The sequence below is a fragment of the Peromyscus californicus genome, unplaced genomic scaffold, assembly GCF_007827085.1.
Source record: "Peromyscus californicus insignis strain IS unplaced genomic scaffold, ASM782708v3 Scaffold_21__1_contigs__length_65335640, whole genome shotgun sequence".
NCBI classification, from domain to species: Eukaryota; Metazoa; Chordata; class Mammalia; order Rodentia; family Cricetidae; genus Peromyscus; species Peromyscus californicus.
This window is the reverse complement of record NW_026294514.1, coordinates 63,635,445-63,779,623: the sequence shown is the minus strand read 5'-3', so window position 1 is coordinate 63,779,623 and position 144,179 is coordinate 63,635,445. Positions and strand designations below refer to the sequence as shown.

Sequence of the window (144,179 nt, the reverse complement as noted above, 5' to 3'; positions counted from 1 at the left end):
ACAGAGCCATTCCTGAAAAGTAGGTACTACACCAACTTGAAGAGGGTTGCAAAATGTGAAAAGGCTTAGCTGGCATGTTACTGTTAACAAATAGAGGTCAGTGACCTTCAGAGTTATCCTTAATCTCCAAGGTGTGACACATTCTCAACATTTTTGGAAAAAGTTACCATACATTACCTTCTGAAGAATCCAACCACATGGCTACAGTTCCTAGGCTTACGTGAATGCTTGCCAAGGCTGGCCGTATAGGACTCTCAATCCCCATTGGCATCAGAAGGGGAGAGTTTTTTATGAAGGCCCAATAGGTCTCTGCCATGTCGGGATTCAGCAGCAGCCACAGGGCGCATGCAACGCTCAGGAACCCAAAGTGGAACTTCATTGTCCTGTGGAAAGACACAAACAGATCCCCGGGCCCACACCAACACCGGATCGGGTCCCCTCCAAGTGCCAATAGAAAGATCCTTCCATCACACCAGAGGATGATTTGTAACAGGAGCCCTCCAGTGCTTATCTGCAGCAGATACTCCAGTAGAGTCCACTGATAAAAAATTTACAGTATATAAAACAAGGGAAAGAATAGAATATGGAGAGGAGAGATGAGCCCCTAGCTCCCCCCTTTTTACTTTAGAAATATATGTTTTTAAGGTACGATGGCAGCATTCTACTATAGCCTGTCCTTGAGGGTTATAAGGAATACCAGTCTTATTAACAATAGAAAAGTCTTGGCAGAATTTTGAAAATCCCGTACTGCTGTAGGCGGGACCATTATCAGTCTTTATGCATTTTGGCACTCCCATGTAAGCAAAAGCATGAAGGCAATGATTCTTTACATCCTTAACCTTTTCCTCTGAATGGGCAGAAGCAAAAGTTAAAGAATATGTATCAATAGACACATGGACATATTGTAATTTTCCAAAGGAAGGCACGTGTGTGTGTGTGTGTGTGTGTGTGTGTGTGTGTGTGTGTGTGTGTATGTGTGTGTGTGTGTGACATCCATCTGCCACACATGATTAGGTAAAAGTCCTCGGGGATTAACTCCCAAATGAGGAACAGGTAAAAATTCAACACAAATCGGACATGATTTAACTCTCTGGATGGCTTGTTCCCGGGTTATGCCTGTATGATGACGAAGAGATCCAGCATTATGATAACATTGATGCAACTGAGTAGCCTTATCAAAGCAGAACAAACTAATGTAACAACCATACGAGTAATGGCGTCAGCCCTCTGATTACCTTCACTTAGAGGTCCAGGCAATTGAGTGTGAGCTCTAATATGGCCCACATAAAAGTTATGTGAGCGGGACCATATAAGTCCTTGCACTTGCAATAAATATTCATGAATGGGAGAAATGGATGGTATGTAGGCTGTTGTCTCTAAAGGCATAATGGCATGTGCCACATATTGACTATCAGTATAAATATTTACACTCTCATCAGAAAACATCTGTAAAGCAAGCAACAGCGCCTGTACCTCTGCCATCTGGGCAGAAGTGCCCTGGACTTTCATTCTCTTTACTATGTTACCAGAAACCACCACAGCAAAACCACGTGAAGTGCCATCAGTAAATACTACATGGGCCTGAGGAATAGGAGTCATCTGTACTATCTTGGGAAATATAACAGGATGCAATTAAAAAAATGACACACATCATTGGAGGGGTAGTGAGTATCAAACCGACCCTGCATGGAGCATGTCAATATGGTCCAATCATTATCATTAGCTTGCAACCATGCTATTTGAGACTGGGTGTATGGGGTCACCACAATATCTGGCTCCTTACCAAAAGTTTGAACACTGATCTTGATTCCCTTAAATATAACCTGTGGATAAGGAGTGATGGTTTTCGCTGGAGAAGCTGGGGAATGTACCCATAGAATAGGACCTGTTTGCCAAAACACTCCAGTAGGTGAATGAGAAAAACTAAAATATTCATGACCTAAATAATGATAGGGAAAAGATACCTGTACCTTTTCTGGGGCAATCTGTAAATTAGCCAGGCTAAGAACCTCTTGTAAATTAGAAAAGACATCAAAAACAAGTTTTTTATCTTTAGCAGCCATTAATATATCATCCATGTAGTGAATTATATAAACATCTGGAAAAGCTTTTCGAACTGGAGCTAGGGCCAAAGACACATAAATTTGACATATAGTAGTAGGGCTATTGGCCATTCCTTGAGGCAATACCACCCACTGATATCTCTGATAAGGTTCTCTAAGATTTTCTGAAGGAACACTAAAAGAAAAGCGAGGACTGTCCTCGAATGCAAAGGAATGGTGAAGAAACAATCCCTCAAGTCAACCACAATTAAATGCTAATGTTTAGGAATTGTCACAGGGGCAAGCAAGCCAGGCTGTGTTGCTCCCATGAGAAGCATGGTTTTATTTACAGCTCTAAGATCCTGTAATAGCCTCCATTTTCCTGCCTTCTTTTTAATAACAAATATAGGTGAGTTCCAAGGCGAAGTGGAAGGAATGATATGTCCAGCATCTAACTGTTCCTTAACTAATGTGTTTGCAGCCTCCAATTTTTCTTTAGTAAGGCCACTGTTCCACCCATACAGGGCCATCACTTTTCCAAGTGATTTTTATTGGTTGTATAATCGAAGGCTGCTGCGCAGTGACCCCTGTGGAAAAGACCCTAATCCTCTTGTATCCCCAGGACCTCTAGTGACACAGTTTTTGTCTGCCACAGGGAGTGGGTCTCCTTGTAACATTTTTCCTACATACAAACTACATACAAACACATACAAACTCACGTTTAAACTTCCTACTCCCATGAAGGGACTACCTAATGAGTTATTCCCTCCATAAGGGAAAAACAGAAAAACATTTCCCATGAAGGGATCCTAAATATTGAATTATTCCCGTTCTGAGGGAAAATTAAAAAACATTTGAACCAAAATAAGCAAACAGACAGCCAAACTTCTAACCTCTGGGCTCGCTTGCTGTTCAGCCAGCAGCAATGAGGCCTACCTGTCGATTCTTTGTAATTCAGATGCTGCACTGCAGAAAGAGCTCAGAGTTTCAGCTATCCTGAAAATTCTACAATTGGAAAAAGTCTTTTCTTTCTCCATTACCACTGGGAAGAGGCTTTTCTCTTTCCTCCATCCTTCCTCTACAGGGCCCTAATCTTTAGGCCTAGTTCCAAAAATTTTTCCCCTTTTTACCAGGAAAATCCTTTTTTCTTGATTAAAATTTTTTTCTCCCTTTTCTAACGGGAAATTTCCTTTCCTTCCCTCTTCTCTTTTGGGAAGATTTCCTTTTTTATTTAAAATCTTTAGCTGTCTTGCCCTATCTTAACTTCGGTGCCTTCCTGCTTCAGCAGTCCAATCAACTGACTGTGAGCTAGCTGCACCCATTTCAATTCACCCTCATCTTTTCTTTTTTTTTTTTAAATTGCTGGCCAGCCTTACCTTTCGGGTGTCCATCAGCTTGTCCCTTCTTTCTCGGATCTCGGTAGGAACCTCCATTTGTAGGGATAACGCCCGCGCTACCACCACCCGTTCACCATGTCCGAGCAAGGGGCTGTGGATTAAAAACTAAGGGACAAGAGACAGCGAGTCATTCGCCACGGCTGAATGCCGAGTGCCAGCCGAATTGAAAGAGGGAGGAAACCTTAAATACAGGCTTACAGCACAATGGCGGATCCCTGGAGGGAAGAGTTTGCTACATTTTTGCATCTAAGCTGTTTACACCAAATGCAGGATACAGGAACAAAGAACCTCCGATTGATCAGTTAGGTGAGAAGGAAACCAGCAGGGAATCTGAATAGGGAGGACATCTGGTCAAGGTCCGCAAGCAGGGCGGCAGCCACTCACAGTGGGGGGCCACGGCCCACAGTGGCGCACACCTTTAATACCAGCACTCGGGAGGCAGAGCCAGGCGGATCTCTGTGAGTTTGAGGCCAGCCTGGGCTACCAAGTGAGTTCCAGGAAAAGGCGCAAAGCTACACAGAGAAACCCTGTCTCGAAAAACCAAAAAAAAAAGAAGAAAAGTTGGAGACGTGGCTAACATGGGAGACAATGGAAGGAGCCCTGAAATCTACCCCAGGCCTGGCCTCAGGCTGACGCTGTCAGTCACACCCACTCCAGCCCCACACCAGCCTGTCCCTGTGCATTTGAGCTAAGGGATGAGAGCAGAGCCATGGTCTGTGCAGAGAAGAAGACTGTGAGAGACCTGACAGGGTGCAGGCTCACCCCAGTCCACCTAGTTCCTCAGAGAAAGTCTTTCCAGAACGAGGAACAGAGAGGAACCTGAAGTATCCTGATGATCACTGAGGGGCTTCCTAGGACTCACCGGAGATGTCTGTCTGTCCATCTCTGTCCAGGTCCACATCTCAGAAGGGTGGACAAGTTCTTTGTCCTTATGCCCTGGTGGCCACTGTGGCAGCTTCCTCTCACCCTTGACTTTTCGGCTGGGATGACAAGTCCTCAGACTTAATGCTCTGACCAAAGCGTCTATCAAGTTGGGGGATCTCCCCCTCCATCCCCACTTCTCTCGGGGTCTGAGGGAAATCTCTTGGTCAGGACCCAGCTCTGGCTTCTCCTGCTAGTCGGAGAGATAACTGGGAAGTGTTTGGCCCTCCTTCCCCATCTCTCTCTCCCCCAAGCCACTTCAGCCAAGGACCAGACAAAGAATGGGATCACAGTCAACCCCGGGGAAACTCTACTACCCTGGACACAGGGTAACTGAGGACAGTTTGGGTTTGCGTGGAGGGTGTTGTTGTTGTTGTTGTTGTTTTTCATCTTTGCATAAAGAAGGTCACTCCTAGGAACTGGCCCTGCTTGTCACTGGTGGGCCCCTTGGTAATCCACTAGGTCCCCCCTGCCTTTCTCCTCCTCCCTGCCACCACATTTCAGGAAAGAAGGAAGGGACAGTATCTAACAGCACCACATTTGAGATTAGAGAAATACTTTCGTTTCTCTTTCCCCATCAGGGCGGAGTCCTCCATAGCGAGTCACCACTCAGGCTGACTTCCTGCTCTCAGCTGTGGGCCCCAACAGACAGCCTGGAAGCCTGTGAGGAAACCGAGGGACCAGAGCTCATCCTCACAGGCCCCTGGCAGGAGTTGGGAGATGGAAGACGGCAGCCTCGGGTCATCACCAGGTGTGTCTTTCTCCCTCTCTACCTTTTCCCTCTGACAACATGGGTGATTTCATGTTGATTAAGTGGCCGCAGCTTCAGTCAGTCCCAACCCTAGGACCTGAAGAAGCTGTGCACTGTAGTAGGAGAGGAGAGACAAGGGGTGTGGGGTGGGGAAGGACAGAGAGGAAGCGACAGAGACGGGCAGACAGAGAACACCTGGAGATTTCAACCCTGGGTGAGATATAAGGCTAGCTTGCCATGATGCACACAGTCACAACTTTCTTTGTGACCACTGCTCAGCTGTCAGAAGGAGACTCTGGTCACAGCCGTCAGGGACTCCTGGGGACCTCTGTGGCATGCTTCTGAGTTACCTCATGAACTCGGAGTGTTCTCAGGCCCTCTGCCTCTCTCTGTTTTCCTAAGTCACCTCAGGAAGAAGGTCAGATAGCAGAGGCTCAGTGTAAACAGCTGCCCCGCCCCCATCCTGGTCTCCTACCTGTCTGGAAGGACTTGTCACCTAGGAAGCTGTCCCAGGGGCCATTCCTGGTCTGAGCTCTCACTGTCAGGTTTTGATCCAAGGAAGACATAAAAGGCCCTTGATAGCAAAGGCCAGGGCAAGCTGTGGGTTTATTTTCCCTACAGTGTCTGTCCTGGGCCAATGATACCTCTAACAGGGAAATGGTAGAGCTCTGTGCTCCAGCAGTGGTAGCTCAGATGTGCTGCTCAGAAATAATGTTAGTCAGTGTGCCTGCCACTGCCAAGGAAGCAGTGCAGTTGTCCCAGTACTGCAGTGGAAACTAGGGCCTTCGATATGCTTGACTTTATATCTCTAGTTTAAAGATTTTAGAACCAAGGTTTTGCTAAGTTACTCAGGCTGGCCTTGAACCTGTACAGGATCCTGTTGTCTGGGTCTTTTGAGAGACTGGGGTTTCAGGCCTGCACCGTCAGGCCCATTTCTTAATAGAATGTGGTTTATAAGCTTTTAAACCTTGTGGAAATACAGAATGAGTAAAACCACTTTAACTGTTCCCCACACACATTCCCATAGCTCCTCGTCTTGGGTTCAGCCTTGACATATTTTAGACAGGGTCTCTTGACTTTTTTATCCTGTAAACTCGCTCTGTAGACCAGGCTGGCCGGGACTCACAACAGAGATCCACCTGCCTCTGCCTCCCAAATAGTGGGATTAAAGGTGTAAACCACTATACCTGGATCTTCCTTTTCTTCTACAAAATATTTTTTTAGTATGTGTGCATGTGTGTGCTCGAGTGTGTGTGTGTGAAGGAGAGAGAGTAGGAGAGAGAGAGAACCATCAGAGCAAGTGCCTTCTGAGGCCAGAAGAGGGTGTCAGAGCCCCTGCAGGTAGTTGGAATTACAGGTAGTCCTGAGCTGCCAGACATGGGTGCTGGGAACTGAACTCCAGTCCCTGGGATGAACAGCCAGTGCTCTAAACCACTGACCTATCTCTCCAGCCTCTTTAGCTTTTCCTATGCTTTTCTGTGCAAAGCTTGTTTTCTTTTTTTTTTTTTTTTTTTTTTTTGGTTTTTCGAGACAGGGTTTCTCTGTGTAGCTTTGCACCTCTCCTGGAACTCACTTGGTAGCCCAGGCTGGCCTCGAACTCACAGAGATCCGCCTGGCTCTGCCTCCCGAGTGCTGGGATTAAAGGCGTGTGCCACCACCGCCCGGCTGCAAAGCTTGTTTTCATAATGTGTATTTTCACTTTATAATAGTGTTCTGTGTTTTGAGACTTAGAGTATTTAAAAAGTAGGAACCTTTGTGAAGTCCTCACCATAAAGCATGTACATTTGCTTTGTTCTTTTTACTGGCTACCTGGTACTACTAAGATGACTGGTATATGAACTGAGAGGTTCATAATTTTTATTATGTTTACTTATGTGTGTATGTGTGTGCAGCCATGAATGTGTCATGGAGTCAGGGGACAACGTAGAGGAGTTGGTTCTTTCCTTCTACCTTGTGGTTTCTGGGGATCCAACCGGAGTCATCTACCTTGGTTGCTGGCTCCTTCATTAACTGAGCCATCTTGCCAGTCCTTACCCTGAGTTTAAACCAGTCTTCTTTTGATGGACATTTAGGTCACTACCACAGTTCACTGTCACCAGCAAGCTGTGAGAACAGTGGCCATATAGTGCATGTTACTTACTTTCACTTGTCTTGGGTCTAAACCAAACAAGAGTGGAGTTCCTGAGTCAAAGGGCAGCAGTGACCACTTGTCTACAGATGCTGCTAATGGCCTGTGTGGAGGAGGCAGGGTCAGTGCGCTTCCCTGTCAATAGCAAAGGAGATGAGGAGTCCTCCCTCCCTCAGCCAGAGTGCAGGGCAGCAGAAATGTGTGTTTGCATTCTCCCTAATAAGTGGGAATGGGCTGCTCTTCCTGTGCACCCTGGTAAATTCCCTCTCCTTCCACGGCTGTATTTTTCACCACCCTTATTCAGATGTTAGTCCTTCTTCCACACGTTTGCTAAATATCCTGGGAGACTGTGGAGATGATCCACCTGGTGTTGATATTTTGTGTTTGCTGAGTTCTCTCTTCTACAAAGTTAAAATTTAAATGTTTGTATTGATCTCATAAAGAAAGAAGCATCCACAAATAACCGGTATTGGAAGCCACTGCCTGACGGAAGCCACGGCCTATCTGCATGGCGCTTTGGGGTTCGTGTTTCTGTTCTCAGTACCTCTTGTGAGGGACAGATGGAGCAGAGCAGACAAAAAGAGGAAGTAGAGATGATCGCACCCCACTCTGTTAGGTTGTCCATCATCTCCTCTCTCTGCTCATCCAGTCGGTGCTCAAATGGGGAATTAGGAGGAGCATCTCTGGCTACCATCTTTAGTAAAACAGCACAGCTAGACATCTCCTGTTTGATGGTCATGTAGCAATCAGTGGTGGTCACTAGAGTGAGAATCAGGACAGTTTAATCAAAGCCAAATTTCTCTACTAAGCTTTCTGTTTTTATAAATTAGCAATAAAATATGTGTCATTATGTATCCAATATGCCACTTGTAAGAAAGACTTAAAAGCTAGAGATCTGAGGAGCAAAATGTCCCGAGTGTTAAAAAAATGACCCCAAGAGAGAGGAGGAGGCACGTGCACCTGCAAAGTGAGACAGAAGAGGACATCTTCTTTTTCAGTTCCAAGAAAGCGCAGATATGAGAATGCAGATTTCAGCACTGAGCTGCTTCCTGTGACATGTGGTGACGTGAAGGGAGTGTTAAGCAAGGATAAATTCAAGCAAGGTGAGTTTCACGGTTTTAATTTACAAGTGCTAAATAAAAAACCACAAGCAATAGCAGGATTACTTAAGGAATTGGGGGTTAGCATGGCTTGAAAACAGGAAAGGATCCTAACATGTTATTTTCACACTTGAAGAAACCATACCTAACAGATGGTCACAACAACATAGATGTAGCCATGAGATGCCCAGAGAACAAGCGAGAAGCCCATGAGCTTCCATCCATAGATGGAAACTAATGTATATTTTCCTTCCAGTCAGACATAAATGGAAAGAGACCTTCAGCCTCTGCCTCAACATCCCTGGATGTCAGCACCAGGGCAGGCACTTGCCATGGTGAGACCATCACAGGATTGAGAATCAGAGAACCCCAGTTCCAGACTCAGCTTTGCTGAGTGTGATGGTCTCATTCTGTAGAGGGGAGGGGCTTTCTGAGCATGAAATTTCTCATTTTTAAAGTAGAGGACCATAATATAAAGCCAGCCCCATAATATATCCATGAGGACTAATTTATATTGTTGGTAGAACATATTCTGCAATCATACACCATAAAGGTTTGCAAAACAAAAGTACTATGATGGACTTCATCTCAGATCTCTCTTACTATGAGCTTGTGGATGACAGTTTACATATTTTGTCAACTATTTTTATATACCTTGTCACTATTTTTAACAGCTTTACTGAGTTATAGTTCATTTATCATGCAATTCAGCACTTAGAGTCTACAGATCCGTCTGGTTTTCTTTTATGGTACATCAGAAAAAATTACCATGGGAACATATTTGTCCCTCTGTCTGTTAGTTTCCCACTTTGCCCTACTGAGCATCATCCACCTAATTCCTGCTCTATAAATCTACTGTACACATTTCATACAAATGGCATATTATAACGTGTGCCACTTATGACTGCTTCTGTCACTCAGCATGATGATTTCAAACCAATTCTGTCTAGTTTATGCGATATATATTTTTAATTGCCAAATAATACAATATTCCATTTTATGGCCATATAACATTTTCTGTATTAGTTCACCAATTTGTATTATTTCTATGTTAGGATATAATGATTAATACTGTTTTGAGAATTCAAGTACAACATGTGTAGGATACACACACTCAGTCTGAGTCACAAAAACAGAAGTGGAATTGCTGGGCCATGGTGTTTATATGTTGAATTCAGTAAGAAATGGTCCAACTGTGTTTGGTGGTGGCTCCATTGTTTTATATTCCCACCAGCAATGCAGGAGGTCTCCAACTTCCCTGTATCAATGGCTGTTATTTCTTGTAGTTGTTTATTATTATTATTATTATTATTATTAATATTATTACTGTCATCCTGATGGGATGTGAAATGGTTTGGTTGTGATTTTGTTTGCATTTTCATAACAATGAAGATGCCAAACATATGACTAGCTTTTTAAAACATAATCTCTATTTCCACAGGATACTATTTCATTTGTGTTTAAATGGTACTCACCTCTGACTGCAGGGATGGGCAACTTCTGTTCAATAGTCTCATTAAATTGGGTAGACAATGATGTCACAGAACTCTCAAGTTTGCAGAAACCACCTGCAGCTTCAGCTCTAAACTGAGGACTCCACCTCCACCTTGCCTGGGACCTCCTGAGACTCTGGTTGTTCTCCAGCCCGAGAGCTCGACATCAGGTTGAAATCCACTCACCCTGTGGAGTCAGTCACTAGCTTGTCCTTGTCTAATGACCCTGAAGTGGTTTTAAAAGGTGTCTGTTGGTGGTGATTGTCATTTTCTTCAGGCATGAAAATCAAAGAAATATGCATAGCTTCAGAAAACCCTTTAGGGGACTCCAGGGCTGAGCTGGCACTCCTGAAGCCAGAGAGGAGACCAGACTCTTCTGCTATTGACTTTGAGTACGGTTTGGGTGGATCCAGCTCAGTGTGGTGGGAGGCCATGAATCTGAGCTCTAGGGACAAAGCAGGCTCACGGTCAGCCTACTGTGGTCTTACAGGGGTCTCCGTGAAGTCCATACAGAGTGAGGATGGGAACTGGTACACACCCCCTGAGTTTGAAATCCTGGGAGGTCATGGACGATCAAAGAACTGGAAATTGAGTCTGCGCTGCTACAATCGACCCCTGAAATTGCTGATCGAGGTATTGCAGTGCGGGCGGAGAAGGGTGTCAATGCTTCTTCTGGCACTGTTTACATATCCGATAGGTATGAGGTACAGGGAAGCCCTGATGCCAGTGAGGTTTTCCTGTCACTCAGGAGAGAGGCATTGCTGGGAGGTACACCCTGCTGGTGTTGACAAATGATAGATACAGAACCTCTGAGGAGGGAATGGCCATTCAGGACTGGGGTTCTTGCAGAGACATTTCTGCACTGAAGCCAAAGGAAGAGTTGACAGTCAAATGAGTGAAAGGGAATCTAGAGGAAGGACATGCAAGCAGCTGCACCCAAGACTGTTGTGTGGACAGAGGGGGGTGAGCTGGTGTATGGCACAAGCCATCAATTCAGGTTGTTTGTGCATGATCTTAACGCCATCCTAATTACCTCAGTTCAAAATGTGGGCAAGGAATCAGTGATGTCCTTGAGGTAAAAATGGCAGTTGAAATATATGCTCATCATCATTGTCACCATTATTTGGTGAGCAGGGATTGAACCCAGGGCTTCAAGTACACTAAAGAAGACATCAGCTCTATTCTAATCCCAACCTCTGGTTCTACCTTGCTTGCTGTGTTACTATGATAAACACTATGATCAAAAGCAAAAAGGAAAAGGTTTATTTGGCTCACAGGCTACAGTCCATCATGGAGGGAACCAAGGCAGGGACTCAGGGCAGAAATATGGAGGCAGGAACTGAAACAGAAACCACAGAACAACAGAGCTTACTGGCTTGCTTCTTGGCTCATGTTAAACTGCCTTTCTTATTCAGCCTAGGCCCACCTTAATAGGGATGGCACCACCCACAGTGGACTTTGACTTTCTATATCCATTCACAATCAATAAAATACCCCCACAAATATGCCTATAGGCTATCTGAAAAAGAAAATTCTTCAAATGACTTTTGCTCTTCTTAGTTATATCAAGTTGACAACTAAACTAACCAGGAAACATCTACCATGTTATTGGAAATAGACTACTCTAGACATGATTTCCTCATCTCCATATGCAGCTAGCCAGTGTTTATCCCATAATTCTTAGCTCAGATATATCACCCCTTCATGACTGTCCTGGCCCCTCAGCTCCCAGAGACCCCTCTTAGACTGTTTGAGATTGGTTCCCTGTGCTGGTGGTTGTGGCACATGCCTTTAATCCAAGTAGTCCTGATGCCGAGGTGGGTGGATCTCTGAGTTCGAGGCCAGCCTGGTCTACAGTGCAAATAGGATGGCCAGGGTTACACACACACACACATACATACATACATACACACACACACACGCACGCACGCACACACGCACGCCCATGCCCACACACACACACACACACACACACACACACACACACACACACACACACACAGACAGATAGAATATGTTCCTCACATGAGTTTTCTCCTCTATCCCACCAAACCAGGGTTTCTGTCTTTGTGTGCTTCACATTCATCAGAGTATGTGACACCCTAGATGCATGCAGCAAGTGTGTGCTGACTGGCTAGTCCTGATATGGAATTCAAGCTGAATGTGTCAGGTGGGAGCAGAGAACATGTAATGGTTGAGTCAGTGGTAATGAGGGAAAATTCTCAGGAAAAGGGATGTCAGGAGGTATTTCCAGCTGCCACAGGCCAGAGTCTCTAAGTTGTAAGTGATGAGAGGGAAATGGGGTCAGACAACTTGGATCTGAATAGTCCATAGAAGATCCAAGCAGAACTTCTGCAAGGAGGTTGGAAACCCCAGACTCACACCACTGAAATACAGACAACTACATACTGGTGTTCTTCTCTCTTGCAGGGAAACTTTCTACCCAATCCTCCACGAATATATGGCAGGAAAAAAAAGGTAAGTTCTCATGTGATTTTACACACAAAGCTTCTTATATTATGATGTCTCAGTTGGGTTGTCATACTTAAAGTACCTCTCACTCCTTCCTCTACTTTTTTCTTTTCTTGTTTTCAGCCTGTGTCTTTACTCATGCTACTGTACTGTGTGTAAGGCTGGTCTTCCTTCAGTGTTGACCCCTTTGAGCTGGAGATGATAAAGAGCCACCAACATAGACTTCAATGGTCACATATCACTGGACACTGAGCTTCACGGCTCACTGAGGTTTTGAACTTCAGACCTGTGTATTATTTGTCATTTGCATTATTGCCTGGCTGGTTTGAACTCTGAACCACTGGGATGTTTCATCCACTCAGTTTCCTAGAAGGAAGCTACCATGTAACCTGGTCAATGGATACTTTAAAGCCCATTGCCTCTACCTTCCCCCAAATGCTAAGAGTACCTCTTCCTGGATCACTCAAATGAGCTAGAAATGTCCAGTCCAGGCAACCATCCTTCTTCCTGGGTGCAATGCTCCATAGCAACAAGGGGCACTTCTCTCTCTCTTATTTTGAGTCTCTATTTGCAAGAACAGAGTTCCCAGAGAAAGAGAAGCCAAGATCCATTTCCACTTTCCTAAATCTCTCAGGGCCTCTTCATCTGTTCAGAGCCATGGATTCTGGGAGCTTCTGTGTCACTTCACATGACAGCTTCCCAGCCCATGCAGGACCATTTAAGCTTTCTGGTGATAACTGGTGTGTGTCAGATCCTCTGGTATGGTCACCAGAACCATTAGTTCTGTATTCTGACATCTGCCTTGAGATACCTGGATTCTCTTTTCCCAAGCAAAGCCATATTTACTCATCTGTATATTGCACCTTTACCAAGTATCCTCAGAACATCCAAGGACTGTAGAGATGAATGAATCAATAGCCCTGAGGGACCTCAAGGATTGTGTCAAAGTCACTGTTTACATTAAAGAATAACAAATAGTGTGTAGTGGGAGATTCTAAAACAGTGGACAGTGACACCCCCCTCGGGTGATTGTGTACCAGATCATGCTTCTCTCCAGCTCTCGGCCCTGGACTGGGGTTAAGAGCTGAGAATGCCTGGGTCACAGAAGGAAGAGTGACAAATCATTCCAATGGCTTTGCAAAAGCAATGTGAAGTCCAGTGTTGCCTCTTAACATTGCACCCTGCATGGCAACCTTTTGAGTTTTGAGTAGAGAGGAGGGAGGCCACCAGGAGGAAGAGCTGCATCCCTAGGTTCCTTGAGTTCATTTATTTTCCGGGAGAGCTACAGAAGGGGATGGATTTCCTCTCTAGGAAATCACTTAGACTCCAGGACTCTGAGCCTTATGGGTTCTCAAATGTGATTGGTCCACCTGAAGCCTTGGTCTCACTTCAGCTACTCTGCAGTGGGGTATTCATGGTCACAGTTGATATATCCTGGGTGGCCAAATTTAAAGAAAATGACTGAGAGCCTTAAATGTTCTAGGACTGGTAGAATTGTTCAAGCTAGTCTTTAGAAAACTCGGCCTGCCTCCCTGTATAAGTTCACCAAGACTCCTTGGAAACTAAAGCCAGTGAGAGAAACTTGTTATGGCACAAATAATAGTTTGATGACACCTCTGTTTCTCCTAGTGAATGCATAGGTCCGTAAAAGTCGGTATGGGGAAAAGGGTATTCTAGGAGAGACACTTTAGCAATCAAAGAATTCAAGAGGGAGTGTCCTCTGTCAGTGGATTTTGGGAACCCCCGTAGGTGTACAAGGCTGTGGTTCGACACACTGAGGTGAAAGTGAGACTGAGAAAAGCATTTGATTGATCAGGATAGAAAGTCCTTAGTGAGAGATTAGGAGGTGGCCTTTATATGCCTAAAATGTCTCCTTTGATTTTGCCTTTGCATTAGCCTCTAATTTGTGTGGGTGTGAACGCCAAGCACTTGAGATGTTCCTACCCACAAGCCTCACAATAATTAAATTTTATCTAGGCAAGATGGCACACGGCTGGAATCCCAGCACACGGAATGTAGAAAGCACAAGGCTCAGGAGTTCAAGTCCAACCTTGGCTATATAGTGATTCCTAGGCCAGCCTGGCCTAAAGTAAGACATATCTCAAAAATAAGATAAATGCTGGTGATGAAAAAACAAATTTAAACAACTATCATTTGACTCCTTAAATAAATACCAAATCAAGTTTTATATTTAATACTGTCACTCAAATTTCCTGTTTCAACAGAGAACACAAAATATGTGCAGTTCCCTAGCTGACCTTTGTATAAGTAGCAACTCCTACATCTAACCCCAGAAAAGCCCGTTCTTCCCCTGGGTGCACTGTCTGTGCCATGGTTGCCTCCGCCCTGAAGGGGCTCACTGCCACCTTGGGTGATGAGCCACCATTACCAGATCTGTCACCAACCCTGGAGGAGGGGCCAGTCTGGGTGTCTGGGCCAGAAGCACCTACCATGTGTGTCCCCGTGTGTTCTCATGTCCTCATTCTCCCTGAAGGTGAGGGTGAGACAGAGCTCTAGATGTCCGGGGTCCCTGGGACAGAGCCTGGTGTGGCAGTGGACATGGCTGGCTGTGGATGAAGGGTGAGGAGCAAATATGAGAGGAGACAACATCTGTAAAAAGCAGTGTGTGGAAAAATAACAACACCCCAGCATGCATCCCAGGTGCAAGCTGAACTCAGGAGGAGCAGGCCAGGCTTCATGCGTAAATCTAGGTCTGGACCTCTCCTCGTCCTACAGAAAGTTGCCTGCAGAGTAAGCAGGTCCTCATGAACTCACTGGGCCCAGTCTGAAGGGAGCCATCAGGGGTCCATCTGGTTAGGACCCAAGCTATCACCACTGAGCAAATCACAGGGTGTATGCCCTGGGTCTGCTTGGCTGATGTGCAGGCATAAGCAAACCATCCTAATACTTAAGGCCCTGTCCATCCTCTGCACCCTGTATCCCTGTATTTGGTAGATCTTGTTAGAACAAAGAAAAATTTTAAATAAGCTTAATAATTAGTGTTCAGAGGACAAAGAGTTAGATGGATTTGGGAAATGAAAGAGAGCATAGAAGCAAGATGGACTCCTGGGTTTGTGGTGCATGGAGCACGTTATATAAAATGGAAGCTACAACGAAAGAGCACGGTGCAGGAGGAAGATGCACTGTAGTTTAACAGGATGAGTGTGAGGGGCACCTAGGGAGCCCTAGAGGAGACATCGCTGAGCATTAGGACATGTAGGGCTGCAGAGGAGAGATGAGACGCCCTGAAGCTGAGGACACAAGGGGAAACCTGCAGCTGGGGAATGACTCTGATCATATGGGCAGACTGTGGCCAAGGATGGAAACCTGAGGAATTCCATCCTTTGTGAGGCTGAGGAGAAGGATTCAGGAAGGAAAGTGGTCCAGCAGTTGAGGTGATAGAGCAAAACCACCAAGAATGATGCCACAGGCCAGGCTTCTCCTGAAGGCAGAGATGGCACAGGGCACAGAGTGATTGACCCTGTCACCTTGCCTACTTCCCTTCTTCCCACCACTCACTCAGTGGTGGACCAGTCCTCAGGCCTGTGCCATGTTTGGCCCTCAGATGGTCACAAGAAAGAATTTTCCCAAAAGCCCAAGGACTACATAGGAGTTTTCCTTTCACACCATCCCTTCCACTTTCCCTCCCTCTCTTCCTTCCATGATGTTTTTGAGACAGGGTCTCATGTAGATCAAATTGACCTCAAAGTCACTATGTAGCCAAGGATGGCCTTGAACTCCTGATCCTCCTGTCTCGACTTTCCACTGCTGAGGTTCCTGGAAATGTTCCACCACGTCTGACTTGGGAGTTTTCTATATGGGTATAGAGCCACCATCCAGTTCTCCAACTGTCACTGTTCTTTCTGAAAGTGACACCAGGAATGCATGTGTTCCTGTCCACATGTCACTCAGATACTTTCTGGTTCCTGTATTAACACTAATCATAGGAACCTCCACAACATCCCGAGGGAGGTTGTGAGGTACCAGTTAGAATAGTTCTCTGGTGGGGTACAGAAACTGAAACATGCCAGTCAAGGATGATAGAGGTTGTTAGCCAGGGGGCTTCACTTGCAGGAGTAGAGTGGTACAGAGAACTCAGAGACCATTTTAGGCCTCAGTTGTTTGTTTTTGTACAGAGGTTTCAAACTGTCTTCAAACTCATAGTTTTTCTGCCTTAATCTCCTAAGTGGGGTGCCTTAATCTGAGCACCCCACTTAAGCCTTCCAACTTTTCTAGATATCCGGGCAGGATATAACAATGAGCCTTAATTTTGGTGTTATGCCACTCTTCCCACAGAGCAGCGGTCAGTCATAGGCCACTTCTGCACCTTGAGCACACATGGATTTGAGTACCATACAGCGGGTATCTACTGGTCTCTTCTTCATTGCTCTGTACAGCCTATAGATTTGAATAAACAGACCTTCCTCTATAGCAACAAGGCACACACACTGTCAATTGACCTTCTCTAGATGAAAACTGAATCTGACTGACTACAGTCACTCCGTGTTAGGCCTGGCAAGAAGTCCAATCTCTGTTGACTTGCGGGGATTTTTCTCTTTCATACAACATAGTTCTCTTTTCTGCTCCCAGAAAATGATGGCAGAGCTTTGGTCTCTGTCTCAATTCCCTTTCCTGTGACTGTGATAAAATACCCTGGCAAAGGCAGCTTAAGAGAGGATGGGCTTAACTGACTCATAGATCTAGGTTCCAGTCCATCCTTGCAGGGGAGTCGAGGTGGTAGGAACATGGAACATGGGTCACATCACATCCACCATCAAGAGCATAGAGCAATGAGCTAACCTGTGTGTGTTCATGATCACTGCACTTTCTCCGCTCACACACTCCAGGAACCCACTGTGGGCGGGTCTAACTGAAATTAACGTGATCTCTAATAGACATTCTCAGAAGTTCTTTTCTCAGGTGATTCTAGATTATATCAAGTTTACAATTAAAACCATCCCAGTCTCCATCCCTGAATGGTTGTCATGACTACAGTCCTCATCTTTAAGTGGTGGTGACTCCATACCTCACATGCCCATTTTCTTTGGTCATGTGGAATCTTCTACAAGATTCCAAAAGCCACAGAGTCCTTTCCTTCTTTGTACCCACTTGGCTGGTCATCTGTACTCATACCCTGTCTTCTCAGAGGCCCCACCACAGGGTCTTTAGGTACAGAACTCACTGTCTAAAATCTCTCTGCAGACTCTTTCTTCAAAGGCTTGTTCATAGCTCCATTACAGAATATGGTATTCTCTTAGTTTATCCCATCAAATTAAATTCCTAGTATTATCATCTCTTGATGAGTCAATATCATCATTGCTACGTAGGCAAATGGACTTAATATTTACTTCAGAAATTAATTTTTTTTTTTTTTTGGTTTTTCGAGACAGGGTTTCTCTGTGTAGCTTTGCGCCTTTCCTGGATCTCGCGCCGTAGACCAGACTGGCCTCGAACTCACAGAGATCCGCCTGCCTCTGCCTCCAGAGTGCTGGGATTAAAGGCGTGTGCCACCAACCCCGGCCAGAAATTCATTTTATCTACATCATAGGAAAAGTAGTCAGATTGTGTAAAATAGTGTTTTCTTGCTAGTCTTTCTGTCAGGATCTTTTGTTGACAAGGAAGATTGTTTTGGGACTGGTTCATGGCCCCCTTCTCTCAAACTTCACTGAAGAGCAGAAAGTCTTGTTACACATTTTACATTCCATGACGTTCCTTATTGTCCCAGGAAGATGCATCCATGTCCTTGCAGATTCATACAAGATCCCAGGTTGAGGATTGCCACAGTGGTGGCTCTGTGGGTCTCAATCCCAGTGATACAGATGTTCTTCTCCCTAAATGCAGAACTCAGATGAGTGTGAGGTGTGCCGGGATGGAGGGATGCTCTTCTGCTGTGATACTTGCTCCAGAGCCTTCCATGAGGAGTGTCACATCCCAACGGTGGAGGCTGAGATGTGAGTGAGATGTGGTCCCTTCTCTGTCTCCTCTTAGACACCTTTTCCTTGTCGTAGACATAACTCTTGTAGATTGTGAGTTTGTGTCTTGATGGGGGAAGAGCAAGAGCTCTTCATAATAGACACCAAACAGGAAGATGCTGTCAGCAAGGGCTTAATGATCTCTGGGTTAGGGGAGGCTTCTCTCTTGATACAAACAAAGCCTGGGCCATTTGCCTATGCATTGCTACTGACTTTTCTTCAAAGTTGTTTACCAGAACTTCTTGTCAAAAAGATTAAGAGTGGAATATGCCAAGTTTTTCTCTTTTGTACTTATTCATGAAAGAAGGAAACATGACTCTTTCCTACATTTCACCAGGTTGTCGTGGACCAATTGAGGTCCAAGGTTTCCAGATTTTGTGGAATCCATTTTACTGTGTACAGACCTGATAGCCTGGCCTCTCTGTGCTCCCAGAAACCTCTGTTAGAAAATGTAGATCCCTGCACACCATAAGTCCCAAATTTCCCAAGGTCTGGCTCCTGCCACAGCCCTGATGGGAGCACTGGCAGCTTAAGATCCCACAAGGGGTTCCTCAAAGCCTGGGAACCTCTCCCCCAGATATGACTGTCAGCCATTTCTGAAAGCACAGTGGCAGGCATAGAACTGTGGCTGCTTTCAAGGCTTGTCTGCTGCTCACTTCGCATTCAACCTTTCAGAACACCATGGAGCTGCATCTTCTGTAGGATGCAGTCCTTAGGAAGCCAACAGAGTCATCCAGAATCTGAGGTACTGCAGAGACGCATGGTGCCCCAGGAACAGTTGGTGAGTCCCTGTGAACCCCACACTTTCTCCTTTCTCCTGGAAGAGCACAAACAGGTTTGTAGTCAGAAGAATAGCACCAAAGGGAGCCTGCTCCTCCAAGACACACTCCATCATGCTGCTACCACAGCATAAACCATTGGCATAAGAACTAACTCAGTCATTCTAAGTCTGTAACCAAGATACACTAATGTTGGAGAAACTTCCAGAATGTGGATTTGAGTGATGCCTTCCTCCTAGGCATGTGTATGGACTCTGTCTTAATAAGTCACTTTGATTGAGTCTCCTTTTCTTGCAGAAGTGTGAGTTTGTCCTCTTGAAAGTCTATTGCTGTTCTGAGAGCTCCTTTTTTTCCAAGATGCCATATTATTGTTATGTAAGTATTGGTGGTTGAACCCCCCATTACTGGCTGCCATGATGTCGTGTGCCTTAGAGGGGCACATGTGAGATTGGGTTCACAATCCCCCAGGTCCACAGGCTCTGTTGTTTCTGTGGACTTTCTGTGGCCCTGTGGAAGGTAAATGCTGAGCCATACCAGTCCCTCTCCCATTGCTGTTTCTGTCTCCAGTTTAGGGAAACATCTGAGGGTGTGCAGAAAGCTATGTGGTTGGACATCATCAAGAAAAAGCTGAGAAAGAGAGGTTACTCTCACGTGGAAGAGTTTGTGCAAGACATGAGGCTCATCTTCCACAATCACAGGACCACGTTCAAGGTCAGCATTCCTCTCTGCCTGCATCTCATCTTCTTTCCACCGGGTTACTCCTCCCTCAGTTTCTAGTATGTGGAAACTCTAGTTCCCACATCTTCCTTTATTAAAGTTGCATAAGCAAGAAGTCTGAGATGCCAGACCCAGTGGTGCATGCCTGTGATCACAGCCCTCAAAAGGCTGAGGTAGGAGGACTGTTTTGTGTTCACATCCTTCCTTTTCTACAGTATTAGACCCTATCTCAAACAAACATACAAACAACCAAAAACAAAAACAAAAACAAAAACAAAAACAAAAACCAGAATCCTGGAAGAGAGGTCTTTTGTTTTGCTTTGCTTTTCAGTTTAAGATCTATCAAGTGTCTAGACATGATAAAGGTCCTCAGCATCACAGAGCTCATAGCTCATTTCATTCCCTGTCTACAGAGCATGCAGCGGAAAGTTAAGCCATCCTTTCTAAACACACATGAGAATTTATTTCTATTAATTAATTTTTATAATATGTCTATGTTTAATCTGGGCATGGTAGCACAGTATTTTAATCCTAGCACACAGAGAAAGGCAGATCTTGGAATCTGAGACCATCCTGGTCTACAGAACAAGTGTCAGGAAGTACTACATGGCAAAATCCTATCTAGAAAAAAAAAAGTGTGTGTGTGTGTGTGTGTGTGTGTGTGTGTGTGTGTGTGTGTGTGTAAAGGCACAGGGTATGTACTTGTGACTATAGGTGCCTGTAGAGGCCAAAGGCGTTAGATTCCCCCAAAGCTGATGTTACAGCTACTTGCCATGAATGCTGGGAATTGAACTTGGGTCTTCTGCAAGAACAGTACATACTCTTAACCACTGAGCCATCTCTCCAGCTCCTAGCTTAAATATTTGTGTGTATGTATGTATACTTGAATGTGTGAATGTTCATGTGTGAATTAAGAAGCATGTGTGTCATAGACAGATGAGTGTGCTTATGTTCATGTGTGAATGCAAATACCTGTATGCCATAGTATACATAAGTGTGTGCATGTTCATGTGGATGCAGAAGCATGTGTGTCATAGTACACATGAGGATCAAGTTAGAGGGCAACCATGGGTGTTCTTCACATTTCACCTTTTTTGAGACAAGGCAAACTGTTGGTCACCACCGTGGAGTGCTGGGATTACAGATGTGTGCTACCATGTGCAGCTTTGCATGGGTTTGGGGACCTGAACTCAGGTCCTCACACTTGTGTGACAAACATTGACCCACTGAGTCATCTCCCAGCTGAGAAGTTTCTGCTTCTTACCTTAAACAGGCACGATTCTCAGAAATACCAAAGTCTAAGTTTCCTTACTTGTGATTGGACCAGGGATGCACAGATTCCATCAGAGGGCAGAAGTGCTGACAAGGAGGAGATGTTTCTCTCACTGATAATGATCACCATCATTCCTGCTTTTGATATTTGTTTTCTAGGACCTTAACTTTGGCCAAATGGGACTTGGACTGGAGTCTGAGTTTGAGAAGACTTTCAAGGAAGTGTTTGCTATTCAGGACACAAATGAAAACAGTTGACTGATGTCCCGGATGCTGCTGGTGTCCTGGCACCTTGTCCTTTTCTGGCCAGGTCTTCCCACACACAGCAGTGAGTGCTCTCTACCGACTCCATCATCCACAGAGGATTCTCTGGGTCACATGCAGACAGCTGCAGCTGGGAGTCACACCTCCTGGCCTTGAGGTCCATCCCCTGCCTCCAGCTGGAACCAAGGGTGTAATAAATTGCTGTTCTCTGCTCCCCAAGTCCAACTGATTTAGCTCTCTCTCTCTCTCTCTCTCTCTCTCTCTCTCTCTCTCTCTCTCTCTCTCTCTCACACACACACACACACACACACACACACACACACACACACACACACACATTTTGTTTCCCTTGTCCCTACTCCTGAGAGCACTTTATAATAAACTACAAGCTTCTAAGACTCCAACTCACATGGTGACACACTCCTGTAATCCCAGCCCTTGGAAGGCTGAGGCAGGAGGACAGCTGCAAGTGTGATGCCAGCCTGGGCTATATAGTGAGTTTAAGCTACTCTGGGTTTTAAAGTAAGAACCTGATTCAAGAGCAAACAACTCACCAAACAAGACTCATAAAAAGGCCCCATCTCTGGATCTTTCTCTAGGAGACTCATCCTAGATGATAGTCCTAGAAGATGATGCTCCTACAAGATGAATGGTCCTACAAGATGATGGTCCTAGAAACAAGGCCTCAGGGTGGGATTCTAGAGTTGGGTCACTGTCCAACCAAAAGGTGATTGGTGGGATATCAATAGGCCCTCAGGTGCTATACCAGCACACGGACCCAATTTTAGCCTGTAGAAAGGCACTAACAACTGTGTGAGCTACAGGCAAAGTGGCATATTCGCTAGTGGATGGAAACAAGGCAACTCTAAGAATGCTGGGATTTGCTGGCTGTTGGTACTTTGTGCTAATAGGTTGACAGAAGTTGCTGGCAGGCTTAGCTGCAGAATCCCGAGTGTAAGGAAAGAGACACCCAATCCTGCAGCTGTATTTTCAGACAGCAGCAAAGGCATGTTCCAGGTCCTTACAGTCAGAAAGACAGAACTCCAGCAAAGGCTGGATTCTAAGTTCAGGAAGTCTCTTGCCAAATTCAGGGTCCTGACAGGGGCATTGAAACAGGTATGCATGGGGCCTTTGAACTTGTTTCCCCTGAACCTACTTGCCTAAGGAAGAATCCCTTTGCTGTGTCTTGGAAGGAAGAGGCACTCCTCTCCCCTGTCTTGCTTGAATGGAGACTATGTGAGGCCTTCCAGGATGGCTCAAGTGGACAAGCCCTGGGTGGGGCTGGAAGATGTGAGGGAGGGGCTACCCACCAAAGGAATGGCAAGCTCAGCAAGAAGGTTGTGTTTGGGGTGGACCAAATAAAGAAAGCTGAAATACTAAACTGTCAAACAGAGTTATTAATACTTAAATGTTCCTCTGTGCTGTACAACCTAATCAACCTGGTGATGGCCAAGGGTAGTGATTCTAGGCTGTCTCCTGGTGGCCCCTGCAGGTTCAGCATAGCTTTAGAGCATATTAATGAAGTGGAAGTAAGCGACTGGAACCATGACAGCAGACTAAGGGGTACAAACCTAATTGTAATAGTGAGATAGCTTCACTCTCTAGTACTAGAAATGACTGTGCTTCTCAGGGCCACTCAGAGGCATGAACTTCATGAGGTGACCAGAAACACAGTGCTGTGGCCCTGAGCATCATGTAGCAGCCCATCAGTGCTGCTGTCTGTAGAATGGAATAATGGTAGGGCCATGTAACAGCCCTGACTTCCACAGTAGCAAAGGAAACATTAGGTCCCAGAATAACAGACCAGGTGGAAGTGCATAGCTGTTGGAATCAGATAAAGTAATTTCCTTAGAGAGACAGCTGGAGACCCTCTCTGTAGGTGTCTGTGGAGACAGCTAATAGGATAGGATATTCCTACAGTCAGGACAGTGGGGCAGCCTGTAGGCTACTTTTCATATATATCATCAAAGAGGGGGAAACAGATGGGCACATGGTGCAAGTCCACTATCCCAATGTAAAGTCTAGATCCTTCCCACAGTTTCCAACTTCAGACAGTTCTAAATCGGTCTCAGAGCCCATCAAATGAATGAGACCTGTTTTCTCAATAGAAGGAACCTTGCACGTGTATATACAGTGGCTCACAGTTCTTCCCTCAAAGGAATCTCAGGACATCTGTTCACATTGTTTCCTGCCAGGGAAAGGAACGTATGGCTCTTTCAGAGGATGTTGGGCACAGCATCTGAGCTGATGCTGATATTTGGGAACCCAAGGCTCCCTCACTATCTCCTGAGAGAGGAGGCTATGAAGAGGTCAGGTAATGTCCCTGTCACAATGAGTCCACCAGATCTCCAGAGCCACCCAGCAACCATTTCCCTGGTTCCTAGACGTATGGTCAGGATAGATACAGCAGTTAGTTGAGATGGCTTCTTCAACTATGAAATGCCAGAGATTGTCTCCAAAAGACGAAGCAGAAGGTATGGTGGTCACTGAAGTTCATCAGGGGACAAACTGTGGAAAGCAGTATCCCAGCATAGTCCAGGGAATGTAGTGCTGCTTGCAAATACGGGAAGGAAATAGTATTTATTATCCCTGCTGCAACTCCATTCTGTTCTGCAGTCCACAGTCTGCAAAAGCTAACCAACAAGGAGAAGCCCTGATTGTAGCTGTATCAGATGTTATTGACATTTGTTTGCTTTGTATGTGTGGATGTTTTGCCTTTGTATATGCCTGTGCACCACATTTGTGCCTGGTGCCTGAGGAAGCCAAATGAGGGTGTTGGATTCTAGAACTGCATTGGAAGTAGCTATGAACTGCTATGTCGTTGTGTGGGTGCTAAGCATCAAACCTGGTCCCTTGTAGATCATTCAGTGTTCTCAACTTCTAAGCCATCTCTCCAGACATGTATCTTTATTATAGCCCCTGGTAATGGATATGCAGCTATTAATATGTAAAATCTACCAGAAAGTTTTAGGTTAAAGTGAATTGACTGCTGCATGGATTGGACAACATTGTACATGTATAGTCCTACCTTAGTGCAAAGTGAATTCTCCTGATTTCTGTTGAAATACAGCCTGTCTACAAGGCCTAAAAGTGCATGCCTTTAATTCCAACACCCTGGAGGAAGAAGCAGGTAGATCCCTGTGAGGTCAAGTCAGCCTGGTCTACATAGCAAATCCTGGCATATTCAGAGCTACATAATAGGGGGACCCTGTCTCAAACACACACATACACACACACACACACACACACACACACACACACACACACACACACACACAGAGCCTGGCTGTATTCTGCCAGATTATTACAGTCCTCTGTATGGTAGCCTTGTTTTCTTTGAATCTGATGAGCAAGAATTCTGTATATTTTGAGTACCTTGCTAAGTTACAGGTATTCCAGGTGTTAAGAGATAAACCTTGGGCTCATAGGTTGAGAGCACTGGCTGTTCTTCCGGAGGTCCTTTGTTTAATTTCCAGCACCCACATGGTGGCTCACAACCATCTATAATGAGATCTGATGTCCTCTTCTGTTCTGAAAGCACACAAGAAGGCAGAATACTGTATACATAATAAATAAATAAATAAATATTTTAAAAAGAGATAAACCTTACAAAGATTCAGATGTGTGGTATATAGGCAAGCATCCAGGGTTTCAGTGTTTGGGAGCTTCCAGGTTGCTAGGATCTCCCCCACACTGTTCCAAACCCTTGTACTGTGCATCTCCTACAACTAAGAAACACAGACTTTGAAAGACTGCTACTGCCCAGAAGAAGGTAGAGGCAGCTCCAGCCAGTCAGGTAAAGAGGCAGGAGCTCAACTATGGCTATGGTTGGCAATCTGATGAAAACCATTCAATGCTCTGTGAATCATGAGTGTTTGAGTGGGAACTGGGGTAGAAGGTATTCTATCTTGCTGTGGAATAATCCTTCTGTACACTGAATATGTATTACTCTCAAGAGTTAATAAAAAAAACTGACTGGCTGATAGCTGGGCAGAAATAAATTGGATGGGAGAGCCAGACTAGGAGGATGCTGGGAAGGAGAAGGGCAGAATGAAGACTTGCCAACCAGACTCAGAGGAAGCAGGACATGTGTGGGAGGCCTGCTTCCACCTATTAAAGGGTTCCTATGAGGAGGAGAGAGGGATAAGATAAATAGAAAGATAGCAAAGAGAAGACAGAAACACAGGATAGCTTCAGGAGGACCTGGATCAAAACCCAACACCCCCTTCTGCCTCTTCAAAAAGGCTTTTTATAATAATGCCAAGGGGTGGGACAAAACCCCTCCCCCTTGGTAGATCAAAGCACACCACTCAGCCAAGTGTATGCCCTTCCAAATACCTGATAACCATGCCTGTGGTCAAATCATCCCCTTCTGCAGCTCTGCTGGGTAAAGCAGGCTCAGATTTTCAGACCCAGAGTAAGTTCTCACTAGGAAACCTCTGTGGGTCTCTACATCTCCCACTTTTTAATATTTTAAAGGGTCCCTAAGACCCCTCAGATAGACTGTGCCTGCCTTAGGTCATCTTTCTTCACTAATCAGCCTTAGCCATCATGGAGATACACTTTCCATTAAGCATACTCTGTCTTAGGTTGGCAGCTAGCAAGAAGGACTTTACCCATCTCTGACTACCAGCCTCTGGCAGGGGAAAGTACAGAGCTTAACTTAGCTCTGACTCGGGTCCCTACTAAGAGCTCGCAAATAGCTGTAACAACCACATCCCTATGGCTGTCACATACCCCACTAAAGGAATAGAGGATGACCAAGATGGAATGTCCTTTTTAAATGGGTCTAAGATGTATAAACAGCCTTAGTTGCACCAAGCCCTTTTTAAATCAATAAACTCTTAATGCAAACACATTGAATAAATCAATAAACTCCTGATGCAACTGTATCAATCCTAAAGACTCCCTTAGCTTCACCAAAGCATGGTTCATCAATATCAACAGGTTAACATAATTCTAGCATGAATAGTACTATACATATTTACAATTCTTAGAAACTTACATTCAAAAGCAAACGCTCTATAGGACTATTTACATTTTACAAACTTTAGCAAACACTCAAAAATGATCTCTTAACAGAACTATTTACATTTTCTTCTAACAAGATAGAGGGTACATGAATCGTGAGTCATCACAGTTAAAATTATAGGTGAACTCAAAACTATTTCATTTCTGAGGTTTGCAGAAGCTCAAAAAAGTCAGTTCTAATAATAGTCGTAAAGTTCCATTGACAGCACAAGATCTGGCTTGTCAGTTGCTCTGAAGTCCCTTTTAGCAGTCCAAGTCATAATGACTTTTAGATAAACAGTTCCAAATATGAGGAGTCCCAAATTTGTTGCAGCTCCCCTGAATGCAACAACTCAACTTAGTTCAAACAAGTGTCTCTGAAGCTTCACTCTCAACCCCAGAGACACTTTCAGTTAGCTTTCCCCAGGAGAGCTGCCCTATGACAAAGGTGTAATTATCATACTGAACTGCTGTACCTCTTAGAAAAGCTTTCTGCTCAGCTATTTGGAACTGTCTTTTAAAAGAGCCACACACTAGTTTGCTGCTAGCAACCAGAAGTGGTGTGGCTCTGGGCTCTGTTTCATTCCAGTTTTTACAGATCCAGGAATCAGAACATGCACTCACACAATATAACCCTCAGTGTCTTGCTGCTCAATTACAGGGAACATTTGAAATCCTTGCACCTCCTCCCCTCTACTTTTATTTCCACAGGAGATGAGAAGCTATGGATTCATTCCAGGTTAAAGAAAATCAGGTTTGATTGGGGAAGAACTCCTGAAATCCTGGCTACAGACATTAAAAAAGCACAACAAAACCAAATGAACTACAAGACATGTGATCTGTATTTCACCTGCTCAAACATGAAACAAAAAAATCATCTTTTACTGACTTGTGCACACCATATATCCCATGTTTGCATATTACCTTTAAAGGTTTATATATTTTCAGCCATCCTGGTCTATAGAGTGAGTTTAAGGACAGGCTCCAAAAACCGTACAGAGAAACCCTGTCTCAAACAAACAAATAAACAAAAAAGGATAAAATTTTATGTATTTTCAGAACAAGGACACCAGACACCAATAAAAACAGGATGGCCCAGGTAATCCAGCATCCAGAACATCTTCATGGTTGCTGACTGAGATGATCCAGTTTTAGAGAATACTCCAGTCAAGAAGTAGTAATTATCCTGATTTTTTCAAGGTTACCACAAAGGTAACAAGAGCCATCAAATAAGAGGAAGTAGGCTAGAGAATAATAGCTACATTGCCAAAAGATGGGTTATGGATATTTATTATCATTTAAAGGGGGTTGGTTACAAGTTGTCATTGGTCATAGTCAGAAAAAAAAGCTAAACAAAAGAGTTAAATTCAAAGATCTATTTCTAAAGGAATAAGGTGGGATATGATATAGAAATGATAGGATAAAAGGGTAGATTATTGAATCTACTTTTAAACTAAAAAAGCAACCACTAGCCTTAAATATTTTACACTGGTATGGATTTTTGTATATTGATGCAAATTTCAGGTTATTTTTGTTAGAACATACTGTACATGTGTTTCTACTCTTGTTTAAGGTATTGTACCTATGCAGCTCATTTAACAATGTAATGTAAATTTCTAGTCCTTGAAAGTTATCTTTACAAAATATTTAGCATAATTAAGGACTACAGGTAAATAGTTACCCATAACTATCACACTTATAGTCATGTTAGTTATGATTTCAAGATCATACTGAGATATATTTAGATAGATAGATAGATAGTCTTCAAACACTTCAAAGACCTACAGAATATGGCATTTAATATGTTTAATAACCTAAGGCTTTTCATGACAGTCAGACATGTCTGCTTCTGGCAGCACAAATCTACTTCAGAGAAGAAGATAGGCAATGAAGAAACTGAATAGAGTTTGTTTTCTTTATGGAAAAGTCTAGCCTTTTGGGCAAAGAAACTGTTCTTGCCTCAATTGTTAACAGTGTATTGTCAAAACTGGACTAGTATGACAAAAAAGAAAGCAACTGCAAGACTTTGCCAAGACCAGGTAGGATAGTCCTTCAAAATTCCCTGCATCACAGAAAAGTCTGCCATATATTCTTGGCCTGTAGGCAAAAGATGGATGCCTCAACAATGCAAGGTAACCTAGAGTGACTGTTCAGGCAGCTAGATGGCCCTGTCTTTAGGTAACATTTCAGCCTTCTAGAGTTTTTCAGAGTTGAAGCCTAGATAGTCATAGTTAAAGTTTTCCTTAGTTATGATAAAGGGTAAATTAGTTATTAAACTTAGAGTCACAAAAATAAATACTAGAGTATTTTCTATAAATTTGCCAAATATAAATTGGACTGGATATTGTAACTGTAATTCTTACTTAATAACTATTTTGTTATATAAGGTTTTACTATGTTAAGGTTAAAACCTTCCTTTTGAGTTAGACAAAAAGGGGGAAATGCTGTGGAATAATCCTCTGTACATTGTGAATATGTATTACTCTCAGGGGTTAATAAAGAACTGACTGGCCTATAGCTGGGCAGGAAGAGATTAGGTGGGAGATCCAGACTAGGAGGATGTTGGGGAGAAGAAGGGCAGAGTGAGGAGTGGCCAGGTAGATGCAGAGGAAGCAGGATCTGTACAAAATGAGATAACAAGCCATAAGACACAAGGCAGCAAGTAAAGGAATGGGTTAATTTAAATCTAAGAGTTAGCTAGTAACAAACCTGAGCTATCAGCTGATCATTTATAATTAATATTAAGTCTCTGTGTGTCTATTTGGGAGCCACTAGCGAGACAGAAACTTCCACCAACATTATATTAATGAAATTTGCTAATCAATGATTTCTTCCTAATAATGGATACTGGATACGCTGTTTATCACCAGTAAACAGAGCAAGGTTATGCATGTCAGGGATTTTGCCTTTAATTTTCTGTTGGTAGTTGGTCCTTTTTAGTTATTTTTGGTGGTGTGAGCATGGTGGTGCTTATACTGACAGGCAGAGACAAGCAAAGATCATGAATTAAGCCCACGTGGATGGAAACCCAGGCTCTCCTGGGCTGGCTGTGAGTCCTTGGGTACGTTGCTTGTTCTTGTCCTTGTCTCATCTGTATCATGAAGATGTTAGATGTGTGTAGCTCATGGGATGGTTGGCTTCATATTAATTATGCATTTATAAAGTGCTTGGCCGTGTATATAATCCACAAAAATAATAAACACAAGCTTGCAAAATTGACACAAGGCATCCTTCAATGAGTCAAGATTCATTAGCACCCAAAGAGACTTCATTTATATAGACAGACAAAAGGGGACATCACTGATGAAATTCATAGTGGTGCAGAAAAGGGGCAGGAAGCCTGGGATGCTGAGCTGGCAAGCAGCCCAGGAACCAGGAATGTCTGGGCACTGACAGCAGAAACACCTTGGATTTCCTGTTAAAGGGCCTGGTGATCACCTACAAGCTGTTAAAAAGAAAAAAAAAAGACAACAACAACAACAACAAACCTCTTTCTAACTCTTCACTCCAGTATCCAGGAACTCTCCCCCCAATACACAAAAGACAGTAGAATTAGCTGGGACTGCTCAAGTGTGTCAGCTAATGACCCCTTACACATACACCAAAGCACAGGTTGTTCACCCAAAGGTACCACTAGGAAATCCAGACATGCAAGGCTGGATAGGATGAAACCAACCTGAGGAACATCCAGGGTAGACCACTGCTGCCCAGGGAAGTGAAGGGACAACTTCAGCCACTCTGAAGGGTGAAGAGCCTGCAGCAGCTAAGCTCTTTAAGTCTGCTGAAACAGAATCTTGTTTCCATTGCCCTGTGCTGTGGAGGCAAAGGCTGAGTTGGTCATTGTTCTAGAAGGGAAGATGGCTACTCCACCCTACTGGACGGTCAACAGCAATGAAGGAGACTAAAGCTGTCAGTCATCCTTCCCGAATTCAGGGTGCAGGCGTTTACAGCAAGGTTGCAGAACCCAGCTCTGCTCTTACTCTGCTGATTGTGAGGTCCTTGGAGCTGCAAGAGGGCCTGCCTGTCCTGAGCTGAGAGAGCAAGGACTCCCAGGTATGATTCTCAGCCTGAATTTCCCATTATCACCCCTCAGTATTCACTGCACTGGGAATAAGCACTTTACATCAGGAACAGAGGAGGTGGGACTCTGTAATTCACTGGTTCTCAACCTGTGGGTCACGTCCCCTTTCCCTGTGGTCAAGCCACCCTTTCACAGGGGGTCACATAGCAGATATCCTGCATATCAGACATTTTACATTACAATTTCATAACAGTAGTAAAATTATATCTACGAAGTAGCAACAAAATAATGTTACAGTTCATGGTCACCACAATACAAGGAACTGTATTAAAGGGTCACAGCATTAGGAAAGTTGTCAACTGCTCATCTAATTGTTCCCATGGAACACAGCTGTGGGGATGGCCCTGTGAGGCTTCCCAATACCCTGGAGTCCAAGAACTATTAGGTCAAACTCTCTAGTCTGCTTGGTAAACTGCCATCTCTTACCCAGTTATGTGCTCAGGAATATACAGCAGGAGGCAGAGGGAAGGCTCTGGCCTGAATCCCTGGGAAAGAGACCCATTAATAAGTGTCTGAAACAAGGACCAGATCTGATGCTGTCACTCCATCTCCTTCAGCAAAGAAGAGCAATTCTCAGGCTTCATGGACCATCTACATCAATTCTGTCAAGATGGTCTGCACAACTCCAACTGAAAGTCTAGAACAATCCATGACTTTTCTACAGGGATGTTATTTACTTTGCTGAAATTGGCTCATTCTTGTGACCTTGGAAACACAAAGGCCTGTGGTTCTGAGCCCTGTCTCTCCTCTTAAAGGCATGCTTCTTGTCTCCTGCTGCTGGGCAGGGGCACATCTGTCCCCTGAGTGTGGAAAGAAGCTCAGAGGGCTTCGTCTGGATCCTCTCATGCCCCCAGAACCAGGCTAGCTGTGGGAATGACCAGGAGTCCTGTGCCACTGTTCGGTGAGGAATCAGGAAGCTTGGTTTAGTGTTCCTGAAGAAGCACCTGAGGGCTAGGTTGTTACTTGGGTAGTGATTCTGGATGCTATGCAAAAACACAAATAGCCTGAACCTCTGCAGAGGGAAAAACTCAGACTGGATTTGGGAGAGAAGTCATAACTTGTGAGGCAGCTAGCCCAGAATCAATTTCCTGCTTCCTATAGCCTGACCTTGAGAGCAGCCACAGTCTTATTCAGCAGACTAAACTTTGTGGAGACTTTCTTGTGGGTAGAGTCATGGAAAAACAAAAAGCATAAAACAAACAAACAAACAAAACCCAGAACAACCAGGATTTCTTGAGAGTAAAGAGGAAATTTCAGAAAAGAGAAAGCCAAAGGTCAGGTAAACAGAACTCTGTCTGAACTAAGAACTAAGCCTTGTCCTTTGGACACAGACTGCTTGCCATCTGAGCCATTATAATCACGTGCACCCTCTGCTGTTAACAAAAGCCTTCCAGTTCTGGCTTAAGCAGAAGTTGGTAGGTAACTGCCAACCCAATCAGTCTTGACCAGAACCTGAGAACCCTTTTATCCAGTGCCTTCCAGGTCGTTCCATAGTGCTTCTGTTCAGATCTCCTGACCTACAGTCTCCCATCTGACAGGCACCTTCTTCCAGGACTGCCTTCAACTGGAGTTCCCTCTCCTGAACCGTTCATGCCAGCTTCTCTCTAAGTCCCACTGCGTGTTTGGAGAAGTATTTGCTGGTTTGGGCCAGTGTGACAGCCAAAATTATGTTTTCAGTTTTAATTACTGTGCCAAAGAGCTCCATGAAACAAAACTGCCTCTAACTTTTGGCCAAAGACAGATACTTCCCAAAATGCCAGAAGCTATTGTTTATGGGAGAAAACAAGCCACAGACTGTCAATCCCTTAAACAAGTTTGTTTGACCCAACTGTACCGGATGTGCTTGATCACATGTAGGCTGGAGGTATGGAGGCAGAAAATACTTCAGGATGTATGCTTGCCTCTGATTGGATGTGATGGGAAATTTGATGACCTTATGGGGTTGCCTTTTTAAGGCTCTGAAAAATGTGAATCATTGCCATTTTCTGGGAATTCAGGAAAGGTCCTGGCCAGAGCCCATCATCCTGGCCCTTATTAAATTAAAGCTTGCTTCAAATTTGGCTCAAAATTATGGTAATGGTCTTATTCTCACCTGGGTGGATTAACACAGGGCCAGGGTATTCTAGATTCCTCTATCAACAATCCTGCCAATATTGTAGACAGAAACTAGGATGTGATGTGATTAGGGAAGGGGGTGACCTTTTCATGGCATCCTTCCAGAGCTGCCTTGGGGTAAGTAGGTGAGGCCATATGCTGTTCCCTGTGTGCCTCACCTCCCAGGAGTTACACCTGACCGACTAGGAGCAGAGTGGGGGATACAGAAGCTCGACCTTCAGGTTCTAGGAGTACCAATCACAGCCACAGGATGGCACAGTGATAGCTTCTGGCTCTCCCTGGGGCCACTGCTCTGGGTCTCCAAGAATGGGACTGAAACAGGGACACATATGCATTGGATTCCCATGTCTTGCATTGCCTAGAGCCCTGTATGGAAGCAGGCTGATTGATTTTCCTTTGTGTTTACTGGGGAATTATAAGAATTGCCCCTAAGCTTTCACCCTACACCAATATCTGAGGGACAGACACATGGTAAATTCAAGCTGTATCTGACAAATTAACTCAATTGTAAGGACCAAACTTCCAGTACTTGATTCTTGTAGGCAAGGTTGAGAGATACCACTGGTGTCACTATAGCTTGGACTGGAAGCTACCAGGGGTACCCAATGCCCTTCATTCAGCATGGCTCCACACTTAATGGGGTGAACATCCACTAAGAGGATTTATGAATGAGAGAGCCATAGGCTATAGATAAAATGTATACGGAATCCAGGGGGTTTCCATTCCGTTTGGAGAGAGCTGTGTGGACTCAAGAGAACCCTAATGTAGAGGATGGTAAAGATCACCCCATGGGATACTGGAGTGTATGAAGTCGGGGTTCAGGGTACTTTCTGATGGTCTCACATGAAACACTTCTTCAAACCCTATTTCTTCTTTTAAATGCCATTTATCTATTTTTGAAACTGTTTAAGCCTCTGAAATGTTTTAAACCATGATCCAGTGAGAACCTATGTGCTTGGAGGAGACTCCAGTTCACCATACAAGACTTCAGGGTGAGAGACACAATGATTTGACTTCCAGTGGGATAGGATCTTCCTGGTGCTCACAAGGTGAATGTAGCTTCTGGGAAGAAAGATGGGCTTTTCCAGGAGGTGTTGATGAGCCAGCTTTACAGTGCTTCCCTGACAATTTGAACCAAGAGTCTCTGTTTAAGCCAAAACTCATTTACGCTCATGGATTGTGAAATATTAAGATTATGTCATTACTGAGAACTTTTACTGGCAGTCCCAAGTGTTTCCACAGCTCCTGAAAAGCATTTTCAGTTCCCATCAAAGGGAGTAGAATCCAGGTCTAAGGAGACTACTATTTGTAACAACCACTAGGGGGAGGTGTAGCTCTAGCTGGAGCCTAGTCTGGTCAAAAAGTGGCTAGTTACTCCTGATGGTGATGATGGCTTGGTCAGTAGTTAGGAACAGTAACTGCTCTTCCAGAGGACTGGGGTTCAACACTCAGCACTCACATGGTAGTTAACACCTGACTGTAACTCCAGGTCCAGTGGATCAGACACCCTCATACAGACATTAATACTGGAAAACACCAATGCACATAAAAGAAAAAGATTAATAAAATAATAATGATAATGATAATAATAATAATAATAATAATAATAATAATAATAATGAGAAGAAGAAGGAGGAGGAGAAGGAGAAGGAGAAGGAGAAGGAGAGGAAGAGGAAGAGGAAGAGGAAGAGGAAGAAGAAGGTCATTAACTCTTTCCTTGCTGTGTGGCATACACACGGCCAGCCTCAGGGGCAGGGGACTGTGGAAGAAAGGCATGTGTAACATCAATGGGCTGCAGAGTCTCTGGGTCTCCCGCCTGGATCCAAGACACATGGAATCTCTGTCCTTGTCTACTTGATGACACAGGGGCTAAACTGAGTTGCTATGGGTAATGATGCAGACTAGAGGTAGGGCCTCCGCAGACATGAGGCCCTGGACCAGCATCCTGCCTCCTCCTGCTGCATTATCAGGACCCTGGGCTTCTTCAAAGGTGTTTCTCATGGATAGTCCTCAGATCTTCAGAAGATGGCCAAGTGGACCTCCTGTGTGCCCCTGTCCTTGACCTCTTCCTTCTCTGCATTGGAATCTCTTCCCATTCACACCTCCCAGCAGAAATATTCATGTTTCCTCCTCTATCTCCCAGCAGCTCATAAACTTCGAAGCTGTGACATCCAAAGCTTCACATCCCTTACCTGACTCTGGGAGGTTCTAGGCAGATGTCTGGCTGTTAGTGTTTTTGTCTCAGTCTCAACCGAGTCTCTCAGAGCCCAAATGTTGCAACTCAAAGCCCACCAGGCCCTGGGGATAATTGCTTCATGATTATGGAATTGCCAGAGCTTCCAGCCTCTGTAATCACCTTGTTCCCAGGTACAAGGGAACTTGAGGGAAGAGATAGGCTTAGGCCTAAACAAGTTTAGGGCCTCGTAGCCCCAGATTTATCATTTTTCCCCAACCTTGGTCATAATCCATCTGACAGATAGGAAAAATGAAGAGACAGAATGAGGATCAAAACACTGCTTGGGGCTAGAGATGGCTCAGCGGTTGAGTGCATTCTGCTCTTACAAAGGACCTGGTTCTGGTTCCCAGCACCCACATCTGGTGACTCACAACTGCCTATAACTCCAGCTCCAGGGATCCCACACTGTCTTCTTGTATCTTCAGCCACATGAACTCATGTGTACATACCCCCATACAGAAACATACACATATCTTATGATAAAATAAAATCATTTCAAAATGTTTAGTCCTGATAGAAGTAGAGTTGGAGACGTGGCTAACATGGGAGACAATGGAAGGAGCCCTGAACTCTACCCCAGGCCTGGCCTCAGGCTGACGCTGTCAGTCACACCCACTCCAGCCCCACACCAGCCTGTCCCTGTGCATTTGAGCTAAGGGATGAGAGCAGAGCCATGGTCTGTGCAGAGAAGAAGACTGTGAGAGACCTGACAGGGTGCAGGCTCACCCCAGTCCACCTAGTTCCTCAGAGAAAGTCTTTCCAGAACGAGGAACAGAGAGGAACCTGAAGTATCCTGATGATCACTGAGGGGCTTCCTAGGACTCCCTGGAGATGTCTGTCTGTCCATCTCTGTCCAGGTCCACATCTCAGAAGGGTGGACAAGTTCTTTGTCCTTATGCCCTGGTGGCCACTGTGGCAGCTTCCTCTCACCCTTGACTTCTCGGCTGGGATGACAAGTCCTCAGACTTAATGCTCTGACCAAAGCGTCTATCAAGTTGGGGGATCTCCCCCTCCATCCCCACTTCTCTCGGGGTCTGAGGGAAATCTCTTGGTCAGGATCCAGCTCTGGCTTCTCCTGCTAGTCGGAGAGATAACTGGGAAGTGTTTGGCCCTCCTTCCCCATCTCTCTCTCCCCCAAGCCACTTCAGCCAAGGACCAGACAAAGAATGGGATCACAGTCAACCCCGGGGAAACTCTACTGCCCTGGACACAGGGTAACTGAGGACAGTTTGGGTTTGCGTGGAGGGTGTTGGTGTTGTTGTTTTTTTTTTTCATCTTTGCATAAAGGAGGTCACTCCTAGGAACTGCCCTGCTTGTCACTGGTGGGCCCCTTGGTAATCCACTAGGTCCCCCCCTTTCTCCTCCTCCCTGCCACCACATTTCAGGAAAGAAGGAAGGGACAGTATTTCACAACAGCACATTTGAGATTAGAGAAATACTTTCGTTTTCTTTTCTCCATCAGGGCGGAGTCCTCCCTGGTGAGTTAATAGTCAGGCTGACTTCCTGCTCTCAGCTGTGGGCCACAACTGACAGTCTGGAAGCCTGTGAGGAGGCCGAGGGACCAGAGCTCACCCTCCTAGGCCCCAGGAGCAGCTTCAGGAACAGGTACGTCTTTCTCCCTCTCTACCTTTTCCCTCTGACAACACGGGTGATTTCATGTCTTGATTTAGTGGCTGCAGTTTCAGTCAGTCCAAACCTGGGACATGAAGAACTTTTGCCCTGGAGAAGAGGAGAGACCAGGGGAAGTTGGGGGAAGAGACAGAGAGACACAGAGAAACAGAGGGAGAGACAGACAGAGACAGAGAGAGACAGACAGAGACAGAGACAGGTAGACAGAGAACACCTGGAGATTTCAACCCTGGGTGAGATATAAGGCTAGCTTGCCATGATGCACACAGTCACAACTTTCTTTGTGACCACTGCTCAGCTGTCAGAAGGAGACTCTGGTCACAGCCGTCAGGGACTCCTGGGGACCTCTGTGGCATGCTTCTGAGTTACCTCATGAACTCGGAGTGTTCTCAGGCCCTCTGCCTCTCTCTGTTTTCCTAAGTCACCTCAGGAAGAAGGTCAGATAGCAGAGGCTCAGTGTAAACAGCTGCCCCGCCCCCATCCTGGTCTCCTACCTGTCTGGAAGGACTTGTCACCTAGGAAGCTGTCCCAGGGGCCATTCCTGGTCTGAGCTCTCACTGTCAGGTTTTGATCCAAGGAAGACATAAAAGGCCCTTGATAGCAAAGGCCAGGGCAAGCTGTGGGTTTATTTTCCCTACAGTGTCTGTCCTGGGCCAATGATACCTCTAACAGGGAAATGGTAGAGCTCTGTGCTCCAGCAGTGGTAGCTCAGATGTGCTGCTCAGAAATAATGTTAGTCAGTGTGCCTGCCACTGCCAAGGAAGCAGTGCAATTGTCCCAGTACTGCAGTGGAAACTAGGGCCTTCGATATGCTTGACTTTATATCTCTAGTTTAAAGATTTTAGAACCAAGGTTTTGCTAAGTTACTCAGGCTGGCCTTGAACCTGTACAGGATCCTGTTGTCTGGGTCTTTTGAGAGACTGGGGTTTCAGGCCTGCACCGTCAGGCCCATTTCTTAATAGAATGTGGTTTATAAGCTTTCAAACCTTGTGGAAATACAGAATGAGTAAAACCACTTTAACTGTTCCCCACACACATTCCCATAGCTCTTCGTCTTGAGTTCAAGTTTCCTGTTTTTCTTTTCTTTTTAAATTTAAGACAGGGTCTCTTGGTCTTTTTATTATGTAGTCTAGGCTGTCCTAAAACTTGTTTATGTAGAACAGGCTGGCCTGAGACTCACAATACAGATCTGTTTCTGCCTCCCAAGTACTGGCATTAAAGGTATGAACCTTGATCTTCGATCTTCTTTATATTCTAATATATATATATTCTCTCTCTCTCTCTCTCTCTCTCTCTCTCTCTCTCTCTCTCTCTCTCTCTCACACACACACACACACACACACACACACACACACACACAGAGAGAGAGAGAGAGACAGAGAGAGAGAGAGAGAGAGAGAGAGAGAGAGAACAGAGACAGGAGACAGAGACACACACAGAGAGACAGAAAGATAGACAGAGACAGAGACACAGAAAAATACACACAGAGAGAGAACCATCAGAGCAAGTGCCTTCTGAGGCCAGAAGAGGATGTCAGAGCCCCTGCAGGTAGTTGGAATTACAGGTAGTCTTGAGCTGCCAGACATGGGTGCTGGGAACTGAACTCCAGTCCCTGGGACGAGCAGACAGTGCTCTAAACCACTGACCTATCTCTCCAGCCTCTTTAGCTTTTCCTATGCTTTTCTGTGCAAAGCTCGTTTTCATAATGTGTATTTTCACTTTATAATAGTGTTCTGTGTTTTGAGACTTAGAGTATTTAAAAAGTAGGAACCTTTGTGAAGTCCTCACCATAAAGCATGTACATTTGCTTTGTTCTTTTTACTGGCTACCTGGTACTACTAAGATGACTGGTATATGAACTGAGAGGTTCATAATTTTTATTATGTTTACTTGTGTGTGCATGTGTGCACAGCCATGAATGTGTCATGGAGTCAGGGGACAACGTAGAGGAGTTGGTTCTTTCCTTCTACCTTGTGGTTTCTGGGGATCCAACCGGAGTCATCTACCTTGGTTGCTGGCTCCTTCATTAACTGAGCCATCTTGCCAGTCCTTACCCTGAGTTTAAACCAGTCTTCTTTTGATGGACATTTAGGTCACTACCACAGTTCACTGTCACCAGCAAGCTGTGAGAACAGTGGCCATATAGTGCATGTTGCTTACTTTCACTTGTCTTGGGTCTAAAACAAACAAGAGTGGAGTTCCTGAGTCAAAGGGCAGCAGTGACCACTTGTCTACAGATGCTGCTAATGGCCTGTGTGGAGGAGGCAGGGTCAGTGCGCTTCCCTGTCAATAGCAAAGGAGATGAGGAGTCCTCCCTCCCTCAGCCAGAGTGCAGGGCAGCAGACATGTGTGTTTGCATTCTCCCTAATAAGTGGGAATGGGCTGCTCTTCCTGTGCACCCTGGTAAATTCCCTCTCCTTCCACGGCTGTATTTTTCACCACCCTTATTCAGATGTTAGTCCTTCTTCCACACGTTTGCTAAATATCCTAGGAGACTGTGGAGATGATCCACCTGGTGTTGATATTTTGTGTTTGCTGAGTTCTCTCTTCTACAAAGTTAAAATTTGAATTTCAGTCTTGACCTTGTAAGAAAAAAAGCATCCTCAAATAAAGCGATACCAGAAGCCAGTGACAAAATCAAACACCTCTTGGGTTTTACATTTCTGCTTGCAGAGCCTGGGTTTGAACCTAGAATTTTTGAACCTTTCTGCTTACCAGGCAAGCTCTCTACCACTGAGCTATACTCACAGACCTCTTTTCACTTTTTAATTTTGAGATAGCATCTCAATCAGTTGACCTTGAAGCTCCTGCTGCAGCTTTCTGAGTAGCTGAGCTTACAGGCCTGCCCCTCCAGGCCTGGCATGAGTTTTTGTTTGGTTTGTTTTGGCCACAGTTCTACAGTCTTCTAGAAACAGAGCTTCGTCTATCTTTCTTCAGAGAAGGCTTCTTTTCTTGTGTCTGTCTCCACTTTTAGGCAGAAGTATTCTCCACTGGAGGCACCTTAGCCGCCCCAGTTCTCACCACCCCATGTTTCCCTCTTTCGGATTTGTAACTTTCCATCCTTAAGGGCTGTCTCCAACTCTTCCTCCATGACATGGACTTAATTTTTAGTATGTTTGTTCCTTGTCATTTCTAAAATTAAATAATTTTGTGTTTTTTGTGTGTGTTTGTCAATGCAGTGTGCATGTGTGTGTGAATGCAGTGTGCATGTGTGTGTGAATGCAGTGTTATGTGAGTGTGAATACAGCATGTATGTGTGTGTGGATGCAGTGTGTGTGTGTGTGTGTGTGTGTGTGTGTGTGTGTGTGTGTGTGTGTCATGGCACATGTGCAGAGAGCAGAGGACAATGTTGGGTGTTGGTCCTCACCTCCCACCTCGTTTGAGGAAGGTTCTCTCATTTGCCTGTGTCCACTAGGCTGGTTGGATGGTGAATCTTACTGGATTCTCCTGTCTCCATCTCCTGTTGAGCTGCAGATGTGCTGGAATTGCAGACAGCCCTGAAATATCTGGCTTTTATGTGAGTTCTGGGGATTTGAACTCATGTCTTTACACATATGGATCAAGCCATTGAACCACCTCCCTAGTCCTGATTTCTATTTTAATTTTTAAAATTATGTTATTATTTTATGTGTATGGGCGCTTTGCCTGCATGTGTGTCCATGCAACATACCATGCCTGGTGCCCCAGAAAGCCATAAGAGGGTGTCAGATTCCCAGGAGTTCCAGACACTTATGAGTCACCATGTGGGTGCTGGAAACTGAACCTGGATCCCCTGGAAAAGCAGTCAGTGCTCTTAACCACTGAGCCATCTCTCCATCCCCTAATTTCTAATTTTTGAAGAACTAGATTGTGATGAAGGGTAAAGTGGATCTTTTATGAGGGGCTTTATGTTATCAACACGCTTTGCAAGCTCTTCTGAAGGCTCTGTGTGTTAACTTCCTGCCCATCTTCATCCCCATTTACATCAGCTCTTGATCTCCACAAAGTGCTTTGAGGACAGTTTCCTAACGTCGGTCATTCTTCCAGATGGGGTCTTCCTGAGGCTTCCAGTCTACTGTCCTTTATTTACTGTATGCTTCCTGTGGTTTGCAGTCCATCTCACTTATGGTCGGACCTGGGCAGCTCACACCACACTTAGCTTTCCACAAGATGTAATCTGGGGATGTGTTTTTGTTTTCTATCTGAGGTTTTGTTTTGATTCCTATTGGTTTCTGAGGACATCATTGATTGATCCCCAAGGGCCTCTACAGGCCTTTGTCTTTCTGGATTCTTCTCCTTTGTCATTGACTATGGTGACCTCTCTGTCATAAAGCAGAAGATGCCACCACTGTGTGTCCTAAACAGTGAATGCACTGTGTGGATGCTTGAATGAGGATGATTCCCATGGGCTCATAGATTTGAATACTTGGTCATCAGGGAGTGGCACAATTTGAAAGGATTAGGAGGTGTGGTCATGGTGGAGTTAGAGTGTCCCTGGGTGTGGGCTTTGAGGTTTCCAAAAGCCATTCCGAGCCCAAAGTCTGTCTCTTCCTGCTGCCTGCGATCCACATGTAAAGCTCTCTGCTCCTTCTCGGGCACTCTGTTACCTGATGACAATGGATTAAACCTCTGAAACTGTAAGCAAGCCACAATTAAATGCTTTCCTTTTTAAAGAGCTGCTAGGACCATGGTGTCTCTTCAGAGCAATAGAACACTGACTAAGACATCCTGTATTTGTGGGACTTCCTTTGCTGTCAAGCTTCCAAGCCACACAGCACAGAACACTTCGAAATGCATTCATGGCTGACATACCCTGGGGAAACCACAGAACTTACCAAGAAGCAGTTCCAACCTGGGCCTGCCCTTTCCTCGTGTTGACTATGAAGACGGCGTGTGGTCTCTGGCTGTGGTAGGCCTGGACTCCTGTACACTGCCACCCTGTGTGACTTCTGGTTCCTGTTTCTGTCCCAAACACCTATAAGTAGTTAGACTCAAGTTTCCAGCCTTGATAATGTAAAAATGGCTTGTCTTTTTTTCTTTTTTTTTTAAGTATAAAGTGGTTTTTCTAAAATTAGATTTTTCATTTTATTCTTTATGTGTATCAGTGTTTCGTCTCTATTTCTGTATGATACACACATATGTGCTTGTTACCCTATACCACATAGATGTCAGAAGAGGGCATCAGATCCCCTGGAACTGAAATTACAGGTGGTTATAAACCACCACATGGGTGTGAGGAATTGAACCCAGGTCCTTTGCAAGAGCAAAAAGTGACTAACCACTGAGCTTTCTCTGCAGCCCCTGGCTCAAGTCTTCTGACTTTTAAGTCTCACGATCCCCGTCTCCTCTCCCTTGTGCTTTTTGTTTTGTTTTGTTTTCTGTGATTTTTTGAAACAGGGTTTCTCTGTGTAGCCCTGGCTGTCCTGGAACTTGCTCTGTAGACCAGGTTGGCCTACGAACTCAGAGATCCGCCCTCCTCTGCTTCCCGATGCCGGGATTAAAGGCGTGTGTAGATGTAATTCAGTGGTCTTATTAAACAAGAAACACAGAGCCGATTCAGAGAAGAAACCAAGAGGTCAGAGCTAAGAGCCTCACCCTTCCTGATTCAGGGATCCTCCTCAGCCAAGAGAGCTCACCGAAAAAAAAAAACCTACTTCCTGTGTGTCTGTTTCTCAAGTCTCCTTGTTCTGGCTTCTGATTGGTTGTAAACCCAATCATGTGACTGCCTCGTCACTGCCTGTATGTACCGCCCTCCAGGTCCTTAAAGGCGTGCGCCACCGCCGCCATGCACTTGCTATGGCTCTAATAGCTCTGACCCCAGGCAACTTTATTTATACCACCACAGGCGTGTGCCACCACCACCGGCCTGGCTACGTTCCCTTCTACAATGATTTAAACACGTTCTTCTAATGCTCATGCCACCTGTGTCAGGATTTCCTCAGTAATGAGAGGAAGCAGAGGTGTCTGGATTCCGCCTTCACTACAGTCCTCATGGCCGTCAACTGACTGAAGCTGCCTTCCGTAGTTTATAGCTTGAGCTCTGGAAACAACCTGTGCGGTTCTTTTTCCTCCCTAAGATTTTTCTCCTACATCTTTATTACAATCTGTTTTTATTTTTATTGTTGTTTTACTTTTAGGAATCCCATTTAGACTTTCCTGATTTTGTAAGTTGATGTCATGTATCCATTTGGAAAATTCCCCAGTCATTATTTCTGCGTGTATTACATTCTTATATTTTTGGTTGTGAGCCTAGCCTTTAATACCTGAGCCATCTCTCCAGCCACACACACACACACACACATCTTATTCCTTCTATTTCTATATCTTCCCTCCTTTCTCCTTCCTCCCTCCTTCCTTCATTCCATTGTCTTACAGAGTATAGGTTTCTTTTCTTTTGAAAAAAGATTTATTTATATTTTATGTATGTGAATGTTTCATCTGCACGTACATAAGTACACCACATGTGTGCTTGGTGTCCATGGATGGCACAACAGGGTGTCAGATCCCTTGACAAGAGTTATAGATGGTTGTGAGCCACCGTGTGGGTACTGGGAATTGAACTCATATCCTCTGAAAGAGCAGTAAGTACTCTTAACCACTGAGCTGTCTCTCCAGCCCAGAGAGTAATGGGTTTCATTCTGACATTTCATGCAAGTGTATCAGTGTTTACCTCTCTAGGATTGAAGGTACGAGGCAGGTTCCATGTCCAGACTGTCTCGTGTTTTTTCCTGAATTATTCTCATTTAAATTGTTTATTCTTTGTTAGTTGGATGTTTTCTATTGCTCTGTCTTCTGGATTGCCCCTTCACCAGTAGTGTGTTGCTTAGTTTTCCTATTCTTCTCCTAAAACCTTCTATCAAGTTCAAGAAACCTGAGAGCTGGACAGATGGTTCAGCATTTAAGAGCACTGGCTGCTCTTCCAGAGGACCTGGGTTCAATTCTCAGCACCAATCTAGTGGTTCACAATTGTCTATAACTCCAGTTCCCGAGGATTTGACACCCTCTTCCGACCTGTTAGAGCATCAGGAAGGCATGTGATGCATAGACATACCACAGACAAAATACCTACACACATAAAATAAAATAAATATACATAAAATAAAATAAATACACAGAAAATAAAATAAATACACAGAAAATAAAATAAATACACAGAAAATAAAATAAATACACAGAAAAGAAAATAAATACACAGAAAATGAAAACAATACTTTAGAAACTTCGTGGTGCCTCTGAACTTCCTGAGATAGCTCTCTGACATGCTTTTTCCCAATGCTTGTAAAATTATGTTTATTTACTTTGGAGGTGTAAATTTTTCAGCTAAACTTATAAAAACAAAACAAAACACTTTTACCATCCTCTACAAGTCATCTGTGGTTGATATATTGTATACCCCAATATATTGTGTACCCTAATAAAACTTATCTGGGGTCAGAGAACAGAACAGCCACTAGATTAGACATAGAAGGCCCGACGGTGGTGGCACATGCCTTTAATCCTAGCATTCCGGAGGCCGAGATCCATCCCAATCTCTGTGAGTTCAAGGCCACACTAGGAACAGAGCCAGGCATGGTGGCACACACCTTTAATCCCAGCACTTGAGATCTCATGTTTTTGCTTGGGAAAGACACCCACCTTTAATTCCAGGAAGTGATGGCAAGAAGTAGAAATGTATAGGTGTGAGGATCAGGAACTAGACCTTTTAAGCAGTTCAACTAAGACCCTTTAGAGTGAGGACTCAGAGGCTCTTGGGCTGAGGATTTCCCAGAAGGCTTTTAAGCAGTTCAGTTGAGATTCATTCAGGTGCGGACTCAGAGGCATTCAGTCTGAAGAAACAGGATCAGCTGAGGAATGGCGAGGTGAGGTTGGCTGTGGCTTGTTACATTCCTCTGATCTTTCAGCGTTCACCCCAATATCTGGCTCCAGGTTTTTTTTATTAATAAGACCATTTAGCAATTCATCTTGCAGTCATCTGTAGATGTAACCAACGGTCTTATTAAATAAGAAACACAGAGCCAATTCAGAGAAGAAAGCCAAGAGGTCAGAGCTAAGAGCCTCATCCTTCCTGATTCAGCCAAGAGAGCTCTCCAAAAAAAAAAAAAAAAACCTACTTCCTGTGTGTCTGTCTTTATAGTCTTTCTGTTCTGCCTTCTCATTGGTTGTAAACCCAAACATGTGACTGCCTCGTCACTGCCTGTATGTACCACCCTCCAGGTCCTTAAAGGCGTGCGCCACCGCTGCCACGCACTTGCTATGGCTCTAATAGCTCTGACCCCCAGGCAACTTTATTTATTAACATACAATTAAAATCACATTTCAGTACAAGTAAAATACCACCACAGTCATCTGCACAAATGAAGATCTTACAACACTCTAGGAACCCAGAACATGATGTAAACTGTTTAAGTTTGAAAGTCCTGCCTACAATCCCAGCACTAGAGAGGCTGACAGGGGGGTTCCTCTCAGTCTGAGACCATCCTGGTCTACGGAGTAGGTAACAGGCTAGTGTGGGCTACATGGTGAGTCAGTCTCTCTCTGTCTCTTTTAAATTAAAAGGAACTTTCTTCATTTCTTTTCCAAATATATCGTCTTGTATGTTGATTTTTTTGTTTTGTTTTGTTTTTCGAGACAGGGTTTCTCTATGTAGCCCTGGCTGTCCTGGATCTCGTTCTGTAGATCAGGCTGGCCTCGAACTCACACAGATCCACCTGCCTCTGCCTCCTGAGTGCTGGGATTAAAAGGCGTGCGCCACCATCGCCTGGCATATGTTGATTTTTGTATCCTGTAATTTTACTGAATCTATTAGTTAGTAATAATGTGTGTATATAAAATTTAGTATTTTCTATAAATAATAATGTCATTTTCAAACAGTTTTACTTATTCTCCCTCCCTCCTTCCCTTTCTTCTTCTCTCCTTCCTTCCAGTATAGTATAAAGAGAGAACGTTGAGAGTGACACCCTTTCTTGTCCCTTTCCCTTGTCCTCAAAGGGAAAAGCTCTCAGCTTTTTGCTCCTGAGAATAGTATCATGGCTTCCTCATATACGATCTTTATTATACTGAGGTACAGTTCTTCTAGGCTGAGTTTTTGAGAGGTTTATCTTTTATCATGAAAGCATGCTGAGTTTTGCCCAATGCCTTTTCGGTATCTGTTGATGTGATACAGTTTACTTTTTGCCTTCTGTTAGTGTGATGCAGCCCATTTACCCATGTGCAAATGTTGAAGCTTTCTTGTTTTGCATCATCCAAGTGGGGTGACGTGAAATGCCTGACATTTGTGGAAGGGTTTCTGGGTTGGTTTCCTGTCCATGGATTTTATAAACTAGGCTCAGAGGACAGACAAGTTGACAGTTTACTTTCCTTCGCCACGAGTACCAAAGTCATTCTCTGCAGTTAGGAAAGTGTAGTTTGGTTACATATTGTATCTGTGACATAGGCTGGCTTCTTCTGAGCCTGGACAGAGGCACTGTTTGGGACCCTTGGTTTGTCAGGGCTGGAAGCCATGCTCTGAAGTTAGGCAGGCTGCCAGGGTGGCTGTTGGCCGAGGTGAGGCCATAGGCTAGGCTCTGAGCCAGATGTGGCGGCTTGGTATTGGGCTGCTAAGATGGGTGGAACCAAGGCTGTGCTCTGCCGTGAGGCAGAGCCAATATATTGTCCTGGGGAGTAGGCTGGCTCTGGGGCCACACTGGAATGCTGGCTAGGAAAGACTGGTCAGTGTGGTCCCTGGACAGACGGAGTCAGAAGCCTGACTTTGCAGACCAGAGCAGCTGACTAGGCTCTCCCATGGGTGCCACTGATAGTGTAGACACAGCTCCATCCCCAGCGTCTCATCCCTGCCCCACTCTTTGTTGTTCAGTGGTCCACTGCTGAGTCGTTCAGTGTTCTTCACTGAGCAAAACAGATGGAGTTCTGGGGAACTGCATGTTCTCATTTGCCTGTTTCCCTACTAGAGAGAAACCTTAGACTCAGGGTCACCATCTTGGTAAGGCCTGTTCCAGCTTGAGGAAGGGGCAATGCAGTCAAAGTGGAACTGATTCTCTTGCCCTTCTGATGTGGGTTTTGTGGCCCATGGGTAAGGTTCAGTCTCATCCTCCAGTTGTTGTGTGTGGGAGGAGAGTTGCTGGTCAGTCCTTCTGTGTGGAGATTAAAGTTATAGACATCCTGACATCAGCAAGATGTCTTTTAACCTAAGGGCTATCTGTCACCTCCTGACATTCCTGTTCAGATCGTGGAAACATCCAATCATACAGTGTCTTGTTTAGAGTTTCTATTGCAGTGATAAAACACCATGACCAAAACCAATTTGGTGTGGAAAGGGTTTTTTTGGCTTACACATACACATCACAGTCCATCATCAAAGGAAGTCAGGAACCTAAAGGGAGGAATTGAAGCAGAAACTATGGATTAGCACTGCTTCCTGGCTGGATCAGTTTGCTTTCTTATATACCCCAGGACCACCTGTCCAGGGGAGACAATCCCATGGTGAACTGGACCCTCCCACATCAATCATCAATCAAGAAAATGCCCCACAGACTTGCTTATAGGCAATACAGATGGAGGCATTCTTTTTTTCAACTAAGGTTCTTCTTTTCAAATAACTTTAGCTTGTGAAAAGTTGACAAAATAAACAAACAACTTTTAAAAACCCAAACTAACCAGGACACAATGTGTGTTTCTCATTCACAAGATCTACCTTTTCCCAGTCCAGAGGAAAAAATTCAGCCCGTCACCTTTATCAATCTGCTCATCCTTTTTGATATCCACTTTCATTTTTTGACAGTGTTTGGAGTATAATTTATTTGCAATAAAATTTACCCATTTGAATATACAATCCAATGACACTTCACAGAGCCTTACAACCAGCACCACAGTCAGGTTTGGAACTTTGGCTTACCCATCCCAGAAGAACCCTTCATGGATGTGTACAGTCCATTCTTGGTCCCCTTAGTCCACACAACCACTTACACATCTGTCTCTATAGATTCCATTTCTGGGCACTTCATAGAAATGGAACTATACATTGTGTGGCCTTCTGTGTTTGGCTTCTTTTGTTAAGAAAATATATCTTTGAGATTCATTCACGTTGCAGAATATATTAGCATTTTGTTCCTATTTATTGAGAAATAATATTTCATTGTATGGATTGTCCATTTTTATTTTTCTACCCTCCAACTAAAGGCCATTTTGACTATTCCCTATCTTTTGGCTATCAATAATGCCACCAGAAATATTTGCATATAAGTTGGTGAGAATATTCCCTTTCTCCTGTATGAGAACAGCTAATAGTGGAAATTTTGAATCATAATAACATTATGTTTAACTTACTTTTTGTATGTGTGTAGAGTGCAATATAATGCATGTATGTGCAAATGTTCACATGTGTGAGGGCTTATGTGTGCAGATGCACATGTGTGTGTGTGCACATGTGTGTGGAAGTCAGAGGTTGATGCTCAGAGTCTTCCTCCATCACTCTCTCATATATGACAAGGCAAGGTCTCTCTCACTTGAACACAGCTTGCCAATTTATTGGAGTTAACTCATTTTATATTGGGGTTAACTCAAGACCACATATCTATGTAGGTTAGTTCTTTATAGTCTTTCTTTCATATATAAAAACTATATTTTCCAGAACATGTAATCCAATAGTCCTGATGATCATTTTCCCATGGTATTTCCTCCCCCTCCAGGATGTCCACAGAACAGCAGGACCCAGGGAGTTTCTTTAAAGATATATTCCCGCACTTCAAAGCACATAGAGTGAAGATTTCATTTGCAATAAAAAAGCCATTTCCTTTTTTTGAGATCCTCCGTGACACCGAGCTCATCACCGAGAAAATGTATAATGTAAGTGAAGTTTGTTACATCCTTCCCTGGTAAACAAGTTCCCAATGAAGTTACGCTTTGATGTCTTGGAACTAAACTGGACGATTGGCAAGTTTTTGAGGTTGCCCTTAATTTTTACAGAAAGATGTCATTTCTTACATGAGTGCATGTACTCGTGTGTGTGTGTGTGTGTGTGTGTGTGTGTGTGTGTGTGTGTGTGTGTGTGTGTGTGTGTGTTCACATAGGTGCTGGTGCCCACAGTGTTCAGAAAAGAGTTCCAGATTCCTTGGAACTGGAGTTACAGGCAGTTGTGAGCCATCTGATGTGAGTGCTGAGATTCAACTTGGATCCTCTATAAGAACTACACACATTCTTACCCACTTAGGCATCTCTCTAGCCCCTGGACTTAATATTTGACAAAGAATTATTGACAAAGTTTTCATAGTAGTGGGTATAGATATAGTCACAATAATAAACACATCAATTATGAATCAGAATTCTGCACTCAGGTTTAATATCTGGATTTCCTGTGAGTGATACTTACCATGTAAATATTTCTTGAAGTGTTCTCTCTAGGTATTAAGGGAGAGGAGAAGCAGAGGCCTCAGGATATGGTCCTGCTTCTATCTGAGGGAAGGGTGTTCTATGGTCCCTTCTGGAATCAGGGTGAGTATTGTTGAAGATAAGCCAGATCAGAACAGGGGTTCGCCATAGACGTTCAATATCTTACGCATTTTACACCATGTAATTCATGCAATTAAAAAGTAAACTAAATTTAAAACAAATAAACAAACTAAAAATCAAAAGCGACTTTAATTTCCTGTTGAATTATCACTGAACTGACTTAGGGATATTTCAGTGAGCACATTTTAAGTTAATAAATGTCTATATTTTTATCCGAGCAGTGGTGGTACACTCCTTTAATCCCACCACTTGGGAAGCAGAGATAGGTGGACTTCTGTGAGTTCAAGTCCAGCCTGGTCTACAGAGTGAGTTCCAGGACAGACTCCAAAGATACAGAGAAACCCTGTCTCAAAAAAAAATGTTTAATTTAAAACCCTAGATATAGAACATTAATCCCTACAGAGTGTCTTATTAGAACAAGTCTGTAAAATGTCTTTATTTTCATTTTATGTGTATGAGTGTTTTGTGTGTGTATATATATGTGCACCACTTATGTCCCTGGTGCCTTTGGAGGTCAGAAGAGAGGTCACCAGATCCCCTGGGACTGGAGTTACAGATGGTCGTGAACCACCATGAGAATGCTGGGAATCAAACCTGGGTCCTCTGCAAGAGCTGCAAGTGCACTCAACCACTGAGCCATCTCTCCGGCCCCTCTAGTATGTTTTTGCCTTATGAATATGCTGCCCTCCAGCAGAGTTCACAGTCACAGGGAACAGACATCTGATTTCCTACAGGCCAATCAGTACTAGTGGGAAGAGAGTTGTCCGGTTAACAGAACAGCTTGACCATCTACCAAGAGATTTCACCTTTTTATTTTTATTTTTTATTTATTTTTTTTGAATGCATCTATTTGCTTTTAATCCTTTAATCCTAACACTGGGGAGGCAGAGCCAGGTGGATATCTGTGAGTTTGAGGCCAGCCTGGTCTACAGAGCGAGATCCAGGACAGGCCCCAAAACTACACAGAGAAACCCTGTCTCAAAACAAAACAAAACAAAACAAAAGAATGTGTCTATTTTTATTTCTATGTGTACAAGTATTTTGCCTGCATGTATGTGTGCAAACCACTTGTTTGCCTGGTGCCCATATTGGCCAGAAAAGAGCACCAAATCCCTTAGAAGTGATGCTACAGGTGTTTGTGAGTTGTCCTGTGGGTGTTAGGAACAGAACTAGGGTTCTCTGCAAGAGCAGCAAGTACTCTCAACCATGAACCATCTCTCCAGCCCCTCCATACTTAAAAAATATTGCATTTATTATTTATTTACTTATGAATGTTTGTGTGTGTGTGTGTGTGTGTGTGTGTGTGTGTGTGTGTGTGTGTGTGTGTGTGTGTTTCTCTTGTATGGGCATATGTGTATGAGCTGTGCATAGGTGGAAGTCAGAGCACAACTTATGGCCAGTTGGTTCCCCCCTTTCACCATCTGAACCCCAGTGACTGAACACAGACCATCAGGATTGGTGCAAGGGCCTGTAACCCACTGAGTCATCTCGCCATTGTTAACCCTTGCAAAAAGTGGTCCTTATTACATGTCATAAAAACGACGGTGGGAGCTCAAAGTCACTAGTGAGTATTTTCTAAGAGAAAATACTTACTTGTTTCATGAAGTAGCCATGCAAATATAAACCTTTTAATTAGAGACTATGTAGGTAGGGATGGAGGTACACTAACTGTAATTGTTTCCTACGGCTCTTCTGTGACTTGGAAGCCTGCACTTAAATTTTCTCTATTCAATATCTTTTAAGGATTTTAGAGATTCCTGTACAAACCTGGTCCCTGTACAAAAAGTGGTCTACAGAGCCCTGGACATACTGGAGAAGAGATTTGACCTAGAGGTTCTGAGGGTACTGTTCAATGAAGAAAACATGAAGGCATACCCTGATTTGGAATTCATTGCCAGAAGTTTTGAAAATGGTAATTGGGTTTGGCATCACCCTTTGATATCACAGTCCTTTCTTCCACTCCTCAACAACCATATATGAAGCATCTACCATGTATCATGTATTGCCCAGTGAAATCGGGGATGTACTAGTTTTAAAAACTAGCATGTTATGTATCATCACAAAACGTATGTGTAATGGCTATAGTCAACATCTGCCAGAAGTCTGCTAGGCTAGGTATTTAGACCAACAAGACCATTAGAGCCCCACCAGCATCCGGACAGGAAGAATAGGACAGGAAGCACTGAGTCCCACTAGTGCATCACTGCTGTGTCTCTAGAGTGGAGCCCTTATAATGATATACATAACGGTCCAGCGGGTGACTACCACCCATCTTGAGTGACAGCTCAGCTCTGGGTTGCCGGATCCATCTTAGTTTAGTACCACATGCTCATAGAAATCAACAATGTGTGAGCCAGTTATTCAACCCCATCTTGTCCATCTTTAAAGCCTGCTCATCATAAAGCTTCCCTCTGGTATGTGCCAGATTTCAGCCTTTCTATCCAGGAAAGTCCCCTCTTTCTTCCTATACTTGTGACAGCCTGGAAGCCATGTTTTGCTTCTGTTTTCTTCTGTTTGAACATACACCTTCCCTGCCCTCTGAACACTGGAAGAGGAACACAGTTCATAGTGTGTTTCTACGTTTTTATTCTTGAACTTGAGTGTCTCCTTTCTGTATGGAAAGCATAAAGTCTCCCTTGTGGGAGTCTTCTTTCTCCCAGAACATGATGGATGAACTTTGTCATGTGGGACCGATTGAACTTAGAGTGACTGAAGGATTGGAAATTCCTAAATGTGTAATTTGGAAACGCTGTCCCTTATCCCTGCTAGAGATCTCTAATGGCTTCCCCTCTTCTTCCCTCTCCCTCCCACTTCAGTCTCACAGAACAGATTGTGTTTCCATGGAGGTGACAGAGGGTACCCGCACTCCCAGCTGTGCCTTGAACAAGGTAATTACAACTGGAGAAAGGTTCTTCTTGCTGCAGAGAATAGGCAATGAAGGGGATCATTAGCAGAGTGTGACTCGGGGAAAGAGAATGCAGGGAGGGGAGTTGCTGTGAGCCTGGTGTTAGCTTTCCTGTACTGGGACAAATTACCCCAGAGAAGTCGGACACTCAAAACTCTGAGGCAGGAGGATTATGAGTTTGAGGCCAGCAGTTTTGCATAGTAAAAGTCTCTCAAAAACAAAAGGGACACCCGAAAAGTCAATTGATTTGGGTTCATGATTTTAGATACTTCAGCCCAGATGGTTTGACCTCACTACTGAGACCTGTGGTGGGGCATAGCATCAAAGCAGGGGATCGAGGGGAGCAAAGCTGTTTGCTTCATGGTGGCCTGGAAGCAAGGAGAGAGAGGATGTGCCTGTGGTCCTTCAAGGATACACCCCCAGTGATCTAATTCCTTCCACCAGGCTCTGCCTATTAAAGGCACCACTCACACCTATTAGTGCCATTCTGAGGGGCAGACCTCTAATGCATGAATCCTGGAAGAAGGGAGCACTTGAGATCCAAACTGAGCAGCTTCTAATGGGATGTAGGGTCCTGGCAGAGCAACTATGGCAACAGACGGTCAGCCTGATACCCATGACAAAGGAACCTGAGCCCAGTGAGCCAGACTGAAACAGACCAACTGCTCTGTAATAAAAGAAAAGCCCCTGAAGGAGATGACCAATGTGGAGCCATGAAATTTGAAGCAGTATGGGCCATGGTAGCATCAAAGAGGAAACGCTCTTTAAGAGAATGTTCCCATTTTGTGCGTGCCCTCACATGCACTGGTCAGACACAAGATATATGGTGAGTGGGTTTCCCACACCAACCAACTCTCCAGACACCAGGAGGGTGTCTTATGATGTAATTCAATTCAGACAAAGGGCTCAGTGCCACAAGACAGCCAGCCACTTCAGATGCTAGTTACAAGTTCCAGGTGTGACCCATGCTTCTCTTCAACTGGCCATAAATCAGAGGTTGCTGTGCCCTCTCAGGCTACAGAGCTTGTTAGCATAGCTCATGAAACTCAAGGAAACATTAGCTCACAATTCATTAGAAAAGTTATAGCTCAAAAATAGCCAGCTTGGGTGAAGGGAGGTGGGGAGAAGACTCAGTTGGCCAAGTGCATACAAGCACAAGGGCTTGAGTTTGATCCCCTAAGATCGAATAAAAAACAGCTCAGACACAGGGGCAGATGCTGTAATCCTCGTACCACAGAAGATCAGGAAGATCCCTTGAGATTACTGACCAGGCAAATCGATGAGGTCTAGACCAGTGAGAGACTCTATCTCTAGAAAAAGAGGTCAATGTCACCTGAGGAATGACACCCAAGGTTGTCCTCTGTTCTCCACACAAACAATAACCACATGGGAGGCAGACACCCCAAGGAATAATGGGGAGAGAACACAACACTCTCTTCCCATCCCTGGATATGCCACCCTTTCAGCACTATAGAGTTTGTCAACCCCAAATCTCTCTGATGAGAGTCACTTAGGATTTTTAATAAAAGTTCCCTCATACTGCCATGACCGATAAAATCATTAACCATGTCATCAAGTCAACTTCTATCTCTTCTCACCTTGGAGGTCAGCATTTCAATGCTGTCATCATGTTTTGTTCCCCTGGCAACCAGCCCTCCATTCCTAAGGGTTTTCCAAACCTCACCTCTTTAATACACACTGCAGTGTTACTGAAGAAGGCTGGCTATGCCCAACGATAGATTGACTCTCTTCTCCCATTTATCACTTGGGAATTCACCCAGGATTTGAGGAGCACTGCTGGGAAACAGGAGATGCAGACCAAAACTACCATTTCTTAGTATGTCACAGTGTCATACTAGATGATAGAAGAGATGGATTCAAACATGACAAATGTTGTTCAAGAGCAAAAATATTCCAGAAAAAAGATATATAGAGGAAGACGCACAACCGAAGGTGGTAGAGGTGTGGGAAGAGCACACAGATTCTTTGAGAGACAGAGAGGAAGAGGAACAGACATGAAGAAAGCAGAAAGAATCAAGGACAATGGCAAAAGGAGCCATGTTGTTAGTTTCTTGCCTTGGTTAGCATCTACTCTTGGTTACTATCTACCCCAGCTGGTATCAAGGGTTGGTATCATTTAGATGCCCAGTTTATAGGTGAGGAAGCTAAAATTGAGAGACCCTGTGTTCACGGGGTCAAATGAACAAGCAAGAATCCAGATACTCTGGGGGCAGAGTCTGTGTTCTTCACCATGTACTGATAACCTGTTGGAAAACATGAGACAAAAGTGGGGGAAATAAAGAGAGAAAATACAGGAAGGAATAGCAAGAATGGGAGGAAATGGAGGCAAGCTGTTAGTGAGTCCTCATGGGAAGGCCAGCAGGGATTAGCCACCAGATACATAAGGGGGGGGCTGTTTTGTGAAAGGAGATACAGTTCAAAGACCCCTAGAAAGTCAGGTAAGGCTGGGCAAGGAAGCTCTGGGGACACATGCAGGCATCCTTTAGGTAGGGATATGAAGATGGGTCACCACCCACTGCTAGAGTGGCCCAGGCAGGACTTTATCCAGTCAGAGCTGACCCTTACAACCTACTCTCATGACTGAGTCTGACATCAAGAATCAGGGGGAGTTTGTCATCTCCAGATGGGCTCTGGATTGATGCCTCAAGGTGCCCTTCATCTTTTGCATCATAGAGACAGAACAGAACATCCTGCTTCAACTCCTGAAATAAACATCTAATTTTTGCTCCTTAGGACCTGGTGACAGCTGTTCTGAGGAAAGCCTGACCTTGTCACCCTCCGCTCCCTCCTCATCTGATGGTCTGTTCTTTTTGACTCTATAAACGTTGCTGTCTCATCCTATGTGACTTGGTTTATTTTCTGTTGATGTGATGAAACACCATGACCAAAGACAATTTGGGGAGGAAAAAGTTTAGTTTAGCTTACAGCTTATAGTCCACCATGAAGGGACATCATGATAAGAACTAGAAACAGGAACAGAAGCAGGGGCCATGAAGGAACACTGCTTACTGGCTTGCTCCTTGTGGCTTGCTCAGCCTGCTTTCTTATATATCCGAGGATCACCTATACAGGGGTCACACCACCCACAGTGGGCTGGGCCTTCCCATGTCAATCATTAATCAAGAAAATGCCCCCACAGACTTGCCTACAAGCCAATCAGAGGGAGGAATTTTTCTCAATTGAAAGTCCCTCTTCTTAGATGATCTTATCTTGTTTTGTTGACAAAAAAAAAAGAAAGAAAAAAAAGCTAACCCGCACACCACACATGTGGGGTTCTCTTTCCTTGTGTTTCTGATGCCCACAACATTATATGCATCTGTAGTTTCTCCAAGTTCAGGGTTTAAATATTAGGGTCTTGGTCCTCTGGGTTGTCTAGAAAGATTTCATCCTCTAGATGTCTTGCCCATATACCTGAATTCACAGTTGTCTGTCTGTCTGTGCCTTGCTTGACTGACTAGATATAACCTACATGCTCTGATCTTATGTCCAGTGGGTCGTTAGAGAGGTGTGATGAGCACATTCCTTCTGCAAGGCAGTGAATTTTCCCTTCATGGTTTAGCTCATAAGATCATGACATAACTGAACTTTCCAATGATACCTCCACTTGCCATCACCACGGTACCAGGTTGAGAGTCCCTCTCTAGATAAGATAGATCACTGAAAAAAACCCTTTGATTATTTATTTATTGTTTATCTATCTATCTATCTATCTATCTATCTATCTATCTATCTATTTAATTATTTATTTGATTTTTTTGAGACAGGGTTTCTCTGTGTAGCCCTAGCTGTCCTGGAATTTGCTCTGTAGACCATGCTGGGCTAAAACTCAGAGATCCACCTGCCTCTACCTCCTGAGTGTTGGAATTAAAAAGGCGTGTACTACAATGGCCTGGCTCCCTTTGATGTTTGAATTAAACCCTGACGTTCCTTAATTTAATAAATGTTTAAACTATTACTTATTTAGAATATTCTAAATTTCAGGCATTGATTATAATAATTTTCTTTTCTGATAAATTGATACAGGTATTCTTGCATTTTTCTTCTCAATAACTTTAAAATAATGATGTATCATCCCATTTTTCTGAAGACACAGTTCGTTTCAAGGGATCCAATCTTTCACCTAACTAAGTATTTGGATTCAATTGTGCTTTAAGATCCTGGCAGATTAGGAATGTCTGGGTTGAAATTCTGCCTCTATGACCCCAGACGGGTTATCTAGCCTCTCTGGGCCCTGGTGTCATCTCCTATATGGTGGGATGTGACAGCAGTACATGCTCCAGATGGATGTCAAGTGACGTCATGAAAAGCATTCACACTGGTGTTTGGTACTCCATCTCTGTTGTGTGCGTTTCTTTTTGTTACTGATTCACTGACCAGTGTCATTTGTACCTGCTTCCAGAATCTAAGCTTCTCACATTGCATTAAATGGGCATTTTCTTCTCTCTGGATATCTAACATGGATATTCACTATGAAATCAATTATTCCTCAGGCTGTAGAAATAATGATAGAAGAAATACCACACTCATCCAGGAAAATCAAACTGAGAATCATCAATCCTCTGGCCTCCAGACTGACAATGGTATATACGCAATAATGTTTATTTCTTTATTCCATGACTCATCTTTGGAAACACATCTCTGGCACTTTGGGAGTGTTACTATGTGGCTTTCAGAGGGGATATGTCATTTAAGAAGAGATTTCTTAATATTAACACGATATTTTTAAATGCTTCCAAAGGTTTATTTTTGTTTTATGTGTGTACATGTTGTCTGCATTTATGTGTGTGTACCCTGTGTGTCCTTTGTGCCCTCAGAGGCCAGAAGAGGTGTCAGATCCCCTGAAACTGGAATTATAAAGAGTTGTACGCCTCCATATGGATTCTAGAAACCATACCCAGGTCCTCTATATGAGCAGTAAGTGCTCTTAACCACTGTGACAGCTCTCCAGACACCAACTGCCCACCACACACACACAAACTCAGGAAAAAAAATCTTTCCAGACTTTTGAAATAATTGTTATACATCTTAAAATCTTTCATTCAAAAATGTTAACATTTGAAAACATAGCAATATACAAGAGTCTGTATTCTTAATTGTTCCTCTGCAGGTGCAGAGTGTAAAGATAAGAAGCAGTGAATGGGTGGGACTGTTAGTGATGAACAGTGGAAAGGGACCCAGTGGGGAAGAGGGATGCAGGAGAAATAGGTGAATTCTTTGTGAGTCTGTGGTCTGGAGAAACCCTATCTGGAAATGGCACCCTAATGATGCCAGTGACAGGGATGGATGAATATACGGAACTATGAACCAGCACCCAGATGGGCCACAGGTAAACACTTAGACATCAATGTACATATCTAATAGTGTGACCCAGCAGAGACACTGACTGTGATGCACACAAACGAGGCTAGAGCTGTAATCATGCCCAGGACCCCAAAAGGCCTGGGATCTAACTACTATGGATTGTGACAAAGTGTGCACCCAGGTCCACATCCCTTGTTAAGGCTTCTGTAATTAATTTTTCAACTATTTTTTCTCTGCAACTTAACTTTCTGTAGAAAATATTAAATGAAAAACATAAAGCTGTACTGCAAATTATATTATTTGTTCACATACCGTTGAGGTTAGTGGAGTAGAGTGGGCTGGGCAGACAGATTCCACCATGGGCCAAGAAGGTTCCCTGCAGGGGAAGAGAAGACATCAATCCTGAATTTGTTTTCCCTGAGACTCATTCTTTCCCCAGCCCATGCTTGCCTCTGACCATGTCCTCTGGCCTCAGGACCCTGCTTTCTTCCTTGACAAGTTCCTCTCTAGCCAGCTTCCTACAGTATTCCTGACAAGAGAGGCATTTGCAATAGCTTATGGAGAACGGCAAAGCCCAGGATTCCTCCATCCCTATTTTGGGGCCCAGTTTGGCAGTAGATGTACCACCACCACCCTCCGTGGCTCCACGTCCCTCCTGCAGGCCAACCCTGCTCCAGATTTTGAGTACCTAATCACCCTGTCATTACCTGCTCCTTCAGTCCCTCCCCCAGTTCTCAATCCTCTCTGTCTGTCTGTCTTCAGAGCCTTAGAGGGATTTCTCCTTTCCTATTGGATCCTGATGCAATGGGCAAATAAAATGGTTATGAAACAAAATCTGTTTCAGTTTTCAGTTTAGTTAAAGACCTCGATGAAACAGTACAGATTAACGGAGTGAGAGGAGACACCACTGGTGACAATACTGATGGGCCAGAAAGGCACCAAGCAGCCACAGCACGAGGCTCGGGTTCTGAGCCGGAGGGTAAGATGGACTAAATATGAGCATGAAGGGGAGCAGAGGAATGGGTTGGTGTCTGATACAAGAAGAAAACTACTTAGCCAGCAAAAGGCAAAGATGAAACTTGATGCACTGTTGAGACCTGGAGGGGGAAGTTGGAAAAGCCTTACTGGGAAAAAGAGGAGCTAAAAAGGAAGAGTCAGAGTGGTTGGCTAGGGAGTCACAAAGCACAAATGCCTTCCAGGATGGGGGGGCCATATGTGCAGATGGGGCTAGAAGTAGGAACAAGAGATGAGAAGCAGGATGAGATGGAAACTGGGAAAGAGCAAGGCTCTGTGGGATCTCACCTGTGGCCTTTCTACCTTCAGAGTCCTGTGAACTAGAACTGAACGACAGACACCCACACCTGGAGCCTCACAACCCGTTGCCCTGGAAAGAAGAAAGTAATTATAGCTTACCTTCCTGGCTTTGCTTTTCAGATGATCTGTATGTGTTTGGTAGAATTTTCTTTTGATAATTTAAAAAGATCTGCGGTGGTGGCGCACGCCTTTAATCCCAACACTCGGGAGGCAGAGCCAGGCGGATCTCTGTGAGTTCGAGGCCAGCCTGGTCTACAGAGCAAGATCCAGGAAAAGGCGCAAAGCTACACAGAGAAACCCTGTCTCAAAAAAACAAAACAAAAAAAAAAAAAAAAAAAAAAAAGATCTTAAAGGCGTGCGCTGGGTGGTGGTGGTGCACGCCTTTAATCCCAGCACTCAGGAGGCAGAGCCAGGTGGATCTTTGTGAGTTCGAGGCCAGCCTGGGCTACCGAGTGAGTTCCAGGAAAGGCGCAAAGCTACATAGAGAGACCCTGTCTTGGAAAAAAAAAAAAAGATCTTAACCATTTTCAAAATTGACTATTGAAAAAAGTATTATGTATGTTTGGGGCTGGGAGTACAGCTCAGTGGTGGAATACTTGTCTAGCATGAGTGAGGTCTTTAGTTCAATCCCAGCAACACACACACACACACACACACACACACACACACACACACACACACACACAAAATTTCAGAGGCAGCATGCTGTTTTAAATATTCACTGTGGGCCGGGCGGTGGTGGCGCACGCCTTTAATCCCAGCACTCGGGAGGCAGAGCCAGGCGGATCTCTGTGAGTTCGAGGCCAGCCTGGGCTACCAAGCAAGTCCCAGGAAAGGCGCAAAGCTACACAGAGAAACCCTGTCTCGAAAAACCAAAAAAATAAAAAAATAAATAAAAAAATAAAAAAAAATAAATATTCACTGTGAAATGGCTACATCAAGGTATGTGTATTACCTCACATACACTTTTTTGGTAAGAATACTTTAAATGTATGACCTCAGCGTTTCCTTAAGAACTCACGATGTTGTATAATGGACATCTTGAACTTCCTCTTCCTGGCTGAAGTTTTATGTCCACTGTGGCGTCAGCCCCTCCTCATGCCCACTTTACCCCCCCGAATCGGACTCTTTCCATGCCACCTACAGTGAAATCGTATAGCTTTTGCTTTTCTATGCCTGGCTTACCTCGTGTGATGCTCATGTTCATCCATATTGTCTCCGCTGATGCGGTCTCCTTCATTTTAAGGCCGACTGGGTATCTATCCTGTGTGGACACCACATTCTCTCCAGCTGCTGGTAGTTGTTTAGGCTGACTGCATATGTCCACATGTCCACAGCTATGTCAAGCTGTGACAAGTGAAGACGCCTCTTTAACAGACCGATTTTAATTCTCCAAGTTATGTGTGCAGTAGAGAGGATTGTCTAATCACATGATGGTTCTACTTTCAGGTTCTTTTTGTTTGTTTGTTTTTTGAGGAAACTACATACTGTTTTTTTCTATGGCTGTAGGCATTTACATCCCCACTCACAGCCTACAGTGTCTCCCTTTCTCCACAGCAACACCAACACTTACTCTCGCTTGTCTTTCTGGTGGTGGCCATTCTATCCAGTGTGAGGAGGCATCTCATTGTGCTTCCCTGACCATGGTGCTGGGCACCTTTGTGTTCCTGTTGTTCCTTCACAGTCCTATAGAAGTATTGAGCTTGGGCATCCTTTTATAAAGGAAAAGCTTAGCTGGGCAGTGGTGGCGCATGCCTTTGATCCCAGCACTCGGGAGACAGAGGCAGGTGGATCTCTGTGAGTTTGAGGCCAGCCTGGTCTACATAGTGAGTTCCAGGACAGCCAAGGCTACACAGAGAAACCCTGTCTCACATAAATAAGTAAGTGGAAAGCTTTTCACCATTAAGAACCAGTGTTTGCTATGAGTTCCTGTATGTGACTTTGAGTTATAATTGCAATGTAATTTCTGACTTTCATATTAGGAAGACATCTGATCCTGGCCCTTTTTTAAAATAGGTGATTTTTAATTGTATTTCAACCTCATTTGTTGTGATATGTCTTAAGTCAGACAGGAGACCTTCTGCCTTCTACCTGGACATCTTTCCATAAATTTGGAAAGTTTTCTGTTGTCTCTTTAAGGTTTTTCTTTTCCTGTTCCTTTACAAAGGAACTAGGCCTAGATTCTGAGGTGAGCCAGTGGTCAAGAGCCTGGGACTATAGGGTGTGGCAGGCTTGGAGACTCATGTCACAGGTACTGGCCTGGACCTCATCGGGGCCTATTTAGTGCTGAATTCACTGCAGCAGCACCAGTGTTGAGGTCCAAGGAAAACCTGGTTCTTGGCTTCTCTGTTCTGCCCTCAGCCAGAAGGTGTCGCTCTCCATGCTGTACTGCTTGGGTTAGGGATTATTTAAAGTTGCTGTCTCTACCAACCCCAATATATCTTTTCTTATTTTCTTGCCTCCTCTAGGTGCTCACTCAGTTCCCTTAGCCATTAGGAAGTTATTTTCATGCATACAGATGTTCAGTCTGTTGTCGGGGAGGGCTGGGTTGGCGGGTGATTATTAGATTGCTTTCAAACCAGCTTTCTCTGTCCCTCCACATTTTTAAATTATTCTCTGCTTTTCTAGGATAGCAAACAGTTTCTTTTTTGTTTTCTTCTATGCTGTCTACACCCACGCAGACGCATGGGCTTCATACCACAGCCTCTGGGTGACTTTAGCACTTGTGAGAGGGAAAATGGATGTTGTTCTCTTTAGTAGAGGGTGCCCTGGGAAGAGAAAGCAAGGAAAGCGGAAAGGGAGGGATCAACTAGAGAAGAATAAATGGCGATGGTGGGTGGGCGGGCCATTTTAGAATAGCATGGAGCCCAAGCATTCCCATGTTGGCTGATGAAATGACTAGTCCCTTTCTTCCTAGAAGTTCACATGAAACAGAAAGCCTGTGGGACATTTCCAATCAGCATGTCAAGGAAGGAAGCCCAGGGAAAGCCCTTCAGATACAAGACTGGGCAGTGCTGATAGGAGGACATTGGTGATGCTGGGGAGCTGGAAAGAAACATAAAGGAGAAGGATGACCTGAGACATCCAGGAGGGGTGACAGGACAGACACTAGGTGTGGCGAGGAGACTCCCCAGGGCACCGAGTGTGATGAGGAGGGTCTCTCTCTCTCTCTCTCTCTCTCTCTCTCTCTCTCTCTCTCTCTCTCTCTCTCTCTCTTTCTCTCTCTCTCTCTCTCTCTCCTCTTCACCTCCTTAGTCGAATGCTCAAAGTACTACCGCTGCCTCACCTTGGTCCTGGCCCTGAAATAAAGTGACTTTTAAAATACAGAGGGGGCCAGTGAGGTAGTCCTCACCACTGAAGACCTGTGTTCGAGCTCCAGGCCCACTTGGTAAAAAGAGAGAAGCCGCCCCACAGCTGTTTTCTGACCGCCACACATGTGCTACGTGCCCACGTGCTAAATAAGTAAATGTATAATCAATCAACCAATCCATGTAAAACATACAGAGGGAGCAAAGTATGAGCAGGAAAATAGAAAGGCAAAGACGAAGGGGGAGACAGGCAAGGCACAAAGAGGCAGATCTGGGAAACTGGCAGAATGGGCCGTGAAAATGGGGGAAACTGACATGTCACTTCCGCTGATAAGGGTAGGATGTCCCTGTGGCATAATGACCCTGTAATCCCCTCAGATTGCAAGAGGCTTCTCTTTTCTTGTGCTTAATCACTGTATCAGATCTGCTGCTTCCTAAACATGCATCTCTGGCCCAGGCCTGCCCTCCTGCCTCATTTTTCCAAGTGCCTTGGAGACCTTCCAAAAACCCGAAGAATGTCTCTATGTAGAGGTTGTTTGGCACCTTCTGCTCAATGATATAACAGATGCCCCCAACTCAGTGGCTTAAAGTTTCTCTCACCTTATTTGACGCTGCTTTAATTACAACTTCCACCCATCTCCAGCCTGCCCTTGTGTGCATGCCTGCCCCTGTGTGTGCATGCCTGCCCCTGTGTGTGCATGCCTGCCCCTGTGTGTGCATGCCTGCCCCTGTGTGTGCATGCCTGCCCCTGTGTGTGCATGCCTGCCCCTGTGTGTGCATGCCTGGCCCAGTCACCCCGTGTAGGACCCTGTCACCCTCACTTACACTAGAGCAAAGGCTTTTGTTTGACTTTGCCCCTCCCTTCAAATCTCTTATCTTTTGCCAAAGAAAGATCTCCCAAAACTGAATTGGGCTGGAGAGATGGCTCGGTGATTATGAAGATTGTCTGCTCTCGCGGAGGACCCAGGTTCGGTTCCCAGCATCCACAACCATCTCTAACTCCAGTTCCAGGGAATCTGACACCCTTTTCTGACCTCCTCAGACACTGCGTGCACAAACTACCACACAGGGAAAACACTTACCTACATAAAACAAAAATAAAATAAGTGCAAACCAGTTCCCAAGGCTTTAGAGCCCAATGCCTTCTTCAGCTCTCGGCCCCTGTCTGCACTGGGGTGACAAGGAAGGCTGGCAGCCATGCTCCTGCTCCATCGCTTGCCTCTTACCCTAACACCACATCCCACCACACCTTCTCTCTTCAGGTTCTACCACACCCCACCACACCTTCTCTCTTTAGGTTCTTGCATTGACTATGCCCCAACTCTTCAGCTTCTGCTGTTTCTGGAAACCATGTGATTTTGGGAGACAGTTGGATGTAAGCTCTTAAATTTGAAAACATACATGTCCCAGAGCTTAACAATTAATTCCTCAGCAGAGAAGAGGAGAAACGTGTGTTAATCAGAAGACAGAGGAAAGGCTGGGTGTAAAACATATACCTCAGTCCTAGAATTCAGGAGGAGGAAGAGAGATAGAAGATGAGGAGTTCTAGTTCATCCTCAAGCTACATAGTTTGAGACAAGCCTGGGCTACATGCAACCCTGTCTCAAAACAAGTGACTCAAAATACAATAAGAAAGACTGCTCCTAGCAGTATTTTTCTTAAAAACTAAATAATTGAAGCAGAGTAAGTCAGCACATTTCTTTTTTGTTTGTTTGTTTGTTGTTTCTTGTCTTTTGTTTTTTGAGACAGGGTTTCTCTGTGTATCCCTGGCTGGCTGTCCTGGAACTTGCTCTGTAGACCAGGCTGACCTCAAACTCAGAGATCCACCTGCCTCTGCCTCCCAGTTGCTGGGATTAAAGGCATGTGCAAGCACTGCCTGGCTTAGTCAGCATATTTCTATAACAACAAAAATAATATAGAAGACTCTCACAAACATATTAATATATACATATTACTTATATATACACACATATGTACGTATATAAATCTGGGAGTGTTTGGCTTCTTTGAGAACAGAGAAACGATAACATGGTTATGATTTCTTTTATATTAGTTACATAAGTAGCAAAATTAATCTAGGTCTTGAAACTGGAGATGGTTGTTGACTTTGAGAACGACCATGGGGACAGTTAGAACAAGTTACCCAGAGGCCCCGGAGTGTCGGTCATATGATTTTTGTTTCCAAGTGATAGTTTCTCTTTACAATCATTTAAATCCCACTTTTATATATGAATGCTATACTGCAGTTAAAATTTTAATTTTTTCTTCAGTTGTTTCTTTGGAAACCGGGTCTTTCTATGTAGCCCAGGCTGCCCTTGAACTTAATGTTCCTCCCATCTTAGCCTTCCAAGTGCTGGGATTGCAGGTGTAGCACTGCCTTGCTGAGTTATTTTTTTATCTTTAAAATATCAAAACCAACTATCTATCCAAGGATTCTGTGGGTAGAAGGGAGGGAGAACAGAGTGGGGTGGGATTACAGGGGGAGGGTCATTCATTGCATTCAAAAAGAATTCCACGGAGTTCAATGGAAATTCTTTGTGTATCTCTATGTGTGTGTTTGTGTGTATACACATGTGTATACTGGTCTGCATGTGCATGTGTGTGCAGAGGCCAGAGGTCAACCTCTGGTTGTGTTGTGCTTTGCAGTTATCATCCACCTTTTTATTTGGGTGGGGGGGCTGGACCTTGCTGACTAACTAGGCTAGACAGGCTGTCTGGCCAGTGATGCCCTGGGATCCACCTGTCTCTATCTCCTGAGTGCTGGGATTGCAAATGGATGCCACCTTAGGTGTCTTTACATTTTACAGCCTCAACTGTCTCCTCAGTCCCTGAAAATAATTTATCCATTGTAATTTGGCCCAGGAGCAGTGCTACTCAGCCATGGAAACCAAATACAGCCCTGTTCTGTGCATCTGGTAGATATAAAAAAGGAAAATTCATCATTTTCCTTGGATGGTGAACAACAGACCCAGGCAAGGACCAACCACAACCAGGCACCTGAGATAATAGGTGAGGATGACTGAAATAATTGTTACAGGTTCCCAAGCTAGGGCCTTCGATATGTCATCAGGGTCCTTTGGGGCAGTCAGATAGCCAGGTGGAGGCAGGAAGGGAAGGAGGCCCACCAAAGCCAACCTTCAGCTTAGCAGAAGGAACTTGAAAAAATTAAAGGCAGAAATGGAGGTTAATAAATGTTGAAAGTTTTTTTCTTTCTAAAGAAAGAGAAGGTAGGTGTGTGGGGAGAGGGGGCAGTAGGAGTTAAGGAAAAAGAGAGGAAAAAAACAGGGAACCAAAATATTTATGAGAAGAGACAGAGGTATGAAGAGGTCCATCACTGAATACAGATGAAGAACAGGAGTGATGGACAGAGCCAAGAAGAAAGCTAAAGAATAAAATAGGAGTGAAGAAAAGAGGCAGGTGAAGACGTGAGGAAGTGAACCAGAATGAGGGTGGAGACAAGATACATGTCAGGGGCTGGGAGGGACCACCTGTGACAATTGGGTCAGTTATTGGTCCCACCTTGAGTTAACAGCCTTGCAAAGAATGGGATACAACCTTGAGTTAGCTGTTCAGGTCTTCCTCATGTTCACACTCAGGTGTTCCCTACCATGTGCACTGCTGTCACCCCGAAGATGTTGTAGGATATTTGATCACACTGAGTGAAGATGCCACTGTTTTACCTCACCTGCCTAAGGCACCTTCTGATTGGTTTAATAAAGAGCTGAATGGCCAATAGCTAGGCAGGAGAGGATAGGCGGGACTTCAGGCAGAGACTCTGGGAAGAATCTGAGAGGTGGGGATTTGCCAGCCAGATGCAGAAGAAGTTAGATGTGCTGACTGAGGAGAGGTAACGAGTCACGTGGCAGAATGAAGAGTAATATAAATGGGTTAATTTAAGTTTTAAGAGCTAATTGGCAGCAAGCCTAATCTAAGACCATAATTAATAAGAGGTCTCTGTGTCATTATTTGTAAGCTGGAGGTCCAAAGAAAGTCCAACTACACTAAGATGCTTAAGGGACTTTTCTTTCCTTTGTACAGTCCTCAGCAGCGAGGATTCTGATGATGGAAACAACTCAGAAGAAGAATCCACCTCAATCATCTGCCAGTCAAGTAAGGAAGCCCAGAGAGCAAGACAGGCTGTGGGCATCTTAATCTCAAGCCACTGTTTTATGATGGGTTTTGTTCCGAGTCTGTTCTATATAACAAATCCTTGGGAACTGTTCCATGCATTGAATTTTACTTGATTCTTTTTTTTTCCAGAGCTGAGGACCGAACCCAGGGCCTTGGGTTTGCTAGGCAAGTGCTCTACCACTGAGCTAAATCCCCAACCCCTACTTGATTCTTTTGAGAAATGCAGGGAAATCATTGCATATGGTTTTGGGTATTAAGCTAGTCAATCAATGGATCCTATTAGTAAATATAGTCATCCATTGTTAACATGACCAAAACAGGCGCAAGTATATGTGTGTGTGTGCGTGTGCGTGTGCATGTGTACGCACGCACGCGCATCCAGGCATGTGTTCATGTGTACAAGTACTGGTGTGCATGTTCATGGAGGTCAGAAGACAATCCCAGGTGTTCGTCCTCACCTTCCACTTTGTCTGAGTCCCAGCATCTTGTTCATTGATGTGTTTGCCAGACTAGTTGGACCACAGGCTTCCAGGGATGCTCTCTCTGCCTCCTGTCCTGCTGTATGAACCCTAGGATTATAGACCCATTTACCGTGTCTGACTTCATATCATGGGTGCTGGGGATCTGAAGTCAGGTCCTCATGCTTGTGCAACAAGCACTTTAACTATTGAGCCATCCCTCTGGCCTCAAGGAGTTTGTTTTCTAAACTAATTATTGTGTTTATTAAGAGTTAGACTCATTCAATGGTTTCTAGAGAGAGCAGAAAGCTTTTCACTCTTTTATTGTAAGATCATCATGTCATCTGAGCAGAAATTTAGACTAGAGTCCCAGGACAACTCATCCAGCTAAATCTTATGTAGGCAGAAATAGAGGTTTGAGGTAAAACATTCTGAAACCTAAACTACTGTTTCTAACAAATTTCTTCATCAAGTCGTGGCTTATGGAGCGAGTTTTCGAAAGACTTTACAAATAATGTGCACTTCTTTCTTTAGAACATCCTTAAAGAACAAATAGAACAGACATTGACATCCTTTTTTTCCTAGTTGAAAAAACCCAATCATAGACAACATGTGTCTATATCGTCTCCAAAGTCTAACAGAGCATTAGACCGGCAGGATATCCTGGGTTCTGAGTTGTTCCTTTCATAAACTGTAGGAAGGTTTTTGGGTGTGATGTCATGAGTGTAATCCCAGCGCTCAGGGGGTAGAGCCTGGAGGATCAGGCGCTCAAGGTCATTCCTGGCTGCACACGACTCTCTCAAAACAAACAGAAACACAGGAAGGCGAGGATGAGAGAGAGTGTGGCTGAAGTTTTCCTGGTCCTGCCTGGCCCACAGTCAGGACAAATCTCTCTCTCACCCGCCAGTCCCGCATCCAAGTAAACACACAGAGACTTATATTACTTATAAACTATATGGCCTAATGGCTCAGGGTTCTTGCTAGCTGTTCTTATATCTTAAATTAACCTATTTTTATTAATCTACAAGTAGCCACATGGCTTGTGGCTTACCAGTATCTTTACATGTTGCTTCTCATCATGGCGGCTGGCAGCGTCTCCCTGCCTCAGTCTTCCACTCCCCAGAATTCTTCTCTCTCTTATACTTCCTGCCTGGCTACTGGCCAATCAGCATTTTATTTATCAGTCGATCAGAGCAGCACATTCATAACATAGAGAACATCCCACAGCAAGAGAGAGAATCAAAATGTTGGATTACCTCAGCCCTATCTGGGTTGTTGGAAGATTTAAGATTCTATAGTGTGCCCCTTAGTCATTCCTTTCCTAGATGCAGAAGATTTTTGGAATGTGCTTCCTCAGAGAAAATACACTAGGGCAAGATCTGAGATCAAATGGAAATGCTTCTTGGTCTTAAGGTCACGAAAAGGCAGACTTTGAAACAGTGGCTTCGGTCTAGTCACTTGTGTGTCTTTGAAGGGAAGTAGAAATGTGTTTCAGGTTTTAGACTGTGAACACACTCTGTAAGTGTGAACAAACAGCCCCATCCCCTGAGTTCTCAAATGTGTCTATGGTTCAAAAGCAAAATATTATTTTTCATAGAAATGTAGGAGGTACCAGATTGATGGAGAATGTTCAACATAAGATTTTCAACGGGTGTGTGTGTGTGTGTGTGTGTGTGTGTGTGTGTGTGTGTGTGTGTGTACATTCATGTGCGTATGTACTTGTGGAGGCCGGTGGTCAGTATCAGATGTTGCTCTTAAAGAGACATTCACCTTGTTTTTTTTTTGAGAGTCTCTCATGGGGGGCTAGAATTCACTGATTAGGCTACACTGTCTGGCCAGTGAGCCTCAGAGACCCTCACCCCCTCTCTCTAGCTCTGGGGTTACAGGTGTGAGTCACCATGCTCAGCTCCTTACATGGGTTGTGGATATTCAACCCAGGTACTCATGCTCATGTGCCTCAGGCTTTTCAACATAAGACTTTCAAGGTTTTCCTACAAGGAACACAAAAGCAGAGATGATGGGAATTCAGAAAGATGAGTAGGAGGGGTAAGAAGTGAAAGTATTAGGAAAGGAAGGGCCAAGTGATGTCAGACAATGCCTTGCTGGTAAATTGCATCTGCCTTGGGGATCAAAATGGAGTTTCACTATCCTACTGTTTTGGTAATTTAGAAAGGCAGACCCATGTGGTCTGGATGGAGGCCAGGCTTTTTAAAGGGTTTCAGGGTATCTCTAAAATTTCTTGTTAGGGAATTTTCTGCTAAATTGGTTTCTTGCTCACAACCAGGGGATTCCAAAGAATCAGTGATCAATACCCATGACACGTTAGAGTCAAATGAAGGAAGGGGGCCTGAGAATCCACATGCTCATGGCAGTGGATTGTACCAGTTAAGATGATTAGAACTGCGACGTCTGGACTATGGGATGTCCAAATTGAATTGTAATGTCTTGAATTATAATCCAAGCATTCTCCATAAGCCTTGATTCAGCAACTCTAGGGTACCATTTTTTGCACTTTTTTCTCTGGTCTGACTGGGAAATCAAAACTCATCACAGAATGGCTTATCTGGACAAGCCCAGCTGAGAGATAAGATGAAATATAACAAGAAATATACTAGTAAAAGGACTCTCTTTACTCCATGAGATCATATCTATTAATACACTAAAGAGTTGAAATAGTACATTTAGTTTCTGCTGGAGCATAGTAAGCATAGAATTCCTCTATCTGTTGGCAATGTTGTTATTCATCATTAGCTTAGAAAGTCTACAAAGAGTAATTTGTTCTATTTACATATTAAGCAGATAAAATTGACCTAAGGGCTGGAGAGATGCTTAGCAGTTAAAAGCACTTGCTGCTTTTGCAGAGAATTCAGGTTTGGTTACCAGCACTCACATCAGGTGACTCACAAGTGTACCTCTCTTTCCAGGACTGACACCCCCTTTTGATCTCCAAGGGCACCAAGTGTGCATGTGATGCACATACATGCAAACAATCATGTATAAAATAAAAAGTTTTCAATCTTTTTTTAAAAAGCAGCTCTAGATATCCCTGTCTATGTTATGGTTAAGATGTTGGCATATGTTAAGTTTTTTTTATAGGATATTAATGAAGAAAGTAGTACCTGGTCATCACAGAACCTTAGCAGGGAAGCATGGTAACTAGGTTATTGCTCATTTATACATGAGAAAACTAGAGCTCGTAGTGCTCAAGAGCCATGTACAGATGGCCACAAAAAATTAAAGAGCAATGCAGGATAGACCCCAGTAGAGGAGGAGCATTCCTTCAGACTGTCCTAAGACCACAGAACTTGACTTTGCATACAAATAATGGTTTTTCTTCCTTTTATCTAACAGAGCCTTTGGATTCCAGAGAACCTCACACATCCAGAATAACAAACAAGAGAAAAGGTGAGAGAAAATGAGGGTTCTTCAAGGCCATTGATGAACTGTGTGTTCAACAAGAGACTCACTCTTCTAGGATCTATTCAAAGTACAATACAAATTTGCTTTTAATTTTAGGGAATTCCTGCTTTAACTTCTAAATTGATCAGGTAGACTAACTGCTATAATGAATGAATCCAAAGAAGTTAATGATTTCACATAGTAAAGGTCTTTAATGTTTCACAGAAGCTCAGTTTTTTACCTCAGCAAATATTGTACGGATTTCTAGGTGGAAGAGTTACCTGGCCCTGTTCCCAGTGGCCATCAGGAAATAGAAGTGGAAGAGCCGCCATCTTTATATCACACTCCCATAATCACCCCAAGAGGAAAGCAAAGCTGTCAAAACCTGTTGACCAGGATACAAAAGCCACAGCAGACCCCAACAGAACAAGTAAAAGAAAAGTGTGATGTGAGAGTTTCCTCAGCTTCAGGCTTAGGTGATGAGATGAAATGGTACCCAGAGGTCACATGGGTTCCAAGGGTAGGGACCTGCTTGCCCTGGCATTTCAGAACTTTGCAAATTTTTTCTAGTTTCTTCTAACTAGAATTTTCTTCTTTCTTGGTTCCCCAATTGACATTGTCCCTTAGCCACATTTCTGCAGTGAGGATCTTAGCATACCACATTCTCTCTGTCTCTGTCTCCATCTATCTCTGTCTCTCTGTCTCTCTTTGTTTCTCTGTCTCTCTCTGTATGTCTCTGTCTTTCTGTGTGTGTGTGTGTGTGTGTGTGTGTGTGCGCGTGTGTGCGCGCACTACTGTTTATTTATGAGACAGAGTCTCTCAATGGCCTAGAGCTCATCAGCAGGGTGGGCTGGCTGGTCAGTGAGCCCCAGGGAACTAGCTGTCTCCACCTCCCCAGCCCTGGGGTTACAAGTGCATGCCACCGTCACCAGCTTTTTTTTAAAAAACATGGATTCTCAATCAAAGTCACTGAGTCATCTGGGTCATCTCCTCAGCTCTGTAATCACAACTCTTCTGAATCCAGAAAGTAAACCAGGCAGTGGTGGCGCATGGTACACCTTTAATTCCAGTACTGGAGGCAGAGGCAGGAGGATCTCTGTGAGTTTGAGGACAGCCTGCTCTGCAGAGTGAGTTCCAGGACAGCCAAGGCTACACAGAGAAACTCTGTCTCAGAACAAACAAGCAAATAAAAACAAAACAAAACAACAACAGCAAAAAAGAAAGAAAGAAAATGATTCTTACAGAAGCCTGGAGCTCAGTACTGAGCAATGAGCTAGGTGAAAAACATAAGGCTGGCTTGTCTCCACTCCGGGACATCAGAGTCTGAGCTCAGAACTTCTGCTCTCTGCTGTGGTTTATTCTGACCACACAGCACAGCATACCACAGGCCACCTGGGAGACCATTCTCTCCTCTGGATTTTTTTTTTTAAAGAAATCTTTAATGTCTCAAAGAAACCTGGGACAAATCTCACTCAGTACACGTGGATCCTCCCAACACTTCTCACCTCGTCCCCTCCACTAAACCTCTCCCTCCAGGGGGCTGGGGTTCACTTCTCTTCCGCCAGCTTCTGGTCCTAAAATAAACTCAGGCATTTTGGACACATGGTCTCTTGCTCTCTTGGCCTTTTGGCCACTGGCTGTCTCCATTCCTAGCTCTTACGGCCCCATGTCATTACCTGGTTCAGTCTGGACCCTTCCAGATGCTTCTGTCTGTTCTCTTCCTGCAGGCTGAGTTTCTCTGTGTCTTGGCAGCAGCTCCCAAATAACCATTCGAAGACTTGTTATTATTTATAAGTGCTCAGTCAATAGCTCAGGCTGGTTATTACCTAATTATTACATTTTAAATTAAGCCATATTTTTAAAAAGATTTATTTATTAGATGGGCGGTGGTGGCTCACGCCTTTAATCCCAGCACTGAGAGGCAGAGGCAGGTAGATCTCTGTGAGTTCAAGGCCAGCCTGGGCTACAGAGTGAGTTCCAGGACAGGCTCCAAAGCTACACAGAGTAACCTTGTCTGGGAAGAAAAAAAAAATTTATTATGTATACAGTATTCTGCCTGCATGTGCCCTTGCAGGCCAGAAGAGGGCACCAGATCTCACAACGATGGTTGTGAGTCACTATGTGGTCACTGGGAATTGAACTCAGGACCTCCAGAAGAGCAATCAATGCTCTTAACCACTGAGCCATCTCTCCAGCCCATAAATCTTTCTGGATTTTTTGGGTTAATTTGAGACTGGGTTTCTCTGTGATGTTTTGATACCTGCCCTGGATCTCGCCCTGTAGGGCAGGCTGGCCTCAAACACACAGAGATCTGCCTGGCTCTGCCTCCCAAGTGCTGCTATTAAAGGCGTGTGCCACCTCTGCCTGGCCATATTTCTTTTTTTCTTTTTCTTTTTCTTTTTCTTTTTAAGATTTATTTACTACATGTACAGTGTTCTACCTGCATATGTCCCTGCAAGCCAGAAGAGGGCACCAGATCTCATTATAGATGGTTGTGAGCCACCATATGGTTGCTGGAAATTGAACACAGGACCTCTGGAAGAACAGCCAGTGCTCTTAATGGCTGAGCCATCTCTCCAGCTCCCCGGCCATATTTCTTATCTACCCTCTGCCACGTGGTTGTACCATCTTTCAACACAGCAAGTTCATCTCACTTCCCTCTGCGGCTCGTGTGACTCCTAAGACCCCGCCCTTCTTCCTCCCAAAGTCCTCTTGTCTAACTGTCCCACCTATACCTCCTGCCTAGCTACCAGCCAGTCAGCTCTTTTATTTTTTTTTTATTTTTTGTTTATTTTTTTATTTTTGGTTTTTTGAGACAGGGTTTCTCTGTAATTTTGGTGCCTGTCCTGGATCTCATTCTGTAGATGGAGCTGGCCTCAAATTCACAGAGATCCGCCTGGCTCTGCCTCCCGAGTGCTGGGATTAAAGGCATGCGCCACCACTGCACAGCTCCAGCTCTTTTATTAAACCAATCAGAAGGCGCCTTGGCAAAGACACATCCTCACAGTGTTCAAAAAGCTTGTTCCATAGCATCTTCCTCATATTTATAATAAACCTCCTCCTCACCCATACTCAGAGCAGCCATGTCCTCTTTTTCTTTCATTCAAAATCATTATGAATTGGGGCTTAATGAGATCATTGTAGTTGAAGCAGGGCTTTTATTATTACATACGGCCAGACCCCTCAGACCCCAAATATTGAATTCACGGGATGGTTTGCAGTGAGAACTAAATGACTATGGATCTCAATACTATTTGGAAGGAAAGAAGCAGGAAATATCATGAAAGCATCTGTGTAGTCCAATAGTCCATGATTTACGTAGTCAATTCCCATGACCATTTTAGTTCACATTGTTGGTTTTCTTTCCAGGTACTTCTGGTACTGATAGCTCGAGCACCAGCAAAAGATACAGACGGATAAGACGTAAGAACAATTTAAAATTCTAAATGTAGCAAATACTTCTCTGTGTAACTAAAGCTTAGACAGCATTAGCTGTGATTTTAGATCATTTAGATGATGCTTTTTGATTCAGGTAAGTTTGAGCTATTTGCTATGACACACAGGTCTCACAATGTTCAACAGAACGAGCTTACTTTTCACCCAAGAGGATGAAGTGGATCCCAGGTTGAGAGTTCACTTTATTTCACATGATCACCTAGGGCCCTGAGATCTTAAAGACTGGTTATGTCACCGCCATGCTCCAAACTCCATAACACTCAGAAATAAAAGCAGATGGTGCACAAATAAATCTCAGAAGGGGCATGGGGTATAAGAAATGGTCACGGGAGAGAATGGCCACCATAGCAAAGTTGGCCCCAGCCTCAGCACTGGGGACATTTTCTGGAGTAAGTTTGGCCAACAGCTCATATAAAGGCCAGGTTGGCCTGCTGACAGGATTGTCTCTGTGCCTCCCAAATAAACTGCAGGTCTGTCCATCCCTTCTCACATAGGCTACAGGATTGCCCCAACCCCTCCCCATCCTCCTCCTTCACAGGCTGGCAGGTGGGGAGGGACAGTCCTGCAGCCTGTGAGGTTGGCAGGATTGTGCCTTCCTACGCACTCATACAGATTGCTGTTTCCATGTGTGTGTTCCTGTGCATATGTGTAGAGGCCAGAAGTTGATGTTAAATATCGTCTTTGGTCTCTCTACCTCATTTATTTGAGACAAGGGCATCTCACTGAACCTGGAACTCACTGGTAAAGGGACTCCCTTGTCTGTTTCTCCTCAGCTCTGGGACCGTAGACGCTCATTGCTGCGCCCAGTTCTTTACACAAGTACTGGGGATCTGAACTTGGGTCCTCGTGCTTAGTAGCAAGCACTTTGCCGACTGAGCCATTTCCCCAGCCCTCTTTTTCGGTTTTTCTCATCCAGAGTCTTTTTCTGGATTGGCTCCTCAGACATAGACTAGAACTGTTCAGGACTTTTCCTTCTTCCTACAGGAGTATACAGTAGCTCCTCTTCTGAACTGAGTGCTGGGGAGGAATCTCAGGAATACCTAAGAAGTGGATCAGGTGCAGAAGATTAGGATGCCCAGCCTTGGTCTGCGGAATGTCAGGAATCTGATGACTGAAAAGCACTGTGACTAGATGCGTTTTATTCTAAGCACCGTGACTGCTGTATATCTGGCTATCCTGGGAGCTCCTTTTTAATTTTAGAGAGTGTAGGAGGCAGGAAATGACAATAAACTCATGTTTAACAGTTTAACTCATGTTCAACTAAAAGTACATATTTATATATTGTTAATGTAGGAGAAATACATAGCAAAATAATGATATATTTTTACATCCACTGTCATGCCTACCGGGGTGGTTTGAGTAGGAAATGGCCTCCATAGGCTCATTTATTTGAATGCTTGGTTATTGCCTGCTTGACAGAGATTAGGAGTGGGTGTGGCCTTGTTGGAGGAAATACATCACTGGGGGTGGACTTTGGCATTTCAAATGCTCAAGCCAGGCCCAGTCTCTCTCTCTTCATGCTGCCTGCTGATCCAGATGTAGAATTGTCAGCTACCTCTTCAGCACCATATCTGCCTATGTGCTGCCATGACGATAATGGACTAAACCTCTGAAACTGTAAGCCAGCCCCGGTTAAATGTTTTTCATTATAAAAGTTGCTGTGGTCATGGTGTCTCTTCACAGCAATAGAACATTGACTAAGATACCTACTAGCACAAAGACTGTATATTTGCATCATTTGTAATTGTAAAAGACTCAAATTACAACTAACCAAGCATTGGTTTCAGACTAACCATTGTCAAATTTAGCATAGTTTCTGATAGATGTCCTTGACCACCTAGTTAGATTGTATTATGTTATCTCAATGTATTTTTGGTGAGATCATGACAGCCTTGAGATTTAGGCAGGCTAATTCTTGCTATTCTCATTTTGAGTAGAGGAAAGTAGTGTACAAATGTGTAAGAGTTTCAAAAAAAAATGAAGACTGAGATCTAGCAGCCCATGTGTTTCACAATCAGTGGCTATTGTGTGTAACAGGAGGAGGAAAGCTGTGTTTGCATGGTCAGAATCCAAAGAGGTGGTCAGGAACTCAGAATATTCGGTTGAATGTATCAGAACCTTATATAACCAAGAAAGCATATTTAATAACATTAAAAACATGTAAGGAGATAGGGAGATGGCTCAGTGGATTAAAGTGCGTGCTGCCCAACTGTGAGAACTAGTGTTCAGATTATTATCACCAATATAAAAGCCAAGCAGGCGTGGCAGCCCACCTGTAACCCCACTGTATGGGAGACAGAGAGGGGATCCCTTGGACTAGATGGCTAGTTAGACTAGCCAAATCAGGCAAGCTCCTGGGTTCACTGAGACACCCTGCCTCCATAAATAATGTGGAGAATGGTGGAACACACTAATGTCAACTTCTGGCCTCCTTATACATGTGCACATACATGGACAGCACACACACACACACACACACATACACACACACACACACACACACACGGCTTGGGACAAAGTTCAGTTGATAAAATGTTTGCAAAGGACTGAATTTGATCCCCAAAACCTTATTTTTGTTTTTGTTTTTTTTTTTGTTTTTTTTTTAAAAAAGCATGCCATATGCTTGTAATCCCAGCTCAGAGGAAGTGGACACAGGAGGATCCCTGGGGCTCCTGTTCCAAAAGAGGAGTATGACTACAGAATGGCACCCAAGGTTGCCCCTGACCTCAACATACAATCGCATGCTTATTCCCCTGCACATATGCACCTGCACATAGGGGCATGCACTCACACAGATCCTAAGATGTATATTATATAAAATATTGTAACATATGCAAATACAGTATGCATGTACATGTATTTGAGATATATATAGTGAGAGAGAGAGAGAGAATGACTAACCATCACAGTGAACATACAACTGACCACCTCAATTGTCACTATGGCTGACCATCTCCATGAACACTAGAAGTGACCACCTCAATAACCACAGTGGTCACTGTGATTGTCAGTCATAGTGGTCACTTTGGTGGTCATCGATGTAGCCAGTGCAGTGGTCACTGTGACAGTCAGTTACAGTATTCACTGTGATGCTTAGTTATGCTGGTTACTGTCGTAGTCACTGATGAAGTTAGCTGTAGTTTTCACTGTAATGATCAGCCACAGTGGTTACTATGGTGATCAGCTGTTGTCATCACTGTGGTGGTCAGTTATAGTGTTTACTGTGAGGGTCAGCCATAGTGGTTACTATGGTGATCAGCCGTAGTGTTTACTGTGAGGGTCAGCCATAGTGGTTACTATGGTGGTCAGTTGCAGTCATCACTGTGGTGATCAGTTGTAGTGTTCACTGTGAGGCTCAACCATAATGGTCATTCTGTGAAGGAATGAATGAATGAATGAATGAAGACAGAAGAAAGAAAGAAGACTGTCAAAAAGAAGGAACAGAGGCAACTATTTGTATACTAAATGTCCAGGAATGATTGACGGAGAATAAAGGGGAGCAATAAATCAGAGCATCACTGACGAAAGCAACACAGGAGAGGGAGACATGAGAAAGCCGGGTTGGTACACACAGAGGCAGGACAGCAGGCAGCAAGTGCGGGAGAATGAGCTATGGCCCGGAGGAAAAGACTGACCTGGCTTGGATGGGGATATAGTCACTGAGAACCTGGTTTTTTTTCTCAGCTCATTTGAGTGCAAACACTCTGCAGGACCATGTTCAGGGCATTCCTTGGTCTCACCTCCACTCATTTTCGTCACACCTGATGAATCCAAACCTCTTAGATGAATACAGGAAGGGAGTCAGAGGGATGCAGCCTATTAGATATAATATGATGGAGAAACTAACTATAGTGCCTTGATCTTTGTTTTCCTGTGATGTAGTGGCGGGGGGCTTTTCCTTTATTTTCTTACTTCTCTCCCTAAACATGTACACACAAAAATACTCCCAAAGATACCTGCACAGACTCTGTCTTTAACAAATTGAGAGAGCCAAAAAAGACCTTGCTGGGCTCCTTGATGGAGGCAGGGTCTATTTGGTAGGTGATGTAAGGGGAAAGAACAGGAAAGATGTGCCTCTTAGTTGTACTGGAAACATGGAGATAAAGTCTGAGACTGATAGGTGTGCAGCACAGAATTAGCACAGGGAACTGGTAAAAGTGGCAGAGATGATTGTGTTTGGTGTCAAAAGAGCTGGCATTTGGTTACCATGTTAGTGATCTGTGAGGTGAAACAACATATGTGATGGAAATGGAGATAAAGACAAAGACAGATGTAAAGGCAGCCTCTAAATCAAGATGTGTGTGTGTGTGTGTGTGTGTGAGAGAGAGAGAGAGAGAGAGAGAGAGAGAGAGAGAATGAAATAGAAAACAGGAAGGGAGACTGTCCTGGATAGCCTTGTGTCAACTTGATACAAGCTAAATTCATCTGAGTGGAGGGAACCTCAATTAAGAAAGTGTCTCTTTAAGATTGGGCTGTAAGCCAGGCAGTGGTGGTGCACACCTTTAATCCCAGCACAGGCAGAGGCAGGCAGATCTCTGAGTATCTCTGTGAGTTCAAGGCCAGAGCGAGATCCAGGACAGGCTCCAAAACTACACAGAGAAACCCTGTCTCAAAAAAAAAAAGATTGGGCTGTAGCCAGGCAGTAGTGGTGCACACCTTTAATCCCAGCTCTCATGAGGCAGAAGCAGGCAGATCTCTGCGAGTTTGAGGCCAGTCTGGTCTACAGAATGAGTTCCAGAACAGCCAGGACTACACAGAGAAACCCTGTCTTGGAGAGAGAGAGAGAGAGAGAGAGAGAGAGAGAGAGAGAGAGAGAGAGAGAGAGAGAGAGAGATTGGGCTGTAGGCAAGCCTAGAGGGCATTTTCTTAGTTAATGATTGATGTGGGAGAGCCCAGACCATTGTAGGTGGTGCCATCCCTGGGCTGGTGGTCCTGGGTTCTATAGAAAACCAGGCTAAGAAGCTGAGGACAGCAAGCCAGTAAGCAGCACCCTCCATGGCCTCTGCATCAGCTCCTGTCTCCAGGTTCCTGCCCTGTTTGAGATCCTGTCCTGCCTTCCTTCCATGATGAGCAGTGATCTGGAAGGGTAAGCCAAATAAACCCTTCCTCCTCAAGCTCCTTTTGTTCATGATGTTTCATCACAGCGATAGTAACCCTAACTAAGACAAGTTGGTACCAGGAGTGGGGTATTGCTAACTGTGCTTTGGGGAAGATTGGGGAAGGACTTTGGAACTTTGGATTAGAAGATTGTTAAGAGCTCTGTGGGATGTTCTGTGGGAACTTTGAAGATAAGAATGTTGAGAGCATTGCAAAGGATGGAAGCCTGGCTTGTGAAGTTTCAGAGGGAAAGGAAAACTTTACCAGGCCATTTTGTGGTGTCTGGTTAGTTGGAGCTTAAAAATCAGCTGTGATTAGCAAGAGGTCAGAACCTCTAAAGTAAAAACTTTATTTTACTGGGACAATTGATGCTGGATCAATGGATCTGAGAAATTAGAGGTGATTAAGAAGAGACCAGCACTATTGAGGTGAAATCTGGGAAGTGTTTCCTGAGAGTCGGCATACAGAAGCTGTGTTCCAGAGGTGGCCAAGGTTGTACCTCCCACTGGAAGCTGAACTTGGTAGTGTAAGAGTCACTCAGGTGGTACTGGTTTTTAAGTGGTACTTTGATCTGATTGTGACTGTGCCCTGGTCATGGAGAGCAGCTGAGGCTTGGCACTGTGAGAGGCCAGGAGAGGCCACTGGTAAAGGCCCAGTCTCAGCAGCAGTTGAAAACCCAGAAATGAATGGGTCATGTAGAGAAGTTGAGGCTTGACACCATGAAGATACCCCAGGAGAGGCTATTTATGAAAGTGTAGCCCATTTACAGCAGAGGACCCCAGCATTTTGGAGATGCCAGTACCATGGATGACTACCAAGATCAGCAGCAGCAGTGGGGTGGAGCCAGCTGGAGCCTAGAAGACAAGCTGTGTGTGCTGCAGGGTGGAGCCAGGGAAGTGACCCAAGCCCCTTGGAGGAACCCAGAGATCAAAGTGGATCCTTGACAGTGACTATTGAGTTATTTACAGTTGGAGTTTGGTTTTTCTTTGATCTGATTGTGACTGGGCCCTGGTTCTTCCCTCTTGAAGTAAGAAAGCATTTAACTTAATTTTGACTTTTTACAGGAGCCCACAGAGGGCTTGAGAGGTTTTGGATTTTTAAAGAGACTGGGTATGATCAAGGGACTGAACATTTAATGTGTTTGAATTTGTAAAGACTATAGAACTTTAAAAGTTAATGTTTTTAATGTGATATCTTGGGGATAAATGAGAAAGGAAAGGTTGTGGCTTAGTAGTGATGTTTTTGTGTGTCAAGTTGACAAGAGGTCAATTGTACTGGGTAGTTTTATGTTAACTAGACACAAGCTAAAGTCATCTGAGAGGAGGGAACCTCAATTTAAAAAGTACCTCCTTAAGATCGGGCTGTAGGCAAGCCTATAGGGCATTTATTTTTAATTAGTGATTGATGAGAGAGAGCCCAGGCCAATGTGGGTGGTACCATCCTTGGTCTGGTGGTCCTAGGTTCTTTAGGAAAACAGACCAAGCAAGCCATGAGAAGCAAGCTAGTAAGCAGCACTCCTCCATGGCCTCTGTAATAGCTGCCTCCAGATTCCTGCCCTGTTTGAGTTCCTGTCTTGACTTCCTTCCATGATGAACAGTGATGTGGAGGTGTAAGCCAAGCAAACCCTTTGCTCCCTGAGTTCCTTTGGTCATGATGTTTTATCACAGCAATAGTAACCCTAATGAGGCAGAGATGGGAGGTCACCTCATCAGTAACAGATCCAGAGCTTTGATCAGAGAGAAGCAGGGAGGGTAAGATGCACATGGGAGAAAATAAAGGACCAGCCAGAGAAATGTGGGCCAACCAAACTAGATAACATGTTAAAAGGTGAGAAAGGGCCAGGCGGTGGTGGCGCACGCCTTTAATGCCAGCACTTGGGAGGCAGAGCCAGGCGAATCTCTGTGAGTTCCAGGCCAGCCTGGGCTACCAAGTGAGTCCCAGGAAAGGCACAAAGCTACACAGAGAAACCCTGTCTCGAAAAACAAAAAAAAAAAAAAAAAAAAAAAAAAAAAAAAAAAGGTGAGAAAGGACTGGGCAGTGGTGGCGCACACCTTTAATCCCAGCACTCAGGAGGCAGAGGCAGGCGGATGGATCTCTGTGAGTTTGAGGCCAGCCTGGTCTAAAGAGCAAGTTCCAGGAAAGGCACCAAAACTACACAGAGAAACCCTGTCCTGAAAAAAAAAGGTGAGAAAGGTGTGGCATGGGGATGGTTTAAACAGGAAAGAGGAGAAGAAATGAGGGAGACAAGATGAAGTGACACAAGGCGTCTTGGTACAAAGGTGTGGCTTGCAGTTGCCCTGGAGTTTCAGAGTAAAGTTCTGAGGCACCAGAGCAGCCCCTGTGACTCACCCAGACTACAATAAGCCTCACCTGGGCATTTCATCCACCCCTGGAGCTTCAGTCACCAGCCACAGCCTAGCTATCTTTAAATACAAGGTATGTTTTCTAAAATTAGTGTGAGGCACCTCTGTCCAAAGCACTGACATTTTTTTAGCCTTCTCTGCTCAGATGAACTTCAAACTACAAATTCAGCATTTTCAAAACCAAGTACATCATCTGGGTCAGCATTGTTTCTATATCACTATTGTTGATTTCAACTGTAAATTGGAGACTCTCACAATCATCTAGGAGTGACAGATATCCAGTGAGGAACAACAAAAGAGAAATATGACATAGACATGTAGAAAGTCACTAATGTTGGGGGTAAGGTCTTTGGAGGGGGCAAAATGAAAATCCTTCACAAATCACAGTTAGAAGCAGAACTAGAAAGGATACGTGTTTTGTGACACATGTTTCCCAAAGCGTGTGCTGAGAGGTTAGGAAGCAGGAATGGAAAGCTCCAAGCATCTAACAGGGTGGACGAGTCTGCCCCGGGGCCTTAGAATGGTGGCTTAGAAATAACAGACACTTGTGACCATAGTTCAAGGAGAACATCAGACTGACTCATGCACAGAATGTGAGATGACAGTCACCCAGCTACAGGATATTTGAATCTGGAAACCAGTTCCCACTCCCTGCTTCACTTGGCTGTGAGCAGGTCGTATTGAGGACCAGGTCCAGTGAGTTCAGATCCTGAGATCAATGTAAAAAGCTGAGGATGATGGCACACACCTGCAATCCTGGTGATGAAGAAGCAGAGACAGCAAATCCCTGGGGGCCTGCTCACCAGCTCGTCGATGCAATTGCAAGCTCAAGTTCAGATGAGAGACCTTGTCATAGAAAATAAATAATGTGAAAAGCAATGGAGGAAGACCCCAGGTCTCTACACAAACACATACATATATGAGCATGTACACACATACAGTCCATACAGTCTCTCCCCCCACCCTCTCTCATACACACACACACACACACACACACACACATACTCAGGCGTGCTCAGGCTTTCCGAGTGATGATGAAAACTGTCATAATGCTTGTGACTTTTGTTTACAGTTTACAGTTCTCTGACCACCATCTTTGCTTTGTAGATACCCAAGATGTCGAGAACAATTCTGCTTCAGGAAAGGATGGTGGAAAAATAAGTAAGGACAAATGGAATTTGCCTATCTTCATGTTACAAATGAATTCATTTTTATGTTAAATGTTATTATTATTATTTACTATACCTTTGATAAGACAAAATGAATGTCTTTTAAAATGACAATTTAATTTTTTTCAAAATATCATATTTTCATCATTTTTATTCTGCTTTTATGTTTCTTACAGACTGGTTTATATCTTTCAAGAACATACCAATGTATATATTAGCATAGCATGAAATGACATATTATTTGCATAAATTTGATAATTCTATATATGCTTTCCTTTTCTTGCTCTGTAGACTAAAATATCAATCTAGTCAGTAAACACATTTAACATTTTTACATACTATTTGTTTTAATACTAATAATGTTGATTGAATACCTTTTGCTACTGTGCACTAATTTGACGTAATAATAGGTTCCTTTAGGACCGTTTCCTGCGTGTAGGTAAAGTACGTTGATCATAGCCACCCTTAGTTGAACTGCCTTAAGAAACACTGTTTGACGACCCTATCAACAGTCATCGCCTTCGTTGGAGTGTAGCAGAAAGTTCTCACTCACTGCTGGTCACACGTTGCTCTTCTTCCTGGAACTCTTCGCTGCCGCATGGCACCTCTTTCTCACATAGCTGGACGAGGATGGAGGTCTCTCCATTGTTACCTAGTGGTAAACCTTGAGCACATGGCACCTCTTTCTCACATAGCTGAACGAGGATGGAGGTCTCTCCATTGTTACCTAGTGGTAAACCTTGAGCACATGGCACCTCTTTCTCACATAGCTGAACGAGGATGGAGGTCTCTCCATTGTTACCTAGTGGCAAACCTTGAGCACATGTATCACTAGGATTTTTGTCCCACTTCTTGGTTTTCTGGTGAGCTTATTAACAGAATCATTTGTCCAAGAGAGAATTAACAGAATAAATTTGTCCAAGAAACTTCTTATTACTTAAATCTGTTGTTATCCCCGCCCCCACATTGGCTCCTTGGTTTCATTTGGTAGTTGTAGCCATTTCCACCTGAAGATTAAAAAAAAAAAAGATTGTTCCATATTTGATTTTGGAGGGTTTGCAAGGAACCTGACCATTTTTAATGTTTATGTCTGTAGTCCCCATTGGATTTGCCTCTTTGTATAAATGTGAAACAAGAATCTGAAAATGAGCCAGGCATGGTGGCGCATGCTTTTAATCCCAGTACTGGAGTGGCAGAACCAGGCGGATCTCCGTGAGTTCGAGGCCAGCCTGGTCTACAGAGTGAGTTTCAGGACAGCCAGGGCTATACAGAGAAACGAGGCCTCAAAAAAACATAACAAAACAAAAAGAATCTGAAAACCATTCCCTATGCTATCGTGCAGTAGCTGGAGATGCCACTTGGCCCTCAGTTCTGTACTTGCTCATGTCTTAGTCCCCCACTCTGTCCGCCTTTGGCACCTGACAGAAATGCAGAAAAGAAAGGAGAGCTCAAAGCTAGATGCCTGATAACTTGTTGCTGGGGTGGATTTTAGAATAAATTCAAGAATATTCCCCTTACCACTTAGTCCATTGAAATCTCTGATTAGAGTTGCATTCTTCTTGCAGATGAATTTGAGAATAGAGACATTTACTAATGTTTTACTCAGTGTTCTTCTGTAGTGAATTTTCCTTATATAATTTCTATACATTTAAGAAGTGTATGTTGGATAACTGTGCTTCTATTAATATTTTTCTAGTAACCTGATAACTAGGATGAATTTACTTGAGAGAAGACTTTCAGAATCTTCATTTGCATAGAAAATTTGAAGCCATTTTATTACCTGCCTGCATGAGAGGGAGTCAGTCACACTGTCACCAATTCAGTATAGAATCTTACAAGTGTTTATGTAGGTTAGGGACCTGAATGTAACTTAATATATCATGGCCAAAAATTATCAAGAAAGATAATCACCAGAAATAATGAGTCTCTTTAGAAATTAGCTTCATGAGAAGTAGCATTAATTTCCAGTTGAAAGATCCTTTCAAACAACTCTTTCAATGACAAATTTGTATTGGTGGACAGAACCAATTGATATGGTTATGAGTAGGCAAGGTCCTATGTTTTACCAGAGTAAGACCTAACCCCCTCACAGAATCTGTTTTAACATTTCATCAGATCAGATCTCTACAGTAGATTTATGGTGTGGAGTGCTCTCTCCTTCAACCATCATCGGGGACTTTCTCTTCATCTCTTTCTGTTACTTTTGTTGTATGAAGACTTACATTTAAAAATCTAATCTGTGGAATTACATTATATAGCCTTACAAGAAAAGCTCAATTTTATTGACAGAAATAGCAAAAGGCCCGAAAAGGATTTCACCCAAAAACGGTGAAATAGATGACAGATGATAGATAGGTAGTAGATAGGTAGGTAGATAGATAATAGAGATGATTGATAGATAGATAGATAGATAGATAGATAGATAGATAGATAGATAGATAGATAGATAGATAGATAGATAGATGATTGATAGATATAGACAGACAGATGATAAATAGATTTATTTTTCTATGACTGCCTCTCATACATGCTGTTTAAGCCTAAGATACCTCACCCTTTTTTTTTCATATCTTAAGCTCATTACAAAACATGAAGAAGTCTCTCAGTAGTTAAGTGAGAATTTTCATGTTGTTTCTTTGCTGCCCTTCAGACAAGCCTGCCTGTGCAGCCCAGGGTGGTCTCGAACTTGTGATCCTCCATTCACTTGTATCTTCACCTGCTCAATCTCACTTCTGAAGGGTCGATCTCATCTTCCTGTGATGTGTCTGTATTGCCCTTATGGGTTTGCTTTTCAAACTTCTTTAAGAAGCCATGGCCTAATCTGAGATTGCCAGGACATTTTTACACAAAGAAAGATGATTAAGTCCATAAGGGTAAGGACTGGTTAAAAAAAAAAAAAAAAAAAAAAAAAAAAAAAGGCATAAAAGAAGGCCACCAATTCCTGCAGGGAAAAAGTATTTTAATGGTAGGATGGTAGGAATGATAATAATCCTATAAGCAGAAATAATGTTTATCAACATATGAGTTATATTTTCTAAAAACAGATGTCAAACTAGGTGTGATGGTATAGAGACACCATGACCACAGCAACTCTTATAAAAGAAAAGACATTTAATTGGGCAGCTTACAGTTCAGAGGTTCATTATTGTCTTGGTGGGACATGGTGGTGTGCAGGCAGACATGGTGCTGGAGAAGGAGCTGAGATTCCTACATTTTGGCCTATAGACAACAAGAAGTACTGAACTAGGTGTAGCTTGAGTGTAGGAAATCTCAAAGCCTGCCCCGACAGTGACACACTTCCTCCACTAAGACCACACCTACTTCAACAAGATCACACCTCCTAATAATGCCACTCCCTATGAGCTTATAGGGCCCAATTACATTCAAACTACCACACCCACTCCCTCTTGGGAGGCTGAGGCAAGAGGATATGCCTTATCAAAATCACTGAGATAAGTAAATAAGCAGAAATCACATTTGTTCCTTTCCAAACTTGGCTCTCTCAGAGCTCTGTTCTTGCACAAATGAAACCATAGGTAAGCCCTAGAACTGTGCTTGGCCCTCAGAGCAGCATTCGAATACCGTTTGATATGAAAAAGCCTGAGCTGATGAGATCTTAAAGCTGGAAACCGCATATGGAGATTGGGGTGGGGTCAGTGTCTTTTGACTCCCTTACCCAGAGACATGACTTCCTTCTACTCATCCTGCCTCTGAAAGTTTCTACCACTCTCAGCAATGCCATCAACTAGAGATCAAGCTTCCAGCACACAAGCCTTTGGGGACATTTAAAATCCAAACCGTAAGTCTCACACTGTTACCCTGCACTCAGCAAGCACTGAAGTGTTAATTCTCATTATTTTCACAGTGTCTGTTGGGATACAAACAAAACTGCCTGAAGTTATTTTCTGTACTGATGTGAGAGTAAATTAATTGAATCAATGTCAAGGCCAAGAAAATGACATCTAGGGTAAACCCAGGGATCTTAGTTTGGGTTACTATAGCTGTGATGAAATGCTATGACCAAAAGCAACTTGGGAAGGCCTAGGTTTATTAACTCGTACTTCCACATAACAGTCCATCAACAAAAGCAGTGAGGGCAGGAACCTGGAGGCAGGAGCTGATGCGGAGGCCATGGAGGGTGCTGCTTTCTGGCTTGTTCATCGTAGCTTGATTTGTCTACTTTCTTGTAGAACCCAGGACCGCCAGCCCAGGGATGGCCCCACCCATAATGGGCTGGGCCCTCCCACACTAATCACTAATTAAGAAAATGCCCGTGGGCTTGTCTACAGCCTGATCTTATGGAGGCCTTTTCTCAGTTGAGGTCCTCTCCTCTCTGATGACTCCAGCTTCCATCAGGCTGACATAATGCCAGCACAGCAGATTAAATAACAGAGTTGGCCATGACAAAGTTGTGGTCTGTATGGTTTTTACTATGAACTAGACTTTTTACAAGTTATAGTAACACAGGAAGTCTGAAAGCACTATTATGTACATTGTAACCTTTTAGAAGTATCTGGTTTTGTTTTTGTCTTCTATTTTCTCAGGGAAAAAGAGAGACAGACACGGAAATTACTCAATTCGGAATATCAAAATGCCACTGAAAACAAACTGGATAAAAGGTTAAAAACAAAACACAATACATTTTCAATACTAAGTTTTCATTCTTTTTATTACATACTTCTGATAACAAATCTATTTCTGTGACTGCTCGTTGTAGCCATGATAACTGTTGAGAAATATACCCAATTTAGTCAGTTTCCAAAGTATGTTGGGAAAAGGGATAAAAGATGGCAGCCCTACAAACAAGTGACTTGATGTGTCTGTGGTCAGGCAAGGTCGCTACAACCTCTGCTGAACTTTCAATGGCAGAAATAGCCATAAGGCAAAACGGGATGAACATGTGTGTATGACAAATGATACAGCTGCCCTACCTCTGGATCAACCCCATGAGGTCACTGTGCAGACTTGAACCTGGCACTTTTTCCCTTCTGCCTCAGTTGGACTCATCTGTAAACTTAAATGACATGCTAGATTGACTCCTGTCAAGGCCAACCCAGCTCTTTGGGTGACTTCACAGTCTATAACTGTCCCTGCAACTTGGTAAGCACCACGGATAGCCACCTCTCCAGCCTGCGGGGCCTCTGCCATGGCTCCTGGGTGTAACTGACCGGAAGGGTAAGGGGAGAGGCTAGTCCTGTTGTCGTCCACTGCAAGGCCTGCACAGCCGTCCAGGGCAGCTCCCTAGACTTCACCTCTGCCCCATTGCATGTGTCCCCTAAGCTGCACGTCACCTGCGCAAGTGATTCTACAGCTTGCCTGAGCTTCCCTTTTGGCCACAGAAACTGCTCTGAAGAAGTGAATTGAGCACAGAAGGGAGAGGAGTCTGCCTCCACTGACCACAGTCTCCCCTTAGTCAGTCTCTGGCCCAAATACGACAAATTATTGAATTGTTATTCTAGAATAAGTGTTCATTCTCTCTCCCTCCTGCCTCTCCCTCCATCTCCTTGCCCCTCTTCCTCCATGCAACCTGCTATCTCGTGTGTGTGTGTGTGTGTGTGTGTGTGTGTGTGTGTGTGTGTGTGTGTGGTGTGTGTGTGTGTGTGTATGCATGTACATGTGTGGTCATAAATTTCCTACCTAGTACAGCAGAAGCAGAGCTCAAAGTCGATAGTGACTGGCTTGCTTTGAAATTAAGACTTATCAAATGGTCCCTCTAGAAGATCAACAGCCTAGTACTGTCACCTCGGGCAGCAGATCTGCCAAACACACCCATGAAGTTCCCATCTACAGAGTTCCTTCCAAGCTACAGGAATCACATTTCTTCATAAATTCCCTTGCTGACTCAGCCTACTCAGCAGCCACCACTGACCCCCTCCAGCATAACTTTCATCTTTATATGACGCATGAGTGAGTCTGAAAGTCTCTCATTTTCTGATTTACCCAGAGACCTGTCTTCTGTGTTGATCATATCAAACCTTCGCTTTGACTTGAAGGAAATATCTGACAATTATGTTCAGGGGAAATGCACTCTCTCTCCTGGGCTACATGCTGAGCCCCAAGCCAGCAGGGCTATAAAGTGAGAGCCTATCTCAACAAATAAATAAACAGCAACAACAAAAGGGGACAGAAAAGAAATGCAGCCTCTCTCTGGAGGCCTGGAGTAGGGGAGGTTGATGCTGGCAGGACCACACCCCCTGTCCCCTCTGTGCTCTGTGCAGCATGCTTAGACAAGAGCCCTGATCCAGGATTTGGGGTCCTATTACATTGTTCATAGACATCTAGACACCTGCTGATACTCTGAGAAAGCTCAAGACTCATACCTTGACAACCTCTCTCCCTTAGAATGATTAATAGTATTTACAAATTTGTTTTAAATAGCATGTGGTAATTGTAACTGCATTATTATTTTAAATGATGGGTGTACAGTTTTAGTATTATTAAGTGGCTATTAAGACTAGATGAGCTGGGCTGGAGAGATGGCTCAGCAGTTAAGAGCACTAGCTGTTCAATTCTCAGCACCTATGTGGCAGCTTACAACTACCTGTAACTCTGCCTCCAGGAGATCCAACACCCTTACACCGACATACATGTAGACAAAATACCCATGCATATAAAATAAAAATAAATAAATCATTTTTTAAAGTGGATATTCAAAGCTTAAGGAAAAAAGAGCCAAGAGTAGTCAAGTCCTCCTTCACCCAGGCATTGCCCAAATGCAGTGTAGCAGCAGGGGGCAGGAGCCAGGCCACCAGCGCTTTAACACACGTGATCTGGGAGAGTAAAACACTGTTTTGTTTCTTTATTTGTCTTCAATTGGTTTTGATTGATAGAAGGACCAGCTAGCCCACAAGTCCAAGAATGTCTAAACAGAGAGGAGCTGAGAGCAGAACCCGCACCGCTCAGCAGTGGCTGTTGTGGAGCACACTGAGGCTGCAGCCGAGCGAGGCCAGGTCCAGTTTGGTCGCTTTGTATGAATGGAAAGAGCAGACAGGGCACAGGTGGCTCTGTGTGAGACCACGGGGCGGAGGGAAGGAAGGAGGAAGTGCTGAGTTTTCCCTGGGCTTATCTAGGACTTCAGCATCATGAATGATGGTGTCTCACACTGAGCACTCCCCCTGACCCCAGTGTGGATAACCTATCACCCCCACCCACCACGCACCTATCACCAAACTTGGTCCAATTACTGATCAGTTAAGAGCAATTTGTTCTGGGGGACAAACAAGGTGGTAAGAAAGGGTTACCTGTGTCCTTGACATGTCCATTTCCTCCTAGTTTACCTGCTTCTTGAAACCTTTAGTATGAAAAACCAAGGTGATTCTTCTTTTGTGCAAGGCTAGGAAGCTCTCATTCCTTGTATCTCCATAGTGTCTTATTTATCTTATTTATAAAGGTAACAAGTTGTGAGGCATAACACTCCAGCTCTTGAGATGTTACTCATCAAAACATGCCTGGGCGTGTGACTCACATGCAAATCTCAGGACTGAGGTGGCAGTGGAAGACGCAGGAGGATTGCAAGTTTGAGGCCAACCTGGGCTACACAGTGAAACCTTGTATCAATCAATCAATAGATGTTTCATGGGGCCATTTATATCTCAATAGGATTTTTTTTTAAAGGATGAGTAACTGTTATGATCAAGACCCAAAAAATGAAATAGCATTGATCTCAAGACTTCCTTACATCTCACTAAGGCAAGATTCTTTCCCAGTCCAATCTAGACACAACCTGCTCAGAGGAAGGGGCACTTCTGACCGAGTATACGGAGGACGTCCCCCCTTCCCAGGTTTGCACTACCTAAACTATGGCCTTGTGGTGATGCCTTGTGGACACAGACTGAGGAGGAACAAACAGTCATCTATGTTCCCCAACTTTGCCACTTAAACAGATTTGGCCATTATAGTCTTAAGAATGCTTATGAAGTGACTTTTCCTGTGTGTGTGTGTGTGTGTGTGTGTGTGTGTGTGTGTGTGATATCTAGTCAACAACCCTACTAATTATCACCTTTATAATTAAATCTAGATCAGAAGTCAGCAAACTACAGCCCAGAGGAAAAAACTTCACTTGCCAGCTATTTATAAATAAAGTTTTATTAGAACACACCCTTTTATTTACATGTAGTCTGTGGATGCTTCCTAATATGACTGAAAAACTGAGGAATCACAAAGGAAATTATGGACCACAAAACCTTGGATGTTTACTGTCTAGGCCTTTATAGGAAATGTTCCTGACTTCTGATCTGGATTCCAAAATTTTCAGAAAGTACTAAACAGACTTCAGGAAAGTTAGTTTTAAATGGTGTTTTTGTAAAATGTTGCTTGCAGTGTGATGTATAAATAAGAGACATGTATGTTGTCTTCTCAGGTGCTTTCCTAAGGAGACGTATCAACTCATCTTCACGAAGAAGCAGAAAAAGAGGTAAGGAAAAATGTGGTTTATCAACTTTTAATGAATAAGAATATTTTAAAAATGTTTTTGAGGCAAGGTCTCACTATGCAACCCTGGCTGGCCTGGAAAACCCTATATAAACCAGTCTTGAACTCATAGAGATCCACCTGACTCTACTTTCTGGGTGCTGGGATTAAAGGCATACGCCACCATGCCTGGCCCTAAATTTTTTTTCATTTTAATGTATTACACTGGGTCACACAGGCCATTTACATGCATGTAAATAAGCATTCTTTGAGCATATTCCACAGGACCCATGGCCCTCCATTCCCCATTCCTGTTGGTCCCCTTGTCTCCCGGACAGTTTTGCTCCTACATTCATGTCATCTGTACATATAACTCTGTGTCTCTGTACAAATTCTTAAGACCCACAGATAAGAGCAACACGCCTTTATCTCTCTGAGGCTCACTTAATTTGCCTAAAATGATGATCTTCGGTTGTATCCACTTTCCTGCAAGTGGCATCATTTTGATTTTCTTTTTACAGCTGAAAGAAATTCCACTGTGTACATAAATCAGTTTCTTTACCTATTCCTCTGTTGGTGGGCACCTAGGGTGGGTCCACAGCTTGTCAGAAGTGCTACAACAAAAGTTGATGAAGTAACTGAATTCTATTCTGCACTCTGTGCAGTGAGTGACAAGCTAGTTTTCTTGATTGGCTGTTGAAATCAGTACCAAATCTTAAGAGCATCATCAGCATTGGTCAGTTTCAGCAGCACGATAGATTGCTGATAACTCCCATTCCACTGGCTAGTTAGTTGATTGGGGAGGGACCCAGAGCCGCATGTGTCTCTATGTGCTGACAGTTCTTTAGGGAGGAAATAAAGTATGTGACCCACGTGATATTTAGCATACCTTTTACTTGTCCACACAGAAAGCCACAGAAACACACAACCCTTGATGGTAATACGAGACCTGTGTTCTAATTCCTAATCCTATGTGACTTTAGCCTGTCACTTGTCCTTTCTAACTCAATTTATTTATCTGTAAAGATGTGACAAAGGAGGGGCTGGAGAGATGGCTCAGTGGTTAAGAGCACTGACTGCTCTTCCAGAGGACCCAGGTTCAATTCCCAGCACCCACATGGCAGCTCATAACTGTCTATAACTCTGAGATATGACACCCTCACATAGACATACATACAGGCAAAACACCAATGCACATTTAAAAAAAAAAAAAAAGGATATGACATAGGGTTTCAGGTGAATTCAGTTGAGTGCCCTGCTGGGGCCAATATTGTTTTGATAGACTGCTCTGAAGTAATTGTGGGATGCTCTACCCCATCCCAGCTCCACAGTGTCTTTGATGGATCCCTTAACTGGCTGGAAAGGCAGAGGCACTGCTGTGGAAGTTCATCTTCAGGCCTTCAGTGTCTGATTCAATAGAACTGAATCCCACACACTCTGAGATCCGTGCTCTGATGCCAGGAAATGGGAATGATCTTGGAAGGCTGGGAGGTTGGAGAGATTTTTGACAAGCTGCAGGCAAATGAGACATACTTTATTCACCAGCACTGAGGCTGCTAGGCAGGCAGACATCAGCAGGCACCCAGGCATGTGCTGGCATCCAGGCAGGCAGGCTGAGTGGAGGTAGGCACACAGGCCTGCAGATAGACACACACAGGTAGGCAAGCTGGCAAAGGAGACCTCAAGGCCATATTTATACAGAACCATGCAAAAGTGGCACTCTGCCAGATCTGATTATCTGACAGATGGCGTCACTATTTACTTTGGGGTCTCCAGATATCTGGTGTCGGGCATTTTGTGCTAACTCATTGTTGCCCCCTGCCCCCAAGCCCTCCCCCCATGTCCAGTGTCAGCCGTGTGTGTGTGTGTGTTAGCTGACTTACATCAGATGTCCACATCCGCACCATCTTGTTTGAATATAAACGCCCTCATGGCTTTCTGTTTCTAATACACACACCACTAAAGTGTTATGCAGGGCTCCTCTAGCACCTGCAGAATCTTCTAGAGTACTGCTGAGTCTCAGGCAGGCTGAGGAAAGGAGAAAGCCAGCTAATCGGAGGAAAGGCGGGCGATAACAGCACCTCACTGGGTGCCCCCTTCCATCCCCTTCTAAAGTAGATACCTCCAACAGCAGAACAAAATTTGAGAGTTATTTTTCCCAACTACAGAATTCCAGAGCCACTGTATAATGAGAGCTATCTCTTCAAAATATTCGTAGGAAAGTCACTGTACAGTGGCCACTATGGCCAAGTTTGAGAGCTGGGATTCTGCCACACACACAGCTCCAGTCACTATGCAGGAGTTCAGAGGTTGAGAGCAGAGCGTGTTGTTATCTATAGGCATCTAATCACTCACAAAAGAAATACCTTCAAGTATAACTAATCCATGGGAAAACACAATGCATTTTTAGTTGCAGAAACAAGATACCAAAGTGGGTGGAGGAAAGGCCGTGCACAGTTCTAGAATAAAGTGAAATGTGTCCATGCAGGTCGGAGAATTCCCAGACAAAGAAATGTGGATTTTAACCGTCCTGAGCTTCCGGTGACCTGTGGTAATGTTACGGGGACTCTGTATAAGGAGAAATATCAGCAAGGTGAGTTTCCAGATCTGTGCTCTTCACCTGGACAGTGGCACTGTGTAGGGAGTGGGCACCTGTGTTGTGGGTATCTCATCCCATATCTAGTTTGCGGGATTCATGATATAGGCAATGTTACCCCGTTACTGACGTGAAAGGTTGTGAGGCCATGTAAATGATGAGAAGAGGGCATGAGAGGACAAGTCCAGAGGAGCCAGAAGCTCCTGATATTACTTTCCTAGTGGGACATGCAGAATGCAATTAATTACCCCAGCAGCAGAAATGTGAAAGGTTTTCTTCTAAGGGGCTGCCCAAGCCCAGGACCAGGGCTTCTATCAGCAATGAATTATACAGGTACCTCTCTCCATAGCACACACCAAATCCAGATACCCAGAAGGAAAAAAGGTTTTGTGTGTGAAATGAACTGCTTGTAAATAGTTTCGGCATGGAAAGTGTTTCTGGGAGTGACAGAGGCTCTCCCCAAAGCCACTTTCACAGACTGCAGCCAGAGGCCGATTGTGCTGACGGCGTTTCTCAGGAGAGTCTCAGGCCTGCTGTGTTAGTTCGTTTCTGCACCAAACCCCAGAGAGACAGCAGGAATGAGGGCGTTTTCTGTATTTTCTTTTCTTTTTCTCTTTCTTGCAGTACTGGGATTAAACCCAGAGCCTTGTGCATGTGAGGCAAACACTCGTTCACTGAGCTGTACCCCAAGCTCAGTTTTGTGTGTTTAAATATCATACATCCCTAGTCTATCATCCTCTGCACCCTGTGAAAAAAAAGCCGATATCATACTAGAAAAAGCCCTAACACACCTGGATGGGAAATGAATGTGCCTGAGAAAGTCAGCATCAACCTTTGTGGGTCCATTACCTGTAACTTCTGTCAAACTTGAAGCTAAGTAAGAAAGAACACAGAATTTTGAATTAGAATTTGAACACAGTCAAACTTCAGCTTTCTTGGTGTATTAATCAGTCCAGTGTTCTTTGCTCTGTTGAAATATTCAAGTCAGGCTACTCTATCTAACTTACAGATTTAGAGGCTAAAAGGCCAAGATCAGGCAGCCTCATATATGAGAGACTGATGGCAGGTGGCATTGCGGCAGGGGCATGACACATCCTAAGACAGGAAGCCAGACAGTGATGGGGTCCATGACAACTGTCTTAATCCCCCACAAAGGCAGCACCTTCAATCATCTGGAGCCACCTCACACACCACCATGTCAAGGACCAGGTTTTCAATAGATGAACCCTGGGCAGGGGAGGCACTCAAACCAGAGCTAAACCACAAGTCAGTTTCTCTGTCATCTGCACCAGTATCTCCAACACCGAACATCCTCTGTTAAGAAATGAGAACAGAGCCGGGCGGTGGTGGCACACGCCTTTAATCCCAGCACTCGGGAGGCAGAGCCAGGCGGATCTCTGTGAGTTCGAGGCCAGCCTGGTCTCCAAAGCGAGTTCCAGGAAAGGCGCAAAGCTACACAGAGAAACCCTGTCTCGAAAAAACAAACAAACAAACAAAAAAAAAAAAGAAATGAGAACAAAGCTTCTCTTACCATATTGCTATAAGAAAAAAGATACTAGACATAAAATATTGTAAAACTTATAATTGTTCAAGTACAGTACCACTGGTCCTCTATCATGACTGACCTTCCTTTCCACAATGCAGTTCTTTCTTTAAGATTTATTTTTATTTACTGACTGCAAGTGTTTGGCTGCATATGTATCTGTGCACTGAGTGTGCCTGGTGGCCATGGAGACCAGAAGAGGTCATCAGAACTGGAGTTACAGATGGCTGTGAGCCGCCATGGGAGTTCTAAGAACTGAACCTGGGTCTTCTGCAAAAGCACCAAGTATTTTTAACCACTGAACAATCTCCCTAGCCCCAATATAGTTCTTTTGTTATCAGTAAATAAGTGCTTTCCCTATGATTCTACTGCCTATATGTAATTTAGCTATTCCCTGTAGATAACATTTCCAAAATCACTTTTAACATCGACTAGCCATGAGTCTAAAATATGAGAAATAATAATTAGTTCTCATGACCTTGAAGAGTAATGTTGTACAAGTAGCTGTGGTGACAGCTTCCTCAAGGCTGGATTCACAAGCCCAGCAGGGAATTTTCTGCCCTCACTCACCTTTCTGAAATGCAAGTTGGTCCTACACAGGGTCACAGTATAAGGAAGAGCAAGAATCCTGGTCGTGTTTTAAGGCCATTCCGTTTTTTTTTTTTTTTTTTTTTTTTGGTTTTTCGAGACAGGGTTTCTCTGTGTAGCTTTGCGCCTTTCCTGGGACTCACTTGGTAGCCCAGGCTGGCCTCGAACTCACAGAGATCCGCCTGGCTCTGCCTCCCGAGTGCTGGGATTAAAGGCGTGCGCCACCACCGCCCGGCCCGTTTTTTTTTTTTTTAATCTTTCAATATTACAGTAGAATATTTTTAAAGATAATGTTAAAGGCTGGAGAGATGCCTCTCTGGTTAAGTGCACTGGCTGCTCTTCCAGGGGACTCAGGTTCAATTCCCAGCAACCACCTAGTGGATCACAACCATCTATAACTACAGTCTCAGGAGATCCAATGCCCTTTTCTGGCTTCTGTAGGCGGTAAGCACAGATGTTGTGCACAGACGCACATGCAGACAAAACACCAATACATATGAAAGAAATGAATTATTTTTACAGAAAGCATAAAAGGTAATGTCAGTGGTAGTCATTCTCTGTCCTTGCCTATCAGGTTGAATGTGTGGCCCCTGGTGCCTGAGAGGAAAATGCACGCCCTCCTGAGACTAAACCTGAGCCTCAGATCCAGGATGATGACGGGCTAAGAGCAGGTGTTTTCGTAGCGGGCGGCTCAGTCTGTCTTGGTCTTACAGGGATCCATGAGAAGAGTATACAGAGTGAGACTGGTCAATGGTTCACCCCCAGGCAGTTTGAAATCAAAGGAGACCGCGAAAAATCCAAGAACTGGAGGCAAAGCATACGTTGCTATGGATGGACCCTGAAAGAACTGATAAAGGTACTCTGGGGGCAGATGGCTCCCATGGTTCCTGGGAAGATGGTGGACTAAAAGCTTCCATGTGACATGTACCTTCATTATTCTGGGGTAAAACAACTGATTAGAAGCCCTCTCTCTGTAACTGGTAGCTTCAACCAAGGATTTCACTGCCATAATTCACTGGTACCAGATGTTAGCAGAATGTCTGTGTCCACAATACCACTATATTCTTCTTAGCCAGGTTCCATGGCATGGGTTATTGCCAGTATGCCACTCAGGTGTTACCTTGGCTGGCTTGTTTTACAGCTTAATCCTGTTAAATGCATTAACTTGGATCCTTTGGATGGTAGAAGAAAAGACTGTGACCTTTACCATTAACTAGTTGCATAAAATTTGGTAGCATGGATATAATTTAAATTAAATTTAAATATAATTTAAACTTGGAATGCCAGTGATGAAAATAATAGGTGATTACATATCTGAAAACACTGCACCCTGTGGATGCCTGAGTTACAGAGTGTCCAGCAGCACTTCTTCCAGTAGTCATGTCACACTTGTTCTTGAACGGCTGAGCATGGTGGGCCACACCTCTAATTCTGGCACTTGGGAGACTGAGGCAGGGAGATTGTTCAGAGCTTGATGCTGGCCTAGACTCTGTAATGAGTTCCAGGACAGGTTACAGGGTGAGACCTAACTCAACTCCATCTACCCCAAAATAAAAGTGTAGCACGAACCCTAATTGGTCTTATTAATAAAAACCCAGAGTCAGATATCAGGGTGAAAGCTGAAAGATCAGAGAAGCAGAGCAGCCAGCCATTGGTTCTTACCTCTATGAAATCCTCAGCCAAAAGGGACTGACTGTCTCCTCCTGCCTTATACTTCTCTCCCCACCCAGTCATATCACTTCCTGTCTCAACCTCCCTAGTGCTGGGATTAAAGGTGTGTGTGCCACCACTTTGTGGCCTCTTATGGCTAACTAGTAGCTGGTTCAGGCAAGCTTTATTTGTTAGAGCATACACAAAATATCATCACATAAAAGAAAAATAATTTTGAAATTGTATTTTGAAATAAGTTCTTTGCTTTTCATTTATATCAACCCCCTGAATTGGGAAAATCAGGAGGTTTCCCTGGTAGCTGAATCTATTTCTTTTGGCTTAGGGTACACTGATCTTTCTGTCATGAATCTCAGATGGCCTTTCCCTGTGTCATTCTCACAATAAAGCAAAAAGTTTGCTCATGGAGTATAGACTAAACTGCATCTAAAGTCATGGGGAGTACAGGTGTACTGGCCAGGAGAAAGCTAAACCGTCATACCCTACCTGCAGTTACTACTGTGAGGAGAGGTGTCTGCAGGAAATGATGCTGTAGCTAAGAGGTGGGATGGCTATTTCTGGGTTTCAGATTAAAACCGTGTCATGGAACAGTCTTCACTGAGCTGGGTCATAAAGGAAGAGAGTTCTGACAAAGTGTAGAATGGGGCTTTCTGCGTGGGGAACAAAGAGCATGAAAAGCCAGCCCTCAGGGTATCAGGAAGCTGTGAGCGCTCAAGTGGCATCCCTTGTCTGAGCTCACCGTGAAAACCACCAGGCCAGAAAGAGGAGGTCTCAATGTCCCCTAGACTCACTATGGGGAACAAGGGGAGTAATTTCCATGAAGACACCTTGTATTTAGCAACAGTACATCCAGAGAGAAATACCTAGAAGGCAATTAGAAATACCTTGCCACACAGTAAAAACAAAGACCCCACCGTCATTAACCTCTCTGTCTTTCAGAAAAAGCGTCTACCAGACCCACCAAGGAAAAAGAGAAAGGTATTTATCCCAAGAGTTCCTGTTGTGATGTCTGAGCCTATTGTCTGCAAATTATTTGTTTTCCATCTCCATGGCCTTATAAGTTTTAAAACTGATCAAATTTGAATTTATTCTATGGTGCTCACATAGCTGTTTTAACCAGTGTAAGAAAGAAGGCAAGGCTTCTTTGAACATCAAAGTATTTGAGATAGAGATGGGAACAAACCTTGGGAGCCATCACATGAGTGATCTTTTCTGTCTTTCAGAAAGAAAACCCACAAAATCCACAGCGAACAAAGAAAAAGGTAACTGCCTCATGACCTTCTGCTATGATGTCTGAGGTCATCAATCACAAATTGTTAGTTGTCCATCTCTGTCACGTTATAGTTGTTAAATTCACTGATGATGATAAAAATGGAATTTGGGTTGGGGATTTAGGTCAGTGGTAGAGCGCTTGATTAGCAAGCACAAGGCCCTGGGTTCAGTCCTCAGCTCCAGAAAAAAAGAAAAAAAATGGAATTTATAATATGATATTTGTGTGGTTGATATTTTAAAATATTATACAATTAAAAGGTCAGTGCTCCATTTAATGTTAAAACATTTGAGATTGAGGTGGGAACAATCTTTAAAAATAGTGAAAACGCCAGGCGGTGGTGGCTCACGCCTTTAATCCCAGCACTGGGAGGCAGAGCCAGGCGGATCTCTGTGAGTTCAAGGCCAGCCTGGGCTACCAAGTGAGTTCCAGGAAAGGCGCAAAGCTACACAGAGAAACCCTGTCTCAAAAAAAAAAAAAATAGTAAAAACAAGCCTGGCGGTGGTGTGGTGGCGCACACCTTTAATCCCAGCACTTGGGAAGCAGAGGCAGGCGGATCTCTGTGAGTTTGAGGCCAACCTGGTCTCCAAAGCGAGTTCCAGGAAAGGCGCAAAGCTACACAGAGAAACCCTGTCTCGAAAAAACAAAAAACAAAAAAATAGTAAAACAACAGACTGACAATATGGCTCAGGAGGTAAAGGTACTTGCCGCCAAACCTGATGACCTGAGTTCAATCCCCCAGGAATCATGTGCTGGAAAGAGAAAACAAGTTCCCAAAATGTGTCCTTTGCTCTCTACCTGAGTGTCACATGAGTATCTACACAAATACATAAATAAAATGTAATTTTTAAAAACCTAGGAGCTGAAAAGACGGCTCAATGATTAAGAGAACTAGCTGTTCTTTCAAAAGACGCAGGTTTATTCCCAGCATTCACATAGTAGCTCACATCCATCTGTAACTCCAGTCCCAGGACTACCAATGCCTTCTTCTGACCTCCAAAGGTACCAGATTTCGATACAACCACACTTCTTTTGTTCCTCTGCTAAGACAAGATGTTCAGCTCTCATCTCTAGAGTCTGGATAACTCATTGGATAACTGAGGCAGATGCTGAGCTTTCTGGTCCATGGACCACTGCTTAGGATGCAGAGATCTCACCTAATGACTGTGCATTAGAACCCCTCAGAATGTTTAAGCATCCAGTGCTTGGCTCCAGCCCAGACTCGGTGAATTGAAATTGATGTTGATGGGATCCTAGACACTTGCTTTGTTTTTCTTCCTCGGTGTTAAGGACAAACCTAGGGCCTTATTTGCGCTAGATTGAACACTCTACCATTAAACTACATTCTCAAGCTTGGAAAATTTTTTAATCCCATGAGTGATTTTAGTCTATAATATGTTGACAATTACTACTAAATATTGCACAAATCCTAAATCGTCTTATAATAAAAACCTGGAGCCACATATCAGGGTGAAAGCTGAAAGATCTTATCTCACCAACTCCTCAGCCTGACAGAGCCTCTGCAAGGGAGTGAATTCCTGTCTCCTCTCGCCTTATATTCCTTTCTCTGCCAGCCATATCACTTCCTGTCTCAACCTTCCTAGTACTGGGGTTAAGGTGTATGCCACCACTGCCTGACCTTTGTGGCTAATTCTGTGGCTGGCTCTGTCCTCTGATCCTCAGGCAAACTTTATTTCTTAGATTACAGATATCACCACAACTAAATAAGAGAACAAATTCCTTGTTTTAAAAAAGGGGGTTTGAGCCGGGCGGTGGTGGCGCATGCCTTTAATCCCAGCACTCGGGAGGCAGAGGCTGGCGGATCTCTGTGAGTTCGAGGCCAGCCTGGGCTACCAAGTGAGTTCCAGGAAAGGCGCAAAGCTACACAGAGAAACCCTGTCTCAAAAAACAAAACAAAACAAAACAAAACAAAACAAAAAAGGGGGGGGGTTTGGAGAAAGGCTCAGTGGTTAAGAGCACTTGCTGCCCTTCCAAGGACCTGGGTTCAAAACCCAGCATCCACATGGTGGCCTGCAAGCATCTGTAATTCTAATTCCAGGGAATCTGACTTCTTTTTCTGTCCTCTGTGGACTCCAGGCTCACAAGAGATGCATAGACATACATGCAAGCAAAACATCCATACACATAAAATTAAAAGAAAAACAAAAAACCAAAGGGGCAAGGGCATGGCTCAGTGGTAAAGTGTTTGCCTAGTGGTAGAGCGCTTGTCTATCACACTCCAGGTTCCCTGGGTTCAAACTCTAGCACCATGGAGAGAGCACCACTAAAAGGGGCGGGAGGTGTATGAAGATGTGCCTCAATGGTACAGTGATTGCCTAGGCCTGGGTTCTACACCCACATTAAAAAGATAAACCCCAGGCTTCCAGGTTTCTAGACAATGGAATACTATGTAGATTTGCCTTTGAAATGCTCTTTCTCAATATTCACTTGCAGAGGTTTTTTTTTTTTTTTTTTCCAAAGATTTATTTATTATGTATACAGTATTCTGCCTGTGTACATGCAGAACGCCAGAAGAGGGCACCAGATCTCATTACAAATGGCTGTGAGCCACCATGTGGTTGCTGGGAATTGAACTCAGGACCTCTGGAAGAGCAGCCAGTGCTTTTAACCTCTGAGCCATCTTGCCAGCCCCACTTGCAGAGTTTTTAATAAATGACTCAGAAATCTTGATCCAGCAGCCTGAAAATAGTGTTCAGCAAACATAGTCTCACCTGCTGTGGGACCCTGTTGGAGACAGATGCCTCCAAACATGTCCCTCATGGGCCATTCAGGGTTCCTATAGAAAGAGATCTCATGGACCTGCTTCATGTTTGAAGCCTAGAATTTGAACAATGTGTGTAGTTCTTGTGTCATAGTAAATGTCTGGGTGAAGAGAGAAACCACAAATTATTTTATTCACTTCAGCCGACTTGTTAGAGGTTTTCCTTTGCTGGTGATGTCATGAGTAAGGAATTCTGCATCCCAATAGCATCAGGCCCTACACAAGCACAAGCATGAGGTGAGACTTAAAACTTAGGGTGAGCATGACTGGTGTAGAGCTGGGTATCTGAGACATGGAGAGGCAGAGATGAGTCAGGGTTCACATCCCTGCTTCACTTGATGGGAGGTTAAAGGATCATTGTAAAGGAGGAACATGGGCATTATTACAGAACAATAAAGACCTCCCTAGAGAAGCAGAGCGTGAATGCTGGAGGCTCAAAACAAGGCCAGAGTGCAGACCTGAGAGACTGGAAGAGGAGCGGTCATGGGGGGAGCTGTGGATATTGAGGCAAATGCAAGGAGTGGAGGGTACAGGACAGAACCCAAGGAACCCCACATTCTAACAGTAGAACCAGCTCTTCAACCCTAGGAGGCTCCCCTGACCACATTCCTTGAATATTAGAAATGTCACCTTGGAAACTGAGTCAGGAGAATCAGAACCCAAGCTAGACCTGGCTACATGAGCCCCCCTCTCAAAAACATGATAATGATGAAATTAACTAATAATTAATTAAGCCAAATAAGACATTATATTGGAGTCAGACTTTTCTGGGTAATAAATTTGTCAGGTTATCTTTAGTTCACCTCTTTTGTTACTGTTGTTTCTACAATGGGGTTTGTATTTCCATGTCAGAATCACTGTTTTCACAATGTAAACCTTTCTAGTCTGACATCCCAGAAATTCCCTGAACTTCATTTCATACCAGAATGCCTTCTTCTAAAATATCTGTTTAATACTAGTCCTTAATATTTTGAGGAGAGGGGCTGGAGAGACACATAAATAGTTAAGAGTACTACATTGCTCTCCCAGAGGTTTGATTCCCAGCACCCACATGGCAGCTTACAACCACCTGCAAATTCAAGGCCAGGGGTATGATTCCCACTTCTGGCCTCTGTAGGCAACTGCATACATGTGGTGCATGTATATACACTCAGGAACACACACATAAAATAAATATTTGAAATATACTTTGGAGTACAAAGAGATTTCTGGGTCACCTTGGTTTACGCAAAGTCAACATGTTCTAGCATTCGGGGCTCAGACTGCTCTTGATGATGTCTGCAACATTTCTTCTTGTAGCTGAAAATTTCAAAACAGTGTACAGTGTGCTGCCGAGGATGGAGATTGTGCCACTGTGCTATTTGTGGAAAATTCTATCATAAGAAATGCCACATCCCGCCTGTGGAAGACAAGAGGTTAGTAAGACAGTCTTGCCCCCTGGCCCTTCCTCACACACACACACACACACACCCTGCTGGGTTGCTGTCTCCAGCTGGAGTATCTTGATGCAATGGGAACAAGAACGTTAGTGTCAAAACCCAAAGTATCCAGAGTTGTTTCTCAGCACTCATAACAGATTAATGGAAATAAAGACCTTGAAAGTGGTTAACTGAGAGAAGTCTCACTCCATCTCACCTATGTGCTCCACTGGGGTAATAGCACCATGTCGTGGTTGTTGGCTTTAACCATGTATTCCTCTTCCCCGCCACTGAACTGCAAAGTTGCTAAAGCTGGGCTGTGTCAAGCCGTTAGAAATCCACTTTAGCATTCTACCAAACTAGTTGATTCTGGGTTGCAGAGCCCTACATGAGAACTGTAAGTTCTGTGTGTCAGCACCCCACCCCCAACCCCACCAAAGCACTCCTTTGCTTTATCTGTGTCTCTGGACAGAGATAGTATGTATGTAGTAGTATGCAGATAGTATGCAGAGATTCCAACAGGTTGAGAAGGGATTGGATGTGTTCTGTAAATGGTGTGGATGGAACTACTGTGCCTGAAATCCTCTAAGAGAGCACTGCCCTCTGGTGACAGGAGGAGTCATAAGACCACCCAGTGCTCCCAGAACACCATCTCAGAGGATTTTCTTCTGACTAGTTAGACAAGCTACCAAGGCACAAAATGAATCAGCCCTTTCACTCTGCCCACATGCAGCTCCTAACACCCCACCAGGAGCATTTTGTAATGGGTACCTTGAAAAAAACTGAATGGACAAGGAGAGCCAGTATTGTTAAGAAGGGTCATTGAAATGAATGAAACTTAGGGTGTCTTAGTCAAGTTTTTATCGCTGTGATAAAACACCACAACCAAGAACAACTTTGGAAAGAAAGACTTTTTTATCTAGCAGTTCATAATCCACCATCTAGAGAAGTCAAGGCAGGAACCTGGAGACAGGGACAGATGCAGAGGCCATGGAGTTGTGCTACTTACTGGCTTGCTTCTCATGGCTTGTTCAGCCTGTTTTCTTATAGCACCCAGGACCACCTGCCCAGGGTGACACTCCCACATCAATCATCAACCAAGAAAGTGCAGCATAGGCTTTTCCACAAGGCCAATCTGATCGGGGCATTTTCCCCAAATGAGGTCTCCTCTTCCATGGACTCAAGTTGATATAAAATTAGCCAGCATATGGGGTAAAATGGAAAATATTGACACCATCAGTAAATTTCCTTTCCAATAAGTTTCCATAACACAGATTCTAGCTGAAGACCCAGCAATGTCAAATGAAAGGACACTTGTAGCTTTTGCTATGCTTATTCAGCAAGACTGAGAAGCAAGAGTTGCTTTTTGGTCTCCTGATTGTAACTCTCATCTAATTGGCTCATCAAGGTTCAAGACTCCTGTGCTTAAGGCACCAAATTCACTGTTATGACCAAACATGGCTTGTTGTCAATATCCCAGTACTCAGATGGAAATTTCTAGTTTTGAGATCACTAGGAATTCATCACTTCCTTGGGTACCACCTCATTCAATATACTCACTATTGACAGAAGGGGTTATCTTTGCATATCAAACCCACATGGAGCTCCAGTACAGTGTCCTCCAAGAGTGAAGTTGAACTCAAGGTGGAAACCACTTGCCATTCTTGAATAGAGGTCTTTATCAGCCACAGGAATGGAGGCTGATTCACAGACTCTGCCCTTGCTCACTTTATGCTTGACCTCTCAGTGGCCCATGGAGTTGTGTCTTCTGCAAGATAAAGGATCAGTTAAGGTGCCAAGAAAATCAAGCACGTTATAAGGAATCAGAGGTCCTGAAGAGGAAGATGTTGCCTGAGGAGCAGCTGGTGAGTCAGTGTGAAGTTGAAGGCCCCTCTTTTTGGTTGGCAGAAAGAACAGTCTCACAGATGGTGAGGAACAAAACCCTAATGTAAATTGTGATGTGCTTTTGATCATGTGATCCAATGGTAAAATTCATATTCCAGAGAGTAGCTGCATTTCATATTTGTCTCAAGGAGGTAAAGGTCTGTGAGTCATTTGTTGCACCTTGGAATTTAAGCAGGCCTTTTCTCTCTAAGTTACCTTCCGTTTAGAATTTTCTTTCATCTTTTGCAGAAATGTGAGCTGCTTCTCTTGAGTATCTATTGCCATTCAAAAAGTCGCTTTTTTATCCCCAAACCAAAGAAAGTGAGTAACAACAACAAACTGAAATCTTGTGATCTTATTCCCAGACAAGTTGTCTTTCTCTTTGCCTGTTGATGGGTATCTTTGTGCAGGTAGCCATGCACAGCAAATTACCATAGATTGAGGCAGTATATACAATATAAATTTGTTTCTTATGGCTCTGAAGACTGGCAGTCTGAGGCCAAGGTGCAGGGAAAAAAAATGGGCTGTGGTGAGGACTTTGACTTCTTTGAGACAGAGTCTCACTGTGTATCTCTGTCTGGCCTGGTACTCACTATGTAACCAGGCTGGCCTCAAACTCCCAGAGATTCACCTGCCTCTGCCTCCCAAATGCTGGGATAAAGGCGTGCACCACCACAACTGGCTGAAAGTCTTCGGGGATGCAGGCAGCTCACTTCTGACTGCTCTCTCCATATGGTGAAGAGATGGAAAGAGCTTCCCGAGTCTTGATAAGGCACTGATCCCACTCCCAGGGGCTGCACCTTCATAACCTAACGGCAAAGGCTTTCCTTCTTAGTTCCAGTGTACCGGGGTTAGGATTTCACCCTGTGAGTTAGAGGCAGTAGAGACGCACATTCAGAATCCATAACCATGGGAGTGTGTGGAAGGGAGGCCGACTCAGGACTATGCTGACAGCACTCCCTTTGGTGTTCTCCTCAACAGAGGAGAGAGAACTTTCCAGAGCTCCTCGAGCACATGTGGCTAGGCAAAGTCAAGTACAGGCTGAATAAGAAGACGTACCCTTCAGTGCAGCATTTTGTGGAGGACATGCGCCGCATCTTTCAGAACCACAGCATAATCTATAAAGTAAGAGCCTCTGCTTTCTGTTTCTCTTTTAATTGAGTCACTTTTTCTCACTTTCTCACGTCAGGTTGATGCTCTAACTGCCCTCACCATGGGGCAAGCCTCTACATGTCAAATTTGAGCAGGGATTCAGAAAGCCCCATGCTGCCGGAGGGGAAATTAACCGTGACTCACATAGGACCCCCGAAAGCTCACTGCTGAACAGTCGACTTTCACCCCGGAGGGCAACAGGCTACAGAGCTGCTCAGTGTTGCAGGGAACAGAAGTGTATTTTAAAGACAGCCAGCATTTTTCATCTATAAAGAGAGAAAATCAGACTTCTCACATTGCAAAACCTCAAATTTCTTAGTATCTAAATGTCCTAGTGCTGGGGCAAAAAATTCTTAAATTCTTGCCCCAGAGCTGGGGAGATGGCTCAGTAGTTAAGAGCACTTACTGCTTTCAGAAAGGAACAGTACCTACATCAGGGGGTTCCCAGCACCCACATCAGGGGGCTCACCAGGAAATTCATCACCCTCTTCTTAACTCCTCAGGCACCTGCACTCACATGTACACACCACAAATAAGTACACATGCTTAAAAATAATAAAAACACCAAAGGCAGAGGCAGGCAGATCTCTGTGAATTTAAGGCCAAGCCTGGTCTACAAAGCAAGTTCTAGTTTTAAAAAAAAAAAAAGAAGCAAGTTCTAAGCTAGTCAGGGCTACACAATGAGACCCCGTCTCAAACAAACAAACATTAGTAACAACAATAATAGTAAGTATATTTTAATTAATTAATTTTCTATTTTAAAATTTTGTTTTCATTCATTTTCACCATATTCTTTCCCTTCCCCCAACTCTTCCCAGATCATCCCCACCTCCCAATCCACTTGACTTCAGATTCTCTCCCTCTCAAAAAAAAAGGAAAAAGCAAAAAAAAAAAAAAAAAATCAAAACAAACTAAAAATCAGACCAAGACAAAAGATAGCAAAACAATACAAAAAGTGCATACACACACACACACACACACACACACACACACACACACACACACACAAGAACAAAAACCCACAGGGTCTGTTTTATGTTGACCAACTACCCCCAGGCATAGGGCCTGTCCTGGAAAGACTGATATACCCAGTGACACTCCATTGGAGAAAACTGATACCCACTTTCCCAGCAGGTACCAACTGCAAATAGCTTTTTGAGTAGGGGTGTGACTTTGTGTTTACTTCTTCTCTGTGCTGGGGTTTTGTCTGGTTTGAATCGTTCATTTGTGTGTGAGCTCTCTTGTGTCTGGAAGATGTTGTTTCCACCTCGGGGTCTTACAGTCTTTGTACTTCCTCTTCCACATAGACCCCTGAGCCCTGAGGGGAGGGGTTTGATAAAAATTACCCCATTTAGAGCTGAGTGCTCCAAAGTTAGTCTCTACACCTTGTCCAGTCGTGAGTCTCTGTTGAGTCCCATCTACTGCAAGAAGAAGCTTATCTGGGAAGTGCTAAGTGATGCTCTGACCTTCCATCTGATGGATAACAATATTAATAATACTTTAATAATAATAACAATAAATAACAATAAATCTTTTAAAAAGTGCCACAGAATTAGAACCCCCCCCCCAGTCATTGGATGAGGTGACCTAAGATTGGGGACATGTCTTTAAAACACTTTCCCAAAGATCTGAGGGGAGACCAGAAGAAGTCTAAGCAAGCTATAGTGAAAAGAAAGCACAGCCTGAGTCTGGAATACCCGACAGAGGTCAAGGTAGGCAACTGAGAAGTGGGGAAGGAGGTACTAATGAAATGGTCACGTTGAGTCTTTGTCCACTGAGGCATGAAGTGAGCATGAAAACTTCATTTTGTCCAGGGTGACATGAGTTTGGGGTGTAGAAACTCTACTCCATTGTCTCTGATCAACCTAGAAAGAACAATTAATGTCACTCCATTACTTTTTATTTTAGCTCTATAGTCAAGACTGTTCTTTGCACCCAAATCCAGGGTGAGTGTGTGAAATAAGATACAGCTAAGTGAATTCACTGTCGCTGAGTTTACCTCCTACTCCTTGTTAGTGTTAGGCCTAACATGAATAACCTTCTGTCAGTTTAGCTTTTGTGGCTAGTTTGAGCCCCTTTTAGTTGATTTTTAACTAGGCAGGGACAAGTGGCTTGCTGAAAGGACACATTTGGAAGGTCCTGCTATGTAGCTGCGAACAGTCTTGAACTCACAGAGATCCACCCGCCTCCACTTCCCCAGGCTGGGGACAAAAGGGTGTGCCCCACTGCCCTGCTAGCATTTCAAAGTTTTAAGTTGCTGCATTGAGCATCTGCCTCTTCTCCAAATTTCATAACTCCTTCTGCATCCTAATAAGTTTCCAAGGGCTTAAAAGTGCAGGGAGGGCTGGAGAGATGGCTCAGAGGTTAAGAGCACTGGCTGTTCTTTCAGAGGTCCTGAGTTCAATTCCCAGCAACCACATGGTGGCTCCCAACCATCTGTAATGAGATCTGGCTCCCTCTTCTGGCCTGCAGGGACACATCAAACAGAATAAATAAATAAATAATAAATAAATAAATAAATCTTAAAAAAAAAAGATATTTAAAAAAAAAAAGTGCAGGGAAAAGGATGACCCCGTTAATTTCTCTAAGCATTTGTATGCTGTCATACCTCACCTAGCACCAACACAGTAGGAGCGGGAAATCCCATACCACGAAAGCTTTGCTTCATGCAAAATATATGAGATATATTGTATAAAATTGCATTTGAGCTATCTGTGAAATATTTATGCAAACCAAATGAATTTCTGGATTTCAAATTCAGTCCCACTCCTGTGGTATCTCATTGTGTACAGGCAAATATCCTGTATCTAAAACCCAAACCACTGCTGACCTCAGGCATCTAGAGCAAGGGATATTCAGCCTGCAATACTAGTTTTATTTCTGTCTTTCCAAGAAAAAGACATAACCAAACTATCATGGACTATGACCTCTTTCTTTAAAAGAAAAATGGTTACACTTTATTGATTTACTTTGTGGATCAGTGCATGTCATGGCGCAGGTGCATGGATGGAGGTCAGGGGACCACTTGCTGGAGTCAGTTCTCCTTCCACCATGTGGGTCTCAGGGATTGAACTCAGTCTGCCTAGCAGCAGGCGCCTTTACCCACTGAGCCATCTGGAAGCCACCCACCACCACCACCTCAACCTCCTCTTAACTGGGTTAAACCTCCCCACTTGGAACAGTCTAAGCAAGGTTCTGGGTTATCCGGGGACTGGCTGGCCAAGCTTACCAAGCGATGGCTATCACTGATTTCCTAATTCTCTTTCAGAACAGCAAGTTCAACAACCTTGGAGTCACAGTAGGAAGCCTATTTGAGAAGAATTTCAAAATAATTTTTTCAATCAATGATACAAGCAAACAACCTCAGCCATGTAAGCACACTGTTTTGTTAACATAGGCCTTCCTTTCTGTTCTCTCCACTATCCATCCCTCCAGCCATCAACAGCACAATGCTCAGAGAGCCCACCGTCCACTCCACCCTTCTGTGTAAACACCCTGCCACACTTCAGCTTCTGACTTTCTATATTGCCCTTCCTGTTCAATTATCTTCCTAAATAAAACTTAACACTTGCAATGTGCACCATAATGGTGAACTGTCAGGTGCTGAGGGAGCCCACTGAGAAGATGACTCTGGAAGCAAGATTGTACCCTTTCCTCATTTTAAACCCAAGTATGTTTGTCTCCAAATGTCCTCCAGAGCATCTTTTCTAAGGATGGCCTGGCCCCTCTAACCCAGTGACTGAGCAGAGAAACTAGCAAAACAGGCCAAGAGTGAAAACACTGTGCTTGGGAACAGCTAGAAGGTGAACCATTCCAACAGATATAACAACTGTTTTTCCTGTGATATAAAACGAGAATGAGTAGCCAGAAGTTCAGCCCTGGGAGCTCAGCCATGGAGAGAAAACTCAATCAGGAACTGTGGCTGACTGCTCGGCTTCCATAGACAGTTTCCACTGGCTGTTGTGAGCATCCAATTTGATAATGTTATCTCTTTGTTGCTATTTATTCTTCAACCTGGAAGCCTCACCAAAGGCTAATTCTGCTCTGCCCTGAACTCCACTGGGAGCTCTGCCATCCCCCCTCCCTACCTGAGGACTCCCCCCAGTCAATTCCCCCTGGATATTTCAAGCACACGGTTAATGATACTCTCTTGTTTTTATATTTACTCTTGTACTTCGGCTTGTTACATACTTAATAAACTCACCCATTCAAAACTGAAAGTATGGCTGTCATTGTCGATTCTCAGGACTGTGCAGAACATAATAGGGTGGGTCAACAATCTCTACAAGGTGCTATTTCTATTTGAAAGTAGTGGCTCTTATAAAAAATGAAAGAGGAAGGAGGACCAGACAATGGGTGGAATGATGATTCACCCCACAGACACCTGGCCTCTGCTCAGACTGCTAGAGTAAAGGAACACACATCTCTGTCTGAAACTGCAGTTTACAGGGTGAGCATGTCAGGAGAGAAGCACTCCAGGGTCTTGCAGTGTTAACACTCAGGCATTTACACTGGCCTGCTCTCAGGGACCTAGCAGGACACAGCAGCAGCAGCAGCAGCCAAGATGTGACACTGTAGCTTGGTAAGTATTTTTGTATCCCTGGTAGTAGGTTTGTCTGCTGAAGCAATAAGCCAGATTAAGCGGAATTAAAAGTCCAGATTTAATGAGCAAAGCACTCTGCGGTGACTCTCAAGTCCCCCAAGAAGTAAGCGGGCTCCCGCAACCGACCCACCCACCCCACCCCGCACCCCGCACATGGCAGGTCTATGGACCAAAGCTGAAATACCCTGTAGGCTGTGGTCTTGAGCGGCTCTAGGGGAGGAGCTGTGGTCTAGCAGGCTTTATGAAGGTCAGTGTTTGGCCAGAGAGAAGGAAGGCGGAGGTGGAGCTTCCAATGGAATATCCCAACCTTCTTGAATATATGGGTGCTAGTTCAAGTCTGGCTACTTTCTGTTGGCATGGGATGCTGTGGGGAGGAGGAGCTGGGAGTCAGTGGGCTCATGCTCGGAGAGAGGTGTGGGTGAAGAAGCATTCTGTTAACTGCCATCCTGGAGGCCTCGGGGATCTGTTTCTTGAGGAAACAGAGAAGGCAAGTTGCTAGGAGAAAAAATAGGTTGTTATCACTGGCCCTATGAATGGGACTAGCCATGGGGAGAGTGGAGATTGCCAGTAAGAATGTGCCAGTAAGATTGCCAGTAAGAGATGTTCCCTGGTTGTACTGACAAAGATGAATGAGCAAGACAGAGGAGCAGCAGGCCCTTCATTGGGACAATCTGGAAAACCAGAGGGTGGAGGGTCCCAGGTGCTGGACAGTCCATCCATCCTGGAAAGGTGCCCGCTTGAGCCTGGAGAGGTGGTACCAACACTGATGTCCCAGGAGCCTGGGGGGATGGCATGTCAAATTTGGGGATGATGAGTTCCAGGAGTACCTGGGTCATCACATCTGCTGTTTCCCTGGAGATGGGGAGTGCCTCCATCCATCCTGTAAAGGTGTCAATAAGAGATAAGAGATAGCAGGGCGTTTTGTAAGTGGGCACGTGGGCGAAGTCAACCTGCTAGTACCCACCCAGTTGGTGTCCTCTGAGCTGGTGCAGGGACTGGCGCATCTGGAGGCCCCCTGCAGGTTAGCCTTGGCACACTTCTTGAAGAAAGAGTGGACCTGTAAAATACCAGCTCAGTAGCCATTAAGTCTCTGTCATTTTTAATAGATTTAGAAGCTGCTTGGTCTGCACTTCTGCTTACTCAGGGAAAATTCATCCATCTCAGAGCTCTGATGGTGTTGATGACTAGGCTAGTCAGTTTAATGGCAGCAACCAAGGCTTCAGAGGCCTTCTCAGTTCTCTTCCTGTGTAAAATTCGGGCCACAGCCTCTTTCTCTCCTAGAGCTACTACCAAGTCTAGACACAACTAACCTTGTTACCACACTCAGACAAGAGATAAACTCACAGAACAGATTTCAATGTAACTTTTTACTCTTCCTTTATTTAAAGGACCTCCCTCTACAATGACTGCCCTCAGTAATCAACCACCTGTATCTCCTGGAAAATGAGATATAAAGAAGGTGTTTTAAGGTGTAGAGTTTATGTGAAGATATGAAAGCTTGAGGATCTACGAAAACGTTTTAGGGTCTAAGAAGGTGTTTTAAGGTGTGCAAATGCACGTTATTAAGGTGTGTAAGGGCCTGGATTCTAACCTTTTTCTCCTCTGCTTTTTCTTTACAAAGAGTGTTCACTGCTCAAAGTCATTGATATGCGGACAGACTCATGGTGAATGTAAAACTTTCTGTAACTCCCAAACTGTGAGATCACAGGGAAAAGAAGATAAAAATCCAAGTGCTAAGCAGCTTTGTCTGAGATTTGCAACAACATGTACAGGCACAAAACCTCGGTTTGCTACACTGTGTCATGTATGTATTTTGGATTCAATTCTTGTTTTGAAGGTTATTAAAATTCCTGAAGATATTGATCTGCTTATAGCAACATTTGGAATAACCGGCTTAAACAACAAAAATGTGTGTCTAATCAAGACGGTTGCTTGTGTTTTTCCAACTTTGTTAGACTTTTAATCACTTCAGAAAGTGAGTCATAGCAAAATTAGGACTTAGTTAAAAACCGCTTTGTGGTGGCTAGTTTTATGTCAGCTTGACACAAGCCAGAGTTATTTGGAAAGAGAGATCATCAGCAGAGAGTGCCAGCACCAGAATGGCCTGCAGGGCCTATTTTTGATTGAGGAACAATGTGGGAGATCCTAGCTTATTACGGGCGGAGCCACCCCCAGGCCTGGTGGCCCTGGGTGCTGTAAGAAAGCAGGCTAAGCAAGTCATGGGAGCAAGCCAGTCAGAAGCACCCCTCCCTGGATCTACAACAGTTCCGGCTTCCAGGTTCCTGCCTCAGTCCCCACCCTGACTTCCTTGAATGATAGTCTCCAAGCTAAACATTGAAAGGAACCCTTTCCTCCCCAAGTCAGTTTTGCTCATGGTGTTTATCACAGCAATAGAAACCCTAACCAAGACATGTTTTGTTTTTGTGAGTGTTTGTTTGTTTATTTGTCTAAACTTTCTCGAAATGTTATACATGATTTAGAATCATGAAACGGGTAAGGTTGTCCTTCTGTGAAGATAAGGGGTTCAGAAAGAAAGCCAATTTTTAACCCTTACAGTCCAAGGCCAGCCAGTACCTCATGAACAGGGAACCCTGCTAAGTCTCCTGGCCTCTTGATCAGACAGACCATGGAGTCTCTAACAGTTAGATTCTGATCCATGTACATTCCATGGGGAGGAGAATCAATGGAGAGAGACATGTTTCTTATGCTTCCAAAGGAGGGCACATGGTCATCGGGACTCGGACCTAGCCCTGCAGGTGGCATGGCTGATAGAGGAAAGCCAAGGGTGTCAATGGGTCAATTCTAAATCCCCAAGAAGAACACATACAAGAGTCTCAACAGACTTTACAAACAAGAAGATTTATCTTTGGCTACCTACATGATCTTAAATATCCAAAAGGAAAGAATAATCAAAACAACTGCTATTCCGATAGCCAAACTTTAGCCAGTTTTAAAAGGACACTCTGGGCTGGGCGGTGTTGGTACAGGCCTTTAATCCCAGCATTCTGGAGGCAGAGGCAGGAGAATCTCTGTGAGTTTGAGGCCAGCCTGGGCTACAGAATGAGTTCCAGGAAAGGTGCCAAAGCTACCCAGAGAAACCCTGTCTTGAAACACGCCCCCCCCAAAAAAAAGGACACTCTGTTAAATTCTATAAAGTTACGGAGTTCACCTGTTCAAGATTAAACCCTATTTTCTAGGAAGCATTTAAAATAAAAATATATTTAAAAAGGGAGACTAGAACAATAAACCAACTGGGGACATATACTTTGTCTTCAAAAGGAACCCCAAAGGTTAGCCTCAGGTAAAAGCTGGATGTAGTGCACACCTTTAATTCCAGCAGTCAGGAGGCAGAGGCAGGTGGATCTCTGTGAGGCCAGCCTGGTTTACAGAGAAAGTTCCAGGATAGCCAGGGCTATTTAGAAAGACCTTGTCTCAAAACAAAACAAAACTTGGGCCCATCAGGCAAAGGTTTCCTTGAACATTCCCTGACTCTATTGATGGATAAGCAAGTTTGTTTTTTTCATAATTTATCAAATTATTCCTGAAACATTATATCCTACACTGCTGCTCTCTGTTCTTTTTCTTGGAAGCCTCAGCTGAAGAAATCCTGCTCTGCCCTGGACTGTCTATGTGGAACTCCAAATGACTGTCTCAATGGGCTTCTGCAGTCTGTCAGCTGGCTGTTTGAGCATTCAATTAGATGATGTTTTGCTATCTATCTATCTATCTATCTATCTATCTATCCAATCTGTTTGTCTGTCTATCACTTTCTATTTATTCTTTTACTTTGGCTTGCTATATAGTTAATAAACTCCCTCATTCAAAACCAGGGAAAACAAAACTATATATATATATATATATAGATATAGATATAGATATAGATATATAGATATATATAGATATATATATATATAGCTGTGGGTCTGAGGCTCTGGAACAACCCAAGCACACACAAGAGGTCACACAAAGCAAGATTTTATTACTGGGCAGCATAACAGAAGACCCATCAGGGACAGGAGTACAGACTTGGGAGCTGACTGCATGCCCAAATGTTCATGTCAGCAAATATTTAAACACAAAAACCACAAACATCTGCGCCAGGTTGCAGTTGTATTTTCCCACCAATCAGGATTCAAAGGTTAGGGACTTTCCTAGGAACACTGTCCTGTGGTCTACTTACCTTGTTCTCATTGGTTGGTTCACTCATGCGTGGCAGGGTGGCTTGCCCACCATTCATGCCTCAACTTGCCAACCAGGATGTCAGTTGCCCAGTGAGGTCTTGGGAACTTAAACTTTGTTTCTGAATAAAATCCCTTTCTACTTTACTATTTGTTTGTGCTTCTTCAATTCTTTGAACAGCATGACTGGAAAAACACCTGATCCAGACAGAGACTCCCAGCAGCATCACTTTGTAGTCCAAGCTAGCCTTCTGCCTCATCCTCTTAGATACCCACAAATATAGCCAGCTAATGAGCACCCAGGACGTTCTGAGAACTCAAAGAAATGGGGATAAAGGCCAAATATATATTTTATTATGCTTCAGATAGGCATGGTTATGTGAAAGGAAAAATCAAAATAAAACTTGTAAGTCCATAATTTTCTTTTGACTGTACCATCAATACATCAACAAAGTCAGAGAATATTGCCTGTTGTGGGGCATCCACCAGACAAGACTGCTTGGACATGTATTTAAGCCAATGAAAATCTTCATTAGCCAACCAATGATTACACCAGGTGTTCCAGATTCCAGCGTAGCCCCAAAGTGAGCTTTTAAGCACAAGAAACCATGTCCTAGGTGACATACTTCAGTTAACAAGAACAGTTGGCCAGAAGCAGAACTACAGAAGCCAAAAAGTGAGGTTAGTACATTTAGAGACTTTTCCAGAACTGTGGACTTTGATGAAGTAGTTCTTTGTTTTCATTTTGGCAGGTGGTACTGTCCACATGCTGAGTTTTACAGTTTGAATGGTACTTCCATCATGGAGTCAGTTGTGCTAAGGACTTGAGGCTTACTAAAGTCTGGAATCCTGTTAAACTCTCCACATCCTCACAGCATCAGAAAAAGTAAGGTGCAGAGAATGGCCGGCTGGGCTCTTCGATGTCCCCCAAGGGTGGTGAGTCAGGAAACAGGAGGCGTGAGTTCCTGAGGGAAGTTCTGAGTTCTGGAGCCTGGGGTACATGATCCTCACCCTCCTCTTCTATCTGCCTCCTGACTCCTGGTGTCAAGTGGAAGACTTCCAGGAGTTCCTTCTCATCATCCTCATCGCTGCATTCTGAGCCCTCACTGCTGATCACTGCACAGCAATACAAAACCCCGTGGGGCTCTCAGAGAACGGCCTCAAAGCTGACTCAACTGGAACCCCAGAATGCAGACAGCAGGAAGATCCAGAAGCTTGGGTAATGCTTAGGTAGCAATGCCCCTGCCGTAGCTGGTCCCTCCAGAGGGTTTTACTCGATGCTGACTTTGAGGGACAGCCCCCTGGCTGTGGCTGTCTCAAAGCCTTGCCTGTCATCTCCATCTTCGTACTCTCCTGTCCCGCTTCCTGCTGTCTCTACCCATTTCTCTGCCCCCGCTGGCTCCTCCCTCTGCCTTCTCTCACTCTGTGATCTACAGCTTCCTGCTGTCTCTACCCATTTCTCTGCCCCTGCTGGCTCCACCCTCTGCCTTCTCTCACTCTGTGGATCTACAGCGCTTTCTGCTTCTGCCTGTTTTGTCTCCTCCCCGACCCTTACTACCCAAACACTCCTGGCTTCCTTGTCGAACATATTCCTTGTGACTATTCCCTCCCAGATCTCTTAAAAATTCCCCATTTCCTGCCTAATTTCCTAGTTAAAGGAGTGTCAGAGCCCATGGCTCCCTGCATCTATCTGGGGCTCCTAGAGCTACCGAGCTGGACTCTGATCACACGCTCAGCCAGTCACCTCCACTGTGGCTTAGAAGGGTCACCCATCACCACAGGCATCTTAAGTTATCCTTACCAATGATTTCATCTTGGTTCTGCACTGTCCCAGGTTTCTGTAGGTTTTCTTGTTTCACAAAACAAGGTCCTGTCCAGTTTTCATGTGTGTGTAGGTTTGTCCCTGAAAAAGAAGAGAATATTACTTGAAGAATTCTCATCCACTCCCTTGAAAAAGCTTCATGGAATCCTGTTCTCTCTCCCGACACTTGACTACTGAGCACAAGCATAGTGCTGAACTTTTACCACCTTAGCCAAGGGTGGTGACTCACACCTGTCATCACAGCACTTGGGAGGTTGAGACAGGAGGGTCAATCATGAGCTCAAGGTCAACATGGCTACACAGAAGACCTGGTGGGGGCGGGGGGGGGGGGGGAGGGAGGGAAGGAGGGACCTTCACACTTAGTTCTCAACCTGACCCTACAGTACACCTTTCTTTGGTCCTCAGGTTCTTGCTGGTGCCATCTTTTTCTGTTTTCTCTTTTCCCTATTACTATCATTTACCAACCGATAACTATCTCAGCTAAAGTTTATATTCCTAACATAATTAACTTAATTTTTAACTCTATTAAGACCTGAAGTTCTCCTGCCTGGTGTGGTGGTGCACGCCTTTAATCCCAGCACTCAGGGGGGCAGAAGCAGGCAGATCTCTGAGTTCGAGGCCAGCCTGGTCTACAGAGTGAGTTCCAGGACAGCCAGGACTACACAGAGAAACCCTGTCTTGAAAACAAACAAACAAGACCTGAAGCTCTCAACTTAATTCTTAGGACTATCCCAACCTCAGGTTCTGTATCCAAAGACTCAACTAACCACAATCAGAAACACTTGGAAAAATGTTTTACATCTGTACTGAGCATGAACACATTTACTTCTTGTCACTGTCCCCTAAACAATGGAACAAGGCAGCTATTCATATTACATTTGTATTATATAGTGTCAGCAATCTAGAAATGATGAAAGTAAACAAGAGAATTGTGTAGGTTACATTAAAGATTTGAACATCTGTGGGTTTGGGTACCTATCTGCATAAATGTAGTTCTGTTTTTGTTATTTTCAACTTTTGTTAATTTTGTATTATGTGCATGCTTGCATGCGTGTGCGGGTGCATGCTTGTGTGTTTGCATGCATGCTTACTTGCTTGTGTGCTTGAGTGTGTGAGTGTGTGCTTGAGTACTTGTGTGAACGCATGTGGAGGTCAGAGGACAACCCTCAGGAACCAGTCCTCAATTTTCACCATGTGGGTTTCAGGGATTGAACCCAGGTCACCAGCATGATGGCAGGTGCCTTTTCCTGGTATGCCATCTTGCTGGCCCTGAAGTTTTCCACATAAACACCAGGATTATCACAGCACCAAAATGCATGTCCACTGTTCCAGGTACAGAAATAGTGCTGTTATGTGACAGACCTTATGTTACACTCAGGTCAGGTCATGTTCACAGAGCAGGGTAACTGATGGGTCCTGGATGCTGAAGGGAAAGAAGGACTCAAAAGGACTCCTGGGCCTCCTGCTCGAAGCCCTGGGCATGTGTCCACCTTAGCAAAGAGGATCTTCGGCAAAGAAGGAAGAGAAGTTGAAGGGAGGGAGGTTTGTGAAGAAGAGGCTGTGCTCAGTTTGATGCACTACACTTGAGATTCCTGAGCTGAGAAGGCAGGTCTGTGCTCCCCGAAAGAGGCTATAGGAAAATCCACCTCAAGTCAGAAAGGAGGCTGGCCCCCGTCCTCACGCCACAGGGCCATGCCAGCAGCTGGTTGCAGGGGTTGCCTTGGCAACTGAATAAGTTGTCTAAGCTGAGAGGTTGTGAAGGCAGCTGTTCAAGTGGCTGCAGCAGCTGGCCACTCAATCTGGGCTGAAGCGGGGCATCCAGAGTGGCAGCTGGAGTGGCAGAATCCGAGGATGGAAGTTAATGGTTGTTATGGCAACAGGGTTGCCCCAGCAGCCACAGAGAGGCTGGAGCAGATGCAGCTGCCAGGATGACGGCCCTGCCAGGTACAGGGTCGGCAGTGATGATGCCTGGCCCTGAATCCTGCTCATAGGCTGGGCTATCATGGCTGTTTAGGCTCCCTGCAGGGTGGTGCTGGTTGCTGTCGGTCAAAGTTATGGCTCCAGCTTCCCCACCCCAAGTAGTTTCAGCACCACACATAAAAACATCCTGTATTCGAGAAACAGAGGTAATCAGGAACCACACACACACACACACACACACACACACACACACATACACACACACACACACATACACACACACACACACATATACACACACACACATACACACATACACACACACACCACACACACACACACACATACACACACACACACATACACACATACACACACACACACCACACACACACACACACACACACACACACATACACACACACACACATACACACACACACACATACACACACACATACACACACACACACATATACACACACACACATACACACACACACACACATACACACACACATACACACACACACACACACACACATACACACACACACACACACACACACACACACACACACACACACACACTGGGGAAAGGCTGGGCTTCTCCTGTTCTGTCACACCCACAGAGCCCCTCCCCTCTTCTACTGTGATCTTTCTTACTTGTGAGTCTGAGGATCATCCACACTTTCATGCTTCAGTGGTGACTTCAATCACCCAGGATAAAGAGAACCTCCATACCAATGCCTGCCAAGCTGGAAAAGCAAGGCCGGACTCCCCTCTGTAACTCCCTACTTGATGGTTCATCTATGTTTTCTATCCTCATCCTCTACGTGGGTCCCTTCCCTTCCCTCCAGGCAGGATGAGAGTGGCAAGCAGACAACAGCAAGCAAGGCCTACAAGGGACCAGATTTAAGGGCTTCTAGCCAGATACTGGGCTTCTAGCATCTCCCAGGCCTCAACTAACTTGCCTCCCTCATATCTTAGGATGCGGCTAGAAGCTCAGGTGTGTGAAACAGGCAAGGGGTGAGTGAGGGGAAAACAAGTATCTCCTCCCTCCACATAATGGTCTAATACACAAGCCGTCTAGAATGTGAGATCTGGGCTTGTGTGATTGCCCAGGGAGTAACTCACTTGCTGCACAAGCCTGCTTGTGAGTTGAGTCAAATCCCTGGAACCCACTGGAAAAGAGAACGGCGCTCTGCAAGCTGTCATCTGACCTCCACACACACGCGCTATACTAACATGTACCCCCCCACACACATCGTCCACACAGACAATAATAAAAATAACGAAGTAATTTGTAAAAGTGAAAATCATCCCAACCCAAGCCGTGTCCCTCATGTGGATGTAGGGAGGGGGTCTGTCTAACTTGCCCTCCTTTTAGAGTTGGGGAGCATTAGGTTTACTGGGAACTGAAGAGGCAGAAAAGGGTCCCAGGAGCCATGGCTGGGAAAATGTGACCATCCTGAGCTCGGGTGTTTGAAGATACAGTGAGCTGCAGCTCAGGAGAAAATTCTGCCCTCCAAGGACCCTCACTCTCCTCCAGTAAGCCCTGCTCACCTCCCTGTCTTGGTACTCTTCCTGTCTCCCCAGCTTCCTCTGGGGTTCCATCTACAGGCACTGTGGCTTCTCCCACAAGGAGGTGGTGGTGCACTTTGGCTTCATCAGCTTCTAGAGTCATCCCCATTCCTGTCTCTCCTTCCCCTCCAGTGGGACTTTCCAGGTTATTCATCACTGTCTGTTTCTCCTTCACTGCTGTATCCCAGCCTCTGTTTCTATGATTGTCCTCGCCAGAGAAACTATCAGATACGACATTTCCTTATGTCATTGTCCCCTTGCTGCAGACATTGGTCCATTCTGCTGTGATTGGAGCTTTGTCTTTAAACACTGAGCATATGGAACAGCAAAGACACCTCCACTGCTCTTGGATATGTGGCAGATACCTGCCACCCGTCACCCATGCACATACCAGACTGTCCCAGCCTCACCTGCTTGGGCGCGTTCACAGTTGGTTAGATGAGACTCACGCGGATGGAAAACCGAATGGTCTTTATTCGTGTGCTTTGACCTCGCGTCCCATGCAGACTCTGACAATCTTTTTCTACTTCCAGATTGGATGGCCCCTAGACAACAATGTACTTTTATTAACATGACACTGTGACATTATGAATAAGAACCTGAAATGTGGTGGTAGAGAGATGCCCCAGGAGTTAAGAGCATTGACTGCTCTTCCAGAAGACCTGGGTGTAGCTAGAGTTTTCCCGCCTGGCCCACAGTCAGGACAAATCTCTCTCACCTGCCAGTCCCACAACTGCTCAGACCCAACCAAGTAAACACAGAGACTTATATTGGTTACAAACTGTATGGCTGTGGCAGGCTTCTTGCTAACTGTTCTTACAACTTAAATTAATCCATTTCTATAAATCTATACCTTGCCACGTGGCTCGTGGCTTACTGGCATCTTCACATGCTGTTTCTCATTGTGGCGGCTGGCAGTGTCTCCCTGACTCAGCCTTCCACTTCCCAGCTTTATTCTCCTCCTTGTCCTGCCTACACTTCCTGCCTAGCCAATGGCCAATCAGTGTTTTATTTATTGACTAATCAGCAACACATTTGCCATACAGAACATCCCACAGCACCTGGGTTCAGTTCTAAGCACCCACAGAGTAGCTAACAACCACCTGTAACTCCAGTTACGGAGATTTGAAGCTACCTTCTGGCCTTAAGGATTCTGCATGCACATGATGCACAAACGTATATGCAAGCAAAACACCAATACATATAAACATGAATATATAAATAAAATAACCTGCAGTTTTTAGTTAAGTGCATTAATGAATTAAACAGACAGGTACAGAAACCCTCCCAAGCAATCCAGAGGACAAAGGCTCTGGCGTTTAAACCCTGAACTTGGAGAAATGACAGGTGCACGCTGGACAGTCAGTAACACAAGCAGATGGTCCAAAGCACATGATGAAATGAGACAAGACCTCAGCAGGCAGAGAGTCAACAAGAACAGACCATCAGATGAGGAGGGATCTGAGGGTGTCCAGGTCAGACTTCCTTGAGAACAGCCATCACCAGCTCCTATGAAGCAAAAAATAGATGTTTATTTCAGAAGTGAAGTAGGGGGTCTCTTCTGTCTTTATAATGCAAAGGCCCCTTGAAGCATCAATTCAGAGCTCATCTGGAGATGACAAGTTCCCCCTGATTCTTGAGGTCAGACTCAGGTCATGAGAGTAGGGTGCAAGGCTCACCCCTGGCTGAGAAGAGCCCTCCCTGGGCCACTCTACACCAATCTTGGGTAGCAACTCAAGTGCTGAATCCACAGCAGTCAAAGACAGACACTAATCCAAGTGAGCTGTCAGCAACTGGTACCTTTCATTTATATGTCTTTTGTCCTTTCTGTTCTGCCTCTCATTCCCACTTCCCTCTTCCTGTTTGTGACTCTCCAAGTATCCATGCACTGTTCTTGTATTTCTACTACTTCTTCTCAATCTCTCCATGTCTATATTTCCCTACTCTTGAACACTAGTCCCAGATTCTTATTTATTGATCACTTTTGCTATCAGCAAATGTCTCTTCTTCATTGCTGTTCAATGTAGACCACAGTTCTGAGCCCCTCACAGCTCTCCACCAAAGAACTCTTTCTTAGAATCCACATTCAGGTGCCTAGTAACATCAGATACACTCGATATGACTGAGCAGAATGTGTCTCAACCACATCCTAACGATGTTAGGGTCAGGTCATTTGTAACTTCACAAAGCTCCAACGGGGCTGGAGTGATGGCTCAGTGGTTAGAAGCACTGGCTGCTCTTGTAGGGGGCCCAGGTTTGGGTCCCAGGTTTGGGTCCCAGCATCCACATGGTAGCTCACAACTGTCTGTAACTCCAGTTGCAGGGAGCTGACCCCCGTGGGCACCAGGCATGCACCCCATGCACGGACATGTGAGCAAAAACACTCATATACATGAAATAAAATAAATAAGTCTTTTTTTTGGTGGTGGTGGGGGTACAGTTTCAAGATAGGATTTCTTTGTATAGCCCCAGCTGTCCTGGCACTCACTCTGTAGACCAGACTGACCTTGAACTCACAGATATCTGCCTGCCTCTGCCACCTGAGTGCTGGAATTAAAGCCATGACACTACCACCCAACTTCTTTTTTATTTTTTTATTTTTTTTTCCCGAGACAGGATTTCTCTGTGGAGCTTTGGTGCCTGTCCTGGATCTTACTCTGTAGATCAGGCTGACCTCGAACTCACAGAGATCCACCTAGCTCTGCCTCCCAAGTGCTGGGATTAAAGGCGTGCGCCACTACCACCTGGCTACTGCTTCTTCTTCTTCTTCTTCTTCTTCTTCTTCTTCTTCTTCTTCTTCTTCTTCTTCTTCTTCTTCTTCTTCTTCTTCGTAGCACTCATCTACCTTTTCTATTCCTTGGGAGTTCTCTGCAGAGCACCACCCACCCATCCCCCACTCTCACTACTCACCCCACCACCCGAGGAGCTCAGTTCCATGTCTCCTTTTCCTCTTAGCTAACCAAAATTCCACTTGGTTCTAAGTACCTTGCTCATAGCGTGGCTGTATGGTGGCAAGTTTCTGGTCTTGTTTACTTCTCTGGGATAAATATTTTTCCTCTAGCTCTGAGCAGAGGGAGAAAATCACTAGTCCCTGTAGACAAGTGACAAATCTCAACCTCGTGGACAGTGGGGTTGAGCGGGAACAATCACACAGATGAAACAGCTGTGAGTTACCGTGTGTCAGTGGGAACTTCTAGCACCTGGGTCGCTCTGGATATCAACCACTTATGTCTAGATATTGTTTTTCCCTTCCTACAAGGCAACCAAGAGAAGAAAAGTGGAACCCTATAGACTAGTGGTTCTCAACCTGTGGGTCATGACCCCCTCAGGGGGTTGAATGACCCTTTTGAAGGAATCACCTAAGGCCATTGGAAACCACAGGTATTTACATTACTACTCACAACAATAGCAAAATTACAGTTAAGAAGTAGCAATGAAATAATTTTATGGTTGGGGGTCACTGTATTAAAGGGTTGCAGCATTAGGAAGATTGAGAACCACTGCTATAAACAATGAACCTCTTGCAGTTTTGTTTTTGATATTTTTAGATTTATTTTGTTTTCAAGTTATGTGCATGTCTGTGCATCTTCTTGTCAGTGTGTGTTCGTGAGTATAGGTGCTACAGAGGCCAAAAGAGGGTATTGGATCCCCTGAAGCTAGAGTTACAGGTGGTTGTGAGCTACCCAGTGTAGATGCTAGGACCAAACTCAGGTCCTCTGCAAGAATAGCAGATGCTCTTAATTGCTGAGCCATCTCTCCAACTCTTCTCACAGGTTCTAAGGATGATGGCACAAGGGAAAAATCATTAAAAAATTAAGTAATTAATTGCTTAATTAAGTGTAGTGGAAGCTTACTTCAGTTCCAACAGAAGGAGTGCTCCTGTGGGCTAGACAGACCTCAGGGAAGAACAGGGGTTCCCTCCGGAGTAGCGTGAATAAGGTCATAGAAAGACCCATATATTATAAAATCTATAATATATATTTTAATCCCAAGAGCTTCAAAGATGGGGCTAGCAAAAAGGAGAGTCTGAGCTTCCTTGGGAGAAGAAAGATGAGCAGAGAGCAAAGGAATCCCCAGGGGCAGCCCAGGCCCAAGCACTAAGGGCTCTGAGAGCTAATGGGGAGGAAGACAATTGCCCTGAAGGAAACTCCAAGACTTCACGAGAAGACCCTGAGAGACTGCCCACAGATGAGACAGAGTGCACTGCCCAGTTTAGGCAGTGGGACACAGAAAGCAATTTAGCTGTACTGATTAAATGAATGGAAATAGAGTTGTCGTATCTAAATGGGACATTTATCTCAATCCCTTACCCTAAGGCTCAGGGAACATTGAAGGGGGAGGGAGAAACAATGCAAGAGCTGGAGGATAGGGAGGAGTGTGGTGAACCTCTGTCTTCTGGACATGATATAACTGCCGAAATCATGAACACATAGCAGCTGTGATACCTGTACAAGATCTGCACAAGAACAAGCCAATCAGCACTTCAGCACTGATGGGGAGGGACTCATGAGGCTCCACCCACAGCTGAGCTACTACTGGCAGCTCACAGTTGCTGGGAGCGTCATTTTCCTTTGGGGGTATGGCTACTGATAAGTTGTTCATACTTCACTGGATGCCCCACACCTATGCACACATGGGCAGCACTGATTGGATTCAGTAGGTTATGAGGAGGAGAAGGAAGAGAAAAAAGATGAAGACAAAGATGATAAGGAAGAACGTGAAAGCGTAGGGGACATGTTGGGAGGGTTGTGGGGTACTTGATGGGGTCTGGCTCAATAAGATCTAGATACTCTCTCTGTACATGTACGAGGTTGTCAAAGGATAAGCAAAATACATTTTTAAAGATAGAATGTCACTGCAAAAGGGAGATGAGAGAAGGAATTACCAGTTTCCAAGCTTTTATGAATCTCTCTTAAACCAGGATATGCATTCAGGTTCGTTCTGTTGAACAGAGTGCATAGAAATGACCAGCCAGATAACTTCTCCAAGTGATCGAGGACATTGTACACCACGTTCTCTACAGGAACCAAGTTCCTGCAGGCTTCATAAGAATCCTGTTAAAAAGTTCAACAGAGAGAGTATCAAAGCACAGTTTCCTCTGACACAGTAGACATCATAATGAAATACTGTCCTGGGGCCTGTGGGTTCCAGTTTCTCCGGGAAATTCCAGGCTGGCAGTCTTGTGGCCAGTCCAGAGAAGACTTGTTTTTCAGTTCTCATAACTTGCACTCCCCACTAAATCTACATATGAATATTTCCTGGCTTCTGTTTTAATAAATCAATCCATTTTCTTCCACCAATTCCTTTCTCTCGGTTTTCCTAAAAGCGCTAATTGACAGACCTTAGATCCGGTGACAGTTGTGTGCTAGCTGTTTCATTATCTTAATCTAGCTTCGCTGTAAGTCACTAGTCACGATCCGTCAGTGGGCCTTCACCATTTCTTCTTTCTTTCACTTTTGTGTGTGTGTGTGTGTGTGTGTGTGTGTGTGTGTGTGTATGGGGGGTGGTATGGGGGTGGCACAGAGGGGTACTAAATGTGGGGGTGGTTATGAGAGCTCGGCAAATGCTAGGCAGTCTGCACCCCCAGACCTGCTGCAGTTCAGCCACACTGCCTTATCATTCACCCACTCCCACAACTGCCTGGGAAGAGAAGGTTTCCAGTTAGGAGCAGAAGTGTCTTGTTACCTTCTACATGATAGGACAATTAACAAAGATAAAACACACAAGGCTTTTTAGCCAGCTAGAGAAGTCTAGCATTCGGGATGCCAAACGCGGGTTAATGTGGGGCGGGGTTTCCACAGAGTGATGAATACATGTCACTTACAGCATAGACTTTGTCGGTGATGAAGGAATGGTCCTTTAGGCTTTCTAAGAAAGGAAACAGCTTGGGGATTGCATGGGCTATCTCTGTTTTATTTTCCTTGAAGTAATCGGAAAGTACCTCATTAAAACTTTTCTCTTTCTGGATCACTGCAAGCATGCTAAGGCAGGGAGGAGAGAACACAGTGAGAAAATAAACACAAGAATTCCCCGGCACGTTTCCCAGCCTCCCCCAACCAGCGAGATCCAAGCCCAAATGACTTTTGATGTACAGTTTCAAAAAACTTACATAAACGCTGCCAGTGAACAAAGAAAAAGAAACACTTGTCAACTTGCTACAGAAGGACAGAAAAGTCTTGACACTCTAATTTAAAAAGATAGACAGAAGTGAAAAGTTACAAGTCAGCCTCTTTTGAGGATACAAACTAGGAAACACCAACAAAACAGACCAGAAGCATTCACAAGGAGGACCTCTTCCAGCAATGCAAGAATTATTTAACATTTAACAGTCAAGGACTATGGGGCTGGAGAGATGGCTCAGTGCTTAAAAGCACTGTCTGCTTTCCAGAGGTCCCCGGTTCAATTCCCAGCATCCACATGGCAGCTCACAACTGTCTCTAACTCCAGCTCCAGGGGATTCGACACCCTCACACATACATACAGGCAAAACACCGATGCACATAAAATAAAAATTAAAAAATCATTTAAGAAAGGAAGGGAGGAAGGAAGAAAGAGAGAGAGAGAGTCAAGAACTATATCATCACACTGACAGAAATAATGGTGAAAAAAACATGTTAACTTCAAAAGGTCCAAAAAAGGCAGTTGACAAAATTAAACATTTGTTCATAATTTTAACTCTCAGAAAACTAAGAATTAGAAAGTATATTGATTAATTTAAGGAAGTATGTAGGCATGCCTACAAACAAAACCCCGTGACAAGCGTACTTCTGCAAGCCGTAGGAAAACGTAATGGAATTCAGCTACTATCACAAAAGCTACTACTTGGAAAGGTCAAGGACTTTTCCAAAGGTCAAGCCATGGCTTAAGAAGTCTTGGTGATATTTTAGCTTTTGTATATATATTAGCCAATTCCTGCAATGATTTCCTTGCATACTATGTATGTTTCCAAGAACTCCTAATAGTGTATTTTATCTGAAATACCTATCAAGCATCCACGCCAAACGATCTCCTGAATTAAGGTAAATTAACTTCAGACCCTCCTTTCTTATACAACTTTAGTGGTATTTATACTAACTTTATAGACTCCTAACATTTCCCTAACCACCTCTAGGAATGTAGTTTGAGCACATGAATTCCCTTTTTCTGATATACTAACTGATATCAGCTCTCAGTTGACCTCCTCCTTTACCACTCCTCTTTTGGGTTGTAAAAGAAAGCCTGACAGTCACTGCCTGAGGAAAACTCTTAGACAAGAGTGTTTATGACCCTGTAAGAACTCAAGCCTGGTGACGTTATGTAGCTAGAGCACTGCCATTGAATGGGTCTATAACTGTAACCTCAGAGATCTGAGGAGGATTTGGAGTGGAGAGAATTTGGACTAGAGAACTAGAAGAATGAGATGGAAGATGAGGAAGAGCCAGATGAGTAAGAACGAGATGAGAAAGACCAGGATGGGGCAGAACTAAGATGAGAGAATTAAGGTAGAATTTAGAGGGGACAGCAGATAAATGTAGAGAGAAATCAGGCAAGAAAGGAGCCAGGCATGAGAGCAGAACTGAAGCTATGTAGACAGAATTTTATTCCAGAGGAATAAAGTAGACAGACGAAAGAGCTCTGTGTACTTAGATTCTTTCCCTGAAAATAATTCATGCCATTCATAGCTTCTCTTCTGGGCCTCTGGGGAGAAGATTTTTAAGACTGGTCCTGAATAATATTCGAGACATTACACTTGCGGACAAGCTATTAAATATTTTCCCATTCAAGCTGAGTACAAGACAAAGATATCCACTGTCACCATTTCCACTTGACATGTATTGGAAATCCTAGTCAATACAATAGGTAAGAAAAAGAAATTAAAAAAAAAAACTTAAAAAGAAATAAGTTTCCAGGAGGTGTCAGTGCATGCCTATAATCACAGCACTCAGGAGGCAGAGGCAGGTGGATCTCTGTGAGTTTGAGGCCAGTTCCAGGGCACTCAGAACTGCATAAGAGAAACGCTATCTCAAAAGAAAAGAAAATGTCCCCCAATATTATTAAACATAGAAGTCAGGCAATGGTAGCACATGCCTTTAATCCTATCACTCAGGAGGCAGGGATCTGTCTGGATCTCTGTGGGTTCAAGGCCACACTGGGAATAGAGTCAGATGTGGCGGCACACGCCTTAAATTCCAACACTAGTTAACCATAAAGGTCTAGAGGTCTGTAGAGACAGACAGGAAGTGACAGAGCTAGGCAGGAAGAGGAAGTGATGCAGCTGGGCAGAGAGAAGAAATGAGTTAGCAGAACAGAAAGGAATATAGGCGTGGGCATACAGGAGTAGGTCTCTCTGGAAGCTGAGGGTTGGTGAGGTTGGCTGTGGCTGTCCTATTCCTCTGATCTTTCAGAATTTACCCCAATATCTGGCTCCAGTTTTTCATTAATAAGACTGTTTAGCAATTCGTGTTACAGGAAGAAGATGAGAAGAAGAGAAAGAAAGGAAGGAAGGAAGAAAGAAAGAAAAAAGGAAAAACTATATCTACCATTATTTTCAGGTGATTGAATACTTAGAAAAGCTAAAATAATTTGTAAACAAACTATTAGACTTAATTAGTAACTTCAGCACAGTATCTGGATTCAATGTCAATATGCTAAGATTCATTGCATCTCTAAATACTAGCAAATAAAAAGTTGAAATAAAAATAGAAAAGCCATTTCCAGCAGTATAAAAAAGCCATTACCAGGTTGAGCTGAATCCCCAGGGAGTCCTTGCCCTGGAGGAGATGGGAATTCGGGGGTGGGCTGCAGGGAGTGGAGGGGCTGGGAGAGGGAAGGGCAGGGGAATCCGTGGCTGATATGTAAAATTAAATCAAATTATAAAATAATAAAAAAAATTTTTTAAAAAAAAAGCCATCACCAAAGAAGATAAATCTATCAAAAAATTAGTGATAATATGAAATGAAAATCACAAGCCAGGCAGGGTGGGACACACATGTAATCCTTGTGTTGGGAGCCTGAGGCAGAGGAACCAGGAGTTCAAGGCCAGCATGGGCTACACAACAAGACCCTGTCTTGCTTTGTTTTATTCTGTTTTTAAGACTTTTTAAAATTTATGAATGATAGTGAAAATATAGATGTTCCAATGGAATTTCACTGAGCTATAAAGAAAGATGGAACTATACGATTTGCGGGGAAGTGGATGGAAATGGAAAATAATATATGAAGTGAGGTAACTCGGGCTTGGAAAGACAAATGCCGCATGTTCTCATTCAGATTGGATCCTGGTTTCTAACATTCATATGTGTGCTTTCATGTGGGAGTGACTACGTGCCCAGGAAGGTGTAGAAACCGGGAGAGAGGGAAATAAGCTTACGGTGTGTTGGGTGTCTGGGGGGGATCCTGGGGCTGGAAAAGTGTAAGTGGAGAAGGGTGGGGGGATGGAGAGAGGAGAAGGGGAGAGGGAGAATCAACTAATACTATGTATGGAAGAACAATAAGGAAATCTAATCCTTGTTAAGCGAATAAAGATTAAATTAAAACGAAAGTTTGAATAGTGCACTCTGTGTGGGTGGATCAGGTGCTTCCAGAAGCCATAGGTTATTAAACAAAAATCTCAGTGCCGATTGGCTACCTTCCTATGACTCTTTAGTCAGGGAGGCCTCTGAGACCTTCAAAACAATGCAGGCAATTGCCAATCTCGTTGTTTTCCCACCAGAACTAGATGGTAAAATCTTCCTACTGAAGGGTCTTAGAGAATCCAAACTGAACCTGGGCCAGAAACTTCCTCCCTGTTGGCTGACACTCACAGTTCAAGAAGGTGCTATGCAGGTTACTGAGGGAGAATTGTCATCAAAGCTAGTGGTTGTCCTGTGTGCAACAATTCTGACCCTCCAGGTTAGAGCAGCACACTGGTTTGATAGTAGAAGTCTGTTCTAAGAGTACCCTAGTTCGCTCTTCGCCGCCGTCGCCGCCGCTGTCCCTCTCCCGGCCGGTGGCTGCCGCTGCCGCTGCCGCTGCCTCTAGGGGCCGCGAGCCGAGCGGAGGCCGTCGCGGAGCACGAGCCCCGCCGTCCCGCCGGCCGCCGCAGGCCCCGGGCGGGCTCGGCGGGCGCCCCCCGCGCCCCCCGGCCCGAGCGTCCGTCCGCCCGCCCGCCCCCGCGGGCCCGGCCTGGCGCGGACGCCCGCCGCCGCCGCGCTCCTCCTCCTGCTCGGGCGGCCCGCGCCCCGCCGCCTCCCGCGCCTGCCGCCCTTGGCGCCCCGCGGCGCCCCCCGTCCCGCCCGCCATGCCCGGCCCGGCCGCGGGCAGTCGGGCCCGGGTCTACGCCGAGGTGAACAGCCTGAGGAGCCGCGAGTACTGGGACTACGAAGCCCACGTCCCGAGCTGGGGTAATCAAGATGATTACCAACTGGTTCGAAAACTTGGTCGGGGCAAGTATAGTGAAGTATTTGAGGCCATTAACATCACCAACAATGAGAGGGTGGTTGTAAAAATTCTCAAGCCAGTGAAGAAAAAGAAGATAAAACGAGAGGTTAAGATTCTGGAGAACCTTCGTGGTGGAACAAATATCATTAAGCTGATTGACACTGTAAAGGACCCTGTGTCAAAGACACCAGCTTTGGTATTTGAATATATCAATAATACAGATTTTAAGCAACTCTACCAGATCCTGACTGACTTTGATATCCGGTTTTATATGTATGAACTACTTAAAGCTCTGGATTACTGCCACAGCAAGAGAATCATGCACAGGGATGTGAAACCTCACAATGTCATGATAGATCACCAACAGAAAAAGCTCCGACTGATTGATTGGGGTCTGGCGGAGTTCTATCATCCTGCTCAGGAGTACAATGTTCGAGTGGCCTCGAGGTACTTCAAGGGACCAGAGCTCCTTGTGGACTATCAGATGTATGATTACAGCTTGGACATGTGGAGCTTGGGCTGTATGTTAGCAAGCATGATATTCCGAAAGGAGCCGTTCTTCCATGGGCAGGACAACTATGACCAGCTTGTTCGAATTGCCAAGGTTCTGGGGACAGATGAACTGTATGGGTATCTGAAGAAGTACCACATAGACCTAGATCCGCACTTCAATGATATCTTGGGACAACATTCACGAAAGCGCTGGGAAAACTTTATCCATAGTGAGAATAGACACCTTGTCAGCCCCGAGGCCCTAGATCTTCTTGACAAGCTCCTGCGGTACGACCATCAACAGAGACTGACTGCCAAAGAGGCCATGGAACACCCGTACTTCTACCCTGTGGTGAAGGAGCAGTCCCAGCCTTGTGCAGAGAACACCGTGCTTTCCAGTGGTCTCACCGCAGCACGATGAAGCCTGGGGAATCGACGGTAATGCGGCACTGATGCTTGCCAATAAAACCAACCAACCAAACAAAAACTTGAAGGAAACTACAGTGTGATAAAAAGAAATTCTAATCATTCCTTCTAAAGGCAAAGAAAAGTAAAGACCTAAAGTCTGTCAAAAGCAAGAAACTCCCCGTACTAGTCTGCAGGGAACTGCGCTGTGCAGTGTGGCAGTGCGCATAGTTCAGGATCGGAAGGGACTCTCCCTTTGGAATGCATGGGAGATGAGAAGCTCGGAGTTGTTGTACGTGTACCTGCGTTTAACAGGATACCACTGTTGAATTAACCCGTTCGGTCAACAAGCTCTGAATATCTGACTTCCTATCTATTCCATTGTGGTCTGGTTTTCTTCTGTGAGAATTCAGGCTCAAGTTTTAGCAAAAGTCAGCAGTCTATTCTGACACACCAGCCTCATTTACAAAAAAAAAAGAAAAAAGAAAAAGGAAAAAAAAAAGATTAAAACAGTGACAGTATTTTTTTAAGCTCTTTTACAAATTCATGTGTTATGTATTTTTTTATGACATGAGCTCTCCAGGAAATGTACCTCATTCCTGCAGTTTTCTTCTAAGTATATTCATTTGGAAGCAAACTGCAGTTGCTCTCACCACATCCTCTGTAGTGTCAGAAGATGGCACTGTAAATCTTGAGATGCCATGAACAGGTCCCGGGCTCATGAATAGTTCCATGCTGTGTGCATAACTTGGGGCTCACCTTTATTGATTTGCCTAACTATTGAATCTTGTTGCTTTTTTTAGGTTTATTTTGTTTTGTTTTTTTTAAATCCCTGCCTTATAAGGAAAAACCTCACCATTTCTCAGCACATCTTTGTGTGAGCACCTGCTTTAATATACCACTTGAAAACAAAGACTATTTTTGTTCACAACCATAGCTGCAGCTGGAAAGTTGACTTCAGGCAGGTCAAAGAGGGAGGGAATTGTTCTATTAGGATTTATTCAGGAAAGCCCTCACATGTGCAGAAGGCATACCCGCCATCATCCCTCTTTTTAACCCCATGACAAGCAGGTCTGGCTGCACTCGGGCTGATGGGCATTTACAGCTCTGAAGGGTCATACATGAATGTGATGGCAGAGAAGTCTCTGGCATGGAGGCACTGGCTTGTGGGCAAGGCTGTCCTGTGACTCCTGCAGCTGACTGGAGAGGGATGCCCAGGGCTTGGGGGAGGAAGTGGGGCTCCTGGAGCAAGTGTCAAAGCTTTATCCATCCACTGTGCTGACCTTTGTGTGAGCAAAGAGCTAGATTTTGTTGGGGTTTTTTTTTTTTTTTTTTTTTTTTTTGCTTTTTTTTTTTTTTTGGTTTTTCGAGACAGGGTTTCTCTGTGTAGCTTTGCGCCTGTCCTGGAACTCACTCTGTAGCCCAGGCTGGCCTCGAACTCACAGAGATCCGCCTGGCTCTGCCTCCCGAGTGCTGGGATTAAAGGCGTGCGCCACCACCGCCCGGCTGTTGGGGGTTTTTTGTTTTTGTTTTTTATAGGGCTGATTTCATTTGGGGGACTGGTCACTGACGTGGTTTGCCAACCAGTCCCCTCTCCTTGTCTGCAGAGCCATGCCTCAGCTCTGGGGACCTAACATGCTTGGGGTATCTACCACATTACACTTAGGGTTTCTTCATTAACTATTTAATAATGCCATACATTTTTATAAGGTTAGATTGTTTGTTTGAAACATCTGTTTACATTCCAAATTCCAATAAACTTGTATTGGTATTGGTAGCAGGTCCATCTCTAAATGCAGATTCTATTTTGTCGTTTGGTCTGTGGGAACTTAAAAGGCAAATGTAACTCTTCTCTTGATAGTGTGGAGTTGAGTTGATAGGTTAAAAAGTAAGATCTTGGGCCAGTGATATAGCAGGTAAAGGCATTTGCTGCAAAGACTGATGACCAGAGTTCAGTCCCCGAAACCTACGTGGTGGGGGGGGAGAACCTACTCTCATGAGTTGTCCTCTTCCCACACGTGTGCTGTGGCATGTAAACACACACGACAATAAATAAAGTTTTTTTTAAAAAAAAAAGAGTACCCTAGTTCATTTTCTGTTCTGTGATACATGTCATGACCAAAACCAAGTCAGAGGAGGAAAGGGTTTGTTTAGTTTACACGTCAGGTCACAATACATCATTGAGGAAAGTCAGGACAAGAATTCCATCAGGATAGGAACTCCAGCAAGGAAGAAACTTGAAACAGAAATTATGGAGGAATGCTGCTTATTAGCTGGCTCCCTCTGCCTACTGCCATCAGCATTCTTATACAACCCAGGCCCACCTGCTTAGGAGCAGCACCGCCCACAGTGGACTCAGCCCTTCTACATCAATTAGCAACCAAGAAAATGACCCCAAAGACAAGCCCACAAACCAATCAGATTGAGGCAATTCCCCAGTTGAGGCTCCCTCAGATAACTCTGAACTGAGTTAAATTGACAGAGGAAGCTAACTAGCAGAAAGGGTAACTAACCACTTTCGGATTGGACTTGATGTCTGCTCCACAGGAGGGAATTTACGTCTAGTATTGTAGACTCAGCCAAAAGTTGATAGTGGGTATGGTAGTTTAAATGTAATAGGCCCCCACAGCCTCATAGGAAGTGGCACTGTTAGGAAATGTGGCCTTGTTGGAGGAAGTGTGTCACTGTGGGGGTGGGCTTGAGGTCTCCTTTGCTCAAGCTATGCTCAGTGTGACAGAGTTGCTTCCTGTTGCCTGCGGATCCAGATGTAGAACTCTCAGCTCCTTCTCCAGCACCATGTCTGCCTATGTGCTGCCATGTCCTGCCATGATTAAAATGGACTAAACCTCTGAACTGTAAGCCACCCAATTAAATGTTTCCTTTATAAGAGTTGCCGTGGTCATGGTGTCTCTTCACAGCAATAGAAACCCTGACTAAGACAGTGGGCCAGTGGGATGGCTCAGTGGGTAAAGACGTGACCACCTGAGTTTGATCCCTGGAATCGACATGGTGGAAGAAGAGAACCGATTCCCGTAAAGTTATCATCTGACCCCCACATTCACATCTCAGCATATGTGTGCCCCCCACCACTATAAATTTTAAAAAAATTGTTTTGTTTTGAGACAGGATTTCTCTGTGTAGCACTAGCTGTCCTGGAATTTGCTCTATAGGCCAGGCTAGCCTAGAACTCAGAGCTCCATCTGCCTCTGCCTCTTGAGTGCTAGGATTAAAGTGCTACCATGACCAGCTTTTTTTAAAGTTTCTTTAAAGCTTGTGGTAGTTGAGGTCATAGGCCCTTCAGGCTGTCCTAGGACCAGTGTCTTTTAAAGCCATTGAGCATCCCCCAGTGATTGAACTAATAGCCAAAGAGTTTATATACAAAAGGCACTTTACATGGGTGGAAAAAGAATAAAAATCCTAGTGCCAAGGATGAGCCACATCCCTGTGAGTTATTGGCTAGGAGAGTCTCTGAGGATCCTCAGTTCATATAGGCTATTGCTACTGCTGTTGGCTGTATAGCAAAACTAAACAGTTCTATTGTCGAAGACACCACATGTGCATGCTTCACTATAAGGCATGAGAAATTAAGCTGTGACTGAACCGGAAACTCCTACCCTGCTAGCTAGCTTTCACAGTGCCAGAGGGGCCAGGCAGGCTGCTAGTGGAGACCTGTCACCAACATTCCTGCTTGTTGATATACCGACTTTCCAGCAGGGTATACCTGATAGTGCAATAGTGGCTCAGTTATCATGGATAAGACCAACAGCCTTCCAATTGGATTTAAGGCCCATTCCACAAAAGGGAGTTCACATCTGGTACTGTAAGCCAGGACAAAAAGCTGCAGCTGAGGAAGTCATAGGCCCCAGTGGGGAAGCAACTACTGTGATTTTTCTAGATGGATGTGATGGACAGCCAACTGCCTTCTAAACGTGTGTTTACACCCATAGATCACTGTTGTTATCAACTTCAACTGATAACTACGGGTGAAGCTCCAGAGAACAAGTGTTACTGTGGCGTGGTGGCCTGCTTCTCAGCCCCAGATGGACATCTGTAGTCAAGTCCTCTAATGCTCAGGGATCATTGCAAGAGATGGGTGGAAAGAATGTAACTTAAGAGCTAAGGAAGGGGTGGAATGTTGTGTAGCAGTTTCCTCGGAGATTGAAACATTCCATCCTTCAGGGAAGCTCCTTAAGCAGGAAGGTAAACAGCTCAAAATAGCTTCAGGAAGTCCCTGAAACTGACCAGATTCTCTAGGCCCCTCCCTGCTAGAGTCAGCAATGAAAGCTGAGAGTCCGTCTCAGAAGAAGTGAAGCTGAGCTGCACAGAAGACTCGGAGAATAGAAGAAAAGAAGAGCGGCAAAGAATGGACTCTGAGACCAGAACAGCTGCCTGGAAGAAACAGAAGCCAGCTGAGCCACCTGGAAGAGGTGTAGACCAACTGAGGCACCAGGAAAGGACACTCTCCCGTGTTGAGCTGCCTGCAGGCTGTACAGTGTACTCCAGGTTCCTGGCTTTGTGAGCTGTTAGCCTTCTTGGGGTGGATTTGGTGATACAACTGTGTTTGAGTCATTTCGGCTCCTGTAAGTAACTCCTTACTTTCCTGTAAGTAACCCCAATAAAACTCACTGATTCACCAAGCTGGACTTTGGTGGTGTCCACATACTTTGGTCTGTCATGGATTCTGTGATGGTGAACGTTAGAGGCTAAACTTACAGTTCTAGGCTTGTAAAAAACAAAATTGTTTTTAGCGTTTATAAGCCATGATGAAGTCTCTCCTACCTTGACTGTAACCTGTCAGCTGGCCGAGGACGGGAGACTTCCTGGTGTAGTTGGGCTGTTCTTTTTGTTTTGTTTCAATTTGCTTTGTTTTTGCAGACAGGGTTTCTCTGTGTAGCCCCGACTTTCCTGGAACTCACTCTGTAGACCAGGCTGGCCTCGAACTCAGGCTTCTGCCTGCCTCTGTCTCCCGAGTGCTGGGATTAAAGGCGTGCGCCACCACCTCTCAGCTTGTTGCAAAGTATTTCACAGCCTCAGCTATTCCTACAAGGTAATATGTCACAAGATTAAATAGGCTAACTGCTAAGTTCTACTTCTGTATGAAACACTTGTTTCGACAGTTGACGCACCTCCTTGGATGTCTGTTACAAAATCAAACCTTGCCCACACCCAGATAGGTTATGAGTTGATTTGGCTCCCCAAAATTACAGCTTCATGGTTTTTGCCTTTACAATCCTCAGACTAACAATAACCAGGGCCTTACTCTGGTTTGGTCCTGGCCAGTTCCTTAATTTAAAAAAAAAACAAAAAACAAACACACCTCTACTTTACTAAAACCAAAACTTGAGTCAGACTGGTGAATCTCTTAATGACCCCAGACCCACAACGGATTCCCTGTCTGGGGTGAGTAGATGTGTGTGTTGTATCTCCCCAGGAAACACTTTGTCACACAAGAGCCCCACCCCGGATCAAGAATTGCAATTAAGAGCTGCTGAGAGAGGTTGAATCAGTCTTCTCCAGGGACTAGCCCCTGATAGGTCATCTGATCCCAAGTGGTCAGCCCTAAGCACATAGGAACAACACTAAACGGACTCAGCTGCTGTGTGTGTGTATACATACATATACATACATACATACAAAGGGCTCTAGTAGGGCGGAGCACGGCAAACATGGCTCTGGCAGGCCTTGCCCTTCCCCATTCCCTCCTTCTTACTAAACCATAGATTACAGTCCTAAAGCTAGCCCCCACAGTCTATTCCCTTATTTGGCCACTTCCTCCTCCAGAGGCTGACCACCCAGGTCCAGCTATCAAAGTTTTAAACTCCAGCAATCAAAAGACCCCTTTTGGCTACATGCCCAATCAAAACAAACCAACTCATCCTAACACAATGTTTCCCCTTTTCCATTTATAAACTACCATTTGCCTCTGACTCCTCTCTATCCAGAGGCAGTCCTGCTGGTGTTCATTTTAATTCTTTTATTCTTTTGGGGGGCCCGCCACCCAGCTCCCGAATAAAAATAAATCACACATGAAGGCTTATTTTTTTTTTTTTCTGATTTTTCGAGACAGGGTTTCTCTGTGTAGTTTTGGTGCCTGTCCTGGATCTCACTCTGTAGACCAGACTGACCTCAAATTCAGAGATCTGCCTGGCCCTGCCTCCCGAGTGCTGGGATTAAAGGCGTGCGCCACCACCGCCTGGCGCTTATTCTTACTTATGAATGCCCGGCCTTAGCTAGGCTTAGTTTCTAGCCAGCTTTACTTAACTTATTATCCCATCTTCCTTTTGCCTCTGGGCTTTTCCCGTTCTCTTACTTCCGTAAATCTTAGTAAATCTTCCTCTTACTCTGTGGCTTGCTGTGTAGCTGGGTGGCTGACCCCTGGAGTTCTCCTTTTCTGGCTGCTTCCTCCCAGATTTCTCCTGCTATATATTCTTTCTGCCTGCCAGCCCCGCCTATCCTTTCTCCTGCCTTGCTATTGACCATTTAGTTCTTTATTAGACCATCAGGTGTTTTAGACAGACACAGTAACACAGCTTCACAGAGTTAAACAAATGCAACACAAGCAAAAGTAACACACCTTAAAATAATATTCCCCAACACAGTCCTTTGTCCCTTCCCCATCTCCCTTGCCCCTTTTCTCCACTCTCCTTGGTCTCTTATTCTTTGTCCATTGTCTCTCTAGGGTAAATAAATTTCCTGTGTGCTGAGAACTTGGTCTTGGTGTGTCCTGTGCCAATTTCGGTTCATTTAAGATAGATAGGTAGGTAGGTAGGTAGGTAGGTAGGTAGGTAGATAGGTAGGTAGGTAGGTAGATAGATAGATAGATAGATAGATAGATAGATAGACAGACAGATACAGATATATGTGTAACAATCATAAAGAAAGAGGAAGAGGCCAATACTTTGCAAGGGAGTGAGAGGAACAGGAGAGAGATAAGAATGGAAATGATATAAATACAGTACTTATGTATGAAATTCAATAACATTAAAAATTTATGTTTAACCCCTTCATGATAAAGGTCTTGGAGCAATCAGGAATACAGGCAATTATTGCCTATATTCAAAAATATGCCTAAACATAATAAAGGCAATTTACAGCAAGCCAACAGCCAATATCAAATTAAACAGAGAGAAACTCAAAGCGATTCCACTAAAATCAGGAACAAGACAAGGCTGTCCACTCTCCCCATATTTATTCAATATAGTACTAGAAGTTCTAGCTAGAGCAATAAGACAACAAAAGGAGATCAAAGGGATACAAATTGGAAAGGAAGAAGTCAAACTTTCACTATTTGCAGATGACATGATAGTATACATAAGTGACCCCAAAAACTCTACCAGGGAACTCCTACAGCTGATAAACTCCTACAGTAAAGTGGCAGGATACAAGATCAACTCAAAAAATCAGTAGCCCTCCTATACACAAATGATAAAAGGGCTGAGAAAGAAGTCAGAGAAACCTCACCCTTTACAATAGCCACAAATAATATAAAATACCTTGGGATAATACTAACTAAGCAAGTGAAGGACCTTTTGATAAGAACTTTAAATCTCTAAAGAAAGAAATTGAAGAAGATATCAGAAAATGGAAGGTCTCCCATGCTCATGGATAGGTAGGATTAACATAGTAAAAATGGCAGTCTAACCAAAATCAATCTACAGATTCAATGCAATCCCCATCAAAATCCCAACACAATTCTTCACAGACTTGGAAAGAAAAATACTCAACTTCTTATGGAAAAACAAAAGACCCAGGATAGCTAAAAGAATCCTGTACAATAAAGCAACCTTTGGAGGCATCACGATCCCTGACCTCAAGCTCTACTATAGAGCTATAGTAATAAAAAAAAAAGCTTGGTACTGGTATAAAAACCAACATATGGACCAATGGAATCGAATTGAAGACCCTGACATTAATCCATGCACATATGAACACCTGATTTTTGACAAAGGAGCCAAAACTATACAATGGAAAAAAGAAAGTATCTTCAACAAATGGTGCTGGCATAACTGGATGTCAATATGTAAAAGATTACAAATAGATCCATATCTGTTACCATGCACAAAACTCAAGTCCAAGTGGATCAAAGACCTCAACATAAATCCAGTTACACTAAACTTAATAGAAGAGAAAGTAGGAAGTACTCTTGAACTCATTGGCACAGAAGATCACTTCCTAAATATAACACCAGCAGCACAGACACTGAGCACAATTAATAAATGGGACCTCAGCCGGGCGGTGGTGGCACACGCCTTTAATCCCAGCACTCGGGAGGCAGAACCAGGCGGATCTCTGTGAGTTCGAGGCCAGCCTGGGCTACCAAGTGAGTTTCCAGGAAAGGCGCAAAGCTACACAGAGAAACCCTGTCTCAAAAAACCAAAAAAAAAAAAAAAAACCCCAAAAAACCCAATAAATGGGACCTCTTGAAACTGAGAAGCTTTTGTAGGGCAAAAGACACGGTCAATAAGACAAAAAGACAGCCTACAGAATGGGAAAAGACCTTCACCAACTCCACATCTGACAGAGGACTGATCTCCACAGTATATAAAGAACTCAAGAAACTAGGCATTAAAATACTGAACAATCCAATTAAAAAATGAGCTAAAGAGCTAAACAGAGAATTTTCAAAAGAAGAATCACAAATGGCTGAATGACATTTAAAGAAATGCTCGGGGATTGGGGATTTAGCTTAGTGGGAAGCGCAAGGCCCTGGGTTCGATTCTCAGCTCCAAAAAAAAAAAAATGCTCAACATCCTTAATCATCAGAGAAATGCAAATCAAAACGACTCTGAGATACCACCTTACACCTGCCAGAATAGCTATGATCAAAAACACTAATGACAGTCTATGTTGGAGAGGATGCGGAGCAAAGGGAACACTCCTCCACTGTTGGTGGGAATGCAAACTTGTACAACCAATGTGGAAATCAGTATGGCAATTTCTCAGAAAATTGGGAATTGATCTACCTCAAGACCCAGCCATACCTCTCTTGGGCATATACCCAAGGAATGCTCAATCATACCACAAAGATACATGCTCAGCTATGTTCATAGCAGCATTATTCATAATAGCCAGAACCTGGAAACAACATTTGTTTGCCCATCAACTGAAGAATGGAGTAAGAAAATGTCGTACATATACACAATGGAGTACTACTCAGCAGAGAAAAACAATGACAGCATGAAATTTGCAGGCAAATGGATGGAACTAAAAAATATCATCCTGAGTGAGGTAACCCAGACTCAGAAAGACAAACATGGTATGCACTCACTCAAAGTGGACTCTAGATATAAAGCAAAGAACAATCAGACTGCAACCCACAGAACCAGGGAGGCTATATAGCAGCAGGGACCCTAGGATGACTGTGGCTTATAATAAGTTTTGGTTTTACTCAATTACTAGGCAAGCCTCAATGAAACATTTCACTATTAGGATAAAAGTTTATACTGTATCAAGCTGATAATAGAAAAATTAATTAATTAATTAATGTCTTAACATCCCTGCTGTAAATGTACCTATGTCTGCAAATGTTTCTCTGGGCTTTCCATCTCTTCAATCCATCTATTAGTCCCTATGCCAGAACCCCACTGCCTTGATAACTGTAGGTTTGAAGTAAGTTTCAAAGATGGGGCGTATGAGTCATCCATCTTTATTCTTCTCCAAGATTGTTCGGTCTCTTCAGGGGCCCCTACGGTCCCAGATGACTCTGAGGGTCAGCGTTTCCATTTTGTAGAGAAACAAACAAACAAACAAAAATGATTAGCAGTTGGAGGGTAAGATGGGAAGGGCTCCTGGAATTTCTATAGGGGTTGTGTTGAATCTGTAATCATTTTGGGCAGTGTTGACAGAAAGCACAGCTGGACAAGGGCAAAACGAGCCCAGTTGGAGCAAAGTATTGCAGACCACGGACAAAAATCAGAAAAGTCCAGCCTTCTATTCTGCGGGGGTTAAAGGGTCTACAAAGAAGCAGTTCCACCAAAATAATGCTGGGTGTTGACAAAGGAGGATTTCTGGGATCCCTGCCCTCCTCCCTCCATTAGGCCACAACTGGGCATGAGGGTGGGGTGAGAAGGCAGGGGCTGAGTACACATGAAACTTAGCAGTTTAACAGAAAATGAAACAAGGAATTAAAATTGGGTAAAGAGGAATTGCCCTTGGCTCTCCCCTTAGCAGGAAAAAAACTGCTGGAGTCTTTTACTGAACCCCGAAACTACAGCCGCTGGTGAAATAAAAATAAACACATATAGACAGATACAGGGGAGCGGCACCTTCAGTGCCCCACCCCCCACCCCCACGCCGCCACCGCCACCGTTGTGGCCGCTGCAGGAGGAGGCGGGGCACTAACTGGAAATTAGCAGCGGTCCTCTGGGAGCAGACTCCTCCCCTCCGATACCCCTCCTTCCCTGGTGGAGCTGACCTCTGACGGGTTGCTCATTAGGAAAGACCTGGTTGGTAAATAACTCCTGCTCTGACCCCCTTGCACGGTACAGGACACGGCGGCCCAAAGTGTACCACTTTGGAATCCTTTAAGATGAGCATGGAGAAAGAGCCTTCCAGAGAATTCCCTTACTTCATCAATGCTTCCCTGGGAGTTTCATCAGGGAAGAATGATAGACTTGTCCCAGGAGAGGAAGCTCCAAGTCGGCTCACCCTCAGAGGAACTCTGTCTCAAGCCATCATCCTCTCTATCCTCCCGTTTGTTCATTTTCCCAAAGCACCTCGCAGGCTGTCTACAGCCCCGTCCCTCCCCCAATAGGATGCTTAAGCGCCCTTCTTGTTCTGTGGTAGCCTCTTTGCTTTCCTATGGTGCACCCTACAGGTACCATACACCTGTTCTCACATTAACCTGTCTACTGTCCGACTATTTCAAAGACTCCGTTAAGGAGTCCTTAGGAAATCAAGGCCCCCCCTTTCCCTACGCCCTTCCGTGCTCTCCCTCCATCCTTTGCCACCCCAGCACCCTCCCAGCTCCTCCCGTTAGCCACCTTGGGTCTGGGGATCCTCGGGGAATGCTGCGGCCTTCCTCCAGGCAAGAGTCGGTTCTGGTCAGTGGCAAGTACAGAGAACAGTACGTAGAGCGAAAGCTAGGACCTCCGGCTGGGGTGGGTTTTAGTAGGTAAGCGAGGGAAAACGTCAATGAAATTTGCATTTAACCCACGACTTCTTTCCCAGAGGAACTTGGTTACCCCTTTCCCGCTCATGGGTTTCTGCAAAGTCTATCATGCCCTCTGGTGGCAACACTTTGTTACTACATAGTCCCCTTTTGGACCTTAAGCATTTTTTAGCTTTCTGACTTTCGGAGGAGCTCTGGTGTTATTTGCTTTACATAAGAGATATCTTGGAGAAGGAACATATAGTAGTTACTTTTCTGTTGCTGTGATAAAACACCATGAGCAAGGCAACTTATAAAAGAGTTTATTTGGGCTTTCATACGGTTCCATCATGGCAGAGACTCATAGCCATCACAGGCAGTCATGATGCAGGAACAACAGAGCTCAACATCTCTAACTGCAAGCAGGAAACAGAAAGAGGGGCCTGGAAATGGTGTGTGACTTTGAAACCTCAAAACCTACCCTCAGGGATGTACTTCCTCAAGGTAGGCCACGCCTAACCTTCCCTCAGACAGCACCTTCAAAATGGAGACCACACACTCAAACATCTGAGCCTATGGGGGTGGAGGCGTTTTTATTCAAATCACCACACCCAGAAATGTCAAACTTCCTGGAGATGCCCCAAAATGTTCCCCTAGTAAATGATCCCACAATTGGCCATCTGCCCATCCAGAGAGCACTAAAATAAAACAATGGTACAAGACAAAAAAAAAAAAAAGCCTTTCATAAGCCTGACCTGCCCTCTCTTGACCCCTTCAGTCCTGCAGAGACCAAAAAGAAAGAAAAGACTCAAAGGAGAAGACACTGAGCAAGAGGGAAAAACAGTCAATCTGCTTCCTCTGTGGCCCACAGGGTTATTAAAAGGAGTCCCTTCTTATCACTAAATGAATCTGGGAAGACTAGGGTGTTGCCAGGGATTTTAACAAGATCTAGCAATGTTAAGGTGATCAGATCTGCATGTGGTACCCTGCACAGAAAGGCTGTGCTTTGCAAATACCTACAGCTGTGGGGTTTTATCTGGCCAGACAGGATGCTGAACCCTGAAGCAACCCGAACTGTGTGCTGGAGTTTTCAAGTAACCAGAAGTGTGCTCAACCAGTGAGGAGCAGAAGTTCTTGGGTGAGCTCCTTAGCTTCTTGGTTCCTCTGTAGAAATAACTCCCATCCCTGGCCTGAAAACTCCCAAATGGTCTCATTCCCTTCCCTCTATTACTTCCTCACTCTAAAACAACTTATTTACAGGGCTGATAAAATTGCTCAGTGGCTAAGGGCACATGTCGCTCTTGTGGGAGTCTTGGGTTTGCTTCCCAGAAACCACGTGATGTCTCACAAGCAGCTCTAACCAGTGGGCGGGGGGGGGGGGGGGGGGGGGGGGGGGGGGGGATGGATCTGATGCCCTCTTCTGGCTTCTGTGGGCAGTGCACATGCATGTATTCAGGCAAAACACTCATACACATAAAATAAAAATAAATAAATCTTATTAAAGTTATTTTTGTATATGTGTTATGTGAGTATAAGTGTGCATGAGCCAAGACACCCTGTTTGTGTGTGGATCTCACAGGACAACTTTCAGTGGTCACTTCTCACCTTCCACGTCGCTGAAGTAGTCTTTCTTGTTTCTGCACCCACCAAGTGCTTGAGGCTAGCTGGCCCTTGAGTTTCTGCAAGCTAGGTAGCCCTTGAACTTCTGGCTGATTCCCTTGTCTCTGTCTCCCATCTCGCATAGGAATGCTGGGATTACAGATGTAGGCCACTGCATCAGCTTTGTATGTGGGTTCTGGGAATCAAACTCAGGTCACCAGACAAATGCTTCTATCTGCTGAGCCATGTCCCTGGTTGCTTCCCAAAATTTTGCAATCAAATTCATATATTGGTGTCTATTTCTTGAGGAGATCAAAACCAAGACATCAGGGAGTGGAGAGGTGGATTAGCAGGAAAGAGCACTTGTGGCTCTTACAAAGGACCTGGGTTCAGTTCCCAGCACCCACATGGTAGCTCAGTAACTCCAATTCCAGAGAATCCAAGCCCCTCTTTCAACCTCCAAGAGCATGAGGCATACAAATATGCACTTAAGGGTATGAGATACAGACATATAGACAAACTAATACATTGAAAAGAAGAATGAACACATCTTTTAAAAAAATTTCCGCCAGGTGGGAGGCAGAGGCAGGTGGATCTCAGTGAGTTTGAGGCCAGCCTGGTCTACAAAGCAAGTTCCAGGACAGCTAAGACTGTTACACAGAGAAACCCTGTCTTAGAAAAATAAAATAAAATAAAATAAAAATTTCCAAGACACCCAGAAAAGACAGGATGCTTGCAAAGGTTTGAGTCAGAGTCAGGGCTGGCTTAAGTCAGGAAGATCTTGCTGCTTGTCCAGTCAATAAACCAAACACCGGAGTTCTGGTTTTACTCATAAGTGAGTTTCCTGCCTGACACCTGGGGATGGGAGGCAGTAGGGGTTTCACCACATCTTGAAGCAGAAGATAGATTTTCATCACATATCTCTTCTGACTTCCTGCCTCTGAAACGCTCCATTTCCTCCTGTGATGCCCCAGGAACCAGTGAGTCGTACATGG

At 44.4% G+C, this 144,179-nt stretch overlaps 4 protein-coding genes across 5 annotated transcripts; 3 read left to right on the top strand and 1 right to left on the bottom strand.

The window, feature by feature from the left end:
- Window positions 1-4,993: 4,993 nt before the first annotated feature.
- On the top strand, window positions 4,994-21,535 carry LOC128117972 (nuclear body protein SP140-like protein). The gene is made up of 9 exons (XM_052750556.1): window positions 4,994-5,111; window positions 8,238-8,342; window positions 10,323-10,465; window positions 12,263-12,310; window positions 18,146-18,255; window positions 18,952-19,057; window positions 19,353-19,430; window positions 19,623-19,766; window positions 21,204-21,535. The coding sequence occupies exons 1-9, from the start codon at window positions 5,081-5,083 to the stop codon at window positions 21,300-21,302; spliced, it is 864 nt and encodes a 287-aa protein (XP_052606516.1). The 5' UTR covers window positions 4,994-5,080; the 3' UTR covers window positions 21,303-21,535.
- Window positions 21,536-36,266: 14,731 nt separating this feature from the next.
- Window positions 36,267-109,308, top strand: Sp100 (SP100 nuclear antigen). Of its 2 annotated transcripts, XM_052750554.1 has the most exons (24): window positions 36,267-36,355; window positions 48,043-48,199; window positions 50,606-50,774; window positions 51,679-51,750; window positions 54,522-54,587; window positions 56,279-56,368; window positions 57,934-58,068; window positions 58,413-58,487; window positions 64,574-64,720; window positions 65,750-65,821; window positions 69,652-69,705; window positions 73,069-73,122; window positions 81,723-81,776; window positions 86,329-86,403; window positions 90,144-90,197; window positions 92,682-92,786; window positions 95,634-95,776; window positions 97,528-97,566; window positions 97,812-97,850; window positions 101,940-102,055; window positions 103,806-103,923; window positions 104,192-104,263; window positions 104,924-105,067; window positions 108,363-109,308. In XM_052750554.1, exons 2-24 carry the CDS (start codon window positions 48,044-48,046, stop codon window positions 108,489-108,491), a joined length of 2,178 nt encoding a protein of 725 aa, XP_052606514.1. In that variant the 5' UTR covers window positions 36,267-36,355; window position 48,043; the 3' UTR covers window positions 108,492-109,308. The 2 variants fall into 2 exon arrangements, with proteins under 2 accessions (XP_052606514.1, XP_052606515.1); XM_052750555.1 differs by lacking the exon at window positions 104,192-104,263.
- Window positions 109,309-113,688: 4,380 nt separating this feature from the next.
- LOC128117970 (nuclear autoantigen Sp-100-like) lies at window positions 113,689-141,641 on the bottom strand. The gene is given in 9 exon segments (XM_052750553.1): window positions 113,689-114,866; window positions 114,868-114,991; window positions 115,677-115,778; window positions 119,612-119,746; window positions 120,645-120,710; window positions 124,087-124,255; window positions 125,026-125,182; window positions 135,276-135,536; window positions 141,479-141,641. Coding segments are annotated over 7 exon segments (891 nt in total). The 5' UTR covers window position 125,182; window positions 135,276-135,536; window positions 141,479-141,641; the 3' UTR covers window positions 113,689-114,727.
- LOC128117969 (casein kinase II subunit alpha'-like) lies at window positions 129,426-130,658 on the top strand. Its single transcript, XM_052750552.1, has one exon. The coding sequence runs from the start codon at window positions 129,460-129,462 to the stop codon at window positions 130,510-130,512; it is 1,053 nt and encodes a 350-aa protein (XP_052606512.1). The 5' UTR covers window positions 129,426-129,459; the 3' UTR covers window positions 130,513-130,658.
- Window positions 141,642-144,179: the final 2,538 nt, after the last annotated feature.

Bases quoted from the DNA above. Each gene is read 5' to 3' on its own strand.
- LOC128117969 (XM_052750552.1), top strand. From the start codon at position 129,460: ATGCCCGGCCCGGCCGCGGGCAGTCGGGCCCGGGTCTACGCCGAGGTG.
- LOC128117972 (XM_052750556.1), top strand. From the start codon at position 5,081: ATGGAAGACGGCAGCCTCGGGTCATCACCAG. The intron at 12,311-18,145 runs GTAAGTTCTCAT...CCCTAAATGCAG, and splicing joins TATATGGCAGGAAAAAAAAG to AACTCAGATGAGTGTGAGGT. The intron at 18,256-18,951 runs GTGAGTGAGATG...TCAACCTTTCAG, and splicing joins CCAACGGTGGAGGCTGAGAT to AACACCATGGAGCTGCATCT.
- Sp100 (XM_052750554.1), top strand. From the start codon at position 48,044: ATGTCCACAGAACAGCAGGACCCAGGGAGTTTCTTTAAAGATATATTC. The intron at 92,787-95,633 runs GTGAGTTTCCAG...TTGGTCTTACAG, and splicing joins TAAGGAGAAATATCAGCAAG to GGATCCATGAGAAGAGTATA. The intron at 104,264-104,923 runs GTGAGTAACAAC...TCTCCTCAACAG, and splicing joins TTATCCCCAAACCAAAGAAA to AGGAGAGAGAACTTTCCAGA.